The sequence below is a fragment of the Rutidosis leptorrhynchoides genome, chromosome 3 (genome assembly GCF_046630445.1).
Source record: "Rutidosis leptorrhynchoides isolate AG116_Rl617_1_P2 chromosome 3, CSIRO_AGI_Rlap_v1, whole genome shotgun sequence".
Taxonomy (NCBI): domain Eukaryota; kingdom Viridiplantae; phylum Streptophyta; class Magnoliopsida; order Asterales; family Asteraceae; genus Rutidosis; species Rutidosis leptorrhynchoides.
In genome coordinates, this window is record NC_092335.1 from 30,074,496 (window position 1) to 30,218,674 (window position 144,179).

The 144,179-nt window shown below is 33.1% G+C and overlaps 4 protein-coding genes across 4 annotated transcripts; 2 read left to right on the top strand and 2 right to left on the bottom strand.

Moving 5' to 3' along the window:
* The first annotated feature begins 13,283 nt into the window (after positions 1 to 13,283).
* LOC139895907 (CDP-diacylglycerol--glycerol-3-phosphate 3-phosphatidyltransferase 2-like) lies at positions 13,284 to 16,503 on the top strand. Its single transcript, XM_071878452.1, has 7 exons — positions 13,284 to 13,829; positions 13,978 to 14,075; positions 14,173 to 14,223; positions 14,340 to 14,453; positions 15,439 to 15,495; positions 15,579 to 15,664; positions 15,917 to 16,503. Exons 1-7 carry the CDS (start codon positions 13,379 to 13,381, stop codon positions 16,035 to 16,037), a joined length of 978 nt encoding a protein of 325 aa, XP_071734553.1. The 5' UTR covers positions 13,284 to 13,378; the 3' UTR covers positions 16,038 to 16,503.
* A 324-nt stretch (positions 16,504 to 16,827) lies between these two features.
* LOC139895908 (glutathione S-transferase L3-like) lies at positions 16,828 to 19,244 on the top strand. The gene is made up of 10 exons (XM_071878453.1): positions 16,828 to 17,247; positions 17,409 to 17,480; positions 17,670 to 17,730; positions 18,009 to 18,095; positions 18,199 to 18,297; positions 18,386 to 18,485; positions 18,570 to 18,646; positions 18,722 to 18,829; positions 18,968 to 19,048; positions 19,153 to 19,244. Exons 1-10 carry the CDS (start codon positions 17,045 to 17,047, stop codon positions 19,162 to 19,164), a joined length of 900 nt encoding a protein of 299 aa, XP_071734554.1. The 5' UTR covers positions 16,828 to 17,044; the 3' UTR covers positions 19,165 to 19,244.
* A 474-nt stretch (positions 19,245 to 19,718) lies between these two features.
* LOC139899828 (uncharacterized) lies at positions 19,719 to 23,401 on the bottom strand. Its single transcript, XM_071882658.1, has 4 exons — positions 23,058 to 23,401; positions 20,549 to 22,202; positions 20,249 to 20,455; positions 19,719 to 20,153 (listed from the first exon to the last, which is right to left on the bottom strand). The coding sequence occupies exons 1-4, from the start codon at positions 23,399 to 23,401 to the stop codon at positions 19,836 to 19,838; spliced, it is 2,523 nt and encodes an 840-aa protein (XP_071738759.1). The 3' UTR covers positions 19,719 to 19,835.
* Positions 23,402 to 27,419: 4,018 nt separating this feature from the next.
* Positions 27,420 to 108,839, bottom strand: LOC139899829 (uncharacterized). The gene is made up of 5 exons (XM_071882659.1): positions 108,547 to 108,839; positions 108,013 to 108,451; positions 106,808 to 107,606; positions 105,555 to 106,642; positions 27,420 to 27,449 (listed from the first exon to the last, which is right to left on the bottom strand). The coding sequence occupies exons 1-5, from the start codon at positions 108,837 to 108,839 to the stop codon at positions 27,420 to 27,422; spliced, it is 2,649 nt and encodes an 882-aa protein (XP_071738760.1).
* Between the last annotated feature and the right edge of the window lie 35,340 nt (positions 108,840 to 144,179).

Consider the following 144,179-nt stretch of genomic DNA (forward strand, 5'->3'; position numbering starts at 1 on the left):
AACGATTCACGAACAATTGTTGTAAATAAATATATGTGTATAAATAATAATGTGAAATAATAAAATACAAGGTAATCAGAAGAAATAAATATGTAAAATAACGTATAATATTATAAATTGATTATTAAAAAAAAAAAAAGAATCCATATATGAACATATATGATAACTATACATAATTATTATATATATAAAAGATATAAATATTATGTGTTGAAATTTATAATATCTTTTCCTATTATGAAATAATATAGTAAATAGATATATAATAATTATATATATATAATATTATTAATGTATTCATATTTACACATATAATATATGATATAACAACAAGTTAAAAATATGATAGTAATGACAACTATATTATACTACCTTCATTATTATTAATATCATTATTAGTAATATTAACAAATGTTAAATATTAAAATCTTAACAAATCTAAGGTTATGATTATCAAAATAAATAATTAAATATAAATATTACTATAAGAATGATTAAAATTATTACTTAGTTGTAATTTAAATATTATTTGATATCATGATTAATATTATTATTATTATTAATCTATTTAATTATTATTTATTAAAATCAGATATGTAAAAATGGTATATGTAGATTTAGCAAATCTAAAGTTGTTGTAAGTCTTTGTCTATCTGTTTGGAGATTGCTTAAAGTCGTATAATCAGATTCCACTTTTTCAGAAAAGCCAAAATCTGTTATTGATCAACATCCATTCTTTCTATTTATTTATTTAGTTATATTTTTTTTACCTGTAAGCACAAACCGAGACACACACTTGTTTATAATCGAATAATTCAGGTAATTACACTCAATCATCCTAATTCCTTTTCATTAACAAAAGCAATTATAACAATTATTATCTGATTTAATCTGTTAATTTAAAACAGGATGTTCATAAACAGCCTGTTTTCTCTGTTTTGTATCATCTAATCAAAAACTTGATTCTCAAATTAATTTCAAAATCTATTAGTGAGGATTTGTTAGGAATCCTCCAAGAAATCTTTCTGCAAAATCCCATGTCCCAATTCTTAAAAACGAACCCAAATTCTTGAGTCAAAGTTTTTAATTTCAAAAGTCAACAAAAATGTTCTTGGGAAATTCGTGTTTAATTTTAGGTTTTTGGATAAATTGATGATCCATAGAGTTTACATAAACGATTTAGAACTTATTTCATGTTATAGTCATAGTCTATAACGATCTCAAAGTCTAAAACAAATTTTTTATTTTATTTATTTGGCAGCGACTTACAGCAGCCTGCTGTTCTTTATTTATTTATTTTTTTTTATTTATTTTTTTTCGTTTTTCTAATTTGCAAATTAATATTGAATATTTATAATTATACTGGAAATTTAAATTATGGATTATATGATTGAAAGAGGGTTTTAAATCGATCAGTGTTTAAGGGTGAAGAAGATGATTGAATAAGATGTGATATAATGAATTGGGGTGAGGTAATCTCAGGAAAAACAGACTTGGCGAAGTGGTTTATGGGTGTGTCGGGATAGCTAAAGGTCCCAGGTTCGAGTCCTGGCAGGAGCTCCCTCTTTTTAGAGGGCCTATTTTTGAGGTAGAGACTTATTATTATTATTATTATTATTATTATTATTATTATTATTATTATTATTATTATTATTATTATTATTATTATTATTAATATTGCTAGTGTTATTAGTATTGCTAGTGTTATTTGTTATTGTTAAAAATTGTTATTATTAATTATTACGATTAAGATGATGGATAGATTAATTATTGTTATTACTAACTTAGTATTTTAAAAATTATTATCATTAATGTAAGTAAAATTATTATTATCATTATTATTAAGACTAGTATTAATATTGTCATTAGTATTAAAATGATCGATAAAAGTATTGTTATTATTATTACCAACAATAGTATTGTAATTATATTATTATTTTCATTAATAGAAATATTAAGATCATTGTTATATTGATTAAGATTATTATGATTATTATTAACATAAGTATCATTATTAACAATATCACTATAATTTTCATTAACAAGATAGTAACTAAGCTATATATATCAAATATATCAAATAATATATACGTATATATATGTGTGTATATATATATATATATATATATATATATATATATATATTTTATCATATATAAATCCTAAATAAATTATTAGTATTAATATGTTATGGTGAAAGATAAACACTAGTTAAATAAAATATATAAATTAAATATAACTATATCTATATAACAAATAATTTAACAAGTATATTATAAAAAAAATAATATATATATTTATTCGATTTCCATTACATGTGTTAATATACATAATTGTATATAGGTTCGTGAATCCGAGGCCAACCCTGCATTGTTTAGTTGTTCAATATAATCATATGTATTTTTACTACAAAATACATTAGGTGAGTTTCATTTACTCCCTTTTTACTCATTATATTTTTTGGGCTGAGAATACATGCAAATGCTTTATTAACTGTTTTACAATATTTACATGCGTGAGTTTCATTTACTCCCTTTTTACTCATTATATTTTTTGGGCTGAGAATACATGCAAATGCTTTATTAACTGTTTTACAATATTTACATGCGTGAGTTTCATTACTCCCTTTTTAAATGCTTTCGCAATATATATTTTTGGGACTGAGAATGCATGCGCTGCTTTTATAAATGTTTTTACGAAATGGACACAAGTGATCGAAACTACATTCTATGGTTGGATTATCTAATCAAATATGCCCCTTTTTATATAGTCTGGTAATCTAAGAATTAGGGAACAGAAACCCTAATTGACGCGAACTCTAAAGATAGATCTATCGGGCCCAACAAGCCCCATCCAAAGTACCGGATGCTTTAGTACTTCGAAATTTATATCATGTCCGAAGGAGGATCCCGGAATGATGGGGATATTCTTATATGTATATTGTGAATGTCGGTTACCAGGTGTTCAATCCATATGAATGATATTTTGTCTCTATGCATGGGACGTATGTTTATGAGAAATGGAAATATGAAATCTTGTGGTCTATTAAATTTATGAAATGATTATTTATGTTAAACTAATGAACTCACCAACCTTTTGGTTGACACTTGAAAGCATGTTTATTCTCAGGTATGAAAGAAATCTTCTGCTGTGTATTTGCTCATTTTAAGGATATTATATGGAGTCATTCATGACATATTTCAAAAGACATTGCATTCGAGTAGTCGAGTTCATCAAGATTATTATTAAGTTAATTATAGTTAGATATATTATGAAATGGTATGCATGCCGTCAACTTTCAATGTAAGGAAAGATTGTCTTTTCAAAAACGAATGCAATGTTTGTAAAATGTATCATATAGAGGTTAAGTACCTCGCGATGTAATCAACTATTGTGAATCATTTTTAATCGATATGGACTTCGTCCAGATGGATTAGGACGGGTCCTTTCAGTTGGTATCAGAGCGGTGGTCTTAGCGATCCAGGTCTGCATTAGCGTGTCTAACTGATAAGTCGTTAGGATGCATTAGTGAGTCTGGACTTCGACCGTGTCTGCATGTCAAAAGTTTTGCTTATCGTTTTTGTCGGAAATCATCTGTTATCATCCTTAGGAAATTACCTGCTCATTATTCTTAGTCTAGACACGTTTTACTGCATTGACTGCATGAATAGTGTAAAGACAAAATTCATATCTTAGCGTATCTGGAAATTCATATCTTAGCGTATATGTTACTGTAGACCTTTCCTGTTATCTCTCGTAAATTTCTCCGTAATTTAAGGGATCCTGGTACTATATATATCTATGCATATTATGCATTGAGAATACATCCAATTACCAATTGTTGTCACTAAACTCTTCATACCAAAAATCTTTTCTGTGATCGCGTAAGATGGCCTCTACGAATCGACCAAGTTCCTCTGACTCCGAAGACAGCGTGACGGGAGCACAACAACCAATCAACTACCGTGATTACTGGAGAAAATGGGGGTGGGTTCGTGACATACTCACCCTATGGAGAAGGGAAGAAGGTACTCCATATCATGAATCGAATCTACCACCTAACCTTGGAGTACTCGACCCGCTCACCGGCGAACCTGTTCGCAACACCGTTTATACCCTTTTTGCAAGAATTTTTCGTCTTGAGGCTACCATTAATGGAACTAGAGAAGATATCCGATCTCTACCTCACACTGATAACCAACCAGGGTTAATAAATGAATTCAAAGAACTCCGAGATCGAGTATTAACTTTAGAGAACACGGTACATAATTTGCAAGCACCAGTAGTATCACCAACACCAGTAACATCACCAGCCTCAGCACCAACAGCACTGGTACCACCAACAACAACAACACACGCCTCAACATCACAATCTGTATCTCGAGTGTAATCATCGTTCTACGTATCGTTCTACATCATTTATCTTCGTTCGATATGACAATTATGTAATCTTTAATGTTTTAGAGAATGTATATTCTCGTTCTATCGGTAACAAATGAGTTTAATATCATATTGACTCATTAAATCCATGATTACATCTGAAGAAAATATATAGGTATATATGTTTTCATAAAGATTGTAATTAAAAATTCTTTTTGTACAAACTGTTAATGGTGAAAATATTTTAACGGGTAGGTAATACCCGAAGACTATTTAAATTTCACATTAATAAGTTACATTGTACGTTCTTCGAATCTGTTTCAATAAGTCATATACTATCCTACTTACATCCACCGATATACAAATCCGTTCACCACAGAATAACCATATTCATCCAATTACATATTTGGATTTTGATCTATCAGAATCCATCAAGTGGCATAACGAAGAAATAATGGACACAATAAAAATTGATTAGAAACAGATTAATTAACAATATGAAATTCTATTAAGAATCCACGCTAACAAAATCCTAGCTAACTGTTCCTAGCTAACTGATTACATTTTGTTTATCGCAATTTATTTTATCGCAATTTACATTCTCGCAATTTTATTTATCGTCATTTAATTTCTGTTATTTACTTTACGCACTTTATTTATCGTTATTTAATTTCTGTTATTTATTTTACGCACTTTAAATATCGGGACACATATACAAGGTTTTGACATATCATATCGACGCATCTATATATATTATTTGGAATCACCATAGACACTCTATATGCAGTAATGATCGAGTTCTCTATACAGGGTTGAGGTTGATTCTACAATAATATATATACTTTGAGTTGTGATCGAGTCTGAGACGTATACGGGTCACGACACGTATTAATTATTTCGAATATTATATATTAAACTGTATATAAATTATTGAACTGTTAACTGTGGACGAATAATATTGGACAATTAAAATGAATTAAAATACTGATTATAACATATGAAACTAAATAATTCTTCAAGTTGCCACTTGATTTCATCTTAAACCTCATTTGTATCTTGACAATTCCAGTCTGTGTTCAAACCTTTCATGATTCTTGAAAACACCTCAATCGATAGGATGAATCAACCGCACTTTATCTACGGAAGGAAAGATTTATGCATATAGTTATGCACCTGAGAAACTCTCAGCAACTGAGTAAAAGTTTAACACGTAGCCGCATTAGATCCTTTGGCATTTATTAGCAAAAAAAAAAAAATAACTTTGCGATTTTTTTTTTTAAAGTAGCCAATTTTATCACAGCTCCAGCAAGTCAACTTCGACTTTTCATTCGAAGTAGCCTTACTATAATCCTGATATATACGATTACCTTTTTGATACCAGAGAATTCTTTTATATTCCACCATATTACCAGCAGACATACCAGCAACCTCGTTACTTCTTGGCTTAAATCTCTCTGACAAATCATTATATTTATTCAGTGAAACCCTATCATATACTCATCCACATCTTGTAACGAGAACTGCCATACCAATTACCGGGAATCAGCAATCAGTACTTTGAAAACTCACAGCATATCTACATCAACAGTTATATGTATGACATTTATCTCTTAAAATTATGATCTCTCCGTCAGGAATTCTGAAAAACACTCAGTCACAAATCAATACTCTGAATGTTGAAAAAGCTGAATGAAGCAGCAGAAACCATAGACAACTGTAAACGACCATAATCATTTAAAGTTTGATGATAAAGAATAGTATGTTGGAAAAGCTCAGAAAAAGTGGAACTGGAAAACGGATTGAGCTAACCACAAAGGAGACCAAGGACAAATACAAGGACCAAACCCTATATTCAAAGAATTCAGGTAATTCCGGATTCGTTGAAATCTTTAGAGAATATCTTGCTCCGAATTCATGTTAAAATCTTGCGGAAAATTTTTCTCCATCAACCATCGAACTTAGAAATTCCAAAATATCATCATCAATATCTTCGATATTTCTGAGGATATTTTCATAAATATTCTCGTTCGAAATTATATACCTCCTTATGCTTCCAGTGTATTCAATAGAAAATTTAGTACCGAAAAGCAGATTATGCGAAACTAGGAAGAAAGCCGTGGACAAATCACAAATAATAAGTTTGGCTTCAAAGAATCTAAATGATTCAATGTCTGCTAAAGTCTTTAGTAATTATCTTGCTCCTTACTCTAAACCCTTGCAGCTAATAGTTTCTATCATCCTCTGATCTTAGATATTCCGAGATATTATCGTATCTTTCATTATAAATATCCTCGATATTTCTGAATATATTTTTATAACTAATACTATCTGAAATCATTTATCTCTTCGTGCTATCAGTGTTACATCATATAGAAACTGTTAGTTTCTATATTCTGTAAACTTTCGAGCTTAAAATATGAATGTTATTGAGGTAATGTTGGGAACTGATGCATGAGTTAGTATAATATAATGACACTTGATCAACGTGATTATATTACAGTAAGTCATGCTGAGTTCTAACATTACATGATGGTTCACAGTAGATCATACCACCATCATGTGTCATGTTACATAACTCTTTTATTCTAATTAACTTCTGAACATATCAAGAAAGTATATTCTTGATAGCTCTATTCTCAATGATCCTGGTAATTTGACGAATCAAATCGTGCTATTACGTTCTTTCTTGATTATAACATTAAATTCATTCGAAACTCCATACTTACAAATTCTAGACCGTTACTCGTTTTACTAGAGATCGAGAGGAGATTAAAAAGACGAAGAGCTTCGAAATATAAAGGAAGATATAAAACTCGACAACAACACCGAAATTACAATAATTAAAATTTAAAACATCACGACAATTAAAAATTAAAAGATTACAATCAAACTACTCGTCGTCATCAATTGTCATCTGCAAAGTAGCGTTCACCAGTCATTTCACCATCTGTGAGGTACTCTGGAGACATCGGTATTTCTCTTGATGCCTCAACTGCTGTTTCAGCTGATTCATCGAGGTAACGATAAACCAACGTCTCTTCATCTTCAAGAACCGCATACAAAGAAATGCGTTTACCGCGATCTTCAATGGTATCTTTTATAAAGTACCATTGATCATCAGTACACAGAAAACTTGCCCTACAATCCGCATCATAATCGTCTTTATAAAAGAACACAGACGTGAATTCACACGGAACTTTTTCCTTCAGAAAGGATAGCAAGTCTTGTAAACCAACATCACGAATGTCGATATCTTCAAACGAAATACGGTCGCCCCACTTATATTCCTTCATTTGATTACGGAAATCACCTCCGTAATGAACGTTGAATGAAACAATCATTGGGAGAAGTGTTAACATTTTGCAGTTTGGGAGTGTTTAATTTTGATTTTGAGAAAGGTGGAAATTATAAAAGAAATATATGTTTGAGTGTATAAAATGATGTATATGGTTGGTGTTTTTATAGTGTAAAAGTGACCGTTGGGATAGCCGTTGGAATTTTTTTTATTTTACGAACGGCTAAAAATTTGGGCAAGTTTTTGGGCGAAGGTGGACGATGCCCGTTGGGACCTCTCTCATGATAGTTTCATTCGTGCTCTTCGAATAATCGAATTATTTTTATCCATATTACTCAATGATGATAAAACTCAATTTATCAACTCATATTCGTCATGAAAATATTTTTATTGTTAGCCATGACCATCTCACTCAAATTTCGGGACGAAATTTCTTTAACGGGTAGGTACTGTGATGACCCGGGAATTTCCGACCAAATTTAAAATTAATCTTTATATGAATTCGACCGATAAGCAAAGTTGGAAATGTTGAAGTCTCCTAAGTTTTGAACTGTGTTCATGCATACATTTGACCTTTGAACTATTTTTATAGAATCAATTAACCTTTGGCTATTCCCAACGATTCACGAACAATTGTTGTAAATAAATATATGTGTATAAATAATAATGTGAAATAATAAAATACAAGGTAATCAAAAGAAATAAATATGTAAAATAACGTATAATATTATAAATTGATTATTAAAAAAAAAAAAAAGAATCCATATATGAACATATATGATAACTATACATAATTATTATATATATAAAAGATATAAATATTATGTGTTGAAATTTATAATATCTTTTCCTATTATGAAATAATATAGTAAATAGATATATAATAATTATATATATATATAATATTATTAATGTATTCATATTTACACATATAATATATGATATAACAACAAGTTAAAAATATGATAGTAATGACAACTATATTATACTACCTTCATTATTATTAATATCATTATTAGTAATATTAACAAATGTTAAATATTAAAATCTTAACAAATCTAAGGTTATGATTATCAAAATAAATAATTAAATATAAATATTACTATAAGAATGATTAAAATTATTACTTAGTTGTAATTTAAATATTATTTGATATCATGATTAATATTATTATTATTATTAATCTATTTAATTATTATTTATTAAAATCAGATATGTAAAAATGGTATATGTAGATTTAGCAAATCTAAAGTTGTTGTAAGTCTTTGTCTATCTGTTTGGAGATTGCTTAAAGTCGTATAATCAGATTCCACTTTTTCAGAAAAGCCAAAATCTGTTATTGATCAACATCCATTCTTTCTATTTATTTATTTAGTTATATTTTTTTTACCTGTAAGCACAAACCGAGACACACACTTGTTTATAATCGAATAATTCAGGTAATTACACTCAATCATCCTAATTCCTTTTCATTAACAAAAGCAATTATAACAATTATTATCTGATTTAATCTGTTAATTTAAAACAGGATGTTCATAAACAGCCCGTTTTCTCTGTTTTGTATCATCTAATCAAAAACTTGATTCTCAAATTAATTTCAAAATCTATTAGTGAGGATTTGTTAGGAATCCTCCAAGAAATCTTTCTGCAAAATCTCATGTCCCAATTCTTAAAAACGAACCCAAATTCTTGAGTCAAAGTTTTTAATTTCAAAAGTCAACAAAAATGTTCTTGGGAAATTCGTGTTTAATTTTAGGTTTTTGGATAAATTGATGATCCATAGAGTTTACATAAACGATTTAGAACTTATTTCATGTTATAGTCATAGTCTATAACAATCTCAAAGTCTAAAACAAATTTTTTTTTTATTTATTTGGCAGCGACTTACAGCAGCCTGCTGTTCTTTATTTATTTATTTTTTTTTATTTATTTTTTTTCGTTTTTCTAATTTGCAAATTAATATTGAATATTTATAATTATACTGGAAATTTAAATTATGGATTATATGATTGAAAGAGGGTTTTAAATCGATCAGTGTTTAAGGGTGAAGAAGATGATTGAATAAGATGTGATATAATGAATTGGGGTGAGGTAATCTCAGGAAAAACAGACTTGGCGAAGTGGTTTATGGGTGTGTCGGGATAGCTAAAGGTCCCAGGTTCGAGTCCTGGCAGGAGCTCCCTCTTTTTAGAGGGCCTATTTTTGAGGTAGTGACTTATTATTATTATTATTATTATTATTATTATTATTATTATTATTATTATTATTATTATTATTATTATTATTATTATTATTAATATTGCTAGTGTTATTAGTATTGCTAGTGTTATTTGTTATTGTTAAAAATTGTTATTATTAATTATTACGATTAAGATGATGGATAGATTAATTATTGTTATTACTAACTTAGTATTTTAAAAATTATTATCATTAATGTAAGTAAAATTATTATTATCATTATTATTAAGACTAGTATTAATATTATCATTAGTATTAAAATGATCGATAAAAGTATTGTTATTATTATTACCAACAATAGTATTGTAATTATATTATTATTTTCATTAATAGAAATATTAAGATCATTGTTATATTGATTAAGATTATTATGATTATTATTAACATAAGTATCATTATTAACAATATCACTATAATTTTCATTAACAAGATAGTAACTAAGCTATATATATAAAATATATCAAATAATATATACGTATATATATATGTGTATATATATATATATATATATATATATATATATATATATATATATATATATATATATATTATCATATATAAATCCTAAATAAATTATTAGTATTAATATGTTATGGTGAAAGATAAACACTAGTTAAATAAAATATATAAATTAAATATAACTATATCTATATAACAAATAATTTAACAAGTATATTATAAAAAAAATAATATATATATATTTATTCGATTTCCATTACATGTGTTAATATACATAATTGTATATAGGTTCGTGAATCCGAGGTCAACCCTGCATTGTTCAGTTGTTCAATATAGTCATATGTATTTTTACTACAAAATACATTAGGTGAGTTTCATTTACTCCCTTTTTACTCATTATATTTTTTGGGCTGAGAATACATGCAAATGCTTTATTAACTGTTTTACAATATTTACATGCGTGAGTTTCATTTACTCCCTTTTTACTCATTATATTTTTTGGGCTGAGAATACATGCAAATGCTTTATTAACTGTTTTACAATATTTACATGCGTGAGTTTCATTTACTCCCTTTTTACTCATTATATTTTTTGGGCTGAGAATACATGCAAATGCTTTATTAACTGTTTTACAATATTTACATGCGTGAGTTTCATTACTCCCTTTTTAAATGCTTTCGCAATATATATTTTTGGGACTGAGAATGCATGCGCTGCTTTTATAAATGTTTTTACGAAATGGACACAAGTGATCGAAACTACATTCTATGGTTGGATTATCTAATCGAATATGCCCCTTTTTATATAGTCTGGTAATCTAAGAATTAGGGAACAGAAACCCTAATTGACGCGAACTCTAAAGATAGATCTATCGGGCCCAACAAGCCCCATCCAAAGTACCGGATGCTTTAGTACTTCGAAATTTATATCATGTCCGAAGGAGGATCCCGGAATGATGGGGATATTCTTATATGTATATTGTGAATGTCGGTTACCAGGTGTTCAATCCATATGAATGATATTTTGTCTCTATGCATGGGACGTATGTTTATGAGAAATGGAAATATGAAATCTTGTGGTCTATTAAATTTATGAAATGATTATTTATGTTAAACTAATGAACTCACCAACCTTTTGGTTGATACTTGAAAGCATGTTTATTCTCAGGTATGAAAGAAATCTTCCGCTGTGTATTTGCTTATTTTAAGGATATTATATGGAGTCATTCATGACATATTTCAAAAGACATTGCATTCGAGTCGTCGAGTTCATCAAGATTATTATTAAGTTAATTATAGTTAGATATATTATGAAATGGTATGCATGCCGTCAACTTTCAATGTAAGGAAAGATTGTCTTTTCAAAAACGAATGCAATGTTTGTAAAATGTATCATATAGAGGTTAAGTACCTCGCGATGTAATCAACTATTGTGAATCATTTTTAATCGATATGGACTTCGTCCAGATGGATTAGGACGGGTCCTTTCACATACAATATGGATGAATGTTTCTACAGTATGTATATAAGTGGTTGTACAATATATATGAACGCTTGTACTCTTTTCGTCATAAATCTGTTGTCCTGTTTTGACTTTAGAGATATTGTTTTTCCAACTTTTACCTTAAATAATTTTTTATGTGCTACATATACTTGATGAACATTATACCGTTAGCAATATATTAAAAAACTAATCAATTAATATAAATTCATCAGATAATATACTCACTCCGTCCTATATTAATAGTCCGTAGATAAAAAACACACAGTTTAAGAAAATGTCATAAAAGTATTGTACTTTCTATTACTTTTCAGTTTTACCTTACTTTTTTCTTTCTATTTTAATTCTATTCACATACATTAAGGGCATAATAGAACTTTATCTTATTATTCTTATCCATATATGAAAGTGGACTATAAATTTTAGACAACCCAAAATGAAATATTGAACTATGAATATGGGACGAAGTGAGTATAAGATAAACAAAAATATTTAAAGTCAAATTTGAAAGAAAATAACTCAAAAGTCAAAACATAATAATAAATTTGGGGAATCCACCCTTGTGGTTCAGTGGTTCACCCTTTTGCACTTGTACATTGGGATGGGGGTATGGAGGTCTCAAGTTCGAGTCCCTCCCTTTTAAAAAATTCGTGGGATTTATTTCCTGAAAGCCGAATTGCCCCGGGAAAGATTTACCAATCCGTATACAGGACCCATGTCCGACCGTCTTCCCTTCGGGATGGTATAAGGTTCAGATCCATGTATTGCGGTTCGAATTTCCTGTTCAAAAGCGCGTGCGTGCGTGACAAATGAGAGTATTCGATGCCAACAATTTTACCTTTAAAAAAAGAATAATAATAGTAATAAATTCGGAATGAAGGAAGTACAATGTTAACATAATAAAAATTATGCAATATGCATATTAACTTGGGGAGATGATTCTCACACACCAAGAATTGATCCTTACACACAAAATACTATTATATCCTTACTTTTTAACTATGGAGGTTAAATTCCCTAAATAAATTTAGAGATATAAATGTAAATTTTGTGCATAACAGTGTGTATGAATCAATTCTTGGTGTGTGAGAATCAACTCCCATTAACTTGTATATGATCAAATGAGTATTATAATGCAAGCGTGATATGAGGGACCCACAAATGTATATGCATTAACTCATTCGTTAAATTCATGATGTTAAATCCATGATGAAGATTGGATAACGAATGCCATAACTAAACAGTGCCTATGATGTTAAATGGATTACGAAAGCCAGATAGAATGGTAACAAACTTTAACGATACTATAGGGGTTGGTTTAACTTTTCAAAATTTGTACGGACCAAAAAAGAACTTACTGAAAAGTATGGGATTCTTTACGTAAAATTTCATCCTGAACATTAATCAATCATGGCGATTTTGCATACGAACGCCTTTGCTGCTAACCTAAGCCACGGGTGCGCATATTAGTTAATATCCCTTCGCCCGTACCCTACGCCGATCACCATGCCTTTAAACCTTTTCAAATTCACATCTTCAATTTCCGTACACCATCATCACCACCACCACCACCACCACAAAAGTCATCGTCATAAATGGTTACGCCGCGCAATTATCACCGGGAAACCTAAAATACTGCCTGCGATGTGCTCTGGTTGGTGGAGAATTACACAATTTGCACCGCAACCTCAGGTTTTCAGTTACGACGATAAAATTAATAAATTAGGGTTTCGTGGCTTAAAAAGTTTCAGATATTGTTCTGGTAATATGAATTCGGTAACTGGTGATTATAGAAATGATAAACCGACAACGGAAATTGACCGGAGATCCTCTGTTACGCCTACATTTCCGGCGGTCGACCGCCGGCACTTGAAACCTCCTCCGTCTACCAAATTGTTAACTTTGCCTACGATTTTAACGATTGCTCGTGTTGCTGCCGTTCCGATTCTGATTAGCAGTGCGTCCATTTAATTTATTAATGAAATTTTACATATGTTTGTATGTATATATAGTATATATATTATTTTGGTTATACATACTGCTAATAAAGTTGGTGTTTATGATTTTGGACAATTCTGGTAACAAGTTTGCTGTTGTTGATGTAGCTTTCTATATGGATAGTCGGTTAGGAACAACGGCTACTACCGGAATTTTCATTGCTGCCGCAATAACAGATTGGCTTGATGGTTATTTAGCAAGAAGAGTATGCATTTATATGTTATTGAATTCGAGTTATATAGGAATATGAGGGTTTTTTAGTCTCCAGAAGTAATTAATTCATCTTATGTTGTTTGTTGTAGATGAACTTAGGAACTGCGTTTGGTGCGTTTTTAGACCCTGTAGCTGATAAGGTATGCCTTCGCTTGTCTAGACGCTTACGCATTAAAAGCTGCTAGTTTTTTCATGAAACGCAATAGATATTATATTTTGTAGGTTTACGAGATTGTATGATTGTTTGTGGTTGCAGCTTATGGTTGCTGCTACATTGGTCTTGTTATGCACAAGACCTCCAGAAGCTGCTATGTTTGGGCAACTACCATGGTTATTAACTGTACCAGCAATTGCAATAATTGGCAGAGAGGTAATTCTAACTTCAGCACATCGTTCTTGCAGATGCATGATACTGATCCTTGTTTTGTATATAGTATACCTTATAGTAGGGGATACATCAAGGCATTTGTCATTATTTTGCTATTTTTATGTTTCATGGCTTCTATGGTGATGGGCTGAAGGCATTGGGCAACATAATGTTTTAATACAGGTTGGGTTTGGTGACTGGTGAATGATGCTGATAAAATTATATTGTGCTGCTACCTTTTGCTAGTTATTGTAGTAGTGAATGTGATCTGGATAACTAATATAGTGTCCTTGTTTTGAACCGGGATCAATGATACCAATGGTTTGTGAAAATTAAAGGCTTCAAGATGCTTAGAAAACATTTAGGGTTATTCTTGTTTGTGATTTAATATCTACTTAGGAGAGCGAGTAATACGACCCTATACCAATGGCACCTAGTGTTGAAACATAGAAATATTTGTAGATCCATTCTGCTTTCATAGGCCTTTTACCCTCCTATTAATGGCTATGTGAAATTATTTGAATCTATCACTTCCATTGATAATGATACGTAGTTTATATAGTCACGGTGATTACTGATAACTAGATGTGGAAGTTTCAGTCAGTTTCCTTTTGAATTGGTGTCGTTTTAGTGATTACGTGTGAAATGTGAAAACATATTAAGCTTAGAGTAGAACGTGATTAAACGGGTTGAAATAGGTCAGTTGGGTATTGGTTGCTAGAAGTGTAGATATGATGCACAAACCTTTCTAATTTATTGTCTCAACGGTATACTTCGTAGATTTTTATTTTAATAATATCGATTTTGAAATCCGATTCAGTGCTCTTGTTAATGATAAAATTTCTAAAATTGGTGTTTATGGGCTACATGACCTTTACCCATACAAAAATTGTCTTGTGTCCCAACCTTCCTGCTCTGACCATCTTGCTGTCTTTAGTGATAACATTTAAGGTTTGAGGTTCTAACAATACTGCATGGTTAATTGCAGATAACAATGTCTGCAGTTAGAGAATGGGCTGCTTCTCAAGGGAGTAAACTTTCAGAGGTTTCATTCTGTTTGTTCTCATTTTGCTAAATAATTCTTGCTCCGGTCCTTGTATACTTGAAAGTGATGTATATGATTTTCAGGCTGTTGCTGTAAATAATCTGGGGAAGTGGAAAACAGCCACGCAAATGACTTCATTAACCATTCTTCTATTGATAAGAGATAGCAGGTTAAATCCCTTTCATTTGTTCTAGTTTTTTAGTGTAAGTGTCAGCTTTTTAGCGTTTGTAGTATCCCATTCGTTCTCTAAAAGAGTCCACTTTTTGACTTTAAGTAGGAGTAAAACAAATAATTTAATTATACTATATGTAGAAGCATCACAGTCAGTATAAACAAAAATGGTTATTACTGAGTTATACTGATACGGAATATGTTAATACTGATAAATCTTGACACGTTTTTATCACCTGAAATCGTGCAGTTTTACAGAGGTAGGGTTTCTGGGTGCAACCGGTGTTTCTTTGCTTTATGTATCAGCTTGGCTAGCCGTATGGTCACTGGTTGTGTATATGAAGAAGATATCGAAAGTTATGCTCATGTAGCAACATCAAGAACTTTTCACCTTGTTTATTCGACAACTTACTGCCGACAGACTTCTAATTTTGAAGCCCTTAGCAGCTGAAAGCTCCCTTTTTACCCATTTATATATATTATATATTGTGATCTTTCTTTGCTTCGTCATATGTGCGTAAGTTTAGTTGCTCTTGTGTTGAGGTGTTCTACCAAGGTGAAGAACATGATACACACGAGACCGTTTTGTGGGTCATAGCACATGTTATTGATACATGGCTGGGGAGATCAATACTCATTTTATATGTTTGTAATTGTTAGTTGACTTTGAGGCATAGTATGTTTGTGTACTACAGTAATAAACTAGCACCTTAAATATGTTACTAACATCTTCATTGTCATGTATCTTTTTGGTCAAGTGCCATTTATCCATATTTGAGAAGGTTTGTCCCTAGGCTGAATTACATTCATAAAATGGTGATATTTAATTATGTATCTTCAATCTTATTTATCATCTTGTTACAGGAAGTTATTTATACAAAAGTAGCAAGGTGATATGTATTACAACGACAATAAACATAACTAGGTATTACAATCACTTTAAGCATGTTGCTTCGGTCTCACATATTCTATAGAATTGGATGTAACCATTTTATTGTAGCTATTTTTGACTTTTTTCATGAACTTGAGACAAATTAAAATTATTCATTTTTATCTCTAATTTATGGATCCTTTATACCATGCATATCAGTCGATTACCCACTAAAAGAAGTGATTGGAACTGTGAAAGCTAAAGGGAACCACTATAATTTAAACTTTGATTTGAATTATTTTGATAGCCACTTGTTTTTGACCAACGATCATAGAAATAAAGTTGTGGTCAAAGTCCAAATCCATTTGATCTTCACGGGCAAGTTTGAAATGGACGTGGTAAAACAAGGTTCACAAATAACATTTGAGCTTTAAGTGTGCATATCAGAACCTGTACTGGTAGACTATTGCTGCTTACTCTTGCGATCATTAAATCATATCATAGACGATGTTTGCGTTGAATTTTACAAGTTGCTGTTGCTATTACAAACATCATCACTTTCCCCCACAACCACGTGTTCCCATCAATCTTCCATTTTATCATCATAACAATAACAATAAAAATATATCAATCTCCCTAACATCATTAACATTTCATCACAAAAAGCTTCACAGTAACTTGTTAGCTCTTGCAACAACCATGGCTGCCGGGTAAGTTATAATTCAAGTTTACGCCTTTCAGGCTTTTTATTGATACCCAGAAGAAAATTGTATGATTTTGTTATAAAAGGTTAACAGCTTTGCAATCCTTGATGTTAACTGAATCTCCTCTATGTATCTAATGTTTTGATTTGATTTTATTTTGTTGCAAGTGTGAAAGAGGAACTTCCACCAGCTCTTGATTCTACTTCAGAACCACCTCCAGTTTTTGATGGAACCACTAGGTGAACTTAAAATGCCTAAATGATATTATTGAATTTTTAGGTGGTTCTAATTCTAAGAATAACTAGAATGTATAACTGAATCTGCTCATGTTGCAACTTTATATACAAAATTTATGTTCCATTAATAATGCATATGCACAATCCTTAAGTTAATTATCTGAACTTTGTTGTATTTTCATGGATGGATAGGCTGTACATATCTTACACCTGCCCATATGCGCAGCGCGTGTGGATTACCCGCAACTGCAAGGTCTCTCAGACCATCACTATAACTTTCAAAATTCATTCTAGGCTAATTTACTTATAATTTGAGCTGATCCATAAGCAGAGTTGGATAACAAAACAAATGTTGAACCTCATTGTTAACTTCAAAATATATGGTTTAATAGATTGTTTTTCTAAAGACTTAAATATGTTAGTTGGAAATACTAACTCTCTTCCAACCTCTCATTGATCAGCTCCATCTGATAGTTTCTTGGATCATAAAGTTTAATATTCATCATTACTTTGCTTTTTATTTGGTCACAGGGACTGCAGGAAAAAATTAAAGTGGTTCCGATTGATCTAAAGAACAGGCCTGATTGGTACAAGGAGAAGGTCTATCCACCAAACAAGGTGATTTTTTTCAAAAGTTCACTTTTTAACTATAATTTGTCCCAATTTTATAGCTCTAACAGAGACTTATAAATTAATGAGACGTGCTGTTTATATGTCATAGGTGCCAGCTTTAGAACACAACAATGAAGTTAAGGGAGAAAGCCTTGATTTGATCAAGTATATCGACACCAACTTCGAAGGACCTTCGCTTTATCCTGATGTAAGAATATTCACCTTCAACGATAAAACTTTAATGGAAAAAATATTATATTCATGCAATTGATTCTAACTACGAGTCTAAAATATAGGATCCTGCCAAGAAAGAATTTGGAGATGAGATGCTATCGAATGATGCATTTTATAAATCCATCTCCACCTCTTTAAAAGGGGTCGGAGTTGATGACGCTGGTATTTCAACCGTCATTTTCTCTATATTCATATATATTTAAAAAATTTGACCTTGATATAAGATGGTAATTATAATTGCAACAGCTGCTGCTTTTGATTATATTGAGAAGTCTCTTTCCAAGTTCGATGATGGACCCTTCTTTTTAGGTCAGTTCAGCCTGGTAAGCAAGATAAACCATAAACAAATTGTCACCATTTTTATATCCTGTGTATGTGTAATGTGACGTAATGTACAGGTTGATATAGCGTATGCTCCGTTCATCGAAAGGTATCAACCATACTTGCTAGAAGTGAAGAATTATGATATTAAAGTAGGCAGACCAAGACTTGCAGCATGGATTGAGGTATCAAACTTTGTTTTTACCATTTGTATTATATGCATAATTTGTTGTACTTTTTAAGTATTATGTTGTGGCTTCTACATCTATATTAACTTAACCTGCTTCTCTGTATATCAGTCTACTGAAATTGTTTTCTTGCAGGAAATGAATAAAAATGAGGATTTCAACCAAACGAGACGCGATCCAAAGGAACTTGTAGAGAGCTACAAAAAACGCTTTTTGGTACCAAATACACTATCCTGTCTATGTTTTCACTTTTTTCGCAGGTGTAAATCTTAGTAAATACCAAAATTAAAAAATAACTAGTTGTGCTTTTTATCATGCAGTCTCCAAAATAAGGTTACATTTTGCGATTTGGTCAGGCTGTGGAACCCAGGAAGTTGGTGCTGTTGATTATGAGTTGATGGTAATCCAGTAATAGGAAGTGTTTATCATGTATTTCAACAGATGTAACCATATATTACTTTCTCCTATTCATAAGCACCAAGATTGAAGTTGCAAGCTTTTTTGAAATACAAACCAATATTAAAGTTTCAAGCTTTTGGGAATATAAACCAAGATTAAAGTTTCAAGCTTTTGAAATACAAACCAAGATTAAAGTTTCAAGCTTTTTTGACATGCAAACCAAGATTAAAGTTTCAAGTTTTTTTGAAATACAAATCAAGATTAAAGTTTCAAGCTTTTGGGAATATAAACCAAGATTAATGTTTCAAGCTTTTTTGACATGCAAACCAAGATTAAAGTTTCAAGTTTTTTTGAAATACAAATCAAGATTAAAGTTTCAAGCTTTTTTGAGCAAAACATGAACCAAGGTTTATTTTAACTATCAGTGCATCAAGCTTCAAAGTATATACAAAGATCTGATCACAAACTGTTTACCATATACCACCTTACTTACATAAGAAATCAAAATAAACCCAAACTCTTTACCATTACAAGCAAAAACATAAAGAAAGGAAACAAAATCCACACAAATCTAATAAGTATCAACATCCATTGATCTTCGTCACTAGTGCAATAAGAAGCCTTCATTAGTAAGTGGACTCGAGAGAAGATCAAAAGGCTTCTTCCCGAGTGCATCTTTGAGTATCGTTATCTGACCTTCTTTCATCAATACGTCTTCATCCAAACTCTCTACTTTCTTCTTTAGCATTCCGACTTCAGAACTCAACAGCATGTTATTCTCGCTATACTGTTTCACTTCCTCCCACATCATATCACGTTCTTCAGACACTTTTGGTAAAATCCCATTCACAATCGTCAGTTCCTTTTTGCAATCTTGTAACTCGTTCGTCAAACGATAAACACTCTCATCTTTCTTCATCAACTGTTGGAATACATAAAAAATCACAAATTTTGAATCACAGTTTACATTACAAAGAAATTATTTCATAATTTACAGTAGTATACTAATAGCATTACCTGCATTTCCAAGTCTTTCAATTTGTGAGTTACGCAAGAAAGATTATCCATCGCGTTTTGCACTTCACATCTCAAAATGTCGTTTCCTCTAACAGCTGTCGCCAGCTCAGCCTCTAGTCGCTCGACATCCACCTCTTTCGAATATAGTTTCTCCCTCAGCAAACTTGTCATCAACGCTTCTGCTTTCAAATCAGATTTTACAACACCCTGCACAACAAAAGATTCACAACTCGAGTAAATTATGTATATTAAAATATGTATTGAATAAAGTTGACTTTAAAAGAAAAAAGTCAACTTTACCCCAGAACGGTCATTATCCGGAGTTTCTTTGCAGGACTTTTCACGCAGCACATCAGATACAGTCAGCAAACTTTTCATTAAACTTTCGACTCCCCTCTTAAACCCTTGGAGTTTCATATCAGATTCAACGATAAATTGGCTATCTAAGCCATTCTGCAAAGCTTCATTGTATTCCAATGACGAGTGGGCCCCTCTTTCTTTAATATTTTCAATCAATTTCGAGCATAACTGTACAGTATCATTGATCAAGCACGTTCCTTGATTTTGCAAGCAATGAACACGGCTCCATAGTTCTTGATCGAGCTTAAAGCTTGAAAAGCCGTTGTCTTTTGAACTTCCTTTTAATCGATGTAAAAGGTTTATATTCTCGTGTCTCAAAGAATCAACCTCAAGCCGAAACGATTCTACTTCTTTTCTTAAAGCTTGTTCGACACCCGTTAATCTCAACTGCTCGTTTTGCATCTTTGACTGTTGGTTATGGTCAAAGTTCCTCATTTGTTTGGTCAACCTGTCACGCAGTCCTTCGATTGTTTTTTCTTGATCGTTGCAGGTTCTTAAAAATCGTGTGACAGCTCGATGCAACTCTTTGCATTCCTTATCTTTCTCTTCATAGCTTCTTTTGAACAAATCTCTATCTTCTTCAGCTGCTTTATAACGGTCTTGTATGTCCAAAAGATTCTGATGGATATTCTCGTTCTCTTTGACTAATTCCTCCATCTTTAAAGTCAAATTCTTGACTTGTTGACCCGAATGAACAAGTTTACTTTGATTATCCGATTCTTTCTCTCGAAAGACCGATACTTCACGTTGAAGAGACACGTTTTGTTCCGCAAGCTCCCTTACTCTCTCCCGAAGCCTATGTTCTTCCGTTTGGTATTTTTCAAGCTTCATTGACCATTCGGTTGACCTTCTATCTAACTCCTTCTCGAGTTCCATCTGCAACTCATTTTTTTCTTTTTCCAATTTTCGTGTACGCGAATCGAGTTCATCCCTTAGTAACATAATCTCATCAGTTTCTTCTGTTTCTTCGGTTTCATCATACTCCAAAACTTTACTACAATTATCGTCAAACTCGCAGTTTCTTTCTTCGTAACTCGAAGTTTCTTCAACAAGTCCATCGCGAGGTAAACAATTTAGGGACCCACCATAGAGATCTTCAACTGTGATAGGAATATCATGGTCAATCTCCTTAGGCAAAACACGAGACTGAGAAAGCCTCTCGATGACCTGTTTCGCTAGTTTTCTGGGCGACCCGTTTGCAGCAATACCGTTCTCGACCCAATCTCGAGTAGACATATAGAGTTTGGATTCTCTGTTAGCATCTCTAAATGAATGAGACCTCGGTTTCTGTGTCAAACCACCATCAGATGGTGCTGCATAATGAAACCGTGGTGGTCTTTTTCCTCCACCGTCGGATGGTTGTTGACTTTGACTTCTGGTATTGCAATTCATTTGTTGTCTGCAACCCCTGTCTTGATGTTGTTCACCATCAATGTATCGATCTAAAACCTTAATTGACGAATACGATGAGCTTTCAGATGACAAATTTTCAAGCCCATAAAAAGCCGATTTCTCTGGTCTACATGCTTCATCAAATGTAGCAGTATCTTGAAACCAATTTTCCCTTGAAGGCCTCTCGGGAGTAACAGCTCGACTGAACAGCGATCAACAACAAAAAAATTAAACAATAACAGATCAAAATTTATTGTATTTTGAGATGCATTTGTCGCAATCTTAATAACAAAATGTTTATTGTATAGCCACTGTAATATAAACATTAAGATTATCAAGCTAGCAGTTGCATGTTTGTGCCAATTGATCCTTATCTAAAAGCTATCACAATATTGTAACAGTTTTATTTGTATCAGATGATCAGTAAGTGATGACGTAGGGTTTAGCCCAATTAGGGTCTACACAATTAACTTGGGCCCCAAGTCAATTAACCCTAATTCCCATCCATAAATATGGGGCAAAATCTACATCAAGTTCACAATCTCCCAATCGCATACAACTCTTACTCTCTCAATGAAAGCACCACCTCATACGATCATTCGATCACACCGTAACGCCGCCACCGCAAGTCCGCAACGCACACCGCAGTTATCGCCGGATCTTCTCCACGATCGTCTTCACGATCGCAACTCTAGGGTTTTTACCTACGGGTCTTGTAGGGTTTTTTCTCCCTTTGCCGTCGATAGGGTCCGACTATCGACCGGCGGGCAATTCGTTGGCCACCCTCCCGAGATCATCATCTCGGGTACGGGTTATTCACGGTAACCGGACCGGAGATCAATGACGTTGACGCCTAAAAAAACCCTTTCGCATTGATGTCCGTGTGTAGGTTTTCCCTTGGAAAAAATATGCATGAACAGTAAGGCTGAATTGGTCAGAATGTTTAAAACAATAGCATGATAAGTTCAATTCACAGTCTTATAGGCAGTCAAGTTGACCTTAAAAGTCAACTCCAAAAACAGAAACCTGAATGAAAGAAAGTTAAAGAATGGATTACCGTGAAGACCGAGAAACGGGCTGTTTTTGAGAAACATTACTACTGCTACTACAAGGAGATTCACTTCGAGTTCTTAGCAGCCCACTTTCATGAAGATTACCAGAAGAATACGATCGACTCTTGCTAAGAAGTGGACTGTTTTGACTTTTGCTTTGACTTTGGCTTTGGATTTGAATTTGATCTTCATAAGCAGCCTTTTTAGATCTTGATTTACGACCACGACCTTGAGGTCCATCTCCTGACGAATTCTCTGAATACGATTGCTTTTCTTTCGATTGAGACGATGCTACATTGTTCGTTGCATTACTAGATGTAGACGACGCAAAGAAAAAGAGCTTCTTCATCCTTGCAATTTCTTAATCAATGAACTATCTAATAACTGAAACAATAAAGAAATTGGTTATTAAGATCATCAAATAACAATGAAAAATGCATGACATCTGACTATTTGCATCAACTAAAATGAAAAATTCAAGAAAGATCATTAATTGCATTCTGACATACCCAGATGGAATTCTTACAGAATTGATGAACAAGCTGCACAAAAAACCAAGAACTAACAAAGTTCAAGACTTTAAAACCCTAAGAATCACAATATAAACGGTAACTATAAGTTACTGCATTACATTAGCAAATTACATGCTGACATTGATTAAAAAAAGGCATTTCATATTACCTTTAGAATATTTACATATTTAAAACCCTAAAAGAATCAATCAACATGTATTTCATTCAGAACTGTATATCATGTGTCAGAACCTTTCCTACATGATTACCAATTTACCAAACTTACAAACATATGAGCAAAGACCAAAATACCCCCATCTACTGAATCACATCTAAAACCCTAAATTCTCTAATAATCAAGAAACCCATAAACCTTATATTTGATTTGAATCAGTAATCATCTTTTAATCAAAATCAAAAGGAAACATTAAAATTTTATTGCTTGAAAATAACCCAATAATCAAGATTACAAAAGAACTTACTAGTAGTACTCTGTTCGGAGTTCAAATAACACACAACCGTTGTGTGTATTTCTATATCATCAATCAAGATATAAAAAAGTACATCGAGAATTCAAAAAGGGTTTAATCATTAAAAACTAATTAATACCCACAATTAAAGATATTAAATTTCCTTGAATAAATTACCCAAATTCAAAAATATTGACAAGAATCGTGCAATTATGTATTGACTTAAACATTTCCTTTCAAAATTCAAAATTTAAAACAAAATTAATTATTATAACAGGATTAACAAAATCTTTTTTCTTCAATGCAATATAATTAATTAATTTGAATAATAAACCCCGTAAATTTATAGATATACATTTAGATTATTTAATGCAATGTACTTTAATTGTTACAGAGGTAGAGGGTTACCGTGTACGGCGGTTCCGGAGGACTGGCCGGCGGTGAGGGTTGTAGAGAGAGAAAGTGATGAGTGATATAAGAGAGAAAAAGAAAAGTTTACGTTATGACTCTGTATTTGTGTATATGGCCATCTTTTTTGTTGGGAGTATATCACTATCAGGGACTGGAATGAAAAAGATTAAGAAGTTGAGAGGGTGATTTTGTGAATAAAATAGAATATTTGAAAGTTTTTATACCGCGGAGACGGCGGAGCGTACGTTTTCTTTTTGGGTGTGGTGATCGAGTGTGCATGATTGCAGGGATTATCAGTGCACCTTCATTTTGTGTTTTTCGTTTTCAGTGATATACAAATATAAATATAATTACATTTCATACATGACGTCAATACATGTAAATGCTATACATAAAGTAGGTATAGGTATCATCAAATAATATTAACTATTCTTTTTATTTAGCCTTTTCCTATCAGAAAAATTACGATTTCAGAGAAGAGGAAAAAAAATCCTCCGTCATAGGCGGCCGAGGGTACCTTCCTAGAGGTTTTTAAGTGACGATTATTCAAATGTACAATATATCTATTTATTTTAATAAAAATTAATGATTGTAGTTAAAAAAATAATTATACTTTATTTTGTTATTATTTATATACTGTTTTATATTATATGCTATTATTATATTATTATGATTATAAAATTATGATGATTGTTAATATTTATTAACTAGAGAAGGCAAGAAAATGTGTTGCACATTGTTATGAGAAATGATTTTGGTCTACATCTTAAACACAATTTCAATATTTACATATAATAACAATACGCAAGTTAATGATTTATATATGTACATTTCAATTAATGTGTATCATTATGTATTCATGGATTTGTATGTTTTTTTTTTTGTTTTTTTTTTTTTGGTAAAAAAGGGAAATTGTTTTTTGTTAAAAAATTGTATGAAAAAGAGAAAGAAACATAAATAGCAAATATCTACTATTCATGTACCTTCCCTTTTAATAAACATGTTAATGTTAATGTTAATGGTAATATTAAACATTATTATCTAGATAAAATATAATATAATAAGCGTAACTTTATCAATAAAAATGTATCATAATATTTTTTTAAGAGGGTAGGCGTTGTTAATGATATATTTTTCTTTACATGTAATATTTATATAAAATTAATGTTAAATGAGTCATAATATTGTATTCTCCTTTTTCCGATTTAATTATTAATAGCTAAAAAACAAAAAATAAAGAATATCATTACTACAATTTTATCTATTACTTTTTACCTATACCTTTTTACATGTAAAAATAAAGTAAAAATATAAATGAATTTTACGTCTTTATCATTAGCTATTTATAACAATGAAAAATTAACAACTAATATGAAACACTTGAAAAAGAATATTTACCAGTTAATTTAGGTTTAAGAGATGATTAAAATTACTATATATGTGCATGTTAAATCAAACGTAGCAATAGCATGGTTTGTGGTACTACACTATGTTTATCTTTGGTCATACATCATGATGCACCATTACACGATTTCATCATCCATATGGGTCCATGTATGAGTTTCATCTTACCTTTACACCATACCTTAGACATGAAGCTCTTATTAAATGCTTCTTATCCTCCCCTAATCATGGATTTAAAGCTTAAAGATGTCTACTTTTCAAAATTACAAGTTTAGTCCCTGAACTAAAAACCTTGTGTATAAATGGTCATTTCGATTTTAAGACACGTACGGTTTTATCATGTGTAGCCATTTGGAACGAGAAGAAGTCATTTTCAACTCTCTGAAATTTCATATATATTTCGGTTGATGTAATCATGCATAGATGAAAATACTTATTTAAACATATTGATGTTGATGCGTGGAATGATGTCTTTACATTTGAAATATTCATAACCATTAAAAAACGTTTGAATATTTCATATGATCGGTTGATGTTAACATCAAATAACCAAGGCAATCTTAACAATTTAGAAGTCCTTGGGTGAAAATAAAAATAAGCCTTTAAACATGTTAAAATTTTTAATACGAATAAAAAAAATAAGACAAAAATTTATCAATACTTAAAAAGTTAAATGACAACAACGTAAAAGTGTTTATTCACATGTATTATGCTTATTGATGTTTATGTGTTCATGAAAAATAATCCTCACCCACACTTCATCAGTTATATCATGTTATTATACAAATTATAATGGAGATGAACAAGATACTGTCATCATTTTGAATTTCTTTAATTTCCAGTATATGAGAAGAACATCAAGGCAACAAGGGGAAGTAATATCTATATTGTCAAGAGACGAGCTAACAATTACGCATTATATTTAAAACATCTAATTCAGCACGGATGAGAGTGATTCAGTGAAATGCTCCTGACTAAAGATAATGAGGTCAACAAGCATTCAAGGGCTTACTTTTATATAATATTTAGCAAAGAATACAAAAGAGGGTCTACAGGGTGGCACATTTGATGTCGCTAGTTAATGGCCGGGTTTTGCAAGGTTAGGCCCAATGCAATGGTTCATGATTTTAACACAACTTTTATTCGTCACATCAACTTAACGTCACATCAGCACAAACTATTTAACATTCCTTTCACTAAACCGTCACTATCATACACTCAATTTTAAACTTTAATCAAATTATTATTTAAATATAATAAATAAATACAAATAACATTTTATTAAATAAAATAAAAACATTACATGATTAAAAATAAAACATTACATTCGTTTGTTAAAATTGGACTTCGTTTGGGTTACTGAACGAGGTACGTAAGATTTCTCATAATAGTTAAATACTCATGTGTTATCGGGTTTCTTACAACCCAAAAAACACACACATCCAAGAACTCTAGTTTTCAAATTGATGAAGATGATGATGAATTTAAGCTTTGCATTTCGGATTTCTTACAACTCTAACATCTAGCAACAAGGTTTGTTTCCCTAATTTCGTTTTTGGTTCTTGTTAATTTAAGGTTGCTCAAGTGAAAAATGAAAAACCTTTGCAAATAAAAAAAAACAAAAAAACAAAATCTGTCACAAGGGGGCCCACCAGAGGACCGTTACCCTCGTTGCAGGCCCAACTGGCGGACCTGCTCACGATTTGCTGCCGACAGTGGTGAATAGGTGGCGGATCGTTACCGATGTGGGTGGCGGACCATTGCATCCGACCTTAGTATTTGAAAATTAAAGATCAAAACATGTGAAACCCATAAGTTTGACTTCTTATAGAAGCCTAGAGCGCTAATGAAACATAATATACTGTAGAACCTTCCTTTTATTTACGATATAAAGTATTGAACCAACAAAGAGAACACCAAGCACAGCTAGAATAATACGGAGTATGTGTAGCAAAGTATGATGAGATGGCACTTCATGAGGAGGTTTGTTTGCCGTGCACGTCTAAATTGACCATTCTTACACTAATATATATTAGTATTAGTAGTATTAGACTATTAGTATTAGTACTACAGTAGTATACAAACAACCTTTCATATCCATTTACTTCCAAGTCCAAACAATACACCCATGGGCTATCATATATGGACTTCGTTATTGGACTGAGGGCTGTATAAATAAAGCCATCATATATAGAGCCGGGCTGTCGCTACATTCGGCTATAATAATTTGGGGGAAATTGTTCAAAATACACTTTTTTTAAGGCTTCAAACAAAATACACTTTTTTAAAAAAAAATTGTCTTTTTACACCATTCGGTAGACGAAATTTCTGTCTACCACCTTTATCTGTCGTCTACTACCATTTTTACAAAGTAGTAGACAGTAGCAACAAGGTAGTAGACAGTGAGAACAAAGCAGTAGACAGCCAATTACAAGGTAGCTGACCGTCTACTGCCTTGTTGTTATTGTCTACTACCTTGTTGTAGGTGTCGACACCAATAATACATATCAGTCGACACCTACAACAAGGTAGTAGACAGTAACAACAAGGCAGTAGACGGTCAGCTACCTTGTAATTGGCTGTTTACTGCTTTGTTCTCACTGTCTACTACCTTGTTGTTACTGTCTACTACTTTGTAAAAATGGTAGTAGACGACAGATAAAGGTGGTAGACAGAAATCCCGTCTACCGAATGGTGTAAAAAGGCAATTTTTTTTAAAAAAAGTATATTTTGTTTGAAGTTTTAAAAAAGTGTATTTTCATCAATTTCCCATAATTTTGGTACGTCTATCTAAAAGTCTAATGAAAGCCCATTATAATGACAAAAAATGGCATGTATTCCTATTTCCTACATATATTACACAAAATTATTAGTACCCGGATAACGTCAGCCGACGTCATATTAATATTTTATTAAGTGCGGGCTTTCTAACTCGGTGTAGATAAATAAAAGAAGGTCGACCAGCAATGACATGAAATGCACGTAAAAATTATGAACATTACCTGGATGACGTTGCTGACGTCAAACTAATATCTTATGATGTGCGGGCTTCAGAACTAGTTGTAGACAATTAGAAGAAGGCCGACCATCAATGACATGAAATGCACGACGAGGTGAAAAAATACGAGTTCGTATATTTTTAGATAAATTCTAAACTTTATTGACAAAACCTTTTCAATTGTAACTAATATCTTATTACGAGTATTTTCGACATCTTCAGAAGAAAAGGAGACATTTACCTGTTAAAAAGATGGCGCGATCTGATGTTTATTTATAAAAACTGTCACTTTGAGCCATAATCCATATTATACATATAAATTATACGTTTACTGTTGTTATAATCTATATTTAATTGGTCAAATCATCGTTAGATTAAAATTTTATTTAATATCCAACCGATATCCATTAACCAGCTTATTCCAACGGATAAGAATATAGACGGATTGACAAAATTTAAATGTATATGAATATGAATGACTAAAACGTAAATAGATATGGATGTGAATATGGTATTGTTCGATCCATATCCAATCAATTATTGTCCCTAATACCATTACCATTGACATTGTATTAGATTTTACGAATTTAACTGTCCATTACAGAGTGAGTACCCACAAGTTACGGAGTTTTTCTCATCCATCAACATCCCTATTTTTTATACACTACAAGACTTTCCAAACACATCCAAAAGATGCAACTGTTGTGTATCAATTGCTTGTCAAAATATATTAGATTTTAATAACGTCAAATAGGTTGGAGACACGATTATAATGTTAATTACGTGCGTTCTGTCACTCAACAGACAATATTAAATAAAATATTTAAAAAAATTGTTAGCTAATAAGAAAGCACGCTAGTGCAACTTTCATCATAAACGTAAAGGTTTTGCTAGCGATCGTTTTTAGGAGTTGTCATTAACGTGCATAATTATATTGTATATGTCGGTGATTTTTTGATGGCGGTTATACAAATATATAATGAATTTATACACGTTAACGATGGCTCTTAAAGTTGTAATTAACAAAATACATTAAACCTACTCATATTAACAACCTATTTAATTTATCAGCTTTGTATAGTCCTCGAAGCATCATAAACGCAACCACTAGCTGTAGATCACTAATAACCAAATAAGTTGGAGTGCATTTCGGTTTTTGGTTTTGTTTAATGGACGAAATAGCTCACTTAAAATTAATATATGAAATTGAATTTGGAAAATATGATTAGTTGGTGAAAAAAAGTATTTCAAATTTGATTTATACAATTAAATATATATAAAAGATAAAAGATGTAAGTTTAATACAGTATATTAATTAATATAAATATTTTTTTTTTGTTTTTGGAAAAGCAGATATATATTACTTCGCAAAAAACTTACAGTGATTTACATGTACATCTCGATATGTATTACATTCTCGACACTAACCCTATTACAAATTACATACATTGACTAAGGATGTAAAGATTGCAACCGTGATCAACCCGAACGTGTAAAGGGCTAGGAATCAAACAAAGATGGAAGATGGGTTGTGACACCACCTATGCCAATCGATTTTCATATTTTTGCATCGCTTTGAGATCCATTCGTAACTTTTGATTTGTATCTCATTTAAAGCATTCGGAGGAGTCCAATTCGAGAGTTTAAACACCTTTTGGTTCCGATTTCTCCAAATAAGATACATGCAAACCCACTTGACCGCTTGCCAAACCTTCGCACCGGCTTCGAAATTCACAAGATCAAATATTTTTATATTTACAAGATCAAATAAAACCCATAAACCAAGTGTTTTTTAGGGTGTGCCACGATTCATATATATTTATTTTGGTATTGGTCTAAGTCGAGCAATAAAAACTTACCATAGAAATTATTTATTTTTTCATTTTATAACACAAATCACCTAAAGTCAAAAGTCATTTTAATAGAAGAATCTTAATAAAAATGATAACTTCGTTTGTCATTCATAATAATAACTTTCAACAATATTATCTTTTTATATACATTGAAATGAAATATTAACGCTTAACATTTTTTAGATAAGCGAGGAAACCCTCCTTAGCACATTGGCTCCCTCATAGAAGGTAATACATCGGGTAATCAAGTCCACCGAGCACGAGATCTGGTATCGGGTTAATTGCGCATTAGGCGTACCTTCTAATCACACTCCTTTTTTGAACAATTTGTCATAGCCAGGAATGGAACTCGGGTGGTGTGCTTCATTGGGCAACTCGGTGACTACTCAGGCAAACCTGCGTGATTATATTAACGTGTAACATGGTTATTTTTATATCTTGATCAGGGACTAAATTAATGAAAAGATCCTGAAAACCACGAACAATTATAAGGCTAAAATATATTTTTAACAATGCAAATGTTAAGTGACAATGTGTACGTTTCTATATACATTTGTTGGATATGCAATTTTAGCACGACCCCGGAAAGGTCGAAACGCAAATCGCATGAAAACCAAAACACAAAATTTATATGTGTCTAAATATGAGGATGTATATATCATGGAATATCATGGGGGAAAACTCAATTGAAGCGTAGAAGATGTTTGATGAACGAATATGTATGAAAGGACTTTTCTATTTAGTATGATGAAAGCATTATATGAAGGCGATGCCGATCAAATGATGAATATACATCCCAACTTCAGACACGTAGAAATTCGTGTTTTGGTATAGGTGTGATCCTCGTTTTCACTTTTCGAGAATATTTGAAATTTTTAGATTAGCCTTTTTTGTGTTTGGAACCTCGTGCGTCGTTAGTCGTTTGGTTGTGGTTGTTGGGCTAGAGGTTGGAGAGGTTCTTAGAGTGTAGCTTTGTTTTTTTATTTCTGTTGTCTTGGGCTAGGTCGAGTTACTTCGTAAGTTATGTCTTTTCATGGTCTTATTACTTTACTAGGAAGATGCTAGATATGTTGCCTTTTCATTTACATATATAATTATTCATTTCAAAATAATTGTCTCATTTGATTTTTTGAGTTTTTTGTCTACAATTTTGACTATAATTATTTCGATTTATGTTATATTATACTTATTGAAAGTTACTAGATGTACATGCTCGTGCGTTGCACGTTCTTCATTTTAGTATATAATTTTACTTAGATTGATGGGTCATGATAACTTTGTCTAAATACATAGATTGCGTTTCATATTCTTCTTCTTGTTAAAATGATTACTAGCTATCTATATACAACACACAATATATACTATGTTCTAATACGGAGTTAGAATCATATAATCTTCTTATCATGCAGCTTATACATTGAAATCGTCCAACATCTTTGAGTTATTTTGAGTTCTACTTAAAAAAATAATATTATGAGTTTTAACCTCTAGAACCAAATAGACCAATAAAACATTAAAAATGTACATATTCAAAATGGGTTCATTTGGTACAATGCCAATTAACATAAATGATGCCATCCGCATGTTACGTATTTTATTCTCAACACCAAACAAAAGTGAAGCTACGAAAAACAATTTACGGACAAATGAAAATTAAACAACATTTAATATTCATGAACTCTGTAATATTTATATTAATAAATTAAAAATGATCAAAAATTGAAATGATCAAAAAGTTGCACAATCTAACAGTGTGCATAGAAAATATATATATGTGGCATGAGGGATATGGAATATTATATACTCCATATATTATAAACAATCAATTTCAAATATTACAAATACATAAATATTCAAATCGATGTATAAAAAAATAAAAGTCTCACTTACCTAAGTAAAGTTGTCATCATCTTTTTGTAGTTCTTTTACCCAACTACTAACCATGATGAATAGCAAAGAAACACACACCAAGTATGTGAAAAAAGAAGAGAGTTCGTTTAATTATATATACGCTCGGAAGTAAATGTTTTATTCTATTGTGCTTAATTCTCATTAATTAGTTACATTTAGATTTATATCATGTATTTATTGTATATATTTAGTAAAGCACATGAAAAGGTTGATAACGGCAAGTGAATGAATATGTATAAGTTATCTTAATAAAGATAATGATAATAAATCTATATTGTCATCGCCATATACGCATGTATTTCTGGGTGGTTCAAAAGTGTGTAATTATATAATTTTTTTTTTCTTGAAAGACAAGAATTTCATATAAATGGTAAAACAAGAGTACAAGTAGAATGGGAGCTTAAGTGCCTAAGGCTCCCAATACAACTTACTACACTCGACACAAGTTTGCAAAGGAAGCAAACATACTAGAGAATTAATCTACATTTTGAGGTAAACACTAGGATTATTTAACCAAGATAGCCACTCAATTTTATTCTTTTTCGATCTTTGTGAAATCCACTCGAACGATTTAAGTTGGATTTCATTTAAGGCAACCGGCGCGTTCCATGTTTTTCCCCGAAAGATCTTGTTATTCCGATTCTTCCAAATGTAGTAACCACATACCCATTTCACCTCTTGCCAAACTTTTTTCCCGAAGTACGACGTTTGAGATGTTGTGTTACCACGAAGAATTTCGTTCACACTTAAGTTGTTGAAAGTCCCTAGACCTCACCAAGAGAAAACGCGGTTTCAAATCTCCATAGCGTGTTTGCAAAAAATTAACGAGTGTTCTAGGGATTTGATAGTGCTCTAAATGAACATATATTTAGTATCAATATCCATCCAATATGTAAAGCTTTTAGTTACTATCTGTGACGCCCCGTACTAAATCAACGTGTACGGACCATCAACAACAAGATCATTACAAGGTTAAGTACTATATGCAATTTCAAAAAGAGTTTGCATTCATAATAAAAGTGATGTCTTAACCAACATCAAATGTTTAACAACCCAAAAGTATGCTTCTACGAATAGCAAGCATAAGTAATAGTACGTGACCCATAGGTCGTTACAAATACATCGTTTCAAAAGTATCATGTTTGAATGCAAAATAACATTTCATGCGGTGACATCTCTAATAAGCGCAGCGGGTGTCTACAAAGCATGACTAATACAGCGGAAGCAAGCAAACCTTAAGCACCTGAGAAAAACATGCTTAAAAACGTCAACACAAAGGTTGGTGAGCTATAGTTTAAGTTTAACAGTATGTAAGGTAGGCCACGAGATTTCAGTGCTACAAAGAGCGTTTCAAAACAGTAATTCAAATCAGTATGATAACGTATATGTTTAACCGTGGGCACTCGGTAACTAACTTAACGTTTAATAATATATCACCCCCTGAAAGTACACCTGGCAAGTGTGTATGTTTACGAAGTATTAAACACTCATTAAATGCTAGCGCGACTAGCCCGAGTAGGGATGTCAAACCCTATGGATCCATATCTAAGATTCGCGTTCACGGTTCAAAAACCAATGATTAAACGTTACCAAGCTAAAGGGAATGTTTATGCCGTTGTATAACCCACAAATATATAAAGTTTAAGTACTGGTGCCTAGTATGTAAAACGTAAAATGCGCATGTATTCTCAGTTCCCAAAATAGTTAAAGTAAAAATGGATGCTATAACTCACAGTGATAAAGTAGCGGTAAAGTATGACGGGAAATAAGCAAGTGTGTAGGTCCGGAAAGTCCTCAACCTAAGTCAAATAGTACCGGAAAGTCCTCAACCTAAGTCAAATAGTACTAAGTCAGTAAATCGTCCGAATAGGTTTAAAAAAATGTAAATAAGGTCTTACGGGTCATCATCATTCATCATTAAACAAAAGGTGTAAAGTAAGTTTCGTTCATGAAAGAAGTTTAAAACAAAGGCTGACTTCGGTCAGTCACCACGGCCTCAATACCTACTGAAATAAGATGAGACCAGTGGCCATGGCTCTGTATATGAGTCTTTTAGTTGTGGTAAAAATTACAGAAGCAAACTCGTCTTCGTTTGACCGTGGCGATGGTCTAAGTGCGAGTAGGTCAGAATTTTTCAGCACAACATTAAACGGACATAGTGAAGATCGGAGGGCCATAAATCCTAAACCGTAACTCGGATTAAGACGAGTCCTATATGAAAAGTTATCTACTCGAATAGAGCTATCTTAAAATCATAATTAAAGTAGCCCAGGTCATACTGATCAGACACAGAAACAGTAAAACAGTAGGGTCAGTAGGTTCCGGTGGTTCTTGGTGCTCGATGCTTATCATGGTTCTCATCCTTGATGTATATAGCTTCAAGTGTACAACTCGTTGATGTGTTTGCATCATTTTCACCAAGGTTCAACCATCATAACCAAAGTGTAAGTCTAAGACATGAAGCACAACTCACTTAAGTGTTGCAAGTGATTTGATGAACTAAAGTTACATCAAAGTCTTAGATCTAACACATACATGAAATATAAAAGAAATGTAGAACTTCAAACTTGAAAATAAACTAACTAATCAAGATCTTAAGATGTAGAACATAGTTCTTAGTTTGATCTTAAAGATCCAAGACTCAAAAGTCTAGATCTAACATAAGTGTACTAAGTTATAATTAAAGAAAGCTTACTTACATGTTCTTGAACTTTTAAAGTTAACTTTTGTTCAAGATAAATGAGATCAAAGTTAACTAGTAACACTTGACCAATTTTAACCAACAAACATGAATTTAAAGTGCATAATATAAGGAAATAAACTAAGTAAACTAGTAACTAGTTCATGGGTTGTTCATACTTTAAAGATTCAAACCAAAGTTTGATCTTTAAGAAAGTAAACTTTAAAGTTTACTAACATGAATTACAAGTATGCTTTCACAACACATGAACTTAAATCTTTTTAAAACAACAAGTGTAGAACATAACTAGAAAGTTTATGTTCTTGTATGTCTTGTAAGAACAAGATGATATGAAGAATCAAACTAAAGAGTTTGATTCTTAGTAACTAGTAAGTAACAACAATAAGTAAGTAAATAATAATCAAAGACAAGTAACAACAACAAAAGAATGATGATGATGAAGAGTGTATATGGCCACGGTTTTAAGACAAAGAAAAGAGGAAGAACATTTAGCTTTGTTACTTACAATTTGAGAGAGAAATGAGAGAAAGATGAAAGTATGAAATGAAGTGTGTGTGTAAAAATGAAAGAATGCAAGTAATATGTAACAAGTTTTACAAAAAAAAAAAAAAAGAGAACTCCTCATGCTAGCTAAAGGGGACGGTTTTGGGGTTCCAAGGGGGAAGAGTGTGATGACCCGGAAATTTCTGACCAAATTTAAACTTAATCTTTGTATGATTAACATTTTCGACACGATAAGCAAAGTCTGTAAAACTGAATCTCAAAATTTTTGAACTACTTTCATATATTCAAATACCTTTCGGTTGTTCTTGACAATTCGTGCACAATTATATGTATATAGATACATATATATACTATAACTTGAAAACGTAACAATGTATTAATTGTTTGATATTGTACATTAAACTTATTGGTTTAAATATTTATTTGAATATATATGATAAGTTGGAATATTAATTGTATGAATAATTTGCGACATATATTTAAAACGTGTTTATGAATGTTGAAAATATATATTAACTTGGTCATAAAACGATTTGTTATTATATATATATATATTAACAAATAGCAAGACAATGATTTATAAAAGTAAATGACCAAAACACTCGAAAGTTTAAGATACACTTTGAATGATATAGTTTATTGATAATTTAAGACTATATTTTGACAAAGGTACGAGTCACAAAACGTAAATTGCGAGTTTTCTAAGCGTACAAAAATGCGTTCGAGAAACCGGAACCGGGACATAAGTCGAGTGACAACGTACGAGTCATCGGAACAAAAATTACAAGTCAACTATGCACATGAATTTAATATAATATATAATTAATTATTTAAATTAAATATATTATATATATTATATTTAAATATGTCGACAAACAAAACAAAAAAAAATTATGAGCTGGATTTTGGGGCCATGCGATCGCATGGAAAATAGGCATAAAACCCATGCGATCACATGGGCATCAGATTCCAAAAAGTTACCTATAAAAGTCCAGTTTCTGCTCAAGTTTTGTTTACACATATTACACTCGTATATATTTATATTTATATTATTATTATTATTATTATTATTATTATTATTATTATTATTATTATTATTATTATTATTATTATTATTATTATTATTAAGATTAATATTATTATTATTAATCTTATTATTATTAGTAGTATTAGTACATAAAATACTACGACAAGGCCATGAGCGGGTCATTTTTGAAATGGGTTTTCGAGCGGGATAGAGATAAGGAAATTATGGGTAATATTCGTGGGTATTATTCGCAAGTCAAACCTAGTTTTTATCATATCCGTTGCGTCTACGTACTTTCATACAATATTGAATCTCAATATTGATACGTAAGCACACATATTTTATCTTTTATATATTAATTGTGTATTCATGTCTAGTGCTCGAGTATATATATTTATGCATGCTTGTATGCTAAATTTCATCGTTAAACAGTTTATGATGAATCACGAATTAAATACATATATTACTGGTAAAAGGTATATGATATGCATGTTTTTGGAAAGCTGGCGAAAAATCAATGACTTTTCATTTAGATATCGAATAGTTTCGATGAACGGATTAAGAGATATGATCAACTGAATTATGATTGACGTTAATTGAAATTGCTTTTGAATATGCAATTAAGATTTAAACAACTTATTTACGATATTGATAAAATGGGTTTTTGAATATTACCAACCGAGTAAATGACTCCTTATATAAGGTATGTCTCGTTTTGTTGAACTATTGTCAAAATTGACTTTTTGAAACGACTTTGGATAACTTTTGTATGTCGATCTCGAGCATTAGGATTGTGATACACTATGACCAGACCTAGCTTGATAGACATTTATTGACCAACATATGTTCTCTAGGTTGAGATCTACGGTTATTTGGTAATCCGAGTTTCGGTCATATTTTGGTGAACGACTTTATATGCTGCTAAGGTAAGTTTCATTGCTCCCTTTTTAATTGCTTTTGCAATATATTTTTGGGCTTAGAATACATGCACTCTATTTTAAATACAATGGACACAAGTACATACTAAATTCTACAACGAGTTTGAACCGAAAATCCCTTAGCTTTGGTAACTAGTAACCGTCAGTTATAAGAACTGGTGGGCGCGAGTAGTTGTATATGGATCCATAGGGCTTGACATCCCCGTTCGAGCTATAGCGCTAGCCTTTTAACGGACGTATGCTATTTGAGAAGCGTACACGTTGGTTTGCGTGTATTATTAAGATGATTATACAAAGGGTACAAATTATATATACGTTAAGTTTAGTTACCAGGGTGCTCAATCTTGTAGAATATTTTGATAAACGTTTCTGGATGAAACAACTGAAATCTTGTGATCCACCTTTATGTACAGATTATACAAAACATTAAAACTATGAACTCACCAACCTTTGTGTTGACATTTGTTAGCATTTATTCTCAGGTTCCTAGAAGTCTTCCGCTGTTTGCTTATATGTTAAACAAGCTATGTGCATGGAGTCTTACATGGCATGTTTATCAAGGAAACGTTGCATTCACCAAATCATCACCATGTATCTTATTTTGACTGCATTGTCAATGGAAGTACTATTGTAAACTATTATTTACGGTGATTGTCTATATGTAGAAATCATCAAATGTCGAAAACCTTTGATTTAAATATTCATTTATGGTGTGCCTTTTCAAAAGAATGCAATGTTTACAAAACGTATCATATAGAGGTCAAATACCTCGCAATGAAATCGATGAATGACGTGTTCATCCATATGGATTTGGAGCGATCGTCACAGTTGGTATCAGAGCGTTGGTCCTAGCGAACCAGGTCTTGCATGAGTGTGTCTAACTGATAGTTGTTAGGATGCATAAGTAAGTCTGGACTTCGACCGTGTCTGCATGTTAAAAGTTTTGCTTATCATTTCTTGTCAGAAATTACATGCTTATCATTCTTAAGTCTAGACACATTTTCCTGCATTTATTGCATAAATAGTGTATAGACAAAAATTCATATCTTAGCGTATCTGTTACTGTAAACTTTTCCTGACATCTTCCGAAAATTTCTCCGTGATTTATGGAATTTGGTATTATATATACATATGTAAATTATGTATTGAAGAATACCAAACTAAATTCTATAATCTAATTCATATCAAAAATCATCTCCATAATTATACAAGATGGATCCCGTATCTAGTCCAAATTCATTAAACTCCGACAGCTATTCAGATATGGATATTCACCTGAATTCCGAAGACAGTGTAACAGGAATGGATCAACCAATTAGCCATCACCTATTCTGGATGAATTGGGGATGGGTTCGTAGCCTACTTAATTATTGGAGACAAGAAGAAGGCGATCCCTTCCATCCACCACATTGCCCTCTTGGCGAAGAACCTGAAGCACTTACCGGCGAACCTGTTCGAGACACCATTTTCTCTCTCATTTCCAGAGTATCTCGTCATGATCATATACTCTCTCAAATTCTGGATCTTATTCATCCACTCGTCCGAACCGCCAATCATCCCGGTGTAGTAGAAGAAGTCAACGAGCTTCGCGCTCGGGTAGTGGCTTTGGAGAATATGGTGCAAAGGTTACAAGAACCAGCAGAATCACCGGCATCAACAGTACCATCGACAACAACACCAACAGTACCATTACCACCACCAACAACATCCGCACCGCAAGCCTCAACATTACAATATGTACCTTGAACATCAACGTCATACGCATCGTAGTTACCAAGAAATACTAGCAACAATAACCGATGAAGTATTAACTCATTTCCCCTGAAGAAATTTTATGTATATTTAATATATATGAATTTTGAAATCAAAATAATTCTTTTCGTACTAAGCTATTATGTGTGAATCTTAACTGGTAGGTACTACTCGGTTAGTTCATATTACTAATATGCAATGATGTACATCCTTCCTTAACAACTTAACCATTGTTAACTACAATCTATGTTTCAACTTAATGAATTACATTTCATAATAAACCAAGTGTATTATTCAATTACATAATTGATTTTACATTTTCATTTTCGATGTACTCGAAACTTTCCAGAAAACATCATCTGTGCCTTGTAAGGTTCACAAAAAATTCCACGAGCATCAACATCCTTCAACGAGGAATAAGAATAAATAATGAAGTATCGATTACATTAGCGAAATACTCCGCAAAGATTATGTAATCTTTAATGTTTTAGAGATTAATCATTTCTAAGTCAAGCCGAAAATTAAATGAGCTTAATATGATATTAACTCATTAAATCTGTGTTACATCTAAAGAAAATATACATACATATATTTTCATAAAGACGGTAATAAAAATTCTTTTGTATAAAGTATTAATTGTGAAATCTTTAACGGGTAGGTAATACCCGAGAAATATATAAGTTTTCAATTAATATGTTACACTGTACATTCTTCAACTTTGATTCAAAAATTATTAACAATGCTCACAACGATATACAATCGTTTTCATACAAATTCAATTACATATTCTGATATTGACGGATCAGAATCCAAGCCATAACTCTGAACTGGTGACATCATTCTTAGATCTCTACATCTTTCAAAGCTATACTTTGACTTTAAAACTGTGCAAGATCCTTTAACGTTGTTATTACCGAAAATAATCTTGCAATTCTTTTCAAGATATCAAATTTTCATCACACTTCCAACCAGTCAACTTCGACTTTTCAGATTAACCTTATTATAACCTTGACATATACGTTCTTGTTACTGGGGAACCTTTCATGTTCCACCACATTAGCAGTAAACTTACCAACAACTTCACTGATCTTTGACTTTCTAAAAAATTATTATATTTATCGAAACCTCATCATTTACTCATCTGCATCTTATAACAAGAATTGTCTTGCCAATTACTGGGAATCAGCAATCAGTATTTTGAAATCTCGCAACATGTCTACTCCAACAGTTATATGTGTACATATAACATCTATCTCCTATACTTACGTACTTTGAATGTGAAGTTTCCGAAAAACACCTTAAACCGCGAACTAGTTCTCGAAATTTTGAAAAGTACTGATGAAGCAGCAAAAACTGTAAACGACCTTAATTGTAAAAAGTTTGATGATAAAGAATAGTGTGTTGGCAAAGCTCAGAAAAAGAAAAGGTTTGGAACTGGAAAACGGATTGAGCAAAGTATGAAGGAGGCTGTGGATAAATCACAAGGACGAAACCTGCCTTCCAAGAATCCAAATGATTCAGTATTTGCTGAAGCCATTAACGAATACCTTGATTCCGAATCTAAACCCTTGCGGACAATATTCTTCATCATCATTCGATATTAGAAATTCTAAGATATTATCATATCTTTCATTATAAATATCTTCGATATTTCTGAAGATATCTTCATAACTATTATCATCCGAAATTATTTATCTCTTCACGCTATCTGTGTTACATCATAAAAGAAACTATTTTAGTTTCTAATTTCTAAAAATTTCAAAAAATGGATGTTTTTGAAGTAGTGTTGGGAATTGAAGCATGAGTTAGTATAATATAATGACATTTGATCAACGTGATTATATTACAGTAAGTCATGCTGAGTTTCTAATGGAACGTGGTAAAGGTTCACAGATCATACCCTCGTCATAAACCATGTTACATAACTCTTTTATTCTATTTAACCTCTAAACATATCAAGAAAATATTTTTCTTGATGATTCGGTCTTTTTCGAGGAATTCTGGTAATTTGACATGTCAGATTGTGCCATTACCGTTTCTTTCTTAGAACATTAATTATGTTCATTCCGAAATTCATACCTACGAATTCTGGACCATTATTCGCTTGACTTAAAGTCGGGAAGAGAAAACGAAAGCATGAAGCTCCGAAATATAATGGAAAATATAAAGCTCGAAAACAACCCCGAAATTACAAATCGTGTATATCAATGCGTATACCAATATAAAGACATGGGAGAATGAAAAATAATATAACCCCAAGGTAATAGTAGAAGAAAATAACCTCCTCTGGTGGCAGATGAAAAAGAAGATTGAATGATATGATAGCCAAGAAAATATCAAGAATCAGAACTGGATGAAGGATTTTCACAAATCTTTTGTAAGTATGAAATAAGAAAGAAGATTATAGGAGTGGTGAAAATAAATGAAATGGAAGAGGTCAATTTATAGCAAAATATCAGACATAACAATCGAGGCAGATTACGCATTTAATCAAAGGAAATCCTAATTTCCTTAAATTCCGAAGAATCAAATCTTATTTAAATTATGAAGATTTTCTATTCCTTAAATTCCGGAAATCAATCGTTACTACATCAAGAGATAAGACGAATCTCTATTCTCCTTTTCACTCTATTACGATAACTTCTCTCATACGCTTCGAATAATCGGATTGTTTTATCTATATTATTCAACGGTGATAAAACTATATTTATCAACACATATACGTCATAAAACATTTTTATTGTTAGTCATGACGACCTCACTCAAATTTCGGGACGAAATTTCTTTAACGGGTAGGTACTGTGATAACCCGGAAATTTCTGACCAAATTTAAACTTAATCTTTGTATGATTAACATTTTCGACACGATAAGCAAAGTCTGTAAAACTGAATCTCAAAATTTTTGAACTACTTTCATATATTCAAATACCTTTCGGTTGTTCTTGACAATTCGTGCACAATTATATGTATATAGATACATATATATACTATAACTTGAAAACGTAACAATGTATTAATTGTTTGATATTGTACATTAAACTTATTGGTTTAAATATTTATTTGAATATATATGATAAGTTGGAATATTAATTGTATGAATAATTTGCGACATATATTTAAAACGTGTTTATGAATGTTGAAAATATATATTAACTTGGTCATAAAACGATTTGTTATTATATATATATTAACAAATAGCAAGACAATGATTTATAAAAGTAAATGACCAAAACACTCGAAAGTTTAAGATACACTTTGAATGATATAGTTTATTGATAATTTAAGACTATATTTTGACAAAGGTACGAGTCACAAAACGTAAATTGCGAGTTTTCTAAGCGTACGAAAATGCGTTCGAGAAACCGGAACCGGGACATAAGTCGAGTGACAACGTACGAGTCATCGGAACAAAAATTACAAGTCAACTATGCACATGAATTTAATATAATATATAATTAATTATTTAAATTAAATATATTATATATATTATATTTAAATATGTCGACAAATAAAACAACAAAAAATTGTGAGCTGGATTTTGGGGCCATGCGATCGCATGAAAAATAGGCATAAAACCCATGCGATCGCATGGGCATCAGATTCCAAAAAGTTGCCTATAAAAGTCCAGTTTCTGCTCAAGTTTTGTTTACACATATTACACTCGTATATATTTATATTATTAATATTATTATTATTATTATTATTATTATTATTATTATTATTATTATTATTATTATTATTATTATTATTATTATTATTATTATTATTATTATTATTATTATTATTATTAAGATTAATATTACTATTAGTAATGTTATTATTATTAGTAGTATTAGTACATAAAATACTACGACGAGGCCATGAGCGGGTCATTTTTGAAATGGGTTTTCGAGCGGGATAGAGATAAGGAAATTATGGGTAATATTCGTGGGTATTATTCGCAAGTCAAACCTATTTTTTATCATATCCGTTGCATCTACGTACTTTCATACAATATTGAATCTCAATATTGATACGTAAGCACACATATTTTATCTCTTATATATTAATTGTGTATCCATGTCTAGTGCTCGAGTATATATATTTATGCATGCTTGTATGCTAAATTTCATCGTTAAACAGTTTATGATGAATCACGAATTAAATACATATATTACTGGTAAAAGGTAAATGATATGCATGTTTTTGGAAAGCTGGCAAAAAATCAATGACTTTTCATTTAAATATCGAATAGTTTCGATGAACGGATTAAGAGATATGATCAACTGAATTATGATTGACGTTAATTGAAATTGCTTTTGAATCTGCAATTAAGATTTAAACAACTTGTTTACGAGATTGATAAAATGGGTTTTTGAATATTACCAACCGAGTAAATGACTCCTTATATAAGGTATGTCTCGTTTTGTTGAACTATTGTCAAAATTGACTTTTTGAAACGACTTTGGATAACTTTTGTATGTCGATCTCGAGCATTAGGATTGTGATACACTATGACCAGACCTAGCTTGATAGACATTTATTGACCAACATATGTTCTCTAGGTTGAGATCTACGATTATTTGGTAATCCGAGTTTCGGTCATATTTTGGTGAACGACTTTATATGCTGCTAAGGTGAGTTTCATTGCTCCCTTTTTAATTGCTTTTGCAATATATTTTTGGGCTGAGAATACATGCACTCTATTTTAAACACAATGGACACAAGTACATACTAAATTCTACAACGAGTTTGAACCGAAAATCCCTTAGCTTTGGTAACTAGTAACTGTCAGTTATAAGAACTGGTGGGCGCGAGTAGTTGTATATGGATCCATAGGGCTTGACATCCCCGTTCGAGCTAGAGCGCTAGCCTTTTAACGGACGTATGCTATTTGAGAAGCGTACACGTTGGTTTGCGTGTATTATTAAGATGATTATACAAAGGGCACAAATTATATATACGTTAAGTTTAGTTACCAGGGTGCTCAATCTTGTAGAATATTTTGATAAACGTTTCTGGATGAAACAACTGAAATCTTGTGATCCACCTTTATGTACAGATTATACAAAACATTAAAACTATGAACTCACCAACCTTTGTGTTGACACTTGTTAGCATTTATTCTCAGGTTCCTAGAAGTCTTCCGCTGTTTGCTTATATGTTAGACAAGCTATGTGCATGGAGTCTTACATGGCATGTTTATCAAGGAAACGTTGCATTCACCAAATCATCACCATGTATCTTATTTTGACTGCATTGTCAATGGAAGTACTATTATAAACTATTATTTACGGTGATTGTCTATATGTAGAAATCATCAAATGTCGAAAACCTTTGATTTAAATATTCATTTATGGTGTGCCTTTTCAAAAGAATGCAATGTTTACAAAACGTATCATATAGAGGTCAAATACCTCGCAATGAAATCGATGAATGACGTGTTCGTCCATATGGATTTGGAGCGATCGTCACAAAGAGGAAGATCCACAAGTCTCTTGTATGTTAAAGGCTCAAAAGTTGGTTAATAGAGGTGTTTACATGGGAACTAGTTGTAAGTATCATGTAACTTGATTCTTTATGCACTAAACTAACTAGTTTCATTCTAAAGTGATACTTACATGAATGTTGGGCTAATTAAGTCCATTAATATGGGTAGGGTGGGCTTTTAAGCCCATGTACAATAATAAAGCCCAAGTATGTAAGTAATTCACAAGTTAATCCAATTAAAGCCCAAGTAATTAACTAATAACTTTAGTTAATTAAAATGATTAATAAAAATCAATCATGAATGTAAATAATATCTGAAAATATTATTCATATAATGTACGTGTGTCGCAAAGACGTTTCGGGCATTCAAAAGTTAATCGCGGTAACAAGTAAATGTATATAAACAATACATTCAATAATACACAAGTATTAATAATTATTATTATTATTAATTAGACGCTGGAAAATCCAGGGTCGTTACATTACCCACCTGTTAAAGAAAATTTCGTCCCGAAATTTTGAGGAGTGACCAACAATGGTACCGCATTTAAATAAGAAGGAGCGTATCAAAGTTCCGTGAGACTCGTGGCTCAGAAGTGAGTTATTTACCTTGAAAGGTATTTCGGTGTATGAAAGTAAGAATGGGTACATGCCATTAATTAAGTCTCTTGTCCTAAGAGGTCAACAAATTGATTTCGTTTCTGATTAACATGAGTATGTCATCTGAAAGTATATCCACAAAAGGAAAGATGGTGTGGTTAGCCTTACAGGCACCTTCAATAAGCTGGATGCGTGAAATGCATCATGAATGTTTCTAAGCTCATCTAAAACATCGAGCGCTTATGTCGTAATACAAAGCTGACAGGTAGGATGGAAAATATGGTGATCACAACCATGCGATTTGATGCCTGGATAGTGTTAGCCACGGATTTTACTAACTCCTTGATTTCGGAAGGAGGTCATAGGCATAAGGAATCCGATATTTAAGAACGTTTCATTTGAATAAGTGAATTGAAATTTTAGCTAAAAGTGACCAATCGGACTTGCAAGCCCTAATTATTCATAGTGTCTTCAAAACGGTCTGAACGAACAATGAGGGATATCACCTAGTTTACCATACTGCAGGTGAACCTATCCTTAGATGAAATGAAAGCACCCGTAATGTAACTTCATCCTTTCAGTTACATGTTGAAATAGGGTTAACGTTAACTAGAGCAACATACAGTTGAAACCAATGAAGGAAGGAACGTATAGAGTATCCACATCAGTGTCGTAAATGTTTTAAGCAGTCCCCTCCCAAGAGATAACAAGATTCATAGGTTCTCAAAGTATCTTATATTACATTTCCTAAAGAAAGTCGCACGAAAGGTGTGGTCTTTGAGCGAGAGTGAACTCTTCGAGTGGTTCATTCTGAATTTATCCATGTACTTAAGGGGATGTGTGGATGAGAAGATACGTGAACCCTTGGTCCTAACGAATGGTTTACTCCGAGTGAAAAGAATCTCCAAAAATGATTCTTGTGTCGCAACATACTGATTCATAGAGATGAGGTTTACGAGGGTGTTGTGATTTGCCGTGAAGTATTGAGAACAGTAACCCACCTAGTACCTTTCCTACAATGGGGTGACCAATGAGTGTACCTCAGAAAACTGATTTATCGGCCCACGTTTTTGTCATGTCTAGCTTTAAAAAGAACATTTTATGGTTGCAAAGATTTTCTGACAAATTTTATAAAACCGTCATCCAAAGTGGCTCAAGAGTTTTTAACAAAGATCTTAATAGTAAGTTTCATCTCTAACAGAGGGCGAGGAAAAGTGTGACCCCTACATGGTGTAGTCTAATATGAAAACCTTTAATAAAATCAACTAAGGGAGTTTTGAAAAACAAAACCTTTAACCGTTTGTTGTGACAACGTAAACGGAACAAAGTTCCTAGTAACTTTAGAAGTAGGTAAAACGTGTACCATTTTGCACAAAACTATTTGACTTAAGTTGAATAACTCAGTAAAGGAGTGGTTTTTTTTTTATAAATAATTTGAAGATATAAATTAGTATCAAAATAAGTAAGTATGAATTTATACATATATGATTTTATAAATCGTATAAGTGACAGAAAAGTTTTAGTACTTTCATTGTCTGTAAACCTTGTGAGGACCGCACAATAAACAACGTGTACAAATTTTGATAAATATAGTTTTTCGTATTGCAAAGGTTACGGGTTGGAAAAGATTGAGTGGAAAAGCTTTGAATCATCGGGTGACCAGTTACTAGGTAACGAAAACTAATGACATAAATGTAGTTTTGGTAATTATCAGGACACAAGTCTTTGGGCCAAAAATATTTACGTGCGAAGCCGTTGCTAAAAGTGAGGTACGAAGGATAGAGCACGAGGATGAGAAATTGATTGCTTCTTGAATTTGCAAAGTGCCAAACAGGTTATGACTAGTATTAAAGTCGGAATAATGATGGTATTAATACCACTAAATGAGTATCCCTTGGAATGAGTCAGGACTTAGAGCCATGTAAGAAAGAGCATTGTTCCAACAGGTGTGGTGAAATAAATCCATGGGATAGCGTAATAGTTTTGAATGGTTTAAGTGTTAGCGGATGCCCAAAGGCCTTGCATGACATGGTAGTCAGTGCCTTTATCACATACACATGAATCTCTTGATTCCGACGGTTATAAAGCCTTTATGATGACTTGGATACAAATAACACGAAAAGTTTTATATAATAAGCAACGAAAGTTTTATAGAAATTGTTCATGGTGACAATGTAAGAGAAGAAACGAAGTTCTTAGTAAATTAGGGTTATGTACAACACGTACCGTTCAAAGTATAATATCTTTTAAATGAAAGACTTGGTTTGTAAAAGTGAAGGTAAAGTTTCATATGTATTTGTCAAAAGTAATCATTTACTTTGTTTTATATAACGGGTATGTTTTATATAACTCGGATGATGTCCTAACCGCCTACCATTTTCAGTAGCTTCGTGATGAAATCCATTGTTATTCCTTCCCACTTCCATTGTGGGCTTTCGGGTTGTTGAAGTAGCCCAGGTGGCTTTTGGCTTGCCATTCTCGAGCGGTATACTAAAAATTTTCTCACTATCAATATCCTTCGCTTTCATCCTTGAAAGTCAGTTCGTCCCAACTATTTCATCAAAGCTTCCTAACTTGATGAGTATTAGGTTAATCTTAAAGTTCATTCCAACTATTGCATCCAACATCCCTAATTGATGGGTGTTAGGTTAATCCTAAGGTTCATTCCAACCAATCTTATTATACTGCCGTGAAAAGTTTACCAATCTTCTCAAATAACATATGCCTGTGTGTAGGTAACTAATCCTTTTCAACTACCACATTAAAACTTCCAAGTTTGGTTAATATGAGGTCATCTCCAATGACCCACCTGTTAATCTTAAAGTACTACCTTAAATTATTCCTCTATCTTTCTCAGCTCGCCATTTGCTTGTCCTATAGAATACTTAACCCTCATGGTTGTTATTGGCTTCTTAGTCATAACACTAAGGTTCTTAGGTATAAAGTTTCTATCACTCTAGTATTAAACAACCTTGAGACAATAAAACGTTGTGATGAAACGTACCCTAAATAAAATCCGGATCCTTGCGAGTTTCCATAACTGAGATAACGATTGCTCTAACGCAACTCAGTACAAGGTTTTTTTTTTTTCTTTCTATTTGAGAACTTTTTCCTTAAATATCCAGGGTGTCGACATCTATAACAAATTTTCAGGTTATCAATTCTGCAAAGAAGGCCCCTCTTGTACAGTATCTGGGCTACGTGGTTATTCATTCCCTACCTTTAACAGACTATAATGCGTATGCTCAAGTGATCCCTGCCAAATTTTTTCCTGGATCACCTCATATTCCTCATGTAGTAACATTGGAACTTCTGCATGATTTACTTCAATATAATCACGCTGGCCTGGCGTCATTATATTGTACTAAATCGTACGTTCATTCCAATATCACTTCATATGGTTAATATAACGTGATCACTTCAAGTTCTACTCAATTTCATCTAACGGTGCTTTATCTATGCCATCTCAAAACAGAATCTACATAACTAATCTCACAGTTTCTCGTTGTGGATGCGTAAGTTCCATAGGTCATGCATCAATGCCTAAGTGCTCCGAAATTTCTTCAAAATATTCTGGTTCAAGTAACATCGTTAGATTCCTTTCTAGAAATTCAATTTGGGTCTTGTGCCGAGTTGTACGTGTAGCAAGTAGTAATACGATGTGTTTGAGCATCAGTAGAAGACACTATGACCTCTTTAAAGGGAATGCCTTCCCGACTTCTCTAATGTCTAGGAGTGGTAGGGACCTAAGTCCAGAAGTGTCGTTAGATCGTCGAGCAGTGGTGAAAAATGAAAGAGTTAAGTGACGGTCATGAAAGCGTACAGGGTATGTGTCAACTGAACAATCTTCTAGATTGCGTGAAGTAATGTTTCAATCTCTGAAACGGTGGAACAGTAGTAACGGGTGGATTACACTACTACTTCTTAGGGTTAGACGAGTGAGAAAGTAGTTCAGGAAAACATCTGAACTGGGAAGGATAAGTTCTCCGAGTCGGTATAGCGAATAGTAGGCATGTAGCAAGAGCGTAATTAGGCATATCAACTACAGCAGCCTAGATCATTTACAGTAGTACATAGCATGGCAATAGTGACAGTATCATACCGACGTAACATACTAGAAGCAGATAGTAGCACGCAGTGGCGAGAATAAGCAAATGCATACAGCGAGTTTACATAGCAGTAAAAGGAAACGGTAGCATGCAGTAAGTTCATACAGCAGTAGAAGTAAGCAGTGGCATGCAGTAGTAGTAAACGGTAACACGCAGTAATATTACACAGTAGCATGCAATCGAAAGCAGATAATAGCATGCAGTAGTGGAAGCAAGTAATAGCATATGGCATATAGCAGTAAAAGTAAGCAGCAGCATGCAGTAAGTTTAGCGGAAACAAGTAAACTAGCAAGTTGTAGATTGGTCCTATTAGTGAATCATAATCGGGTCGGTCTTAGACTCACTAATGCAACCTAATTCCCTACAACCAATGCTCTGATACCAAATGTGACGCCCCGTACTAAATCAACGTGTACGGACCATCAACAACAAGATCATTACAAGGTTAAGTACTATATGCAATTTCAAAAAAAGTTTGCATTCATAATAAAAGTGATGTCTTAACCAACATCAAATGTTTAACAACCCAAAAGTATGCTTCTATGAATAGCAAGCATAAGTAATAGTACGTGACCCATAGGTCGTTACAAATACATCGTTTCAAAAGTATCATGTTTGAATGCAAAATAACATTTCATGCGGTGCAATCTCTAATAAGCGCATCGGGTGTCTACAAAGCATGACTAATACAGCGGAAGCAAGCAAACCTTAAGCACCTGAGAAAAACATGCTTAAAAACGTCAACACAAAGGTTGGTGAGCTATAGTTTAAGTTTAACAGTATGTAAGGTAGGCCACGAGATTTCAGTTCTACAAAGAGCGTTTCAAAACAGTAATTCAAATCAGTATGATAACGTATATGTTTAACCGTGGGCACTCGGTAACTAACTTAACATTTAATAATATATCACCCCCTGAAAGTACACTTGGCAAGTGCGTATGTTTACGAAGTATTAAACACTCATTAAATGCTAGCGCGACTAGCCCGAGTGGGGATGTCAAACCCTATGGATCCATATCTAAGATTCGCGTTCACGGTTCAAAAACCAATGATTAAACGTTACCGAGCTAAAGGGAATGTTTATGCAGATGTATAACCCACAAATATATAAAGTTTAAGTACTCATACCTAGTATGTAAAACGTAAAATGCGCATGTATTCTCAGTTCCCAAAATAGTTAAAGTAAAAAGGGATACTATAACTCACAATGATAAAGTAGCGGTAAAGTATGACGGGAAATAAGCAAGTGTGTAGGTCCGGAAAGTCCTCAACCTAAGTCAAATAGTACTAAGTCTGTAAATCCTCCGAATAGGTTTAAAAAATGTAAATAAGGTCTTACGGGTCATCATCATTCATCATTAAACAAAAGGTGTAAAGTAAGTTTCGTTCATGAAAGAAGTTTAAAACAAAGGCTGAATTCGGTCAGTCACCACGGCCTCAATACCTACTGAAATAAGGTGAGACCAGTGGCCATGGCTCCGTATATGAGTCCTTTAGTTGTGGTAAAAATTACAGAAGCAAAATCGTCTTCGTTTGACCGTGGCGATGGTCTAAGTGAGAGTAGGTCAGAATTTTCAGCACAACGTTAAACGGACATAGTGACGATCGGAGGGCCATAAATCCTAAACCGTAACTCAGATTAAGACAAGTCCTATATGAAAAGTTATCTAATCGAACAGAGCTATCTGAAAATCATAATTACAGTTCAGACACAGAAACAGTAAAACAGTAGGGTCAGTAGGTTCCGGTGGTTCTTGGTGCTCGATGCTTATCATGGTTCTCATCCTTGATGCATATAGCTTCAAGTGTACAACTCGTTGAAGTGTTTGCATCATTTTCACCAAGGTTCGACCATCATAACCAAAGTGTAAGTCTAAGACATGAAGCACAACTCACTTAAGTGTTGCAAGTATTTTGATGAACCAAAGTTACATCAAAGTCTTAGATCTAACACATACATGAAATATAAAAGAAATGTAGAACTTCAAACTTGAAAATAAACTAACTAATCAAGATCTTAAGATGTAGAACATAGTTCTTAGTTTGATCTTGAAGATCCAAGACTCAAAAGTCTAGATCTAACATAAGTGTACTAAGTTATAATTAAAGAAAGCTTACTTACATGTTCTTGAACTTTTAAAGTTAACTTTTGTTCAAGATAAATGAGATCAAAGTTAACTAGTAACACTTGACCAATTTTAACCAACAAACATGAATTTTAAGTGCATAATATAAGGAAATAAACTAAGTAAACTAGTAACTAGTTCATGGGTTGTTCATACTTTAAAGATTCAAACCAAAGTTTGATCTTTAAGAAAGTAAACTTTAAAGTTTACTAACATGAATTACAAGTATGCTTTCACAACACATGAACTTAAATCTTTTTAAAACAACAAGTGTAGAACATAACTAGAAAGTTTATGTTCTTGTATGTCTTGTAAGAACAAGATGATATGAAGAATCAAACTAAAGAGTTTGATTCTTAGTAACTAGTAAGTAACAACAATAAGTAAGTAAATAATAATCAAAGACAAGTAACAACAACAAAAGAATGATGATGATGAAGAGTGTATATGGCCACGGTTTTAAGACAAAGAAAAGAGGAAGAACATTTAGCTTTGTTACTTACAATTTGAGAGAGAAATGAGAGAAAGATGAAAGTATGAAATGAAGTGTGTGTGTGTAAAAATGAAAGAATGCAAGTAATATGTAACAAGTTTTACAAAAAAAAAAAGAGAACTCCTCATGCTAGCTAAAGGGGACGGTTTTGGGGTTCCAAGGGGGAAGAGGAAGATCCACAAGTCTCTTGTATGTTAAAGGCTCAAAAGTTAGTTACTAGAGGTGTTTACATGGGAACTAGTTGTAAGTATCATGTAACTTGATTCTTTATGCACTAAACTAACTAGTTTCATTCTAAAGTGATACTTACATGGATGTTGGCTAATTAAGTCCATTAATATGGGTAGGGTGGGCTTTTATGCCCATGTACAATAATAAAGCCCAAGTATGTAAGTAATTCACAAGTTAATCCAATTAAAGCCCAAGTAATTAACTAATAACCTTAGTTAATTAAAATGATTAATAAAAATCAATCATGAATGTAAATAATATCTGAAAATATTATTCGTATAATGTACGTGTGTCGCAAAGACGTTTCGGGCATTCAAAAGTTAATCGTGGTAACAAGTAAATGTATATAAACAATACATTCAATAATACACAAGTATTAATAATAATTATTATTAATTAGACGCTGGAAAACCAGGGTCGTTACACTATCGTTCTATTTTTACGTAATAATCGTTTAAATAAATAAGTGTGAAGACAAAAGAAGAAAATGAAGATTTGAAGACGCAAACGTCCAAAAAGCTCAAATGTACAAGATACAATCCAAGTGGTTCAATTTAATTGATGAGAACCGTCTAAAAATTACAAGAGTACAAGTCGCGGAACGTAAAGTACAAGATATCTAAGCATACGAAAAGGCGTTCGAAAATCCGGAACCGAGACGTAAACCGAGCATCAACGCGCGAGTCAACGGACCTAAAATTACAAGTCAACTATGCACAAGAATATAATATAATATATATAAAATTATATAAAATTATATATATATATATATATATATATATATATATATATATATATATATATATATATATATATATATTAAAAAATTCAGCAGCCCACGTTTAAAGTTCAAGTGTGAGCTGGAAATGGGTGTCTCGCGATCGCGGAGCTCCGAGGGCTAACTACCTCGCGATCGCGGAGCTGGGAATCTCAAAATCTGCCTATAAATACCGAAGCCTTCTGCCGAGTTACCTACACCATCCATCAATCTCTCTATCAATATATATATATATATATATATATATATATATATATATATATATATATATATATATATATATATATATATATAATATATTTATTATTAGTTTAGTTTTATATTAGATTAGTTTAGGTAATGTAACGGTTATATACGGGTTATAAAGTCGAAGTTCTGTCCGTGTAACACTACGCGATAATAACCACTGTAAGCTATGTTCTTTCTTTTTAAATTAAAGTCTCGTAACTAACTTATTATTATACTTATTTGAGCCGAAGTAATCATGATGTTGGACTAAATATTAAGACGGGGTTATTGGGCTTTGGACCATAATTGGGGTTTGAACAAAAGACCGACACTTGTGAAAATTGGACTATGGGCTATTAATGGGCTTTATATTAATTAAATGATATATCGTTAATTTAATATAAAGATTTATAATTTGACGTACTTATATATAACCACATACGCTTGACTAGGTACGGTGGGCGGGATATTTATAAATACTAATAATTATTCATTTGACCGGACACGGGGATGGATTAATAGTCACTGGACTCATTAAAACAGGGGTGGATTACATTCAAGGGTAATTGGTGTAATTGTCAACAAAGTATTAAAACCTTGGATTACACGCAGTCGATAACCTGGTGTATTCATTAAACAAAGTATTAAGACCTCGTTACAGTTTAAATCCCCAATTAGTTGGAATATTTGACTTCGGGTATAAGGTTAATTTGTCGAAGACCCTCGCACTTTATAATTATGATCGATGGACTATTATGGACAAAACCAGATGGACATATCAAATAATCCAGGACAAAGAACAATTAACCCAGGGTAATAAATCAAAATCAAAACGTCAAATATCATGAGTACGGAAGTTTAAATAAGTATAATATATTTTATTTCATATTTCCTCGTACTTTTATTTATTGTTATTTTAATTATTATTATTTATTTTATCATTAGTTAAATATCGTCATTTACTTTACGCTTCGCTTAAAATATAAAATCGACAAACCAGTCATTAAAAGGTAAAACCCCCCTTTTATAATAATAATACTTTTATATATATATATATATATATATATATATATATATATATATATATATATATATATATATATATATACACAAATATAAGTTGTAAAAAAAAATATAGTGTAAAATAAGCCGTCTCCATGTGGAACGAACCGGACTTACTCAAAACTATACTACTCTACGATTAGGTACACTGCCTATAGTGTTGTAGCAGAGTCTAGGTATATCCAATTTGTAAATAAATAATTAAAACTTGTGTAATTTGTATCGTATTTCGTAGTAAAAATATAGTATATTTCGTACACCACTGCTGCACACATCAAGTGTTTGGCGCCGCTGCCGGGGAGCGCTAAAACGCTATATTTTTAGTTTATATTTGTAAAAATATAATATATATATATATATATATATATATATATATATATATATATATATATATATATATAAAGAAAAGAAAAACATATTTTTTTAAGATTTTGTAAAATTATAAAGTATATTTGTTTTTATCTTTAGTTTTTAAAATATAAGTTTATTTTATTTTATATAAATTTTCTCTATATATAAAAACTAAAAAAAAAACGAACGCCTTTAAACCTGCAATGAATTCTGAGTCTGCATAGCTCCGCGATTGCGGAGAAATATAGGTATTAACCCTCACGACCGCGAGGGTAGTCTGACTGGTCAACCCCATCATTAAATGCGAAATTAGGGTAAAAATTTATTTATTATTTATATTTAGGGTTTAATTTTAATATTATTAATATTAGTTTCTACTTTTAATTTATATTATTAAGTTTTATTATTATTATTATTATTAATTATATAGATTAATATTTTTATATAATAATAATATAAAAATAATATTTTTATAAAATTTGTATTTTTATCATTTTAGTTATAATTTATATTTTTATCGTTTATTTCGTAATATTTGTCGTTCGTAATTAGTTTTAAGTTAGTTTTTGCCGTAGTTATTTTTAGATTCCTATATTTTTAGGCTTTGCCGTAAAATCTCTTAAGTGCTTTTTCTTTAGATTAAGATTTAGGCGTTTTAGAATTTTGCGGCATCGTTTTAAGTTTATAGATTTTAGTACTTTTTGAGTAATTGCCGTTTTCCATTTAGAAGTGCATTTAAGCTTTAATACCCTTAGACGCAATTTTTAGTTTTTAGTTTTTAGACTTTTAAGTTTCGACGCTTATTTTTCGACCTTTTGTTTTTCGACGCGCTTTTTATTTTTCATTTCTACGCTCTATTTTTTAGGACATAGAACTTTCTTTAAATTTCTTTAAATTTCGACGAAAAATTATTGTAAGCGATTGAATTAATAGACACCAATTTTCTGGTTCGTAGTAATAGTTGAATTTCTTAGTGGCGAGTTGTGGACTTTCGATTTAAAGGGTCCTAGCTACCTGCTGCATCTATTGGCTATTCGAAACGTGGGAAAAAGCAGAAAAGTCTATTAATTTGATAACTTATATAACTTTTATTTTTATAACTAATAGGATAATTAGTAAATGCACCACATTGTAGCTAAAATTTGATAAAAAGTGTATTATGGAAAATTTCGAGAATATGTTGGAAACTCTTTCTGACATGCAAAATCAATTAAATCAATACTCTCAAACGAGTGTTGATGAAAATTCGTTCGGTCAATCTTGGATCACGAATGATGAAACAATAACTGGTTGTGAAATCTGTGGAGATTATCACTCAACATGGGAATGTTATTATTACGTTCCTATGAAAAATTATGCACCCATGGAACCTGAATGGAATGATTATGAGGAATGCAATTCAAATTGGAATTATTCCCAAGAATATATCCGAACTCAACAACCAGAGGACGAGGAAAATTATGTGTCTGAAAATTTATTAGATTATATGAAAATCAAACTCGAAGAATTTGACGCTCAAAATGAACAAATGAGAGAATTTGCAAATAGGCAAGCTGAAACTCTATCAGACTACACACATGTTGATCTGAGGAGTCGTGTGCAAGAAAATCTCATATCATCGAATTTTGATGAATTCGAGAGCTCCGAAATCACCAATTATCCCGATGATACTTTTTATTCAGTTTTACCAATTTCACAACATATCGGCACATTAGCCTCTACTGACGAAATCATCGATCCATCAATGGATGAAGAAGAAGTAAGGGTGACAAATTGGTACTCTTGGGAAAACGATAACTTTGAAAATTTTACCCTCGAGAACAAAGTGGTAGGACCGATAAGGACCGTTAATGAAGAAGAATTTGCTTCGATCCCGAAATTCACCATTCCACAACCTTCCAACCCAATATTCTCAATAGACGAGTCATCTACCGAAGATGAACTACGAGCTGTAATAGATATTGACACCTCGGATTTCACCCAATTGGGTAATAGAGGTGAAAACTTTGATCCCGAGAATAAACGGAAGGAAATGTTAGGAACTATCCACCCTAAAGAAATATGTATGTCGGTGTATAACGATCCATTTGACCAAGAACCAGAAAAGAGACGCATACATTTACTGAAAGCTACACTTAAAGAAGAATTAATTAGTGACAATCGGGTGGGTCTAAACTTTAAACCCATTGATATATTATATACCACCCGAGAGGTAAATAACTGGCTCACTATTTTAATTCGTGAAACTTATTCTACCGACTTCACATGTCGTCAGCTAAGTGTGGGGAAGTCTAACCCTACTTAACGTTAAATTAGGGGTTCGGGTTAGTGCATAACTCACTAATAAAAATGCATGATAAATTAGGGAAAAGACACATTTTCAAAGTTTAGCAAACAATTCAGAAAAGCAACCATTTTTGAAGAAAAACATGTGTGATAAAATAACGAAAGTAATGAACGATGAGACGTCATCTATCATTCTACGAGCTTTGAAATTACAAACTGGGTATTCTTTTTTTCACTTTTCTACACTAATCACACTCATGAATTTATAATTATAGTCTGATTTCATGCAAATGAGGGCTTTGCATGATCTCAAGTGTGGGGAAAGGTTATAAATTCTCTCGGGTTTTCACTTGGTTTATTTGTCAAATTTTGTGAAAATTTGAAAAATTTTCAACTAAATGAATTCAAAATGATGTTTATACATATTTATGAACTATAAAACTAGGTGTTAATACCGAAATTATCGTTACCTCGAAAAGGACATAAATTGAGAAACAACCTAAAATGCTTGAATTCATTTAAAATGGAAAATAGGAGAATAAAAAGGCAAAGAAATAAATAAATAAATAAATAAAAGCCAAGTGTGGGGAGAATATACCAAGTTATTCAAATAAAAAACCATCTATCACATGTTTCTGTAAAGTTATTGCAGGTGCTTTTATTTTGGACTAAATTAACTGTTTTACCCGGTATATTGTAATAAAGATGAAAGAAAAGATGGATCTACATGATGAATCAATTCCATCATTAAAAGGAAGTAAAGTCTTCCGAAAAAGACACGCGCTTCTTGATTTAGGTCAGGAAGTTGTCGTCCAGACCAGTTGTAGAGTCTACGAAATACCTTGAAAAGTTTTCTCGAAAATCAGCTGGAAATCCACGGACCTCAGCATCAAACAGGGTCGCCAATTGGTCAGACTTATCCTAGCCATGAAAGGACCTGCCTCGTAAAATGGGAAGGGCGCCGTGCAAATTAGCTTGATAAGACTAATGAATCAGACCCCCAGAAAGGATAATCTCCTTAAAGATTAAAAATCAGCTTTTAAGCCTGATATTACTCAATCCTTGAGATTGACCTTAAAGATTGAGAATTACAAACTCATGGAATTCAATGATATCTAAACTCGAGCTTGAACGAGAAAATATTTTGATCAAAATTAAAACTGATTTGTTTTCTGAAAACCTATTTTCAATGCGTTCATTACCATTGAACGTAAAATCCTGAGAATTCACCGGAATTCATTAGGTCACCTGAACCAAATCGGGTGTCAACCGTAAGAACCGTGGTTGCATAGCATGGTCGAAGACAGGACCTTGTGCCAGACCAAAAAATTATAGGGTGATCTTTACTATTTCTCCTACAAAGGATAGTAATTACATCCGACACGTTGTGGACCATGAACAAATGCATGTCATTAGACATTGCCTTAACAGTTGCTTGTTCATCGATTTCCTTTACAACCGGACGGTAGTTTACTGAAAGGTAATATACGGGGCAAGTAAACTGGACGTGTTGCTTTCCTAATACAAGGTTAGCAAGTGGGTGACACAAAACCGCAAGTTTTGAGCTAAAATTTTAAAAATCTGAAACCCACACAACCCACAAAAATATTTTGCAAACACCGATAAAGGGTTAAATCGGAAAACTTGTCTAAGGTAAAAGCTAGCATGAATTTTCAAAAGATCAAAAGTTTTCATAAAGATCCAATTTTCTTAAGGATCTAAATTTTCATATTCATGTGGGACTGTAAACCACATCGTTACTATCATTGTTTATACCGCCGTATCAAAATCACTGATGTATAAAGTATGAGAATAAAAAAGTGATTCGAGTGAAGTGTGATTTAATTTCAAGTTCTGTATTGCTTGAGGACAAGCAACGTTCAAGTGTGGGGATATTTGATAGTGCTCTAAATGAACATATATTTAGTATCAATATCCTTTCAATATGTAAAGATTTTAGTTACTATTGTTCTATTTTTATGTAATAATCGTTTAAATAAATAAGTGCGAAAACAAAAGAAGAAAACGAAGATATGAAGACGCAAACGTCCAAAAAGCTCAAATGTACAAGATACAATCCAAGTGGTTCAATTTAATTGATGAGAAACGTCTAAAAATTACAAGAGTACAAGTCGTGAACGCAAAGTACAAGATATCTAAGCATACGAAAAGGCGTTCGAAAATCCGGAACCGAGACGTAAACCGAGCATCAACGCGCGAGTCAACGGACCTAAAATTACAAGTCAACTATGCACAAGAATATAATATAATATATATATAATTATATAAAATTGTATATATATATATTATATATTAAAAAATTCAGCTGCCCACGTTTAAAATTCAAGTGTGAGATGGAAATGGGTGTCTCGCGATCGCGGAGCTCCGAGGCCTAACTACCTCGCGATCGCGGAGCTAGGAATCTCAGAATCTGCCTATAAATACCGAAGCCTTCTGCCGAGTTATCTACACCATCCATCAATCTCTCTATCAATATATATATATATATATATATATATATATATATATATATATATATATATATATATATATATATATATATATATATATATATATATATATATATATATATATATATATATATATATATATATATATATATATATATATATATATATATATATATATTATTAGTTTAGTATTATATTAGATTAGTTTAGGTAATGTAACGGTTATATACGGGTTATAAAGTCGAAGTTCTGTCCGTGTAACACTACGCAATAATAACCACTGTAAGCTATGTTCTTCCTTTTTAAATTAAAGTCTCGTAACTAAGTTATTATTATGCTTATTTTAGCCGAAGTAATCATGATGTTGGACTAAATATTAAGACGGGGTTATTGGGCTTTGGATCATAATTGGGGTTTGATCAAAAGACCGACACTTGTGGAAATTGGATTATGGACTATTAATGGGCTTTATATTAATTAAATGATATCTCGTTAATTTAATATAAAGATTTATAATTTGATGTATTTATATATAACCACATACGCTTGACTGGGTACGATGGGCTGGATATTTATAAATACTAATAATTATTCATTTGACCGGACACGGGGATGGATTAATAGTCACTGGACTCATTAAAACAGGGGTGGATTACTTTCAAGGGTAATTGGTGTAATTGTTAACAAAGTATTAAAACCTTGGATTACACGCAGTTCATAACCTGGTGTATTCATTAAACATAGTATTAAGACCTCGTTACAGTTTAAGTCCCCAATTAGTTGGAATATTTGACTTCGGGTATAAGGTTAATTTGGCGAAGACCCTCGCACTTTATAATTATGACCGATGGATTATTATGGACAAAACTAGATTGACATATCAAATAATCCAGGACAAAGAACAATTAACCCAGGGTAATAAATCAAAATGTGACGATCGCTCAAAATCCATATGGACGAACACGTCATTCATCAATTTCATTGCGAGGTATTTGACCTCTATATGATACGTTTTGTAAACATTGCATTCTTTTGAAAAGGCACACCATAAATGAATATTTAAATCAAAGGTTTTCGATATCTGATGATTTCTACATATAGACAATCACTGTAAATAATAGTTTACAATAGTACTTTCGTTGACAATGCAGTCAAAATAAGATACATGGTGATGATTTGGTGAATGCAACGTTTCCTTGAAAAATATGCCATGTAAGACTCCATGCACATAGCTTGTCTAACATATAACCAAAAAGCGGAAGACTTCTAGGGAACCTGAGAATAAACATGCTAACAAGTGTCACCTCAAAGGTTGGTGAGTTCATAGTTTTAATGTTTTGCATAATCTGTACATAAAGGTGGATCACAAGATTTTAGTTGTTTCATCCAGAAACGTTTATCAAAATTTTCTACAAGATTGAGCACCCTGGTAACTAAACTTTAACGTCTGTATAATAAGTACCCCTGTTTTAACATACATGCAACCAACATGTACAATACATGCAAACCAACGTGTACTAACCTCAAATAGCATACGTCTGTTTTATAGTTCAGGCTAGGGTTTCTATATCTGAAACAGACGGGGATGTCAAGCCCTATGGATCTATATATAACTATTCACGCCCACCAGTTCTTATAACTGGCAGTTACTAGTTACCAAAGCTAAGGGATTTTCGGTTCAAACTCGGTGTAGAATTTAGTATGTACTTGTATCCATTGCGTTTAAAATAAAGTGCATGTATTCTCAGCCCAAAAATATAGATTGCAAAAGCAATTAAAAAGGGAGCATATGAAACTCACCTTAGCAGCACATAAAGTTGTACACCGAAATGTGATCGAAACTCGGAATACGAAATAACCGTAGATCTCAACCTAGAGAACATATGTTGGTCAATAAATGTCTATTAAGCTAGGCCAGGTCATAGTGTATCACAATCCTAATGCACGAGATCGACATACAAAAGTTATCAAAAGTCATTTCAAAAAGTCAGTCTGACTCAATACAATAGTTGAATGATCATGGCAATCGAAACATTTTAACATTTCACATAGTTTCCCAATACTTGTAAAATTAAACTATAGTTTTTATAAGACTTTAAAATATGATTAAACAATCAATTTGACAATTGTTCAACAAAACGAGACGTGCCTTATGTAAGAATTCATTTACTCGATTAGTAATATTTGAAAATCCAATTTATCAATCTTATAAACAAGTTGTTTAAATATCAATTGCAGATTCAAAAGCAATTCAATTAAAGTAAATCATAATTCAGTTGACCATATTTTTTAATTCGTTTATCGAAATTACGCGATTTCTAAATGAAAAGTTATTGATTTTTCACCAGCTTTCCAAAAACATGCATATCATATACTTTTTATCAGTAGTATATGTATCAAATTCGTGATTCATCATAAACTATATAACGACAAAATTTAGCATACAAGCATGCATAAACATATATGTTCGAGCACTAGACATGGATACACTATTAATATATAAATGATAAGATATGAATGCTCACATATCAATATTGTGATTCAATATTGCAGGAAAGTACGTAGACACAACGGAGATGATAAACACTAGGTTTGATTTGCAAACAATACCCATGAACATTACCCATAACCTCCATAGCTATTACCCATAATTTCCTTAGCTTTAACCCGTTTGAGAACCCATTTTGAAAGTGGCACGCTCATGACCTCGTCGTAATATTTTATGTATAAAATACTGCTACTAATAATAATAAGATTAATAATAATATTATTTTTAATAATAATAATAATAATAATAATAATAATAATAATAATAATACTAATAATAATAATAATAATAATAATAATATAAATAATAATACAGAGTAAGGTTAGATAGATGTGTGTGTTTGTGAAGTAAACTGATCGAGCTTTTATAGATGTCTCCTGAATTCAGACCCCATGCGATCGCATGGGTTCTGTGCCTATATGCCATGCGATCGCATGGCTGCTCCTGCCAGCTCACATTTGTTTTGTTATTTAGCTCGTCGACATAATTAAATATTAATATAATATAAATAATTTAAATTAATTAATTATATATTATATTATATTCCCGTGCATGGTTGATTTGTAATTTTTATTCCGATAAGTCGTACGTCGTTACTCGACTTATGTCCCAGTTCTGGTTTTTCGAACGTTACTTCGTACGCTTAGAAAACTAGCACTATACGTTTAGTGACTCGTACCTTTGTCAAAATATAGACTTAAATTATCCATAAACTATACCACTCGAAATATAACTCATACATTTGAGTATTTTGGTCATTTACTTCTATAAATCATCGTCTCGTAATTTATTAATATAATAGTATTTATCAAACGTTTCATAACCAAGTTAATATCTATTCTCAATATTTATAAACACGTTTTTAAATATACATCGCAAACTATTCATACAATTAATATTCCAACTTATCATAAATAATCAAATAGATATTTAAACCAATAAGTTTAATGCACAGTTCATACAATTAATACTTGTTACGCTTTCAAGTTATAGTATATATATGTATCTTTTTACATATAATTGTTCGCGAATCGTCGAGAACAGTCAATGGGTAATTGAACATATGAAAGTAGTTCAAAAATATTGAGATTCAGTTTTACAGACTTTGATTATCGTGCCGAAAACGTTAATCATACAAAGATTAAGTTTAAATTTGGTCAAAAATTTCTGGGTCATCACAGTACCTACCCGTTAAAGAAATTTCGTCCCGAAATTTGAGTGAGGTCGTCATGGCTAACAATAAAAATGTTTTCATGACGAATATGAGTTGATAAATAGAATTTTATCACCGTTGAATAATATGGATAAAACAATCCGATTACTCGAAGCGTATGAGAGAAATTATCATAAAAGAGTGAAATGGAGATTCGTCTTATCTTTTGACGTAGTAACGATTAATTTCCGGAATTTAAGGAATAGAAAATCTTCATAATCTAAATAAGATTTGATTCTCCGGGAATTAAGGATATTAAGATCTTCTTTAATTAGATGCGGTCACCTGCCTCGATTGCTCTGTCTGTTATTTTGCTATAAATTAACCTCTTCCGTTTCATTTATTTTCACCACTCCTATAATCTTCTTTCTTATTTCATACTTCTTAATAGATTGTGAAAATGCTTAATCTAGTTCTGATTCTTGATATTTTATTGGCTATCGTATCCTTCATTCTTCTTTTTCATCTGCCATCAGAGGAGGTTATTTTCTTCTACTATTACCTTGGGGTTATAGTGTTTTTCATTCTCCCGTGTCTTTATATTGCTATACGCATTGATATACACGGTTTGTAATTTTGGGGTTTTTATCGGGTTTTTTATTCTCCATTATATTTCGGAGCTTTTTGCTTTCGTTTTCTCTTCCCAACCTTAAGTCAAGCAGATAATGGTCCAGAATTCGTAGGTATGAAGTTTTGGATGAACATAAATAATGTTCTAAGAAAGAAATGGTAATAGCATGATATGATTGGTTAAATTATCAGAAATTCACGGAAAAGACCGAATCATCAAGAAAAATATTTTCTTGATATATTTAGAGGTTAAATAGAATGAAAGAGTTATGTAACATGGTTCATGTTGAGGGTTTGATCTGTGAACCTTTATCACGTTCCATTAAAAACTTAGCATGACTTACTGTAATATAATCACGTTGATCAAGTGTCATTATATTATACTAACTCATGCTTCAATTCCCAACACTACTTCAAAAACATCCATTTTTCAAAATTTTCAGGATTTAGAAACTAAAATAGTTTCTTTTATGATGTAATACAGATAGCGTAAAGAGATAAATGATTTCAGATAAGAATAGTTGTGAAAATATCTTCAGAAATATCGAAGATGTTTATAATGAAAGATACGATGATATCTTAGAATATCTAATATTGAAGGATGATGAAGAAGATTTGTTCGTAAAGGTTTAGAGTCAGGAGCAAGGTATTCGTTAATGACTTCAGCAGACACTGAATCATTTAGATTCTTTGAAGGCAGGTTTAGTCGTTGTGATTTGTCCACAGCCTCCTTCATGGTTTGCTCAATTCGTTTTCCAGTACCAAATTTTCTCCTTTTATGTACTTTTCCAACACACTACTCTTTATCATCAAACTTTTGACTGTTTAAAGTCGTTTACAGTTTTTGCTGCTTCATCAATATTTTTCCAAAATTCGGAGAACTAGTTTCGCAGTTTGGGGTGTTTTTCAGAAACTTCACATTCGAAGTAAGTAAGTCTAGGACATAGACATTATATGTATATATATAACTGTTGGCGTAGAATTGCTGTGAAATTCGAAATACTGATTGCTAATTCCCGGTAGTTGGTATGGCAATTATTGTTACAAGATATGGATGAGTACATGATAGGGTTTCAATGAACAATTATAATGGTTTTTTGGAGAGACTTAAACCAAGAAGTTGCTGGTAAGTTTACTGCTAATGTGGTGGAACATGAAAGGTTCCCCGGTAACAAGAACGTATATGTCAATAGTTACAATAAGGCTAATCTGAAAAGTCGAAGTTGACTGGTTGAAAGTGTAATAAATCTGGATACTTTGAAAAGGATTGCAAGATTATTTTCGGTAACAACAATGCTAAAGGATCTTTCACAGTTTTGAAGTCAAAGTATAGCTGTGAAAGATGTAGAGATCTAAGAATGATGTCACTTGTTAAATCTTGAATTGGATTCTGTTCTGTCAGAATATGTAATTGAATTTGAATAAGAATGGTTGTTCAGATTTCTATGAACGAATGTATAGCGTTGTGAAAGTAGTGGGTATAGTCAATAATTTTTTAATCAAAATTGAAGAATGTACAGTGTAACATATTAATTGTGAACTTATATATTTTTCGGGTATTACCTACCCGTTAAAAATTTCACAAGTAATATTTTGTACAGAAGAATTTTACTAAAATCTTTATGAAAATATAGGTATGAATATTTTCTTCAGATGTAATACAGATTTAATGAGTTAATATCATATTGAGCTCATTTAATTTTCGGCTGGATTATAAATGAATAATCTCTAAAACATTAAAGATTTCATAATCTTTGTGGAGTATTTCACTAATGTAATCAATACTTCGTTATTCAGTTTTATTGATATTTCCTCAGTGAATCATGTTGGTGCTTATGGAACTCTTGCTAACTTCGCAAGGTACGAATGATGTTTTCTCGAAAGTTTCAAGTACATCGAAAATGAAAGTATAAAATCAATCATGTATTTGAATAATACATTTGATTTATTATGAAATGGACTCTATTAAGTCGAAGCAGAGATTATAATTAACGATTGTTAAGTCATTAACGAAGGATGTATAGCATATTAGTAACATGAACTAACCGAGTAGCACTTACCAGTTATGATTCACATGTAATAGCTTAGTACGAAAAGATTTATTTTGATTTCAAATTTCACATATATATATATATATATATATATATATATATATATATATATATATATATATATATATATATAAAATATACATATAATTTCTTCTGGGGAAATGAGATAATACTTCATAACTCGTTGATACAATATATGCGTTGTTGATTTGTGATGATGTTGGTGATTATGGAACTGGTGAAAATCGTGATGTTATAGGTGCTGCTAGTGCTTACTATGCTGATAGTACTGACGTGCTGGTGATGCTTGAAGGTTTTTCGTATGCCCGAGAGACATATTAAATTTATGTGGCTAATATGTTATGATCCAAGTCGGGTCATACCCAATAACAAACTTACCTACACCTTATACGTATTTGATCTTAACGATTGGGTCATTAAACAAATACGCGACACTTGGATTTTAGAAAATCGGGTTTCTAAAATATTATCACTTGAGATAAATTATTTGGATAATTTATATATGATATGGATTTAGTTATTTATAGGTTTAAATAACTATATTGTGTTATGTTTTATAAATGGTTTATAAGAATATGAAAGTAGCATAAATATATATATGGTTTATACAAGTTTTATATAAATTGCAACATTTTATATAAACAAAACTTGTGTGGCAGATTTGGGACTCCAAGAGAGTCCACCCATGCTCACTTTTGTTGCTTTCAAGATAGCACAATTACATAGATGCATGCCTCTTGACCAAAGACTTAAGGAACACATGCATACACATTCTCTCAAGTGAAAAACAAACAACAAAATTCAGCTTCCTGCAGCCAATTCTGTCGTGAGTTTTGAGCAGCAAAAAGGGGTTCATTTCTTATTTTTCAAGCTTGTTTTCAAGTGTCATAAAATCCTAACTAAAGGCTAGGGTGTTGGTGATAAGTTTGGGGTATAACAACTTGAGGTTTCATTGTTTTGAGGCTTCATTCGTCATCATCTCTTGTACAGCTGCTGTCCGAATTTATAGTAAAGGAAACAAGTGGGTTTCAAGCTTGGTTAACTAGCTCATTAAGGTTCTAAGGCCTAACCAAATCAAGGGTGTGTTGGTGCATTGTTTCATCATCTTAATCATCTTCTTGTTCTTCAAACTCACCCTCAATTAACTTGAGGAGGTATTACTCTCTTCCTTCTTGATATATATATATATATATATATATATATATATATATATATATATATATATATATATATATATATATATATATATATATATATATATATATATATATATAAGCGTTTATCCATGACTTGATATTAATTTGGGATTTAACAAAATGGCTTTACAAATGCACTTGTTCTTTTAATGCTTCCGCTTGCTTTATCTTTCTTAAAATTGGTTTTATGATTGAATAAACTATATGAACATGTTATTATGGACTTGTTAAATTCCATCAATGGTATCTAGAGCCGAGGTCTATGGATTATGCTTCTTATATTTTCTTTAAACCCACTATATTTGCATTCCAAGTACATGCATGAAAATGGAATACAAAAATTGTCGGGTTTGGGTGGGTATGTATTTTTGGCCGAAAATTTGGAGACCCAAAATGGGTTTTGGGTGCTTCTATTTTTTCATATTTTGTTGTATGTTAATGTTCACAATCAATGCCTTGACCTTGTGTTTGTATGGTTGCATGTTTGATGATTATTTATTATTCATTTGGTTTGTAATAATATTTATTCAATTGGTTTGTAATAATATTACTTTGGTTATGTAATTTATTTTATATTTGGTATATAAAATAGATTAGGTTGTAATTTCATTTTTTAGACAAAATGTATTAGGATATATTTTGTAAAATGATGAAGATAATGAAGACTTGAAGAACACAAGAAGAAGCATTTGGATGCAAGGTTAAGTGGGAGATTTAAAATCTCCTACTTTGTGTTATAACCCGTAACCGGTGGCATTTGTTTTCGGCTAAACAAATGTCTACCATATTGGCTTGATTGTGAACATATTTTTTTTGCATGCATGGTTGTTTATTGTGTTTGTATGTTTGGTTGCTACAAGTAAATCACAAGTTAACAACAAGCAAAATGACAATTTAATTGGTTAAATTAAACATTATTAACGACATGCAAAATGATAATTTAATTGGTTAAATTAAATATGGCTAAAAGGACATTAATAAACGGTTATTAAGAACATGATAAGGATCATATATATAAAATGATTTATATAAAGTAAATGGCTTAATTACAAGACATGAAAATGGTTTTTCATATGTACCATACACTAAATGCATGTTGGTGTATGGCATAAAAGTTTTCTTAAACTAGAAATAATGAAAACTTAAAATCCCTTATTAACAAGGCAAACAAGTTAAACGCCATCCTTTTGTGTGACACTTAAAAATAATTAGGGAACTCATAATGGGATAAAGTTCACCTAACCGTTATGAGAAAACTAATATGATTAGGGTGAATTTCGCACACTTGTGGGATAAAGGTCACCTAACCACTTGTATGTTAAATTTACACGTTTACACAAGTAGGACAACTTGATTTGGGAATCATGAACTTAGGGTCACCGAAGCATGAGGAACAAATAGGCGTTGATGGGATAAATATGCCATGCAAAAGGATTGCATGATCCCATAACTTAGAAGTTTCAAAAGGATTGCAATTATCATATAATGACTATCTAGCTAAATCAAATGACGGGATAAAGGTCACCTAACTGAAATTTGGTTTACCGTTGGATTCTAAAATTTAATAAATATCAATTGGATTTAAAGGGTATTGATTGTTAAATTAATATAGATACTTAAACAACTTTGTTAGATTTTGTAGATGGCCGCCAATAACAACAACATTCCAAACGCACCAATCAACTTTAACAACCTATCGTTGAGGTCAATCCTCGAAAAAGAAAAACTCAACCATACGAACTTCATGGATTGGTTTCGCAATCTAAGAATTATCCTCAAACTAGAGGATAAGGCGTATGTGTTAGAAGACCCCATTCCCGATCAACCGGACGAGGATGATACGGAAGGCATGGCTTATTGGGAGAAATATTGCACCGATTCGGTGCAAGTTTCTTGCCTCATGCTTGGTACTATGATACCAGAACTCCAAAAAGAATTTCGAGCATCATAGTGCATATGACATGATCACACAATTGAAGGAGATGTTCCTTCAACAAGCTCATGTCGAGCGTTTCGAAACGGTTCGAGCGCTTCATGCATGTCGGATGGACGACTCCCAATCCGTTTCATCTTATGTCCTTAAGATGAAAAGCCTTATTGATCAAGTGAACCGTCTAAACTACAACGTGTCTAATGAATTTTCCACTGACCTTATCCTTAATTCCTTGTCAAAGAGATTTGACACATTTGTAATGAATTACAACATGAATGGATGGGATAAGAGCATTGGCAAATTACATGCCATGCTTAAGATGGCCGAAGCGAGCATGGGTAAAAGGGCTTAACCCATGTTTATGATCAATGAAGGCGGGTCCAAAAACAATAACACTTCTAAGCCGAAGGCAGCTAAGAGGAAAGGACCCGCCTACCAAGGCAAGGGAAAGGGAAAGGGGGAGATGGTTACCCCAACCAACAACAAGAAGCAAAAGGTTGCCGGTAAAGCTAACCCCAAGAAAGATCCGTGCTTTGATTGCGGTGAAATGGGTCACTGGAAACGCAACTTCCCGGTCTACCTCAAGGAGTTGAAAGAAAAGAGGGATGCAGGGCAAACCTCAGGTAATGTATATATGGTATACATTGAGCTTAGTATTACTTCTTCTAATACATGGGTATTAGACACATGATGTGGAACTCATATTTGCAATTCTTTGCAGGGGTTCAAAAGAAGTAATCAAGATGCGGGAATAACAGGTCTCTTCATGGGTAATGGAGCAAGGGTGCAAGTGAAAGCTCAAGGAGACTTTGTTTTGAAGCTTCCAAGTGGTTTGGAGCTTATTTTGAAAAATGTTTTGTATGCACCTGATTTATCTCGAAACATTATTTCTATTTCTCGTTTAAGAAAATGTGGTTTTGATTTCAATTTTATTGATGATGATATCCATGTTTCTTTAGATAATGTGTTCTATTTTAAGGCTTCGCCTTTGAATGGTATTTATGAATTGGTTCATGATGACACATCATACAATAGCTCAATATACCATGCAAACACCAAGAAACTCAAAAGGAATTTGAGTGATTCCTACTTATGGCATTGTCGCCTTGGTCACATAAGCAAGAATCGAATGCATACACTTAAAAAGAATGGACTTTTGAAATCAAATGAACTAGACTCGTTTGATGTATGTGAATCTTGTTTACAAGGCAAAATGACTAAAGCACCTTTCAAAGGGACCTATGAAAGGGCTAAAGACTTATTAGGATTAATACATTCGGATGTATGTGGACCCTTTAAGCCCATAGCTAGGAATGGTGAAAGATACTTCGTTACTTTCATTGATGACTTCAGTCGTTTCGGATATGTCTACTTGTTAAGACATAAGGATGAAACTTTCGAGGAATTCAAAGAGTATCAAAACGAAGTACAAAATCAACTCAACAAGACTATCAAGGTACTTCGTACCGATAGAGGAGGTGAATACCTAAGCGATGCTTTTCAGGATCATCTTAGAAGTTGTGGGATTATCTCGCAACTTACTCCACCTGGAATACCCCAACTAAATGAAGTTTCCGAAAGGAGGAACCGAACTCTAATGGATATGGTTCGATCTATGATGGCTAGAAGCTCGTTGCCTCTATCATTTTGGGGTTATTGTCTAAGCTCCGCGGCTCGTATTCTAAATATGGCCCCAACCAAGAAAGTGGAACGAACTCCTCATGAGATGTGGTTTGGAAAACCTCCATCTCTGTCATACTTAAAGGTATGGGGATGTGAAGCTTATCCTAAGCGTTACGTCCCTAATAAGTTAAATGCTCGATCCACGAAGTGTATCTTCATAGGATATCCTAAGGATGATATGGGATATTATTTCTATGATCCATCCGAGCAGAATGTATTTGTTGCTCGAAAGGCTGAATTCCTTGAAACTAAGTTCCTAATGGAAGGAAATAGTGAGGGAAAGATAGATCTTGAAGAGTTTCAAGATCAAGTAGATGATACACAATTGGTTGACACTAGCACTCAACATGAAAATGTTGAGAGTGATCAAATGGATGATCAAAATACACAAGACGTTCGCAGATCTGGTAGAATTAGTAATCCTCCTGAGAGATATGGGTTTCTCATGGATGGTTGCTATGTGGTTGATTTGGATGAACCAACAAACTACCAAGATGCTTTATCAAGGATTGATAAAGATAAATGGTAGGAAGCCATGAACGCTGAGATGCAATCCATGTATGACAACCAAGTTTGGGAACTTGTTGCATAACCTACTGGCTCAAGGCTAGTTGATTGTAAATGGCTTTTCAAAATGAAAACCGACATACATGGAAACTTGGATACATATAAAGCTAGACTTGTAGCAAAAGGTTTCACTCAAACTCAAGAGGTTGACTATGATGAAACTTTTTCGCCTGTGGCAATGCTAAAGTCTATTAGGATATTACTTGCCATTGCTGCTCATTATGATTATGAAATATGGCAAATGGATGTCAAGAACGCTTTCCTAAATGGACATCTTGAGGAAGATGTCTATATGGTTCAGCCTGAAGGTTTTGTTGATCCGAAATATCCTAAAAAGGTATGCAAGTTAAAGAAGTCAATCTACGGATTGAAACAAGCATCTAGAATGTGGAATCATCGTTTTTATGAGGAGGCCAAGAAATTTGGCTTCATTAAAAATGGTGATGAAGCTTGTGTATACAAGAAAGCTAGTGGGAGCACTATCATGTTCCTTGTACTATATGTGGATGATATATTGTTATTTGGAAATGATATTCTGGAAATGCAAAGTGTTAAAACTTGGCTAAGTAAATGCTTCTCCATTAAGGATCTTGGAGAAGAACAATACGTTATGGGGATTGGGATCTACAGGGATAGATCCAAGAAATTAATAGGTTTGAATCAAATTGCATACATTGAAAAGATCTTGAAAAGGTTCAAGATGGAGAACTCTAAGAAAGGTTTGGTACCTATTCAAAGAGGAACAATTCTCAGTTCATCTCAGTGTCCTACCACGAAAGATGAACAAGAAAGAATGAAGAAAGTCCCGTACGCATCTGCTATTGGGTCAATCATGTATGCAATGATATGCATTAGACCGGATGTGTCATGCGCTCTTAGCTTGACAAGTAGATACCAGAATAACCCAGGAAACAGTCATTAGATTGTCGTTAAAAGTATATTGAAATACCTTAGGAGGACTAAGGATATGTTTCTAATATATGGGTCTGGTGATGAGGAACTCGCTGTAAAAGGTTACGTGGACGTGAGTTTCCAAACTGATCGAGATGATTCTCGATCACAATTTGGTTATGTCTTCACATTAAATGGAGGTGCGGTCTCTTGGAAGAGTTCAAAACAGGATGTTGTTGCATTATCCACTACAGATTTAGAGTACATTGCCACCTCATTGGCAGCTCAGGAAGCTGCATGGATGAAGAAATTCATCGACGACTTAGGAGTAGTCCCTTCCATTCATGACCCTCTTGAGATCTTTTGTGACAACGAGGGTGCGATTGCTCAAATCAAGGAACCTCGTGCTCACCAAAAGACCCGTCACATTGAGCGAAGATTCAACTACATAAGGGATGAAGTTGAAAAGGGAAACATATGTATTCGCAAAGTTCACATAGATCTTAACATAGCGGATCCTCTCACGAAGCTCTTACATGGAGCAAAACATGCAGGACATGTTTGTGCATTAGGGCTTCGATATTCTAGTGATTGGTCATGATCTGTTTTAAGTATTGTATTGGAATGAAATTGTTCAAACTCATTAATATAATTATGATATTAATTTATTTTGAGTCAAGTTCCTATTTTGCATATTTAATCCATGAATAAGAAATTATTCTAAATTCCGTAGTCGATCACATTTGTGGGAACAAGTGTGAGGTTTAGACTATTATGAACTTGGATTGGTATACATTCACGAGATGAATGTGGGGCAAGGTTGCAACCAAGGTTCATAGATATTTGTGGGATACAAATATTGGAAGACCCGCCCTCAAGATTTACTAAATGGAGCCTTTGTGGTTGATCACATGTAATCTTGAGTAAATGCGAATATCATTGTATCCTCTGACCTGAGATGCATATTGGGTTCAGATATTTACCAAGTATTGTGCCTTGATTCTTTCCTTCGCTATTCTGAAATATGGTAGTTCATAAGAAAGAGCTCAGGTATAATGCAAGGTATATATTTAGGATGTATGTAGTCAAGATGGAATTTGTCCCTCTTATTTGTTGAGAGTCAGATGTCTAAGGCCTGATAAAGTTAAATCTAGAAGAGAGTGATCACTCTGTGTCTCTTGGATTAACATGACATCTAGGGCAGAAGGAAATAATGAAAAGATTCACCTATTCATATTCGAGATGGGAACTCGAAAGGGATGATGTTATTGAATGGCACAAAGTCATAACATATTAGGGGTGATGGACGGTCGTTAGGTAGTATCCGTCACTTGCATTAATTTCTTATGTTTCTCGTGCAAGTGGGAGATTGAAGGTTTTTCGTATGCCCGAGAGACATATTAAATTTATGTGGCTAATATGTTATGATCCAAGTCGGGTCATACCCAATAACAAACTTACCTACACCTTATACGTATTTGATCTTAACGATTGGGTCATTAAACAAATACGCGACACTTGGATTTTAGAAAATCGGGTTTCTAAAATATTATCACTTGAGATAAATTATTTGGATAATTTATATATGATATGGATTTAGTTATTTATAGGTTTAAATAACTATATTGTGTTATGTTTTATAAATGGTTTATAAGAATATGAAAGTAGCATAAATATATATATGGTTTATACAAGTTTTATATAAATTGCAACATTTTATATAAACAAAACTTGTGTGGTAGATTTGGGACTCCAAGAGAGTCCACCCATGCTCACTTTTGTTGCTTTCAACATAGCACAATTACATAGATGCATGCCTCTTGACCAAAGACTTAAGGAACACATGCATACACATTCTCTCAAGTGAAAAACAAACAACAAAATTCAGCTTCCTGCAGCCAATTCTGTCGTGAGTTTTGAGCAGCAAAAAGGGGTTCATTTCTTATTTTGCAAGCTTGTTTTCAAGTGTCATAAAATCCTAACTAAAGGCTAGGGTGTTGGTGATAAGTTTGGGGTATAACAACTTGAGGTTTCATTGTTTTGAGGCTTCATTCATCATCATCTCTTGTGCAGCTACTGTCCGAATTTATAGTAAAGGAAACAAGTGGGTTTCAAGCTTGGTTAACTAGCTCATTAAGGTTCTAAGGCCTAACCAAATCAAGGGTGTGTTGGTGCATTGTTTCATCATCTTAATCATCTTCTTGTTCTTCAAACTCACCCTCAATTAACTTGAAGAGGTATTACTCTCTTCCTTCTTGATATATATATATGTAAGCATTTATCCATGACTTGATATTAATTTGGGATTTAACAAAATGGCTTTACAAATGCACTTGTTCTTTTAATGCTTCCGCTTGTTTTATCTTTCTTAAAATTGGTTTTATGATTGAATAAACTATATGAACATGTTATTATGGACTTGTTAAATTCCATCAATGCTGACGGTACTGTTGATGCTGCTTGTATAACAAGTCTGGCTTGTAAATCGTACACTATTCCTGTCAGGGTTTCACTTTATTATTTCTATCCGCCCACTTCTAATTTACAATATGCATTAGAATATATAATCTCTAAAACTTTTAGAAACTACATATTCTCTACAGAATATTTCTCCGATGAAGTTATGAATCAATACTTCATCGTTTATTGTTGTTGATATTCCTTGGTATCTATAGGGAGTATGACGTTGATGCTTGTGGGACAGATTGTGAAGTTGAGGTTTGCGATGCGGTTGTTATTGGTGGTGGTAATGGTACTGTTGGTGTTATTGTCGGTGGTACTGTTGATGCCAGTGATGCTGCTGGTGCTTGTAACCTTTGCACCATATTCTCCAAAGCCACTACCCGAGCGCGAAGCTCGTTGACTTCTTCTATTACACCGGGATGATTGTTGGTTCGGACGAGCGGATGAATAAGATTTAGAATTTGAGATATTATATTATCGTGATGAGATACTCTGGAAATGAGAGAGAAAATGGTGTCTCGAACAGGTTCACCGGTAAGTGCTTCAGGTTCTTCGCCAAGAGGGGAATGTGGTGGATGGAAGGGATCACCTTCTTCTTGTCTCCAATAACTAAGCAGGCTACGAACCCATCCCCAATTCATCCAGAATAGGTGATGGCTGATTGGTTGATCCATTCCGGTTACACTGTCTTCGGAATTCAGGTGAATATCCATATCAGAATAGCTGTCGGAGTTTAAGGAATTTGAACTAGATACAGGATCCATCTTGTATAATTAGGGAGATGATTTTTGATATGAATTAGATTATAGAATTTAGTTTGGTATTCTTCAATACATAATTTACATGTGTATATATAATACCAAATTCCATAAATCACGGAGAAATTTTCGGAAGATGTCAGGAAAAGTTTACAGTAACAGATACGCTAAGATATGAATTTTTTTTGTCTATACACTATTTATGCAATAAATGCAGGATAACGTGTCTAGACTTAAGAATGATAAGCATGTAATTTCTGACAAGAAATGATAAGCAAAACTTTTGACATGCAGACACAGTCGAAGTCCAGAATTACTAATGCATCCTAACAACTATCAGTTAGACACACTCATGCTGTAGTGACCCAAACTTTTCCATGTTTATATATATTAATTGAGATTGATATTTACATGATTAAATGTTTCCAACATGTTAAGCAATCAAACTTGTTAAGACTTGATTAATTGAAATATGTTTCATATAGACAATTGACCACCCAAGTTGACCGGTGATTCACGAACGTTAAAACTTGTAAAAACTATATGATGACATATATATGGATATATATATAGTTAACATGATACTATGATAAGTAAATATATCATTAAGTACATTAACAATGAACTACATATGTAAAAACAAGACTACTAACTTAATGATTTTTAAACGAGACATATATGTAACGATTATCGTTGTAAAGACATTTAATGTATATATATATCATATTAAGAGATATTCATACATGATAATATCATGATAATATAATAATTTAAAATCTCATTTGATATTATAAACATTGGGTTAACAACATTTAACAAGATCGTTAACCTAAAGGTTTCAAAACAACACTTACATGTAACGACTAACGATGACTTAACGACTCAGTTAAAATGTATATACATATAGTGTTTTAATATGTATTTATACACTTTTGAAAGACTTCAATACACTTATCAAAATACTTCTACTTAACAAAAATGCTTACAATTACATCCTCGTTCAGTTTCATCAACAATTCTACTCGTATGCACCCGTATTCGTACTCGTACAATACACAGCTTTTAGATGTATGTACTATTGGTATATACACTCCAATGATCAGCTCTTAGCAGCCCATGTGAGTCACCTAACACATGTGGGAACCATCATTTGGCAACTAGCATGAAATATCTCATAAAATTACAAAAATATGAGTAATCATTCATGACTTATTTACATGAAAACAAAATTACATATCCTTTATATCTAATCCATATACCAACGACCAAAAACACCTACAAACACTTTCATTCTTCAATTTTCTTCATCTAATTGATCTCTCTCAAGTTCTATCTTCAAGTTCTAAGTGTTCTTCATAAATTCCAAAAGTTTTAGTTTCATAAAATCAAGAATACTTTCAAGTTTGCTAGCTCACTTCCAATCTTGTAAGGTGATCATCCAACCTCAAGAAATCTTTGTTTCTTACAGTAGGTTATCATTCTAATACAAGGTAATAATCATATTCAAACTTTGGTTCAATTTCTATAACTATAACAATCTTATTTCAAGTGATGATCTTACTTGAACTTGTTTTCGTGTCATGATTCTGCTTCAAGAACTTCGAGCCATCCAGGGATCCATTGAAGCTAGATCCATTTTTCTATTTTCCAGTAGGTTTATCCAAGGAACTTAAGGTAGTAATGATGTTCATAACATCATTCGATTCATACATATAAAGCTATCTTATTCGAAGGTTTAAACTTGTAATCACTAGAACATAGTTTAGTTAATTCTAAACTTGTTCGCAAACAAAAGTTAATCCTTCTAACTTGACTTTTAAAATCAACTAAACACATGTTCTATATATATATATGATATGCTAACTTAATGATTTAAAACCTGGAAACACGAAAAACACCGTAAAACCGGATTTACGCCGTCGTAGTAACACCGCGGGCTGTTTTGGGTTAGTTAATTAAAAACTATGATAAACTTTGATTTAAAAGTTGTTATTCTGAGAAAATGATTTTTATTATGAACATGAAACTATATCCAAAAATTATGGTTAAACTCAAAGTGGAAGTATGTTTTCTAAAATGGTCATCTAGACGTCGTTCTTTCGACTGAAATGACTACCTTTACAAAAACGACTTGTAACTTATTTTTCCGACTATAAACCTATACTTTTTCTGTTTAGATTCATAAAATAGAGTTTAATATGAAACCATAGCAATTTGATTCACTCAAAACGGATTTAAAATGAAGAAGTTATGGGTAAAACAAGATTGGATAATTTTTCTCATTTTAGCTACGTGAAAATTGGTAACAAATCTATTCCAACCATAACTTAATCAACTTGTATTGTATATTATGTAATCTTGAGATACCATAGACACGTATACAATGTTTCGACCTATCATGTCGACACATCTATATATATTTCGGAACAACCATAGACACTCTATATGTGAATGTTGGAGTTAGCTATACAGGGTTGAGGTTGATTCCAAAATATATATAGTTTGAGTCGTGATCAATACTGAGATACGTATACACTGGGTCGTGGATTGATTCAAGATAATATTTATCGATTTATTTCTGTACATCTAACTGTGGACAACTAGTTGTAGGTTACTAACGAGGACAGCTGACTTAATAAACTTAAAACATCAAAATATATTAAAAGTGTTGTAAATATATTTTGAACATACTTTGATATATATGTATATATTGTTATAGGTTCGTGAATCAACCAGTGGCCAAGTCTTACTTCCCGACGAAGTAAAAATCTGTGAAAGTGAGTTATAGTCCCACTTTTAAAATCTAATATTTTTGGGATGAGAATACATGCAGGTTTTATAAATGATTTACAAAATAGACACAAGTACGTGAAACTACATTCTATGGTTGAATTATCGAAATCGAATATGCCCCTTTTTATTAAGTCTGGTAATCTAAGAATTAGGGAACAGACACCCTAATTGACGCGAATCCTAAAGATAGATCTATTGGGCCTTACAAACCCCATCCAAAGTACCGGATGCTTTAGTACTTCGAAATTTATATCATATCCGAAGGGTGTCCCGGAATGATGGGGATATTCTTATATATGCATCTTGTTATTGTCGGTTACCAGGTGTTCACCATATGAATGATTTTTATCTCTATGTATGGGATGTGTATTGAAATATGAAATCTTGTGGTCTATTGTTACGATTTGATATATATAGGTTAAACCTATAACTCACCAACATTTTTGTTGACGTTTAAAGCATGTTTATTCTCAGATGAATATTAAGAGCTTCCGCTGTTGCATACTAAAATAAGGACAAGATTTGGAGTCCATGTTTGTATGATATTGTGTAAAAACTGCATTCAAGAAACTGATTTCGATGTAACATATTTGTATTGTAAACCATTATGTAATGGTCGTGTGTAAACAGGATATTTTAGATTATCATTATTTGATAATCTACGTAAAGCTTTTTAAACCTTTATTTATGAAATAAAGGTTATGGTTTGTTTTAAAAATGAATGCAGTCTTTGAAAAACGTCTCATATAGAGGTCAAAACCTCGCAACGAAATCAATTAATATGGAACGTTTTTAATCAATAAGAACGGGACATTTCAGTTGGTATCCGAGCGTTGGTCTTAGAGAACCAGAAAATTTGCATTAGTGTGTCTTATCGAGTTTGTTAGGATGCATTAGTGAGTCTGGACTTCGACCGTGTTTTCTTTAAAAATGATTGCTTAACATTTTTGTTGGAAACTATATATTTTTAACATATGAATATTATGTGATATATTAATCTCTTAACGTGTTTGATATTATGTGATAGATGTCTACCTCTAAAACAAGTCCCATTGACTCACCTAATAATAATGAAGAGTCAAATGTAAATTGGAATGATTTGTGGACTGATTCACTAGTTCCCGAAGAGGAACCGGAAGAAGAGTCGGAACCGGAAGAAGAATCGGAACCGGAAGAAGAATCGGAACCGGATGAAGAAATAGAACCGGTGGGGGAAATAATAAAACGGTTAAGTAAAAGAAAATCCTCAACCAACCGACCAAAGTTAATTATGGTCAATGGTGTTTCCGCCAAGGAAGCAAAATATTGGGAGGATTACCAATTCTCTGATGAATCGGATTCCGACGAGAATTCCGATGATGTTATAGAAATTACCCCAACTGAATTTAAAAAGGCAAAAGAAAATAATAAGGGAAAGGGCATAAAAATAGAGAAATCTAATTCCAACCCCGATGAACTTTATATGTATCGTCAACCCCCGAAGTCCTTAAGTTGTAACAATGACCCGGGAACCTCTAAACCACCAGGTTTTTCTAAACCAATGTGGACAACGACGGCTCGTATTAGGGGAACATCATATATCCCTAGAAACTTGGCAAAACGAACCAAAACCGAAGAAGAAGAAACGAGCGAGTCAGAATAAGATAGTTGTATTCGTGTGGTGTAATATATGTAATATAGTGTTCTTATGCTTTATGATATATGTAAAAATTGCTTGTATTAATAAGTATTTTTTTATGAATCTAACTCTTGTCTATTTTACAGTTTAAAAACACAAAATGGATAGACAACCCAATATTTTAAGAGACCTACCCGGAGACATGATTGATGAAATCTTGTCTAGAGTCGGCCAGAATTCTTCGGCACAACTATTTAAGGCGAGATCAGTTTGTAAGACATTCGAAGAACGTTCCAAGAATGTCTTGGTTTATAAGAGACTTTCGTTTGAAAGATGGGAGATATCACATTGGGAAACCCATAAGTTACGATGTGTTTACTTTGACGCATATATTGCGGGGAACCCAAATGCTATTTTACGCAACGGGTTAAGAAATTATTTTGACTCAATATATCCGAATATTGGACTTCGTGATTTAGAAAAAGCGGCTAACATGCAACATAAAGAAGCATGTTATGCTTACGGATTAGTAATGTTCGCTTCTCACCAAAGTGAGAACAAGAACATCGGGCTACAACTATTAAACAAAACGTTTCCACAAGTGACGGAGTCGGTAATTGGGGTAAGAAATGAGGTTTTTAGATTATTACGGGACTGTTGGACATTACGTAACCCTCGTCCCTTTGATGACGTTACAACACGCTATCTTATCAACGGCCATAACGGTTATGTTGCACAAGACCAAGGATGGGAAGTAGTCCTAGTAAAACCAGAATGCATGACTTGTTTCTGGACGTAAGAATTACGTGTCTTTATTGCCTTTGCTGAACGACTTGTGTACTAGCTAGAATTGTCTTCACAACTATCTTGTATCAAAGTTATTGTGTGCTATATTTCATGCTTTATGTAAAATAAGCGGTATTGTAAGTTTGTAAAATATTGTATAAAAGTTTGAACGCGAAATATTATTATAATCAGTTTTTCATATAGAATTGTAGTAGTTGAATTGTATATTAGCTACTAAGTATGAACTTAACGGGTAGGTACTACCCGAATTTAAACTTATAAAACGCTAATATGAAGAAAAAGCTTTTATAAATGAGTTCATATTATGCTACGAAATACTATTAACTACTCTTAATATTCTGTATGATTAACTTGTTCCATTTAACTATTTTGAAGGAAATGGCACCGACTACTCGACACACCGTGAATATGAATGAAGAGGAATTCCGTACATTTCTAGCTTCAAACATAGCTGCAGTACAGGCTGCGCTACATACCAACAATAACCTTGGATCTAGCAGTACAGGAAATCGTGTAGGATGCACCTACAAAGAATTCACTGCCTGCAAACCTTTGGAATTTGATGGAACCGAAGGACCGATCGGATTGAAACGGTGGACCGAGAAGGTTGAATCGGTGTTTGCCATAAGTAAGTGTACTGAAGAGGACAAAGTGAAGTACGCTACGCATACCTTCACAGGTTCTGCGTTAACATGGTGGAATACCTATCTAGAGCAAGTGGGACAAGATGATGCGTACGCACTACCGTGGTCAGTATTCAAGCACTTGATGAACGAGAAGTACCGTCCCAGAACCGAGGTCAATAAGCTCAAGACAGAACTTAGATGGTTACGAACCCAAGGATTTGATATTACCACGTACGAAAGACGATTCACAGAATTGTGCCTATTGTGTCCGAGAGCATTCGAAGATGAGGAAGAGAAGATCGACGCGTTTGTGAAAGGATTACCGGAAAGAATCCAAGAAGATATAAGTTCACATGAGCCCGCCTCCATACAACAGGCATGTAGAATGGCTCACAAACTAGTGAACCAGATTGAAGAAAGAATTAAAGAACAGACTGCTGAAGAGGCCAATGTGAAGCAAGTCAAAAGAAAGTGGGAGGAAAACGGTGATAAGAATCACCAATACAACAACAACAGCAATTACAACAATAATCGCAACAATTATCCCAACAATCGCAACATCAATCGCAACTACAACAAACGGCCCAACAACAACAACAACAACAACAACAGCAACTACAACAATCATCCCAACAATAATAATAACCGCAACAACAATCAGAAGCAGCTATGCCAAAGGTGTGAAAAGAATCACTCGGGGTTCTGCACCAAATTTTGCAACAAGTGTAAAAGAAATGGTCATAGCGCGGCGAAGTGTGAGGTCTACGGACCAGGGTTAATAGAACGAAATGAACAAATGGTGTCGGAACGAGTAATGGCAGAGCAAGTAGTGTCGGAGCAAGTTATGCCAATGTAGTTTGTTATAAATGTGGAAAACCGGGCCACATTATTAGAAATTGCCCGAACCAGGAGAACACAAATGGACAAGGCCGTGGAAGAGTTTTCAATATTAATGCGGCAGAGGCACAGGAAGACCCGGAGCTTGTTACGGGTACGTTTCTTATTGACAATAAATCTGCTTACGTTTTATTTGATTCGGGTGCGGATAGAAGCTATATGAGTAGAGATTTTTGTGCTAAATTAAGTTGTCCATTGACGCCTTTGGATAGTAAATTTTTACTCGAATTAGCAAATGGTAAATTAATTTCAGCAGATAATATATGTCGGAATCGAGAAATTAAACTGGTTAGCGAAACATTTAAGATTGATTTGATACCAGTAGAGTTAGGGAGTTTTGATGTGATAATCGGTATGGACTGGTTGAAAGAAGTAAAAGCGGAGATCGTTTGTTACAAAAATGCAATTCGCATTATACGAGAAAAAGGAAAACCCTTAATGGTGTACGGAGAAAAGGGCAACACGAAGCTACATCTTATTAGTAATTTGAAGGCACAAAAACTAATAAGAAAAGGTTGCTATGCTGTTCTAGCACACGTTGAGAAAGTACAAACTGAAGAAAAGAGCATCAATGATGTTCCCGTCGCAAAAGAATTTCCTGATGTATTTCCGAAAGAATTACCGGGATTACCCCCACATCGATCCGTTGAATTTCAAATAGATCTTGTACCAGGAGCTGCACCAATAGCTCGTGCTCCTTACAGACTCGCACCCAGCGAGATGAAAGAACTGCAAAGCCAATTACAAGAACTTTTAGAGCGTGGTTTCATTCGACCAAGCACATCACCGTGGGGAGCTCCTGTTTTGTTTGTCAAGAAGAAAGATGGTACATTCAGGTTGTGTATCGACTACCGAGAGTTGAACAAACTTACCATCAAGAACCGCTACCCACTACCGAGAATCGATGACTTATTTGATCAACTACAAGGCTCGTCTGTTTATTCAAAGATTGACTTACGTTCCGGGTATCATCAAATGCGGGTGAAAGAAGATGATATTCCAAAGACTGCTTTCAGAACACGTTACGGTCATTACGAGTTTATGGTTATGCCGTTTGGTTTAACTAATGCACCAGCTGTGTTCATGGACCTTATGAACCGAGTGTGTGGACCATACCTTGACAAGTTTGTCATTGTTTTCATTGATGACATACTTATTTACTCAAAGAATGACCAAGAACACGGTGAACATTTGAGAAAGGTGTTAGAAGTATTGAGGAAGGAAGAATTGTACGCTAAGTTTTCAAAGTGTGCATTTTGGTTGGAAGAAGTTCAATTCCTCGGTCACATAGTGAACAAAGAAGGTATTAAGGTGGATCCGGCAAAGATAGAAACTGTTGAAAAGTGGGAAACCCCGAAAACTCCGAAACACATACGCCAGTTTTTAGGACTAGCTGGTTACTACAGAAGGTTCATCCAAGACTTTTCCAGAATAGCAAAACCCTTGACTGCATTAACGCATAAAGGGAAGAAATTTGAATGGAATGATGAACAAGAGAAAGCGTTTCAGTTATTGAAGAAAAAGCTAACTACGACACCTATATTGTCATTGCCTGAAGGGAATGATGATTTTGTGATTTATTGTGATGCATCAAAGCAAGGTCTCGGTTGTGTATTAATGCAACGAACGAAGGTGATTGCTTATGCGTCTAGACAATTGAAGATTCACGAACAGAATTATACGACGCATGATTTGGAATTAGGCGCGGTTGTTTTTGCATTAAAGACTTGGAGGCACTACTTATATGGGGTCAAAAGTATTATATATACCGACCACAAAAGTCTTCAACACATATTTAATCAGAAACAACTGAATATGAGGCAGCGCAGGTGGATTGAATTATTGAATGATTGCGACTTTGAGATTCGTTACCACCCGGGGAAGGCAAATGTGGTAGCCGATGCCTTGAGCAGGAAGGACAGAGAACCCATTCGAGTAAAATCTATGAATATAATGATTCATAATAACATTACTACTCAAATAAAGGAGGCGCAACAAGGAGTTTTAAAAGAGGGAAATTTAAAGGATGAAATACCCAAAGGATCGGAGAAGCATCTTAATATTCGGGAAGATGGAACCCGGTATAGGGCTGAAAGGATTTGGGTACCAAAATTTGGAGATATGAGAGAAATGGTACTTAGAGAAGCTCATAAAACCAGATACTCAATACATCCTGGAACGGGGAAGATGTACAAGGATCTCAAGAAACATTTTTGGTGGCCGGGTATGAAAGCCGATGTTGCTAAATACGTAGGAGAATGTTTGACGTGTTCTAAGGTCAAAGCTGAGCATCAGAAACCATCAGGTCTACTTCAACAACCCGAAATCCCGGAATGGAAATGGGAAAACATTACCATGGATTTCATCACTAAATTGCCAAGGACTGCAAGTGGTTTTGATACTATTTGGGTAATAGTTGATCGTCTCACCAAATCAGCACACTTCCTGCCAATAAGAGAAGATGACAAGATGGAGAAGTTAGCACGACTGTATTTGAAGGAAGTCGTCTCCAGACATGGAATACCAATCTCTATTATCTCTGATAGGGATGGCAGATTTATTTCAAGATTCTGGCAGACATTACAGCAAGCATTAGGAACTCGTCTAGACATGAGTACTGCCTATCATCCACAAACTGATGGGCAGAGTGAAAGGACGATACAAACGCTTGAAGACATGCTACGAGCATGTGTTATTTGAAATGTCCCGTTCTTATTGATTAAAAACGTTCCATATTAATTGATTTCGTTGCGAGGTTTTGACCTCTATATGAGACGTTTTTCAAAGACTGCATTCATTTTAAAACAAACCATAACCTTTATTTCATCAATAAAGGTTTAAAAAGCTTTACGTAGATTATCAAATAATGATAATCTAAAATATCCTGTTTACACACGACCATTACATAATGGTTTACAATACAAATATGTTACAACAAAATAAGTTTCTTGAATGCAGTTTTTACACAATATCATACAAGCATGGACTCCAAATCTCGTCCTTATTTAAGTATGCGACAGCGGAAGCTCTTAATAATCACCTGAGAATAAACATGCTTAAAACGTCAACAAAAATGTTGGTGAGTTATAGGTTTAACCTATATATATCAAATCATAATAATAGACCACAAGATTTCATATTTCAATACACATCCCATACATAGAGATAAAAATCATTCATATGGTGAACACCTGGTAACCGACAATAACAAGATGCATATATAAGAATATCCCCATCATTCCGGGACACCCTTCGGATATGATATAATTTCGAAGTACTAAAGCATCCGGTACTTTGGATGGGGTTTGTTAGGCCCAATAGATCTATCTTTAGGATTCGCGTCAATTAGGGTGTCTGTTCCCTAATTCTTAGATTACCAGACTTAATAAAAAGGGGCATATTCGATTTCGATAATTCAACCATAGAATATAGTTTCACGTACTTGTGTCTATTTTGTAAATCATTTATAAAACCTGCATGTATTCTCATCCCAAAAATATTAGATTTTAAAAGTGGGACTATAACTCACTTTCACAGATTTTTACTTCGTCGAGAAGTAAGACTTGGCCACTGTTGATTCACGAACCTATAACAATATATACATATATATTAAAGTATGTTCAAAATATATTTACAACACTTTTAATATATTTTGATGTTTTAAGTTTATTAAGTCAGCTGTCCTCGTTAGTAACCTACAACTAGTTGTCCACAGTTAGATGTACAGAAATAAATCAATAAATATTATCTTGAATCAATCCACGACCCAGTGTATACGTATCTCAGTATTGATCACAACTCAAACTATATATATTTTGGAATCAACCTCAACCCTGTATAGCTAACTCCAACATTCACATATAGAGTGTCTATGGTTGTTCCGAAATATATATAGATGTGTCGACATGATAGGTCGAAACATTGTATACGTGTCTATGGTATCTCAAGATTACATAATATACAATACAAGTTGATTAAGTTATGGTTGGAATAGATTTGTTACCAATTTTCACGTAGCTAAAATGATAAAAATTATCCAATCTTGTTTTACCCATAACTTCTTCATTTTAAATCCGTTTTGAATGAATCAAATTGCTATGGTTTCATATTGAACTGTATTTTATGAATCTACACAGAAAAAGTATAGGTTTATAGTCGGAAAAATAAGTTACAAGTCGTTTTTGTAAAGGTAGTCATTTCAGTCGAAAGAACGACGTCTAGATGACCATTTTAGAAAACATACTTCCACTTTGAGTTTAACCATAATTTTTGGATATAGTTTCATGTTCATAATAAAAATCATTTTCTCAGAATAACAAGTTTTAAATCAAAGTTTATCATAGTTTTTAATTAACTAACCCAAAACAGCCCGCGGTGTTACTACGACGGCGTAAATCCGGTTTTACGGTGTTTTTCGTGTTTCCAGGTTTTAAATCATTAAGTTAGCATATCATATAGATATAGAACATGTGTTTAGTTAATTTTAAAAGTCAAGTTAGAAGGATTAACTTTTGTTTGCGAACAAGTTTAGAATTAACTAAACTATGTTCTAGTGATTACGAGTTTAAACCTTCGAATAAGATAGTTTTATATATATGAATCGAATGATGTTATGAACATCATTACTACCTCAAGTTTAGTAGGTAAACCTACTGGAAGTGACAAGAAATGATCTAGCTTCAAAGGATCTTGGATGGCTTGAAAGTTCTTGAAGTAGGATCATGACACAAAAACAAGTTCAAGTAAGATTTTTGCTCGAATTAAGATAGTTTATAGTTATAGAAATTGAATCAAAGTTTGAATATGAATATTACCTTGAATAAGAAAGATAACCTACTGTATATAACAAAGGTTTCTTGATCTTAGATGATTACTTGGAATGGATTAGGAAGCTTGGAAGTAAATTAGTAAACTTGAAGGGATTTTTGAAGTATTCTTGAAGTGTTCTTCCTATGATGATTATAGCTTAATTCTTGAAGTGATTTTTGATGAAGATGATGATTAACTACTGGAAAAATACGTTCATAATAGTGTGGGTGTGTTGAGAGAGAATTAGAAAGAGATTTGGAAGTGAAATGGAGTGAATGATGAGTGTTAATTGGTGAGTGGTGAGTGGGGTTAAAAGGAGTTCTAGTTAGTTGACTAGCTCATGGTAGAAGTTAAAATTGATTAGTCATACATGACATAATCAAGAGTGGAATCCCATGCTAGTTCCTATTGGTATATACCCATAGTAAGTACGTTTTGAAGCTGTGTATAATACGGGTAAGAATACGACTAGAATTCTTGATGAAAGAAAAGAATGGGAAAGTAACTGTAACCATTTTCGTTAAGTATGAGTGTTTTGATATATGTCTTGAAGTCTTCCAAAAGTATTTTAATACATATAAATACACTACATGTATATACATTTTAACGGAGTCGTTAAGTCATCGTTAGTCGTTACATGTAAGTGTTGTTTTGAAACCTTTAAGTTAACGATCTCAATTAATGTTGTTAACCCATTGTTTATTATATCTAATGAGATGTTAAATTATTATATTATCATGATATTATGATATATTAATATATCTTAATATGATATATATACATTTAAATGTCGTTACAACGATAATCGTTACATATATGTCTCGTTTCGAAATCCTTAAGTTAGTAGTCTTGTTTATATGTATATAACTCATTGTTAATATACTTATGGAGATACTTACTTATCATAATCTCATGTTAACCATATGTATATCCATATATATATCGTCAAGTCGTTTTTACAAGTTTTAACGTTCGTGAATCGCCGGTCAACTTGGGTGGTCAATTGTCTACATGAAACATATTTCAATTAATCAAGTCTTAACAAGTTTGATTGCTTAACATGTTGGAAACATTTAATCATGTAAATATCAATCTCAATTAATATATATAAACATGGAAAAGTTCGGGTCACTACAGTACCTACCCGTTAAATAAATTTCGTCCCGAAATTTTAAGCTGTTGAAGGTGTTGATGAATCTTCTGGAAATAGATGCGGGTATTTCTTCTTCATCTGATCTTCACGCTCCCAGGTGAACTCAGGTCCTCTACGAGCATTCCATCGAACCTTAACAATTGGTATCTTGTTTTGCTTAAGTCTTTTAACCTCACGATCCATTATTTCGACGGGTTCTTCGATGAATTGGAGTTTTTCATTGATTTGGATTTCATCTAACGGAATAGTGAGATCTTCTTTAGCAAAACATTTCTTCAAATTCGAGACGTGGAAAGTGTTATGTACAGCCGCGAGTTGTTGAGGTAACTCTAGTCGGTAAGCTACTGGTCCGACACGATCAATAATCTTGAATGGTCCAATATACCTTGGATTTAATTTCCCTCGTTTACCAAATCGAACAACGCCTTTCCAAGGTGCAACTTTAAGCATGACCATCTCTCCAATTTCAAATTCTATATCTTTTCTTTTAATGTCAGCGTAGCTCTTTTGTCGACTTTGGGCAGTTTTCAACCGTTGTTGAATTTGGATGATCTTCTCGGTAGTTTCTTGTATAATCTCCGGACCCGTAATCTGTCTATCCCCCACTTCACTCCAACAAATCGGAGACCTGCACTTTCTACCATAAAGTGCTTCAAACGGCGCCATCTCAATGCTTGAATGGTAGCTGTTGTTGTAGGAAAATTCTGCTAACGGTAGATGTCGATCCCAACTGTTTCCGAAATCAATAACACATGCTCGTAGCATGTCTTCAAGCGTTTGTATCGTCCTTTCGCTCTGCCCATCGGTTTGTGGATGATAGGCAGTACTCATGTCTAGACGAGTTCCTAATGCTTGCTGTAATGTCTGCCAGAATCTTGAAATAAATCTGCCATCCCTATCAGAGATAATAGAGATTGGTATTCCATGTCTGGAGACGACTTCCTTCAAATACAGTCGTGCTAACTTCTCCATCTTGTCATCTTCTCTTATTGGCAGGAAGTGTGCTGATTTGGTGAGACGATCAACTATTACCCAAATAGTATCAAAACCACTTGCAGTCCTTGGCAATTTAGTGATGAAATCCATGGTAATGTTTTCCCATTTCCATTCCGGGATTTCGGGTTGTTGAAGTAGACCTGATGGTTTCTGATGCTCAGCTTTGACCTTAGAACACGTCAAACATTCTCCTACATATTTAGCAACATCGGCTTTCATACCCGGCCACCAAAAATGTTTCTTGAGATCCTTGTACATCTTCCCCGTTCCAGGATGTATTGAGTATCTGGTTTTATGAGCTTCTCTAAGTACCATTTCTCTCATATCTCCAAATCTTGGTACCCAAATCCTTTCAGCCCTATACCGGGTTCCGTCTTCCCGAATATTAAGATGCTTCTCCGATCCTTTGGGTATTTCATCCTTTAAATTTCCCTCTTTTAAAACTCCTTGTTGCGCCTCCTTTATTTGAGTAGTAATGTTATTATGAATCATTATATTCATAGATTTTACTCGAATGGGTTCTCTGTCCTTCCTGCTCAAGGCATCGGCTACCACATTTGCCTTCCCCGGGTGGTAACGAATCTCAAAGTCGTAATCATTCAACAATTCAATCCACCTACGCTGCCTCATATTCAGTTGTTTCTGATTAAATATGTGTTGAAGACTTTTGTGGTCGGTATATATAATACTTTTGACCCCATATAAGTAGTGCCTCCAAGTCTTTAATGCAAAAACAACCGCGCCTAATTCCAAATCATGCGTCGTATAATTTTGTTCGTGAATCTTCAATTGTCTAGACGCATAAGCAATCACCTTCGTTCGTTGCATTAATACACAACCGAGACCTTGCTTTGATGCGTCACAATAAATCACAAAATCATCATTCCCTTCAGGCAATGACAATATAGGTGCCGTAGTTAGCTTTTTCTTCAATAACTGAAACGCTTTCTCTTGTTCATCATTCCATTCAAATTTCTTCCCTTTATGCGTTAATGCAGTCAAGGGTTTTGCTATTCTGGAAAAGTCTTGGATGAACCTTCTGTAGTAACCAGCTAGTCCTAAAAACTGGCGTATGTGTTTCGGAGTTTTCGGGGTTTCCCACTTTTCAACAGTTTCTATCTTTGCCGGATCCACCTTAATACCTTCTTTGTTCACTATGTGACCGAGGAATTGAACTTCTTCCAACCAAAATGCACACTTTGAAAACTTAGCGTACAATTCTTCCTTCCTCAATACTTCTAACACCTTTCTCAAATGTTCACCGTGTTCTTGGTCATTCTTTGAGTAAATAAGTATGTCATCAATGAAAACAATGACAAACTTGTCAAGGTATGGTCCACACACTCGGTTCATAAGGTCCATGAACACAGCTGGTGCATTAGTTAAACCAAACGGCATGACCATAAACTCGTAATGACCGTAACGTGTTCTGAAAGCAGTCTTTGGAATATCATCTTCTTTCACCCGCATTTGATGATACCCGGAACGTAAGTCAATCTTTGAATAAACAGACGAGCCTTGTAGTTGATCAAATAAGTCGTCGATTCTCGGTAGTGGGTAGCGGTTCTTGATGGTAAGTTTGTTCAACTCTCGGTAGTCGATACACAACCTGAATGTACCATCTTTCTTCTTAACAAACAAAACAGGAGCTCCCCACGGTGATGTGCTTGGTCGAATGAAACCACGCTCTAAAAGTTCTTGTAATTGGCTTTGCAGTTCTTTCATCTCGCTGGGTGCGAGTCTGTAAGGAGCACGAGCTATTGGTGCAGCTCCTGGTACAAGATCTATTTGAAATTCAACGGATCGCTGTGGGGGTAATCCCGGTAATTCTTTCGGAAATACATCAGGAAATTCTTTTGCGACGGGAACATCATTGATGCTCTTTTCTTCAGTTTGTACTTTCTCGACGTGTGCTAGAACAGCATAGCAACCTTTTCTTATTAGTTTTTGTGCCTTCAAATTACTAATAAGATGTAGCTTCGTGTTGCCCTTTTCTCCGTACACCATTAAGGGTTTTCCTTTTTCTCGTATAATGCGAATTGCATTTTTGTAACAAACGATCTCCGCTTTCACTTCTTTCAACCAGTCCATACCGATTATCACATCAAAACTCCCTAACTCTACTGGTATCAAATCAATCTTAAATGTTTCGCTAACCAGTTTAATTTCTCGATTCCGACATATATTATCTGCTGAAATTAATTTACCATTTGCTAATTCGAGTAAAAATTTACTATCCAAAGGCGTCAATGGACAACTTAATTTAGCACAAAAATCTCTACTCATATAGCTTCTATCCGCACCCGAATCAAATAAAACGTAAGCAGATTTATTGTCAATAAGAAACGTACCCGTAACAAGCTCCGGGTCTTCCTGTGCCTCTGCCGCATTAATATTGAAAACTCTTCCACGGCCTTGTCCATTCGTGTTCTCCTGGTTCGGGCAATTTCTAATAATGTGGCCCGGTTTTCCACATTTATAACAAACTACATTGGCATAACTTGCTCCGACACTACTTGCTCCACCATTACTCGTTCCGACACCATTTGTTCCTTTCGTTCTATTAACCCCTGGTCCGTAGACCTCACACTTCGCCGCGCTATGACCATTTCTTTTACACTTGTTGCAAAATTTGGTGCAGAACCCCGAGTGATTCTTTTCACACCTTTGGCATAGCTGCTTCTGATTGTTGTTGTTGTTGCGGTTATTATTGTTGTTAGGATGATTGTTGTAGTTGCTGTTGTTGTTGTTGTTGTTGTTGTTGGGCCGTTTGTTGTAGTTGCGATTGTTGGGATAATTGTTGCGATTATTGTTGTAATTGCTGTTGTTGCTGTATTGGCGATTCTTATCACCGTTTTCCTCCCACTTTCTTTTGACTTGCTTCACATTGGCCTCTTCAGCAGTCTGTTCTTTAATTCTTTCTTCAATCTGGTTCACTAGTTTGTGAGCCATTCTACATGCCTGTTGTATGGAGGCGGGCTCGTGTGAACTTATATCTTCTTGGATTCTTTCCGGTAATCCTTTCACAAACGCGTCGATCTTCTCTTCCTCATCTTCGAACGCTCCCGGACACAATAGGCACAATTCTGTGAATCGTCTTTCGTACGTGGTAATATCAAATCCTTGGGTTCGTAACCCTCTAAGTTCTGTCTTGAGCTTATTGACCTCGGTTCTGGGACGGTACTTCTCGTTCATCAAGTGCTTGAATGCTGACCACGGTAGTGCGTACGCATCATCTTGTCCCACTTGCTCTAGATAGGTATTCCACCATGTTAACGCAGAACCTGTGAAGGTATGCGTAGCATACTTCACTTTGTCCTCTTCAGTACACTTACTTATGGCAAACACCGATTCAACCTTCTCGGTCCACCGTTTCAATCCGATCGGTCCTTCGGTTCCATCAAATTCCAAAGGTTTGCAGGCAGTGAATTCTTTGTAGGTGCATCCTACACGATTTCCTGTACTGCCAGATCCAAGGTTATTGTTGGTATATAGCGTAGCCTGTACTGCGGCTATGTTTGAAGCTAGAAAAGTACGGAATTCCTCTTCATTCATATTCACGGTGTGTCGAGTAGTCGGTGCCATTTCCTTCAAAATAGTCAAATGGAACAAGTTAATCATACAGAATATTAAGAGTAGTTAATAGTATTTCGTAGCATAATATGAACTCATTTATAAAAGCTTTTTCTTCATATTAGCGTTTTATAAGTTTAAATTCGGGTAGTACCTACCCGTTAAGTTCATACTTAGTAGCTAATATACAATTCAACTACTACAATTCTATATGAAAAACTGATTATAATAATATTTCGCGTTCAAACTTTTATACAATATTTTACAAACTTACAATACCGCTTATTTTACATAAAGCATGAAATATAGCACACAATAAATTTGATACAAGATGGTTGTGAAGATAATTCTAGCTAGTACACAAGTCGTTCAGCAAAGGCAATAAAGACACGTAATTCATACGTCCAGAAACAAGTCATGCATTCTGGTTTTACTAGGACTACTTCCCATCCTTGGTCTTGTGGAACATAACCGTTATGGCCGTTGATAAGACAGCGTGTTGTAACATCGTCAAAGGGACGAGGGTTACGTAATGACCAACAGTCTCGTAATAACCTAAAAACCTCATTTCTTACCCCAATTACCGACTCCGTCACTTGAGGGAACGTTTTGTTTAATAGTTGTAGCCCGATGTTCTTGTTCTCACTTTGGTGAGAAGCGAACATTACTAACCCGTAAGCATAACATGCTTCTTTATGTTGCATGTTAGCCGCTTTTTCTAAATCACGAAGTCCTATATTTGGATATACTGAGTCAAAATAATTTCTTAACCCGTTGCGTAAAATAGCATTTGGGTTCCCCGCAATATATGCGTCAAAGTAAACACATCGTAACTTATGGATTTCCCAATGTGATATCCCCCATCTTCCGAACGAAAGCCTTTTATAAACCAAATCATTCTTGGAACGTTCTTCGAATGTCTTACAAACTGATCTCGCCTTAAATAGTTGTGCCGAGGAATTCTGACCGACTCTAGACAAGATTTCATCAATCATGTCTCCGGGTAGGTCTCTTAAAATATTGGGTTGTCTATCCATTTTGTGTTTTTATACTGTAAAATAGACAAAAGTTAGATTCATAAAAAAAATACTTATTAATACAAGCAATTTTTACATATATCATAGAGCATAAGCACACTATATTACATATATTACACCACACGAATACAACTATCTTATTCCGACTCGCTTGTTTCTTCTTCTTCGGTTTTGGTTCGTTTTGCCAAGTTTCTAGGGATATATGATGTTCCCCTAATACGAGCCGTAATTTTCCACATTGGTTTAGAAAAACCTGGTGGTTTAGAGGTTCCCGGGTCATTGTTACAACTTAAGGACTTCGGGGGTTGACGATACATATAAAGTTCATCGGGGTTGGAATTAGATTTCTCTATTTTTATGCCCTTTCCCTTATTATTTTCTTTTGCCTTTTTAAATTCAGTTGGGGTAATTTCTATAACATCATCGGAATTCTCGTCGGAATCCGATTCATCGGAGAATTGGTAATCCTCCCAATATTTTGCTTCCTTGGCGGAAACACCATTGACCATAATTAACCTTGGTCGGTTGGTTGAGGATTCTCTTTTACTTAACCGTTTTATTATTTCCCCCACCGGTTCCGATTCTTCTTCCGGTTCCGATTCTTCTTCCGGTTCTGATTCTTCTTCCGGTTCCGACTCTTCTTCCGGTTCCTCTTCGGGAACTTGTGAATCAGTCCACGAATCATTCCAATTTATATTTGACTCTTCATTATTATTAGGTGAGTCAATGGGACTTGTTCTAGAGGTAGACATCTATCACATAATATCAAACACGTTAAGAGATTAATATATCACATAATATTCATATGTTAAAAATATATAGTTTCCAACAAAAATGTTAAGCAATCATTTTTAAAGAAAACACGGTCGAAGTCCAGAATCACTAATGCATCCTAACAAACTCGATAAGACACACTAATGCAAATTTTCTGGTTCTCTAAGACCAACGCTCGGATACCAACTGAAATGTCCCGTTCTTATTGATTAAAAACGTTCCATATTAATTGATTTCGTTGCGAGGTTTTGACCTCTATATGAGACGTTTTTCAAAGACTGCATTCATTTTAAAACAAACCATAACCTTTATTTCATCAATAAAGGTTTAAAAAGCTTTACGTAGATTATCAAATAATGATAATCTAAAATATCCTGTTTACACACGACCATTACATAATGGTTTACAATACAAATATGTTACAACAAAATAAGTTTCTTGAATGCAGTTTTTACACAATATCATACAAGCATGGACTCCAAATCTCGTCCTTATTTAAGTATGCGACAGCGGAAGCTCTTAATAATCACCTGAGAATAAACATGCTTAAAACGTCAACAAAAATGTTGGTGAGTTATAGGTTTAACCTATATATATCAAATCATAATAATAGACCACAAGATTTCATATTTCAATACACATCCCATACATAGAGATAAAAATCATTCATATGGTGAACACCTGGTAACCGACAATAACAAGATGCATATATAAGAATATCCCCATCATTCCGGGACACCCTTCGGATATGATATAATTTCGAAGTACTAAAGCATCCGGTACTTTGGATGGGGTTTGTTAGGCCCAATAGATCTATCTTTAGGATTCGCGTCAATTAGGGTGTCTGTTCCCTAATTCTTAGATTACCAGACTTAATAAAAAGGGGCATATTCGATTTCGATAATTCAACCATAGAATATAGTTTCACGTACTTGTGTCTATTTTGTAAATCATTTATAAAACCTGCATGTATTCTCATCCCAAAAATATTAGATTTTAAAAGTGGGACTATAACTCACTTTCACAGATTTTTACTTCGTCGAGAAGTAAGACTTGGCCACTGTTGATTCACGAACCTATAACAATATATACATATATATTAAAGTATGTTCAAAATATATTTACAACACTTTTAATATATTTTGATGTTTTAAGTTTATTAAGTCAGCTGTCCTCGTTAGTAACCTACAACTAGTTGTCCACAGTTAGATGTACAGAAATAAATCAATAAATATTATCTTGAATCAATCCACGACCCAGTGTATACGTATCTCAGTATTGATCACAACTCAAACTATATATATTTTGGAATCAACCTCAACCCTGTATAGCTAACTCCAACATTCACATATAGAGTGTCTATGGTTGTTCCGAAATATATATAGATGTGTCGACATGATAGGTCGAAACATTGTATACGTGTCTATGGTATCTCAAGATTACATAATATACAATACAAGTTGATTAAGTTATGGTTGGAATAGATTTGTTACCAATTTTCACGTAGCTAAAATGATAAAAATTATCCAATCTTGTTTTACCCATAACTTCTTCATTTTAAATCCGTTTTGAATGAATCAAATTGCTATGGTTTCATATTGAACTGTATTTTATGAATCTACACAGAAAAAGTATAGGTTTATAGTCGGAAAAATAAGTTACAAGTCGTTTTTGTAAAGGTAGTCATTTCAGTCGAAAGAACGACGTCTAGATGACCATTTTAGAAAACATACTTCCACTTTGAGTTCAACCATAATTTTTGGATATAGTTTCATGTTCATAATAAAAATCATTTTCTCAGAATAACAAGTTTTAAATCAAAGTTTATCATAGTTTTTAATTAACTAACCCAAAACAGCCCGCGGTGTTACTACGACGGCGTAAATCCGGTTTTACGGTGTTTTTCGTGTTTCCAGGTTTTAAATCATTAAGTTAGCATATCATATAGATATAGAACATGTGTTTAGTTAATTTTAAAAGTCAAGTTAGAAGGATTAACTTTTGTTTGCGAACAAGTTTAGAATTAACTAAACTATGTTCTAGTGATTACGAGTTTAAACCTTCGAATAAGATAGTTTTATATATATGAATCGAATGATGTTATGAACATCATTACTACCTCAAGTTTAGTAGGTAAACCTACTGGAAGTGACAAGAAATGATCTAGCTTCAAAGGATCTTGGATGGCTTGAAAGTTCTTGAAGTAGGATCATGACACAAAAACAAGTTCAAGTAAGATTTTTGCTCGAATTAAGATAGTTTATAGTTATAGAAATTGAATCAAAGTTTGAATATGAATATTACCTTGAATAAGAAAGATAACCTACTGTATATAACAAAGGTTTCTTGATCTTAGATGATTACTTGGAATGGATTAGGAAGCTTGGAAGTAAATTAGTAAACTTGAAGGGATTTTTGAAGTATTCTTGAAGTGTTCTTCCTATGATGATTATAGCTTAATTCTTGAAGTGATTTTTGATGAAGATGATGATTAACTACTGGAAAAATACGTTCATAATAGTGTGGGTGTGTTGAGAGAGAATTAGAAAGAGATTTGGAAGTGAAATGGAGTGAATGATGAGTGTTAATTGGTGAGTGGTGAGTGGGGTTAAAAGGAGTTCTAGTTAGTTGACTAGCTCATGGTAGAAGTTAAAATTGATTAGTCATACATGACATAATCAAGAGTGGAATCCCATGCTAGTTCCTATTGGTATATACCCATAGTAAGTACGTTTTGAAGCTGTGTATAATACGGGTAAGAATACGACTAGAATTCTTGATGAAAGAAAAGAATGGGAAAGTAACTGTAACCATTTTCGTTAAGTATGAGTGTTTTGATATATGTCTTGAAGTCTTCCAAAAGTATTTTAATACATATAAATACACTACATGTATATACATTTTAACGGAGTCGTTAAGTCATCGTTAGTCGTTACATGTAAGTGTTGTTTTGAAACCTTTAAGTTAACGATCTCAATTAATGTTGTTAACCCATTGTTTATTATATCTAATGAGATGTTAAATTATTATATTATCATGATATTATGATATATTAATATATCTTAATATGATATATATACATTTAAATGTCGTTACAACGATAATCGTTACATATATGTCTCGTTTCGAAATCCTTAAGTTAGTAGTCTTGTTTATATGTATATAACTCATTGTTAATATACTTATGGAGATACTTACTTATCATAATCTCATGTTAACCATATGTATATCCATATATATATCGTCAAGTCGTTTTTACAAGTTTTAACGTTCGTGAATCGCCGGTCAACTTGGGTGGTCAATTGTCTACATGAAACATATTTCAATTAATCAAGTCTTAACAAGTTTGATTGCTTAACATGTTGGAAACATTTAATCATGTAAATATCAATCTCAATTAATATATATAAACATGGAAAAGTTCGGGTCACTACATTATTGATTTCGGAAACAGTTGGGATCGACATCTACCGTTAGCAGAATTTTCCTACAACAACAGCTACCATTCAAGCATTGAGATGGCGCCGTTTGAAGCACTTTAGGGTAGAAAGTGCAGGTCTCCGATTTGTTGGAGTGAAGTGGGGGATAGACAGATTACGGGTCCGGAGATTATACAAGAAACTACCGAGAAGATCATCCAAATTCAACAACGGTTGAAAACCGCCCAAAGTCGACAAAAGAGCTACGCTGACATTAAAAGAAAAGATATAGAATTTGAAATTGGAGAGATGGTCATGCTTAAAGTTGCACCTTGGAAAGGCGTTGTTCGATTTGGTAAACGAGGGAAATTAAATCCAAGGTATATTGGACCATTCAAGATTATTGATCGTGTCGGACCAGTAGCTTACCGACTAGAGTTACCTCAACAACTCGCGGCTGTACATAACACTTTCCACGTCTCGAATTTGAAGAAATGTTTTGCTAAAGAAGATCTCACTATTCCGTTAGATGAAATCCAAATCAACGAAAAACTTCAATTCATCGAAGAACCCGTCGAAATAATGGATCGTGAGGTTAAAAGACTTAAGCAAAACAAGATACCAATTGTTAAGGTTCGATGGAATGCTCGTAGAGGACTCGAGTTCACCTGGGAGCGTGAAGATCAGATGAAGAAGAAATACCCGCATCTATTTCCAGAAGATTCGTCAACACCTTCAACAGCTTAAAATTTCGGGACGAAATTTATTTAACGGGTAGGTACTGTAGTGACCCGAACTTTTCCATGTTTATATATATTAATTGAGATTGATATTTACATGATTAAATGTTTCCAACATGTTAAGCAATCAAACTTGTTAAGACTTGATTAATTGAAATATGTTTCATATAGACAATTGACCACCCAAGTTGACCGGTGATTCACGAACGTTAAAACTTGTAAAAACTATATGATGACATATATATGGATATATATATAGTTAACATGATACTATGATAAGTAAATATATCATTAAGTACATTAACAATGAACTACATATGTAAAAACAAGACTACTAACTTAATGATTTTTAAACGAGACATATATGTAACGATTATCGTTGTAAAGACATTTAATGTATATATATCATATTAAGAGATATTCATACATGATAATATCATGATAATATAATAATTTAAAATCTCATTTGATATTATAAACATTGGGTTAACAACATTTAACAAGATCGTTAACCTAAAGGTTTCAAAACAACACTTACATGTAACGACTAACGAAGACTTAACGACTCAGTTAAAATGTATATACATGTAGTGTTTTAATATGTATTTATACACTTTTGAAAGACTTCAATACACTTATCAAAATACTTCTACTTAACAAAAATGCTTACAATTACATCCTCGTTCAGTTTCATCAACAATTCTACTCGTATGCACCCGTATTCGTACTCGTACAATACACAGCTTTTAGATGTATGTACTATTGGTATATACACTCCAATGATCAGCTATTAGCAGCCCATGTGAGTCACCTAACACATGTGGGAACCATCATTTGGCAACTAGCATGAAATATCTCATAAAATTACAAAAATATGAGTAATCATTCATGACTTATTTACATGAAAACAAAATTACATATCCTTTATATCTAATCCATATACCAACGACCAAAAACACCTACAAACACTTTCATTCTTCAATTTTCTTCATCTAATTGATCTCTCTCAAGTTCTATCTTCAAGTTCTAAGTGTTCTTCATAAATTCCAAAAGTTTTAGTTTCATAAAATCAAGAATACTTTCAAGTTTGCTAGCTCACTTCCAATCTTGTAAGGTGATCATCCAACCTCAAGAAATCTTTGTTTCTTACAGTAGGTTATCATTCTAATACAAGGTAATAATCATATTCAAACTTTGGTTCAATTTCTATAACTATAACAATCTTATTTCAAGTGATGATCTTACTTGAACTTGTTTTCGTGTCATGATTCTGCTTCAAGAACTTCGAGCCATCCAGGGATCCATTGAAGCTAGATCCATTTTTCTATTTTCCAGTAGGTTTATCCAAGGAACTTAAGGTAGTAATGATGTTCATAACATCATTCGATTCATACATATAAAGCTATCTTATTCGAAGTTTTAAACTTGTAATCACTAGAACATAGTTTAGTTAATTCTAAACTTGTTCGCAAACAAAAGTTAATCCTTCTAACTTGACTTTTAAAATCAACTAAACACATGTTCTATATCTATATGATATGCTAACTTAATGATTTAAAACCTGGAAACACGAAAAACACCGTAAAACCGGATTTACGCCGTCGTAGTAACACCGCGGGCTGTTTTGGGTTAGTTAATTAAAAACTATGATAAACTTTGATTTAAAAGTTGTTATTCTGAGAAAATGATTTTTATTATGAACATGAAACTATATCCAAAAATTATGGTTAAACTCAAAGTGGAAGTATGTTTTCTAAAATGGTCATCTAGACGTCGTTCTTTCGACTGAAATGACTACCTTTACAAAAACGACTTGTAACTTATTTTTCCGACTATAAACCTATACTTTTTCTGTTTAGATTCATAAAATAGAGTTCAATATGAAACCATAGCAATTTGATTCACTCAAAACGGATTTAAAATGAAGAAGTTATGGGTAAAACAAGATTGGATAATTTTTCTCATTTTAGCTACGTGAAAATTGGTAACAAATCTATTCCAACCATAACTTAATCAACTTGTATTGTATATTATGTAATCTTGAGATACCATAGACACGTATACAATGTTTCGACCTATCATGTCGACACATCTATATATATTTCGGAACAACCATAGACACTCTATATGTAAATGTTGGAGTTAGCTATACAGGGTTGAGGTTGATTCCAAAATATATATAGTTTGAGTCGTGATCAATACTGAGATACGTATACACTGGGTCGTGGATTGATTCAAGATAATATTTATCGATTTATTTCTGTACATCTAACTGTGGACAACTAGTTGTAGGTTACTAACGAGGACAGCTGACTTAATAAACTTAAAACATCAAAATATATTAAAAGTGTTGTAAATATATTTTGAACATACTTTGATATAAATGTATATATTGTTATAGGTTCGTGAATCAACCAGTGGCCAAGTCTTACTTCCCGACGAAGTAAAAATCTGTGAAAGTGAGTTATAGTCCCACTTTTAAAATCTAATATTTTTGGGATGAGAATACATGCAGGTTTTATAAATGATTTACAAAATAGACACAAGTACGTGAAACTAAATTCTATGGTTGAATTATCGAAATCGAATATGCCCCTTTTTATTAAGTCTGGTAATCTAAGAATTAGGGAACAGACACCCTAATTGACGCGAATCCTAAAGATAGATCTATTGGGCCTAACAAACCCCATCCAAAGTACCGGATGCTTTAGTACTTCGAAATTTATATCATATCCGAAGGGTGTCCCGGAATGATGGGGATATTCTTATATATGCATCTTGTTATTGTCGGTTACCAGGTGTTCACCATATGAATGATTTTTATCTCTATGTATGGGATGTGTATTGAAATATGAAATCTTGTGGTCTATTGTTACGATTTGATATATATAGGTTAAACCTATAACTCACCAACATTTTTGTTGACGTTTAAAGCATGTTTATTCTCAGGTGAATATTAAGAGCTTCCGCTGTTGCATACTAAAATAAGGACAAGATTTGGAGTCCATGATGATATTGTGTAAAAACTGCATTCAAGAAACTGATTTCGATGTAACATATTTGTATTGTAAACCATTATGTAATGGTCGTGTGTAAACAGGATATTTTAGATTATCATTATTTGATAATCTACGTAAAGATTTTTAAACCTTTATTTATGAAATAAAGGTTATGGTTTGTTTTAAAAATGAATGCAGTCTTTGAAAAACGTCTCATATAGAGGTCAAAACCTCGCAACGAAATCAATTAATATGGAACGTTTTTAATCAATAAGAACGGGACATTTCACATGCAAGACCTGGTTCGCTAGGACCAACGCTCTGATACCAACTGTGACGATCGCTCCAAATCCATATGGACGAACACGTCATTCATCGATTTCATTGCGAGGTATTTGACCTCTATATGACACGTTTTGTAAATATTGCATTCTTTTGAAAAGGCACACCATAAATGAATATTTAAATCAAAGGTTTTCGACATCTGATGATTTCTACATATAGACAATCACTGTAAATAATAGTTTACAATAGTACTTCCGTTGACAATGCAGTCAAAATAAGATACATGGTGAAGATTTGGTGAATGCAACGTTTCCTTGAAAAATATGCCATGTAAGACTCCATGCACATAGCTTGTCTAACATATAAGCAAATAGCGGAAGACTTCTAGGGAACCTGAGAATAAACATGCTAACAAGTGATAATACAAAGGTTGGTGAGTTCATAGTTTTAATGTTTTGCATAATCTGTACATAAAGGAGGATCGCAAGATTTCAGTTGTTTCATCCAGAAACGTTTATCAAAATATTCTACAAGATTGAGCACCCTGATAACTAAACTTTAACGTCTGTATAATAAGTACCCCTGTTTTAACATACATGCAACCAACATGTACAATACACGTAAACCAACGTGTACTAACCTCAAATAGCATACGTCTGTTTTATAGTTCAGGCTAGAGTTTCTATACCTGAAACAGACGGGGATGTCAAGCCCTATGGATCCATATACAACTATTCGCGCCCACCAGTTCTTATAACTGGCAGTTATTAGTTAACAAAGCTAATGGATTTTCGGTTCAAACTCGGTGTAGAATTTAGTATGTACTTGTATCCATTGCGTTTAAAATAAAGTGCATGTATTCTCAGCCCAAAAATATAGATTGCAAAAGCAATTAAAAAGGGAGCATATGAAACTCACCTTAGCAGCACATAAAGTTGTTCACCGAAATGTGATCGAAACTTAGAATACCAAATAACCGTAGATCTCAACCTAGAGAACATATGTTGGTCAATAAATGTCTATCAAGCTAGGTCAGGTCCTAGTGTATCACAATCCTAATGCTCGAGATCGACATACAAAAGTTATCAAAAGTCATTTCAAAAAGTCAATCTGACTCAATACAATAGTTGAATGATCATGGCAATCGAAACATTTTAACATTTCACATAGTTTCCCAATACTTGTAAAAATTAAACTATAGTTTTTATAAGACTTTAAAATATGATAAAACAATCAATTTTGACAATTGTTCAACAAAATGAGACGTGCCTTATGTAAGAATTCATTTACTCGATTATTAATATTTGAAAATCCAATTTATCAATCTTATAAACAAGTTATTTAAATATCAATTGCAGATTCAAAAGCAATTCAATTAAAGTCAATCATAATTCAGTTGATCATATCTTTTAATTCGGTTATCGAAATTACGCGATTTCTAAATGAAAAGTTATTGATTTTTCGCCAGCTTTCCAAAAACATGCATATCATATACTTTTTATCAGTAGCATATGTATCAAATTCGTGATTCATCATAAACTATATAACGATAAAATTTAGCATACAAGCATGCATAAACATATATGTTCGAGCACTAGACATGGATACACTATTAATATATAAAAGATAAGATATGAATGCTCACGTATCAATATTGTGATTCAATATTGCAGGAAAGTACGTAGACACAACGGAGATGATAAACACTAGGTTTGACTTGCAAACAATACCCATGAACATTACCCATAACCTCCATAGCTATAACCCATAATTTCCTTAGCTTTAACCCGTTTGAGAACCCATTTTGAAAGTGGCACGCTCATGACCTCGTCGTAGTATTTTATGTATAATAATACTACTACTAATAATAATAAGATTAATAATAATAATATTAATTTTAATAATAATAATAATAATAATAATAATAATAAAAATAAAAATAAAAATAATAATATAAATAATAATACGGAGTAAAGATAGATAGATGTGTGTGTTTGTGAAGTAAAATGATCGAGCTTTTATAGATGTCTCCTGAATTCAGACCCCATGCGATCGCATGGGTTCTGTGCCTATATGCCATGCGATTGCATGGCTGCTCCTGCCAGCTCACATTTGTTTTGTTATTTAGCTCGTCGACATAATTAAATATTAATATAATATATATAATTAAATTAATTAATTATATATTATATTATATTCTCGTGCATGGTTGATTTGTAATTTTTGTTCCGATAAGTCGTACGTCGTTACTCGACTTATGTCCCGGTTTCGGTTTTTCGAACGTTACTTCGTACGCTTAGAAAACTAGCACTATACGTTTAGTGACTCGTACCTTTGTCAAAATATTGACTTAAATTATCCATAAACTATACCACTCGAAATATAACTCATACATTTGAGTGTTTTGGTCATTTACTTCTATAAATCATCGTCTCGTAATTTATTAATATAATAGTATTTATCAAACATTTCATAACCAAGTTAATATCTATTCTCAATATTTATAAACACGTTTTTAAATATACGTCGCAAGCTATTCATACAATTAATATTCCAACTTATAATAAATAATCAAATAGATATTTAAACCAATAAGTTTAATGCACAGTATCATACAATTAATACTTGTTACGCTTTCAAGTTATAGTATATATATGTATCTATTTACATATAATTGTTCGCGAATCGTCGAGAACAGTGAATGGGTAATTGAACATATGAAAGTAGTTCAAAAATATTGAGATTCAGTTTTACAGACTTTGCTTATCGTGTCGGAAACGTTAATCATACAAAGATTAAGTTTAAATTTGGTCAGAAATTTCTGGGTCATCACACAAAATCAAAACGTCAAACATCATGAGTACGGAAGTTTAAATAAGCATATTATATTTTATTTCATATTTCCTCATACTTTTATTTATTGTTATTTTAATTATTGTTATTTATTTTATCGTTAGTTAAATATCGTCATTTACTTTACGTTTCGCTTAAAATATAAAATCGACAAACCAGTCATTAAACGGTAAAACCCCCCTTTTATAATAATAATACTTATATATATATATATATATATATATATATATATATATATATATATATATATATATATATATATATATATATATATATATATATATATATATATATATATATATTTATATATATATATATATACAAATATAAGTTGTAAAAAAAATATAGTGTAAAATAAGCTGTCTCCCTGTGGAACGAACCGGACTTACTAAAAACTATACTACTCTACGATTAGGTACAATGCCTATAGTGTTGTAGCAGAGTTTAGGTATATCCCATTGTAAATAAATAATTAAAACTTGTGTAATTTGTATCGTATTTCGTAGTAAAAATATAGTATATTTCGTACACCACCGCTGCACACATCAGGATTCCACATCATCGTCGCAAAGTGAGCATCTAGTCGTATGTAAGTCAATTCCCGCCACGTGAAAATTTCTAGTCTTTTTGGCACGAGGTTGTTTCTTGCAGTTTCCTCGATCCCTGAACCAATTTGAAGCGTATATTTATCGATTAAGCCTGCAAGCCGCATGACTGTGAAACGGTTGTCGTGTGCCAAAGTCCACGACCACGAATCTGTTTTGTAATCCCCGAACTGAAAGCCCGACAGCAGCTCCATCAGACCCTGTAATTCAGTCATGGTTCTACCTGTTGGCTCTCGACTCCAATCCCACGTTGCAAGTATACCCGAATCGACCTTTTTAACCCGATCTTTTATAACTACATCTTTGGTGTTTTCTAATCTAAACAATCTTGGAAAGGAGGTAGACAGTTTATCATTCCCTATCCAATGCTCGTTCCAAAAAGAAGCTATAGAATTTTCACCAACAACACGCACAAAAGAGGACTTGAAAGCAATCCCGAGGTTGTCCAAAGAGCTTCCTACCAAAACAATATTAGACCAAGTGCTTGTCGATGATGAGTGATGAACATCACTTATCATCTCCAAGCCCCCACACGAACCATAAATGCTACGAATAATTTTCACCCAAAGTGCGTTGGTTTCGGTTTTTAACCTCCACCACCACTTTCCCAAAAGAGCAAGATTTTTACTTTTTAAAGACCCGATATTTAACCCCCCGTCCCCATAAGAAGCAATGACATTATCCCATTTGACCCAAGCAATTTTTGAGTCCGAACCCCCGCCCCAAAAAAAATAACGTCTCACGCTCTCAAGAGCTTTTAGCACACATGGCGGGGCACGAAAGATCGAGAAGTAATACAATGGGAGACTCATGAGAACCAATTTAATAAGTACTAATCTTCCACCGCATGACATCGTTTTCATTTTCCAATTCGCAAGCCTATTTTTGAATTTCTCAATGACCGGGTCCCAATCTTTTAGATTTTTCATTTTCGACCCGATTGGTAAACCAATATATGTGAAAGGAAATTTACCGACTTGGCAACCCACATGTGTAGCAATCGAATTCACATTGTCAAAATTAACCCCTATTCCATAAAGACAACTTTTATGGAAATTAACCTTTAATCCGGATGCAAGCTCGAAGCATTTGAGGAGATTTTGTAAACTGAGAATATTAGCTCAGTTCCATTCCCCTATGAAGATTGTGTCATCCGCATATTGCAAGTGCAAAATAAGAATTTTGTCATTACCCACTTCAACCCCTTTGAAAAGTCCACGTTCAATGGCAGCTTTGGTTAGGATATTTAAACCCTCGGCCGCGATAATGAAAAGGAAGGGGGATAACGGATCGCCTTGACGAACTCCTCTACTCAAAGAGAATTCATTCGTGGGAGACCCGTTAACAAGGATAGAGATAGAGGCAGAGCTAAGACAAGCGTATATCCATTTTCTCCATTTCTCCCCGAATCCCATACACTTCATAACTTCCTTGAGAAATTCCCAATTTAGGCAATCGAAAGCGTTTTCGAAATCCACCTTAAAAAGAAGACCTTTTTGCTTATTGCACTTAAGATAATCAATAGTTTCATTAAAAATTTGTGCACCATCAAGAATGAATCGACCTTTCATAAACGCACTTTGCTCTGGGCCCACAAGAGACAGAATGGTTTTCCGGAGACAGTTTGAGAGAACTTTGGCAATTATTTTATAATAACTACCAATGAGGCTAATGGGATGGAAATCATTTGGACCCGACGTCTCGTTTTTTTTAGGAATTAGAGTAACGAATGTAGCATTGCATCCCCTCGAGAATTCTCCTTTGTTCCAAAACCAAGTGACAGCATCAATCAAGTCATCTTTTAAAATATTCCAAATTTTTTTGAAGAAACGCAAGTTGAAACCATCAGGGCCCGGGGCTTTGGAACTACCACAATCTAAAATAACATCATGAATTTCTCTCTCTTCAAAAGGTGATTCTAGATCGCTTGCCTCGTGAGTCGAAATAGTAGTATAAGTGAGATCTTCTAGACTTGGCCTTTCGAACTCAGACTATTCAAATCTTCGTTTAAAGTGATTGAAAATTTTGGTTTTAATAGCTTTCAGACATTCATTCCAATCTCCGTTAATTGTGAGCCCGTGAATTGAGTTCAGGTTGTTCTTTCTTCGAATCCAAGAGTGAAAGAATTTTGTATTTTCGTCCCCTTCAAGAACCCACTTGATACGTGATTTTTGTTTTAGCATCTCCGTTTTTTATTTTTCTTTTTCAATCCACTTCTTTCGTGCATTTCTCTACATCTCAAATTCGGCATTATTTAGGACAGTGGACTCCGCTTTCAACTCAAGGTGTATAGCTTCATTTTTGTATTTATCAATTTCGATGTCAAGGTTGCTGTATTTTTCACGGCTCCATGATCGAAGTGCATTTTTAACATTTTTTTGGTTTGTTTCTGAAAACACAATCTTTCATATCACTGTTTGGGACTGCCACATTCCATGCTTCTTGAACTAACTCTTCTATGCCATCTTCATCGAGCCAAGTATCAAAAATTTTAAATGGCTTCGGACCAAAGTTTCGTTCTTCGTCTTTTAAGGTAATCGGACAGTGGTCAGACAAATGTCGGTCGAGTATCATAGCTGTTAAATCCACCCAAATATTACAAAATTTATCATTCACCAAAAATCTATCAATTTTATTATATTTGAGCCCTTCGTCACAAACACGAGTAAAATTCCTACCGCAGAATGTGATATCGATTAACCTGGAATTGTGGATGAAGTCATTGAATCTTTTTGCTCTATATTCGATGAATTCACAGTTGAAGCATTCGGATTGATTACGCACTTCATTAAAATCTCCACACAGGAGCCAAGCTTTGTCATCTTTTGAGATTAACCTAGTGAGAGTGCTCCACAAATTAATTTTTTTGGCATCATCGTGTGGTCCGTAAATGTTGAGTATGTTACAACTTAGACCAGAGTGTTTCCATACCCCTTAATCCCAATAATACAATCATCATCCACAACACTAACTGCTTTGAAAGAGTTGATATCCCAAATGAGGAGTTGCCCTTCCGACTTACCAACTTTTTCCTTTTGAACGAATTCACATTCAGTGTTTCCCCACAGATTTTGAATCCAATGGAAGTCAACAAGGTTCAATTTGGTTTCCTGTAATGCCACAAAAGTAGGTTTTTCTGTGGCAATTAGTTTTTTTACCCAACCCGATTTATCGAGCTTGCTCCCAAGCCCAAAACCTCTGATGTTAAGAGACAATATCTTCATCATAAAGAAGGTTTAACAAAGAGAAGAAGAGGATTTCTTCTTCCATTTGAGGCCAAGCTTACAACCATAAACATGCACATCCTCTGAGTGATTGGAATTAGACGTAGTAGATGGAACATTGTTAATCGATTGTGAGCTTGAAGACTTACCTTTATCAGCACAAGAAGTACATTTGGATCGAATTGGGTGTTTGGATTTCCTAGCAGTGCTTTTCAGATTCAACATTCTCGATGAGGATTTCCATTTTCTAACACTCGACCAACAGCAATCCTTGGTAGCTTCAGCCTTTTTCTTTCGAACAATGTTGGGGTTGACCTTCTGTTGAATTTTAGACCCAGGTATGGATTTGTTTTTTCTCAGTGAGTTAGATTGGTTAGTGGAAACATCAGACTCTTCTTGTGAATCTGGTCCAAAGAAGGAGGAAAGGTTTTCATCGATTGCAACAGGAGATTTAGAGTTTAGAGGTGAAAGGTTAAGCGGTGGTGGGGACAGATGAGGGTTGGAATGGTGTTCAGAAGGGGTGTGGTTTAATAGATCAGATTGACGAGGGTGATTTGGATCATGATGGGTAGCAGAGATGGGCTTCGGAGTAACTATGAGTTTACTTGGGCTAGGTGCAAAAGGGATATTTTGTTTTAAGGGTGGGCTAGTGTTAATTGGGCTGGTAGTGGGCTTAGGGGATTTGAGGTGGGGAGTAGTGGGATATGGATCAAGGCAATTGGGTTTCATTGGGCTAGCTTTAAGTGGGTTTGGTGTAGAACTGGATAATGATGGGCTAAAGTTGAAAGGGTAATGGGAAGTGATCCGTTTAGATGGGGTAGGGTTAGAGTAATTTAGGTTAGGCGTGGTAGCAGCATTGGGACTAGGGTTATTACCTGGGTTCACGAAGTTGTAGCCAGAATTTGTTGTATCGAGGGGGTCTTTTGGATTTCCAGTGGAAAGGCCATCATTACTATCTTGGAATGTGTTCCCCTTTCCCATGCAATCGGACCCTTCATCTGCAGTCGAAAATTTGGGAGGGATATCGTTGTCTATCGGAATTTGCATGTTATGCAAATTATCAATCAGATCCTCATCATTCGATTCATATTCCAATTCAATGTCTTCGTCATCCGATCTATCGAAGGTGTCATCAACAAAGTCTTCTTCATCATCATGTTTATCTTCGTTTTGTGGATCACCCTCCTCATCTTCACACGAGATATTTCCAGTTTCCTCCATTAATTGAATAAGCTTGTTTGTATTTTCTTTCACATAATCTTGGAATACATGTTCACCTCTAATAACCGTAGTGCTACCGTTAACATACCCAATGTTTTTTGTAAGGATTAGTACACTCCCAGTAATCAGATTTTGGTTATCACATGTGAAGTTACAGTTTTCTGAGTCTAGAGCTTCACCCCAATTACCTGCGATTTGATTGAATGTATTCTCATTCCAACACACAGGTGGGGCACCACGGATATCAGTCCAAGCTAACCTATTCAGATTCTTCATGGACCTGTCCAGGAATTGTAATTTGTTGCACCATTTATGGACAGCATTATCTTTGTTGTTAAGTACTTTCTCAGCTTCAAAGGTAGAGTAGAAGACGAGGAGTACATTTAAACCTCCCAAGTATTTAACATCACAGTTTGACAATCCTTCAGCTTTGCACAAACCAACAAGATGAGGGATAATCCTCCAGTCTTTTACCTCACCAACAATGGATCGTTTAAGTAAGTGGTTATTGATATTACCTGAGTTGAGAAAGACTTTTGGAATTATTTAACAACCCGTTAAAATCCATTAACGGTGATGTTAACTCTGGTCCCAGTTCTTGGCTTGACTTCTATGTAACAGCAAAGTTTTACAGCGTAGGCAAAAAGTACCTGAGAATAAACATGCTTAAAAAGCCAACACGAGTTTGAGTGAGTTCATAGGTTTGTCATAATTAATGATTTTGATAATAGTAATAGATCACAGGATTTTAGTTTCCATAAATATCCTTACACCACAGCGTAATAAAAAGATTCTATAACCATGGGCACCTGGTAACAGCCTTAATGATAATAATATAATAATTAATACCCCTGATGTCTATAAAGCACCGAATCAAGTGCAAAAAAAATACCCTCGAAGTACTAAACATCCGTTGACTGCGGCGCGACTAGCCCGGATGGGGTTGTCAAACCCGATAGATCTGTCAATAGGATTTGCGCCTACGGTACAGAGACCAATAGATTACGTTACCAAGCTAGGGGAATATTTATGATTCTAACCCACGTAGAATTAAGTTTAGTACTTGTATCTATTTTGTAAAACAGATATAAAACATTGCATGTATTCTCAGCCCAAAAATATATATAAAAAGGGAACTATGAAAACTCACGACACTGTATTTCGTAGTAAATATGTGTATGATGGCACTGAACAAGTGCAGAGTTGTCCTCGGATTCACGAGCCTATATCAAGTAAATATATTAACACATATACTCGTAACCGAACAAGTTTATATATATTATTTCGATTGTTATATATTTCTATAAATATATATATATATATATATATATACTTTTATATTTATATTATATATAAGTATTTATTTGATAAAGTATTGTTAATAAAAATGATACGAATAAAAATGATAACTTTAATAAAAATGATAATTTTACTAAAAATGATGTTTTCAATAAAAAAGATAGTTTTGATAGTAATGATTTACTAATAATAATAATAATAATAATAATAATAATAATAATAATAATAATAATAATAATAATAATAATAATAATAATAATAACTTTATTAATAGTGATAATACTAATAACAAAAATGATAATGATAATTCTTAATATTAATGATAAGAATGTTAATAATTCTATTAGTGATAAAAATAATGATATTAATAATAATACTTGTAATAATATTAATTTTTTCTGTTAATGATAGTTATGATACTGATTTTAGTAATTACATAATAATAATACTCGTGATAATATGAATAATAATACTTATGTTATAAATAACAATTCTATTATTTATAAAAAGATACTAATACTAATATTTATAAAAATAATAATAATTTGTATTATTTTCATAATAATAATAATAATAAACATATTCATCATAATGATAATAATATTAAAGTTATAAAATTAATAATATCATAACTAATACTTATAATAATAATAATAATAATAATAATAATAATAATAATAATAATAATAATAATAATAATAATAATAATAATAATAATAATAATAATAACAATTATGATACTTATAATAATAATTATAATGCTTAATGATAATAATAATAATAATAATAATAGTAATAATAATAATAATAATAATAATAATAATAATAATAATAATAATAGTAATAATAATAATAACAATAATAATAATAATAATAAAAATAAATGGAAACTACCTTATAAGCCTTTTTTTAAAAAATGCCCCAAGCCGGGCTCGAACCCGAGACCTCTCGCTCACCCGCTAACACCCAACACCACTCCTCCGTTTATTCTTATCTGATTTAAATTGCACATTATTTAAACCATACTTACTGACCCTTCTTCTTCTCCATTATAAATCGGCCAAAACTAATAACCATAACACGATTTGATTTTCATTTTTGGTTTAGGAATTGCAATGAGACAGATACGACCAGGATATGGGTGTTTGTATATGGAAAACGATAGAAAAATAAAAATAAAAATAAAAGACCTGCAGTTTATATTCTTCAATAAACTCACACGGCCCGAATCAAATCAATCATAATAATCAAATATCTAAACGGTTTTAGGACCTCCAAATAAATTAGAAACAACCATGATGTAATTTGAATTGGATTATATAACAGAAAAAAATTAAATCGAGCTGCAGCAGTGACAATATCACGAAGAACAACTCAAACATCAAATTTGAATTTGAGATAGTTTTATAAGAAACTTTCTACATGAAATAGGTCCTAATTCGTTCTTAGAAACTTTTTGAATCTTCAATTTCAACAGAAACACTAAAGCAAATACGAATTTCGTGATGAACAAAATTATTGACTTTTGCAAATTAAACTTTGACTCAGAAATTGGAACTCGATAGAAAGAATTAGGTTTTGAAACTTTACAGGTAATTTAAATAAATCAATCCTAACAACTCTGCATTTTTACATTTTGATAATTCATTCGAAATCGAGTTTTGATAAAAAAAAATTAATGAAACAGAGGTATATCGAGCTGTTTTTTTTAAAAAGATAAATAATAATTCAGTTTAATTCGATGGATTGAAGTAATTATGATTGATAATTGATTTGTTATATAGATCAGAAGTAGTCGACATAGTAGCACACAGAAGAAGAAAAAAATTTAAAAGCTCGATCACTAAAAATCAAAAGCAAAACCAGTAGGATAATTAAATATATATCACGATATATATATATAAAAATTAAAAGAAGAGAAAAAATATATATAAGCAGATATGGAAATCATGATCCAGATAAAAAATTAAAAAGACAGATAGTGTATTAACCTAATTTGGTTATCTGCTGCTTTACTTTATATTTAAATAATATTAATAATTAATAAATATATTAATACTAATAATACTAATTAATAATTATTATATTAATAATGATATTAAGAATAATAATACTAATTAATAATAATAATATTAATAATAATAATATTATTATTAAAGATAGTAAAAATAATGATAATAATATTAATATGACAATATTAATAATAACAAAAATGATAATTTTAATTATAATTAATGATAATAAATACTAATAATAATAATAATAATAATAATATTATTAATAATAAGTTGTATTAATAATAATGATATTTATATTAATCTTATCACTTTTAGTAAAAGTGATAATACTAATAATATTAATGATAGTAATAATTATCAATAATAATAATATTGAGAGTAATTATACTTGTAAATGATGATAAATAATAATAATGATATTAATATAACAAATTAATATTAATACATAATTATCTCTAAATAATTGTTTGTGAATCGTCGAAAACAGTCGAAGAATAATTGAATCCATATAAACAGTTCAAAAATTTTGAGATTCAGTTTAACTGACTTTGATTATCGTGTCAGAATCACATAAGGATTAAGTTTAAATTTAGCCGGAAATTTCTGGGTTGTCACAGTACCTACCCATTAAAAGAAATTTCGTCCTGAAATTTGATTGTGGTCATCATGGCTAACAATAAAAATATTTTCGTGACAAATATGAGTTGATAAATAGAGTTTTATCACTACCGAGTAATATAGATAAAACGATTCGATTACAGGAAGAGTATAAACGAAGCTATCGTAAAAGATTGAAATGAAGAAATATCTGTTTGCTTTAACTTTTGACGTAGTCACGATTGATTTCCAGAATTCAAGGAATTAAAGAAATCTTCATAATCTTTATAAGATTTGATTCTCTGATAATTAAGGAAATTAGGATTTTCTTTAATTTAATGCGGTGAATTTGCCTCGATTACTGTGTCTGGAATTTCTATATAAGTTAGCTTCTTTCGTTTCATTATCTTCACCACTTCTATACTTTCTTTCTCGATTCATACTTCTAAAAGATTTTTCAACATGCTTCATCCAGTTCTAATTCTGGATATAGTCCTGACTTTTATATCTATCGTGCTTCTTTTTCATCTGTCGCCGGAAGAGTCAGTTTACTTCTACTATGCTCTTGGATTTATAGTGTTTTTAGTTCTCCCGTGTCTTTATATTGATATACGCATTGATATACACGGTTTGTAATTTCGGTGTCGTTATTGGGCTTTGTATTTTCCATTATATGTCGAAGCTTCATGCCTTTGTAAAGCAAGTAATGGTCCAGAATTCGTAGGTATGAAGTTTCGAATGTTCATAATATACAAAGCATAAAGGAAAGGTAATAGCACGATTTGATTTGTCAAATTACCAGAATATCCGGAAAAGACCGAATCATCAAGAAAAATATTTTCTTGATATGTTTAGAGGTTAAATAGAATGTAAGAGTCGTGTAACATGGCACATGATGATTTAAAGTCTATGAATCATCATCTTCCATTAAAAATTTAGCGTGACTTACTGTAATATAATCACGTTGGCATGACGTCATTATATTATACTAACTCAAGCTTCAATTCCCAACACTTCTTCAAAACATTTATAATTTAAACTTGAATTTTATAGAATATTAAAACAGTTTCCTTTACAATGTATAAAAGATATCGTAAGAGATAATTAATTGCGGACAAGAATCGTTATGAAGATATCATCAGAAATATAAAGGATATTTATAACGAAAGATACGATGATATCTTAGATTTTTCTAAGATCAAATGATAATGAGGAAAATTCTTCTGTAAGGATTTAAGATAAGTAAAAAGATCTTATGTGATTTCCTTCAGAAATCGAATCATCTAGATTCTTTGGGTATAGGTTAAATCCTTGGGATTTGTCCACATCTTCCTTCAGGTTTTGCTCAATCCATCTTTCAATACCAGATTTTCTTTTAAGCTTTTCCAATACACAATTCTTTATTATCAAGCTTTTAGCCATTAAGACAATCTATAGCTTTTGGTGCTTCATTAGCCTTCATAAGGTTTGCGAATTTAAATCGTTGGTTATAGTTCTGAGGTGTTTTCAAAAATTTTGATTTTTGAGTGTTGAACGCAGGATGTAACCGTCAACAGATCTAACGGTTGTTGAAGAATTGTCATAAATGATAATTTCGGTGGTTTGATGTGATAATTCATCACAAAATGCGAATGAATATATTTCAGGAATGTAGTGATCTTTAGGAAGATAACACCTGCTAAAGCTTTACTTAGATTCTGATATGTCAAAATTAGAATATGTAATTGAATTTGTATGAAAATGGTTGTCCTTCGGTGAACACATACATATATCTGTGGATGAAAGTAGAATAGTTACTGTCTACTGAATAAGATTTGAAGAATGTACAATGTAACATATTAATGTGGAGATATAAGTATTTCTCGAGTATTACATACCCGTTAAAATATTTTCACAATTAACAGTTTGTACAAAAGAATTTATTATTGTCTCAAACCATATATATATATATATATATATATATATATATATATATATATATATATATATATATATATATATATATATATATATATATATATATATATATATATATATATATATATAAAGTATACATATATAATTCTTTAGGAAGAATGAGTCAATACATCTTAACTCATGATTAATAATATTCCTTGGTGGTTGTGGTGTTGATGTCTTCAGTAATTTCGGTGTTTACGGAGCTTGTGATGCTGCTGGTGCGGTGCTGGTGATGTTGGCGGTACTGCTGGTACTGGTGGTACTGGTTATGCTGCCGGTGCTGCTGATGCTCTTAGATTTTGAACCATATTCTCCAGAGCCACTATTCGAGCGCGAAGCTCGTTAACTTCTTCTATTATTCCGGGATGATTGGCGGTTCGAACAAGGGGATGAATAAGTACTAGAATTCTAGATAATATATAATCGTTGCGAGATGTTCTGGAAATGAGGGTGAAAATGGTGTTCCGAACTGGTTCGCCGGTAAGTGCTTCAGGTTCTTCACCAAGAGGTGAATTCGGTTGGTGGAAGGGATCACCTTCTTCTTGTCTCCATTGATTAAGTCAACTACGAACCCATCCCCAATTCATCCAGAAAAGATGATGGCTGATTGGTTCATTCGTTCCGGTTACGCTACCTGTGGAGCTCGAGGAGTTCGAGGAATCAAGTGAGAAATCCATATTATATGATCGAATAAAGGGTTTTCGATATGAGATGGGTATTGAATACTGAATGATATCTCCATCTCCCCGAATACGTATATATAGCAAAGAGATTCTGTAATTTACGGAGGAAATTTAGGAAAAGTGCTAGACAAAGTCTATTGGGATAGATATGATTTGTCTATACTCCATTTATGCAATAATTGCAGTATGACGTGTCGAGATAAAGAAATGATAAGTATGTAATCAGATAATCTTTTGATTAAAGACTTTCAATTCGTAATGGCCTATTCAGGTCTAGGGGCTTGAGCTATAAGATGCTTTAAATCGGTAATCCAAACCCTTCCATCCTAGAGTTTCTTAGACGCCACCCGTCAAGAAAGTTCAATGATCAAAAATAACGAGAAAACAAAAATTTAAAAGTAATGAATATGAATAGTGATGACATTATAATGTCTTTGAGTTATCGAGAATCTTTATGAGTCAATAATGACATTTTCTGGTTCGCAAACCAATGCACAAAGACATAAGGGCACATAGGTACGTGATATAACAAGAAGGTTATATACGTTTGAGTATGAGTAGTAACAAATATAGAAATTTCAAAAATCAGGGATGACATTTCATGTAATACATAAGTAATACACAAAACCAGGATAGATGACAATGTCAAGAATTTCAGAAATCATGAGTAACATCCCTCGGTTTCACCAACCGAGGTGATCTTATAAAGATAATGCGCGTGAGTTATAGAATATTGTGAATCACAATGGGAGTTCCTCCCGAAGTGACAGAATAAGAGATATGTATATGTATAATGCAAGTAATAATATTTTAAAGCTATAGGTCAGACTGTAGACTAGACTTTAATGCACCCTATAAATCTGGGTTATCCATGAGAATTTCAGTCAACATGGCTTAGATGGCCCACTCATCAAAATTTGATTTTATAAATTGGCCCGAACAATTAAACAAGCGCGATCCGAGAAAAATATCGCTACGCAAATTAAATACGCGGGAAGAATAATAATTCAAGAAATAAAATATAGGAATATTTTATTAACTCATACGACATCGGAATATCGTATTAAAATAATTCGGATTTGGAAATCTCGAAAGTCTAATCGTTGGTTTGGAAACCGAGACGATTCATCGAATAAAAACGTTATACGTAGGAACGTACAAACACATAGTCACACCTCTTTATTTAATAGATAATATAGGAATATTAGAATATAATTTAGTAATATAAAATGACTTCATAAAACCTTTCAAAATTTTGAGACTCATAATAACAAGTTTGCTTATCTAGTCGAAACCATTCAATCATATAGAGAATTGACTTTTGAAATTTTTCGGCAAGAAATAATAAGTAAAATTTAAAATAAAAATGTACGGTCAAAGTCCAGACTCACAAATGCATCCTAACAACTACCGGTTAGACACACTAATGCAAATTCTGGTTCGCTAAGACCAACGCTCTGATACCAACTTTAACAACCCGTCAAAATCCATTAATGGCGATGTTAACTCTGGTTCCAGTGCTTGGCTTGACTTCTATGTAACAGTAAAGTTTTACAGCGGAAGCAAAAAGTACCTGAGAATAAACATGCTTAAAAAGCCAACACGAGGTTGAGTGAGTTCATAGGTTTGTCATAATTAATGATTTTGATAATAGTAATAGATCACAGGATTTTAGTTTCCATAAATATTCTTACACCGCAGCGTAATAAAAAGATTCTACAACCATGGGCACCTGGTAACAGCCTTAATGATAATAATATAATAATTAATACCCCTAATGTCTATAAAGCACCGAATCAAGTGCAAAAAAAATACCCTCGAAGTACTAAACATCCGTTGACTGCTGTGCGACTAGCCCGGATGGGGTTGTCAAACCCGATAGATCTATCAATAGGATTCGCGACTACGGTACAGAGACTAATAGATTACGTTACCAAGCTAGGGGAATATTTGTGATTCTAACCCACGTAGAATTAAGTTAAGTACTTGTATCTATTTTGTAAAACAGATATAAAACATTGCATGTATTCTCAGCCCAAAAATATATATATAAAAAGGGAACTATGAAAACTCACGACACTGTATTTCGTATTTCGTAGTAAATATGTGTATGATGGCACTGAACAAGTGCAGAGTTGTCCTCGGATTCACGAACCTATATCAATTATATATATTAATACATATACTCGTAACCGAACAAGTTTATATATATTATTTCGATTGTTATATATTTCTATAAATATATATATATATACTTTTATATTTATGTTATATATAAGTATTTATTTGATAAAGTATTGTTAATAAAAATGATACGAATAAAAATGATAACTTTAATAAAAATGATAATTTTACTAAAAATGTTGTTTTCAATAAAAAAGATAGTTTTGATAGTAATGATTTACTAATAATAATAATAATAATAATAATAATAATAATAATAATAATAATAATAATAACTTTATTAATAGTGATAATACTAATAACAAAAATGATAATGATAATTCTTAATATTAATGATAAGAATGTTAATAATTCTATTAGTGATAAAAATAATGATATTATTAATAATACTTGTAATAATATTAATTTTTACTGTTAATGATAGTTATGATACTGATTTTAGTAATTACATAATAATAATACTCGTGATAATATGAATAATAATACTTATGTTATAAATAACAATTCTATTATTTATAAAAAGATACTAATGCTAATATTTATGAAAATAATAATAATTTGTATTATTTTCATAATAATAATAATAATAAAGATATTCATCATAATGATAATAATATTAAAGTTATAAAATTAATAATATCATAAGTAATACTTATAATAATAATAATAATAATAATAATAATAATAATAATAATAATAATAATAATTATGATACTTATAATAATAATTATAATACTTAATGATAATAATAATAATAATAATAGTAATAATAATAATAATAAAATAAATGGAAACTACCTTATAACAGCTACCATTCAAGCATTGAGATGGCACCGTTTGAAGCACTTTATGGTAGAAAGTGCAGGTCTCCAATTTGTTGGAGTGAAGTGGGGGATAGACAGATTACGGGTCCAGAGATAATACAAGAAACTACCGAGAAAATCATCCAAATTCAACAAAGATTGAAAACCGCCCAGAGTCGACAAAAGAGCTACGCGGACATTAAAAGAAAAGATATAGAGTTTGAAATTGGAGAAATGGTCATGCTTAAGGTTTCACCTTGGAAAGGCGTTGTTCGATTTGGTAAACGGGGAAAACTAAATCCAAGGTACATTGGACCATTCAAGATTATAGATCGTGTCGGACCAGTAGCTTACCAACTGGAGCTACCTCAACAACTCGCGGCTGTACATAACACTTTCCACGTCTCAAATTTGAAGAAATGTTTTGCTAAAGAAGATCTCACTATTCTGTTGGACGAAATCCAAATTAATGAAAAACTTCAATTCATTGAAGAACCCATCGAAATAATGGATCGTGAGGTTAAGAGACTTAAATAAAACAAGATACCAATTGTTAAGGTTCGATGGAATGCTCATAGAGGACCCGAGTTCACCTGGGAGTGTGAAGATCAGATGAAGAATAAATACCCACATTTATTTCCAGAAGATACGTCAACACCTCCAACTGCTTAAAATTTCGAGACGAAATTTATTTAACGGGTAGGTACTGTAGTGACCCGAACTTTTCCATGTTTATATATATATTAAATGAAATTGTTATTTACATGATTAAGTGTTTCCAACATGTTAAGCAATCAAACTTGTTAAGACTTGATTAATTGAAATAGGTTTCATATAGATAATTGACCACCCAAGTTGACCGGTGATTCACGAACGTTAAAACTTGTAAAAACTATACGATGACATATATATGGTTATATATATAGTTAACATAATTTTATTATAAGTATGTATCTCATTAGGTATTTTAACAATGATTTATATACATAAAAATGAGACTATTAATTTAAGAAGCTCGAAAACGATATATATAACGATTATCGTTATAACAACGTCTTACTAGGTACATATGAATCATATTAAGATATTGATACACTTGGTTAATTATGTTAAATGATAAGTAAATATATTATTAAGTGTATTAACAATGAAATACATATGTAAAAATAAGACTACTAACTTAATGATTTCGAAAAGAGACATATATGTAACGATTATCGTTGTAACGACATTTAACTGTATATACATCATACTAAGATATATTATATATCATAATATCATGATAATATAACAATTTAACATCTCATTTGTTATAATAAACAATGGGTTAACAACATTCAACAAGATCGTTAACCTAAAGGTTTCAAAACAACATTTACATGTAACGACTAACGATGACTTAACGACTCAGCTAAAATGTATATACATGTAGTGTTTTAATATGTATTCATACACTTTTGAAAGACTTCAAGACACTTATCAAAATACTTCTACTTAACAAAAATGCTTACAATTACATCCTCGTTCAGTTTCATCAACAATTCTACTCGTATGCACCCGTATTCGTACTCGTACAATACACAGCTTTTAGATGTATGTACTATTGGTATATACACTCCAATGATCAGCTCTTAGCAGCCCATGTGAGTCACTTAACACATGTGGGAACCATCATTTGGCAACTAGCATGAAATATCTCATAAAATTACAAAAATATGAGTAATCATTCATGACTTATTTACATGAAAACAAAATTACATATCCTTTATATCTAATCCATACACTAATGACCAAAAACACCTACAAACACTTTCATTCTTCAATTTTCTTCATCTAATTGATCTCTCTCAAGTTCTATCTTCAAGTTCTAAGTGTTCTTCAAAAATTCTAAAAGTTCTAGTTTCATAAAATCAAGAATACTTCCATGATTGCAAGTTTACTTCCAAGTTTTCTAAATCCATTCCAAGTAATCATCCAAGATCAAGAAACCTTTGTTACTTACAGTAGGTTATCTTTCTAATACAAGGTAATAATCATATTCAAACTTTAATTCAATTTCTATAACTATAACAATCTTATTTCGAGTGGAAATCTTACTTGAAATTGTTTTCGTGTCATGATTCTGCTTCAAGAACTTTCAAGCCATCCAAGGATCCTTTGAAGCTAGATCTATTTTTCTCATTTCCAGTAGGTTTATCCAAGGAACTTGAGGTAGTAATGATGTTCATAACATCATTCGATTCATACATATAAAGCTATCTTATTCGAAGGTTTTAACTTGTAATCACTAGAACATAGTTTAGTTAATTCTAAACTTGTTCGCAAATAAAAGTTAATCCTTCGAACTTGACTTTTAAAATCAACTAAACACGTGTTCTATATCTATATGATATGCTAACTTAATGATTTAAAACCTGGAAACACGAAAAACACCGTAAAACCGGATTTACGCCGTCGTAGTAACACCGCGGGCTGTTTTGGGTTAGTTAATTAAAAACTATGATAAACTTTGATTTAAAATTTGTTATTCTGAGAAAATGATTTTTATTATGAACATGAAACTATATCCAAAAATTATGGTTAAACTCAAAGTGGAAGTATGTTTTCTAAAATGGTCATCTAGACGTCGTTCTTTCGACTGAAATGACCACCTTTACAAAAACGACTTGTAACTTATTTTTCCGACTATAAACCTATACTTTTTCTACTTTGATTCATAAAATAGAGTTCAATATGAAACCATAGCAATTTGATTCACTCAAAACGGATTTAAAATGAAGAAGTTATGGGTAAAACAAGATTGGATAATTTTTCTCATTTTAGCTACGTGAAAATTGGTAACAAATCTATTCCAACCATAACTTAATCAACTTGTATTGTATATTATGTAATCTTGAGATACCATAGACACGTATACAATGTTTCGACCTATCATGTCGACATATCTATATATATTTCGGAACAACCATAGACACTCTATATGTGAATGTTGGAGTTAGCTATAGAGGGTTGAGGTTGATTCCAAAATATATATAGTTTGAGTTGTGATCAATACTGAGATACGTATACACTGGGTCGTGGATTGATTCAAGATAATATTTATCGATTTATTTCTGTACATCTAACTGTGGACAACTAGTTGTAGGTTACTAACGAGGACAGCTGACTTAATAAACTTAAAACATCAAAATATATTAAAAGTGTTGTAAATATATTTTGAACATACTTTGATATATATGTATATATTGTTATTGGTTCGTGAATCAACCAGTGGCCAAGTCTTACTTCCCGACGAAGTAAAAATCTGTGAAAGTGAGTTATAGTCCCACTTTTAAAATCTAATATTTTTGGGATGAGAATACATGCAGGTTTTATAAATGATTTACAAAATAGACACAAGTACGTGAAACTACATTCTATGGTTGAATTATCGAAATCGAATATGCCCCTTTTTATTAAGTTTGGTAATCTAAGAATTAGGGAACAGACACCCTAATTGACGCGAATCCTAAAGATAGATCTATTGGGCCTAACAAACCCCATCCAAAGTACCGGATGCTTTAGTACTTCGAAATTTATATCATATTCGAAGGGTGTCCCGGAATGATGGGGATATTCTTATATATGCATCTTGTTAATGTCGGTTACCAGTTGTTCACCATATGAATGATTTTTATCTCTATGTATGGGATGTGTATTGAAATATGAAATCTTGTGGTCTATTGTTACGATTTGATATATATAGGTTAAACTTATAACTCACCAATATTTTTGTTGACGTTTAAAGCATGTTTATTCTCAGGTGAATACTAAGAGCTTCCGCTGTTGCATACTAAAATAAGGACAAGATTTGGAGTCCATGTTTGTATGATATTGTGTAAAAACTGCATTCAAGAAACTGATTTCGATGTAACATATTTGTATTGTAAACCATTATGTAATGGTCGTGTGTAAACAGGATATTTTAGATTATCATTATTTGATAATCTACATAAAACTTTTTAAACCTTTATCTATGAAATAAAGGTTATGGTTTGTTTTAAAAATGAATGCAGTCTTTGAAAAACGTCTCATATAGAGGTCAAAACCTCGCAACAAAATCAATTAATATGGAACATTTTTAATCAATAAGAACGGGACATTTCAGTTGGTATCAGAGCGTTGGTCTTAGAGAACCAGAAAATTTGCATTAGTGTGTCTTATCGAGTTTGTTAGGATGCATTAGTGAGTCTGGACTTTGACCATGTTTTATTTAAAAATGATTGCTTAACATTTTTGTTGGAAACTATATATTATTAACATGTATATATTATGTGATATATTAATCTCTTAACATGTTTGATATTGTGTGATAGATGTCTACCTCTAGCACAAATCCCATTGACTCACCTAATAATAACGAAGAGTCGAATATATATTGGACTGATTTACAAGTTCCCGAAGAGGAACCGGAAGAAGAATCAGAATCGGAAGAAGAATCAGAACCGGAAGAGGAGGAACCGGAGGAGGAAATAGAACCGGTGGGGGAAATAATAAAACGGTTAAGTAAAAGAAAATCCTCAACCAACTGACCAAGGTTAATTATGGTCAATGGTGTTTCCGCCAAGGAAGCAAAATATTGGGAGGATTATCAATTCTCTGATGAATCGGATTCCGACGAGAATTCCGATGATGTTATAGAAATTACCCCAACTGAATTTAAAAAAGCAAAAGAAAATAATAAGGGAAAGGGCATAAAAATAGAGAAATCTAATTCCCACCCCGATGAACTTTATATGTATCGTCAACCCCCGAAGTCCTTAAGTTGTAACAATGACCCGGGAACCTCTAAACCACCAGGTTTTTCTAAACCGTTGTGGAAAACGACAGCTAGTATTAGGGGAACATCATATATCCCTAGAAACTTGGCAAAACGAACCAAAACCGAAGAAGAAGAAACGAGCGAGTCGGAATAAGATAGTTGTATTCGTGTGGTGTAATATATGTAATATAGTGTGCTTATGCTTTATGATATATGTAAAAATTGCTTGTATTAATAAGTATTTTTTATGAATCTAACTCTTGTCTATTTTACAGTTTAAAAACACAAAATGGATAGATAACCCAATATTTTAAGAGACCTACCAGGAGACATGATTGATGAAATCTTGTCTAGAGTCGGTCAGAATTCCTCGGCACAACTATTTAAGGCGAGATCAGTTTGTAAGATATTAGAAGAACGTTCCAAGAATGTCTTGGTTTATAAAAGACTTTCGTTTGAAAGATGGGGGATATTACATTGAGAAACCCATAAGTTACGATGTGTTTACTTTGACGCATATATTGCGAGGAACCCAAATGCTATTTTACGCAACGGGTTACGAAATTATTTTGACTCAATGTATCCGAATATAGGACTTCATAATTTAGAAAAAGCGGCTAACATGCAACATAAAGAAGCATGCTATGCTTACGGGTTAGTAATGTTCGCTTCTCACCAAAGTGAGAAAAAGAACATCGGGCTACAGCTATTAAACAAAACGTTCCCACAAGTGACGGAGTCGGTAATTGGGGTAAGAAATGAGATTTTTAGGTTATTACGAGACTGTTGGTCATTACGTAACCCTCGTCCCTTTGACGACGTTACAACACGCTGTCTTATCAACGGCCATAACGGTTATGTTCCACAAGACCAAGGATGGGAAGTAGTCCTAGTAAAACCAGAATGCATGACTTGTTTCTGGACGTATGAATTACGTGTCTTTATTGCCTTTGCTGAACGACTTGTGTACTAGCTAGAATTATCTTCACAACTATCTTGTATCAAAGTTATTGTGTGCTATATTTCATGCTTTATGTAAAATAAGCGGTATTGTAAGTTTGTAAAATATTGTATAAAAGTTTGAACGCGAAATATTATTATAATCAGTTTTTCATATAGAATTGTAGTAGTTGAATTGTATATTAGCTACTAAGTATGAACTTAACGGGTAGGTACTACCCGAATTTAAACTTATAAAACGCTAATATGAAGAAAAAGCTTTTATAAATGAGTTCATATTATGCTACGAAATACTATTAACTACTCTTAATATTCTGTATGATTAACTTGTTCCATTTAACTATTTTGAAGGAAATGGCACCGACTACTCGACACACCGTGAATATGAATGAAGAGAAATTCCGTACTTTTCTAGCTTCAAACATAGCCGCAGTACAGGCTGCGCTACATACCAACAATAACCTTGGATCTAGCAGTACAGGAAATCGTGTAGGATGCACCTACAAAGAATTCACTGCCTGCAAACCTTTGGAATTTGATGGAACCGAAGGACCGATCGGATTGAAATGGTGGACCGAGAAGGTCGAATCGGTGTTTGCCATAAGTAAGTGTACTGAAGAGGACAAAGTGAAGTACTCTACGCATACCTTCACAGGTTCTGCGTTAACATGGTGGAATACCTATCTAGAGCAAGTGGGACAAGATGATGCGCACGCACTACCGTGGTCAGCATTCAAGCACTTGATGAACGAGAAGTACCGTCCCAGAACCGAGGTCAATAAGCTCAAGACAGAACTTAGAGGGTTACGAACCCAAGGATTTGATATTACCACGTACGAAAGACGATTCACAGAATTGTGCATATTGTGTCCGGGAGCGTTCGAAGATGAGGAAGAGAAGATCGACGCGTTTGTGAAAGGATTACCGGAAAGAATCCAAGAAGATATAAGTTCACACGAGCCCGCCTCCATACAACAGGCATGTAGAATGGCTCACAAACTAGTGAACCAGATTGAGGAAAGAATTAAAGAACAGACGGCTGAAGAGGCCAATGTGAAGCAAGTCAAAAGAAAGTGGGAGGAAAACGGTGATAAGAATCACCAATACAACAACAACAACAGCAATTACAATAATAATCGCAACAATTATCCCAACAATCGCAACATCAATCGCAACTACAACAAACGGCCCAACAACAACAACAACAACAACAACAACAACAACAACAACAACAACAACAACAACAACAACAACAACTACAACAATCATCCCAACAACAATAACAATCGCAACAACAACAACAATCAGAAGCAGCTATGCCAAAGGTGTGAAAAGTATCACTCGGGGTTCTGCACCAAATTTTGTAACAAGTGTAAAAGAAATGGTCATAGCACGGTGAAGTGTGAGGTCTACGGACCAGGGGTTAACAGAACGAAAGGAACAAATGGTGTCGGAACGAGTAATGGCGGAGCAAGTAGTGTCGGAGCAAGTTATGCCAATGTAGTTTGTTATAAATGTGGAAAACCGGGCCACATTATTAGAAATTGCCCGAACCAGGAGAACACGAATGGACAAGGCCGCGGAAGAGTTTTCAATATTAATACGGCAGAGGCACAGGAAGACCCGGAGCTTGTTACAGGTACGTTTCTTATTGACAATAAATCTGCTTACGTTTTATTTGATTCGGGTGCGGATAGAAGCTATATGAGTAGAGATTTTTGTGCTAAATTAAGTTGTCCATTGACGCTGTTGGATAGTAAATTTTTACTCGAATTAGCAAACGGTAAATTAATTTCAGCAGATAATATATGTCGGAATCGAGAAATTAAACTGGTTAGCGAAACATTTAAGATTGACTTGATACCAGTAGAGTTAGGTAGTTTTGATGTGATAATCGGTATGGACTGGTTGAAAGAAGTGAAAGCAGAGATCGTTTGTTACAAAAATGCAATTCGCATTATACGAGAAAAAGGAAAACCCTTAATGGTGTACGGAGAAAAGGGCAACACAAAGCTACATCTTATTAGTAATTTGAAGGCACAAAAACTAATAAGAAAAGGTTGCTATGCTGTTCTAGCACATGTCGAGAAAGTACAAACTGAAGAAAAGAGTATCAATGATGTTCCCGTCACAAAAGAATTTCCCGATGTATTTCCGAAAGAATTACCGGGATTACCCCCACATCGATCCGTTGAATTTCAAATAGATCTTGTACCAGGAGCTGCACTAATAGCTCGTGCTCCTTACAGACTCGCACCCAGCGAGATGAAAGAACTGCAAAGCCAATTACAAGAAATTTTAGAGCGTGGTTTCATTCGACCAAGCACATCACCATGAGGAGCTCCTGTTTTGTTTGTCAAGAAGAAGGATGGTACATTTAGGTTGTGTATTGACTACAGAGAGTTGAACAAACTTACCATCAAAAACCGTTATCCACTGCCGAGAATTGACGACTTATTTGATCAACTACAAGGCTCGTCGATTTATTCGAAGATCGATTTACGTTCTGGATATCATCAAATGCGAGTAAAGGAGGATGATATTCCAAAAACTGCTTTTAGGACGCGTTATGGTCATTACGAGTTTATGGTTATGCCGTTTGGATTAACTAACGCACCAGCTGTGTTCATGGACCTTATGAACCGAGTGTGTGGGCCATATCTTGACAAGTTTGTCATTGTTTTCATCGATGACATACTTATTTACTCAAAGAATGATCAATAGCACGAAGAACATTTGAGAAAAGTGCTAGAAGTATTGAGGAAAGAAAAACTGTACGCTAAGTTTTCAAAGTGTGCATTTTAGTTGGAAGAAGTTCAATTCCTTGGTCACATAGTGAACAAAGAAGGTATCCAGGTGGACCCGGCAAAGATCGAAACTGTTGAAAAGTGGGAAACCCCAAAAACTCCGAAGCATATACGTCAATTTTTAGGATTGGCTGGTTACTACAGAAGATTCATCCAAGATTTCTCCAAAATAGCAAAACCCTTGACGGCATTAACGCATAAAGGGAAGAAATTTGAATGGAAGGATGAACAAGAGAAGGCGTTTCAATTATTGACGAAAAAGCTAACTACGGCACCTATATTGTCATTGCATGAAGGGAATGATGATTTTGTGATTTATTGTGACGCATCAAAGCAAGGTCTCGGTTGTGTATTAATGCAACGGACGAAGGTGATTGCTTATGCGTCTAGACAATTGAAAATTCACGAGCAAAATTATATGATGCATGATTTGGAATTAGGCTCGGTTGTTTTTGCATTAAAGACTTGGAGGCACTACTTATATGGGGTCAAAAGTATTATATATACCGACCACAAAAGTCTTCAACACATATTTGATCAGAAACAACTGAATATGAGGCAGCGTAGGTGGATTGAATTGTTGAATGATTACGACTTTGAGATTCGTTACCACCCGGGGAAGGCAAATGTGGTAGCCGACGCCTTGAACAGGAAGGACAGAGAACCCATTCGAGTAAAATTTATGAATATAATGATTCACAATAACCTTACTACTCAAATAAAGTAGGCGCAACATGGAGTTTTAAAAGAGGGAAATTTAAAGGATAAAATACCCAAATGATCGGAGAAGCATCTTAATATTCGGGAAGACGAAACCCGGTATAGGGCTGAAAGAATTTGGGTACCAAAATTTGGAGATATGAGAGAAATGGTACTTAGAGAAGCTCATAAAACCAGATACTCAATACATCCTGGAACGGGGAAGATGTACAAGGATCTTAAGAAACATTTTTGGTGGCCGGGTATGAAAGCCGATGTTTCTAAATACGTAGGAGAATGTTTGACGTGTTCTAAGGTCAAAGCTGAGCATCAGAAACCATCAGGTCTACTTCAACAACCCGAAATCCTGGAATGGAAATGGGAAAACATTACCATGGATTTCATCACTAAATTGCCAAGGACTGCAAGTGGTTTTGATACTATTTGGGTAATAGTTGATCGTCTCACCAAATCAGCACACTTCCTACCAATAAGAGAAGATGACAAGATGGAGAAGTTAGCACGACTGTATTTGAAGGAAGTCATCTCCAGGCATGGAATACCAATCTCTATTATCTCTGATAGGGATGGCAGATTTATTTCAAGATTCTGGCAGACATTACAGCAAGCATTGGGAACTCGTCTAGACATGAGTACTGCCTATCATCCACAAATTGATGGGCAGAGCGAAAGGATGATACAAACGCTTGAAGACATGCTACGAGCTTGTGTTATTGATTTCAGAAACAGTTGGGATCGACATCTACAGTTAGCAGAATTTTCGTACAACAACAGCTACCATTCAAGTATTGAGATGGCACCGTTTGAAGCACTTTATGGTAGAAAGTGCAGGTTTTCAATATTTTTGGAGTGAAGTGAGGGATAGACAGATTACGGGTCCGGAGATAATACAAGAAACTACCGAGAAAATCATCCAAATTCAACAAAGATTGAAAACCGCCCAGAGTCGACAAAAGAGCTACGCGGACAATAAAAGAAAAGATATAGAGTTTGAAATTGGAGAAATGGTCATGCTTAATGTTTCATCTTGGAAAGGCGTTGTTCGATTTGGTAAACGGGGAAAACTAAATCCAAGGTACATTGGACCATTCAAGATTATAGATCGTGTCGGACCAGTAGCTTACCAACTGGAGCTACCTCAACAACTCGCGGCTGTACATAACACTTTCCACGTCTCAAATTTGAAGAAATGTTTTGCTAAAGAAGATCTCACTATTCCGTTGGACGAAATCCAAATCAATGAAAAACTTCAATTCATTGAAGAACCCGTCGAAATAATGGATCGTGAGGTTAAGAGACTTAAACAAAACAAGATACCGATTGTTAAGGTTCGATGGAATGCTCGTAGAGGGCCCGAGTTCACCTGGGAGCGTGAAGATCAGATGAAGAATAAATACCCACATTTATTTCCAGAAGATACGTCAACACCTCCAACTGCTTAAAATTTTAGGACGAAATTTATTTAACGGGTAGGTACTGTAGTGACCCGAACTTTTCCATGTTTATCTATATATTAAATGAAATTGTTATTTACATGATTAAGTGTTTCCAACATGTTAAGCAATCAAACTTGTTAAGACTTGATTAATTGAAATATGTTTCATATAGACAATTGACCACCCAAGTTGACCGGTGATTCACGAACGTTAAAACTTGTAAAAACTATACGATGACATATATATGGTTATATATATAGTTAACATAATTTTATTATAAGTATGTATCTCATTAGGTATTTTAACAATGAGTTATATACATAAAAATGAGACTATTAATTTAAGAAACTCGAAAACGATATATATAACGATTATCGTTATAACAACGTCTTACTAGGTACATATGAATCATATTAAGATATTGATACACTTGGTTAATTATGTTAAATGATAAGTAAATATATTATTAAGTGTATTAACAATGAAATACATATGTAAAAATAAGACTACTAACTTAATGATTTCGAAACGAGACATATATGTAACGATTATCGTTGTAACGACATTTAACTGTATATACATCATACTAAGATATATTATATATCATAATATCATGATAATATAACAATTTAACATCTCATTTGTTATAATAAACAATGGGTTAACAACATTCAACAAGATCGTTAACCTAAAGGTTTCAAAACAACATTTACATGTAACGACTAACGATGACTTAACGACTCAGTTAAAATGTATATACATGTAGTGTTTTAATATGTATTCATACACTTTTGAAAGACTTCAAGACACTTATCAAAATACTTCTACTTAACAAAAATGCTTACAATTACATCCTCGTTCAGTTTCATCAACAATTCTACTCGTATGCACCCGTATTCGTACTCGTACAATACACAGCTTTTAGATGTATGTACTATTGGTATATACACTCCAATGATCAGCTCTTAGCAGCCCATGTGAGTCACCTAACACATGTGGGAACCATAATTTAGCAACTAGCATGAAATATCTCATAAAATTATAAAAATATGAGTAATCATTCATGACTTATTTACATGAAAACAAAATTACATATCCTTTATATCTAATTCATACACCAACGACCAAAAACACCTACAAACACTTTAATTCTTCAATTTTATTCATCTAATTGATCTCTCTCAAGTTCTATCTTCAAGTTCTAAGTGTTCTTCATAAATTCCAAAAGTTCTAGTTTCATAAAATCAAGAATACTTCCAAGATTGCAAGTTTACTTCCAGGTTTTCTAAATCCATTCCAAGTAATCATCCAAGATCAAGAAACCTTTTTAATTACAGTAGGTTATCTTTCTAATACAAGGTAATAATCATATTCAAACTTTAATTCAATTTCTATAACTATAACAATCTTATTTCGAGTGGAAATCTTACTTGAAATTGTTTTCGTGTCATGATTCTGCTTCAAGAACTTTCAAGCCATCCAAGGATCCTTTGAAGCTAGATCTATTTTTCTCATTTCCAGTAGGTTTATCCAAGGAACTTTAGGTAGTAATGATGTTCATAACATCATTCGATTCATACATATAAAGCTATCTTATTCGAAGGTTTAAACTTGTAATCACTAGAACATAGTTTAGTTAATTCTAAACTTGTTCGCAAATAAAAGTTAATCCTTCTAACTTGACTTTTAAAATCAACTAAACACATGTTCTATATCTATATGATATGCTAACTTAATGATTTAAAACCTGGAAACACGAAAAACACCGTAAAACCGGATTTACGCCGTCGTAGTAACACCGCGGGCTGTTTTGGGTTAGTTAATTAAAAACTATGATAAACTTTGATTTAAAAGTTGTTATTCTGAGAAAATGATTTTTATTATGAACATGAAACTATATCCAAAAATTATGGTTAAACTCAAAGTGGAAGTATGTTTTCTAAAATGGTCATCTAGACGTCGTTCTTTCGACTGAAATGACCACCTTTACAAAAACGACTTGTAACTTATTTTTCCGACTATAAACCTATACTTTTTCTACTTTGATTCATAAAATAGAGTTCAATATGAAACCATAGCAATTTGATTCACTCAAAACGGATTTAAAATGAAGAAGTTATGGGTAAAACAAGATTGGATAATTTTTCTCATTTTAGCTACGTGAAAATTGGTAACAAATCTATTCCAACCATAACTTAATCAACTTGTATTGTATATTATGTAATCTTAAGATACCATAGACACGTATACAATGTTTCGACCTATCATGTCGACACATCTATATATATTTCAGAACAACCATAGACACTCTATATGTGAATGTTGGAGTTAGCTATACAGGGTTGAGGTTGATTCCAAAATATATATAGTTTGAGTTGTGATCAATACTGAGATACGTATACACTGGGTCGTGGATTGATTCAAGATAATATTTATCGATTTATTTCTGTACATCTAACTGTGGACAACTAGTTGTAGGTTACTAACGAGGACATCTGACTTAATAAACTTAAAACATCAAAATATATTAAAAGTGTTGTAAATATATTTTGAACATACTTTGATATATATGTATATATTGTTATAGGTTCGTGAATCAACCAGTGGCCAAGTCTTACTTCCCGACGAAGTAAAAATCTGTGAAAGTGAGTTATAGTCCCACTTTTAAAATCTAATATTTTTGGGATGAGAATACATGCAGGTTTTATAAATGATTTACAAAATAGACACAAGTACGTGAAACTAAATTCTATGGTTGAATTATCGAAATCGAATATGCCCCTTTTTATTAAGTCTGGTAATCTAAGAATTAGGGAACAGACACCCTAATTGACGCGAATCTTAAAGATAGATCTATTGGGCCTAACAAACCCCATCCAAATTACCGGATGCTTTAGTACTTCGAAATTTATATCATATCCGAAGGGTGTTCCGGAATGATGGGGATATTCTTATATATGCATCTTGTTAATGTCGGTTACCAGGTGTTCACCATATGAATGATTTTTATCTCTATGTATGGTATGTGTATTGAAATATGAAATCTTGTGGTCTATTGTTACGATTTGATATATATAGGTTAAACCTATAACTCACCAACATTTTTGTTGACGTTTAAAGCATGTTTATTCTCAGGTGAATACTAAGAGCTTCCGCTGTTGCATACTAAAATAAGGACAAGATTTGGACTCCATGTTTGTATGATATTGTGTAAAAACTGCATTCAAGAAACTGATTTCGATGTAACATATTTGTATTGTAAACCATTATGTAATGGTCGTGTGTAAACATGATATTTTAGATTATCATTATTTGATAATCTACGTAAAACTTTTTAAACCTTTATTTATGAAATAAAGGTTATGGTTTGTTTTAAAAATGAATGCAGTCTTTGAAAAACGTCTCATATAGAGGTCAAAACCTCGCAACAAAATCAATTAATATGGAACGTTTTTAATCAATAAGAACGGGACATTTCAGTTCATGCATATTTTTTCCAAGGGAAAACCTACACGCGAACAACAATGCGAAAGGTTTTTTTAGGTGTCAACGTCGTTGATCTCCGGTCCTGTTACCGTGAATAACCCGTACCCGAGATGATAATCTCGGGAGGGTGGCCAACGAATTGCCCGCCGGTCGATAGTCGGACCCTATCGACGGCAAAGGGAGAAAAAACCCTACAAGACCCGTAGGTAAAAACCCTAGTGTTGCGATCGTGAAGACGATCGTGGAGAAGATCCGGCGAGAACTGCCGTATGCGTTGCGGAATTCAGCAGGTGGTGGAGGAGTTGCGGTGTGATCGAATGACCGTATGAGGTGTGCTTTGTGTATGGAGAGAACCCTATATTTATAGGGGAAAGACTAGGGTTAAAGGAAAATTAGGGTTTATAGCTTATGGGCCAAGCGTAAATATAACCCTAATGGACCATACCCGATCAAGTCCCCCAGTTTGGTATGATATCTTTTGTTAAGTATCGTATCGAATTATCCATTGCAATACAGTAAGAACAAAACAAGTTTGCGCAATAGCTACACGAGAGATACGCGGACAGCCTGCGAAAAACCAATTCCGCGTTAAGCTGCGGAAAAGTTGCGTGGATAGCTGTACAGAAAACTAATTCCGTTTGAAGCTACGCAAGGTCGCAGCACGAAAGCTACGCGGAAAACCAATTCCGCATATATGTGCGTGAAAGACAGTAGCTGCGCATATTGTTTTCTTAAAACTGCATACAAATAAACAATTCAACAAAATAAATAACAAACTTTCTCAAACCGAACGAGTAAGTAGGTGTACGAGATATTATCTAGAGACCCGTTCTCAAAGTTATGTCATTGAGATCTACCAAAAGCTTGAGATCTATTTAAATATTTAATTGTTCCTTTCCTCGTAACAATTCTACGGAGGTTAATAGATATAGATACTCCGTATCAAATGAAACAATTAATTATAAAATAAATTGTAAAGCACATGTAGTCACGTGTAGTTACTGTGATCATCCTTTAATTAATTACGCTTGTGAAAACGTACCATCGATATTGAGAATTGATAAAGAAAATCACAAAACTTACGTACATGAGCAAGATCTACTTTGTCGATAAAAACTTTAAGAATATTTTACGGGCCCCACGGTGGGCGCCAATTGTTCATGCATATTTTTTCCAAGGGAAAACCTACACACGAACAACAATGCGAAAGGTTTTTTTTAGGTGTCAACGTCGTTGATCTCCGGTCCGGTTACCGTAAATAACCCGTACCCGAGATGATAATCTCGGGAGGGTGGCCAACGAATTGCCCGTTGGTCGATAGTCGGACCCTATCGACGGCAAAGGGAGAAAAAACCCTACAAGACCCGTAGGTAAAAACCTTAGTGTTGCGATCGTGAAGACGATCGTGGAGAAGATCCGGCGAGAACTGCCGTATGCGTTGCGTAATTCATCAGGTGGTGGAGGAGTTGCGGTGTGATCGAATGACCGTATGAGGTATGCTTTTTGTAGGGAGAGAACCCTATATTTATAGGGGAAAGACTAGGGTTAAAGGAAAATTAGGGTTTATAGCTTATGGGCCAAGCGTAAATATAACCCTAATGGACCATACCCGATCAACATGGAAAATGAAAGAAAAATAAAAGACCTGCTGTTTATCTTCTTCAATAAACTCACACGGCCCGAATCAAATCAATCATAATAATCAAACATCTAAATGGTTTGAGGACCTCCAAATAAATTAGAAACACCCATGATGTAATTTGAATTGGATTATATAACAGAAAAAAATTAAATCGAGCTGCAGCAGTGACAATATCACGAAGAACAACTCAAACATCAAACTTGAATTTGAGATAGTTTTAGAAGAAACTTTCTACATGAAATAGGTCCTAATTCATTCTTAGAAACTTTCTGAATCTTCAATTTCAACAGAAACACTAAAGAAAATACGAATTTCGTGATGAACAAAATTGTTGACTTTTGCAAATTAAACTTTGACTCAGAAATTGGAACTCGATAGAAAGAATTGGGTTTTGAAACTTTACAGGTAATTTAAATAAATCAATCCTAACAACTCTGCATTTTTACATTTTGATAATTCATTCAAAATCGAGTTTTGATAAAAAAAAAATTAATGAAACAGAGGTATATCGAGCTGTTTTTTTAAAAAAATAAATAAATAATAATTCAGTTTAATTCGATGGATTGAAGTAATTATGATTGATAACTGATTTGTTGTATAGATCAGAAGTAGTCGACATAGTAGCACACAGAAGAAGAAAAAAATTTAAAAGCTCGATCACTAAAAATCAAAAGTAAAACCAGTAGGATAATTAAATATATATCACGATATATATATATATATATATATATATATATATATATATATATATATATATAAATTAAAAGCAGAGAAAAAATATATATAAGCAGATATGGAAATCATGATCCAGATAAAAAATTAAAAAGACAGATAGTGTATTAACCTAATTTGGTTATCTGCTACTTTACTATATATTTAAATAATATTAATAATTAATAAATATATTAATACTAATAATACTAATTAATAATTATTATATTAATAATGATATTAAGAATAATAATACTAATTAATAATAATAATATTAATAATAATAATATTATTGTTAAAGATAGTAAAAATAATGATAATAATATTAATATGACAATATTAATAATAAAAAAAATGATAATTTTAATTATAATTAATGATAATAAATACTAATAATAATATTATTAATAATAAGTTGTATTAATAATAATGATATTTATATTAATCTTATCACTTTTAGTAAAAGTGATAATACTAATAATATTAATGATAGTAATAATTATCAATAATAATAATATTGAGAGTAATTATACTTGTAAATGATGATAAATAATAATAATAATGATATTAATATAACAAATTAATATTAATACATAATTATCTCTAAATAATTGTTTGTGAATCGTCGAAAACAGTCGAAGAATAATTGAATCCATATAAACAGTTCAAAAATTTTGAGATTCAGTTTAACTGACTTTGATTATCGTGTCAGAATCACATAAGGATTAAGTTTAAATTTAGCCGAATATTTCCGGGTTGTCACAAATTACCCCAGGAGGGTCCTTTTTATTTGCATAGATGCTATCTAGCTTCTGCCTCAGATCTTTCTTCTTCATGAAATCACGCAGATCACCATTTGTATGGCAATTACTAGCAACTTCACTATAGAATCGGTTGTCCCTGAAACCATCCTTAAAATACATGTTGTTGGTATTGTTGTAGGTCTTCTTGGACTGGGTAGAAGAATGTTGTTTAGGTTGATGTCCTTCCTCTTTATTTCGCTCCGTTGCTTTAAAGATCCTGATTGGTTTCCCGTCGAATTTTATGTTGCTCAGTTTATCGAGCAACCCATCTGCATCCCTAACATTGCCGAATCTAGCGAAAGCAAACTTTTGTCCATTCTTCAATCTTTTTCCTACCATGTAAACATCTATGATGTCGCCATAGTTTTTGAAGATTCTCCACAGGTTTGTTACGCTCCAGCCCTCAGGGAAATTGAAGAACATAAACGATGTCAATTGGATTTCAAAGAGACTATTGAATCGATCCTGGAAGAGTCGCCCGTTGTGATTACCTCGAAAACTATTCGTGTCGCCGCTGTTGAACCTCACATCTCTCCTTGCACTCTCTCTCTCTCTCTCCTAATTTTTTCTCTCACACACCCCATATTGAATCTCATAAACAAATAGTCAAAGAGTGTGTTATTTTTTGTTTGGCTGATAAAAATATTATCTTCTGATTGAAGGACAGAATGTGTAATTATATAATGCTTATTAATAAAGGAATGAAAGAACTACACTTAATTTACCATCATGTAGTATGATATGAAAACTCATCATTAATAAATTGTGATAAAACTCGGATAGATTATAGTAAGTAACTAATTCTAATAGTATCAATTTTCACCATCTTTGAACATTTATCATTTTATTAATTTTTATAATTGATAAATTTATTTATCTTTTCATAATGATGGGTAAATCACATTTACTAACTTATGACTCAATCGAATTTTTATAAAGTTAATAATATGATAAGTGGATAATTTTATGACAATAATTATTACTTACTAATTAATTTTTAACTTTTTACCAATATAGGATCAACTATTTTACCATTGTTACGATAATAATTAATAAAGGGTAAATCACATTTACTAACCAAGGACTCAACTTTTAAGTAGATATATTATAAATTATAGATATAGATTATAGATTATAGATATTATAGATTATAGATGCTTATAATAATAATAATAATAATAATAATAATAATAATAATAATAATAATAATAATAATAATAATAATAATAATAATAATAATAATAATAATAATAATAATAATATTAATAATAATAATAATAATAATAATAATAATAATAATAATAATAATAATATATGGATACTTATAATAGTAAATGTAAGGATAAATTTTAGTTTTTATCTTTTTTACCATCATAATAAATTGCATGGGTAAATTTTATTGAATTAACCTTATTTATTACACCATACTTAATTTTCTAGGATTCACTTATGATAATAAATGTAAGGATTAATTTTTAGTTTTTATCTTTTTTACCATCATAATAAATTGCATGGGTAAATTTTATTGAGTTAATCATATTTATTACATCATACTTAATTTTCTAGGACTCAATTCTTATAGATATATAGATATAGATAGATATAGATATAGATAGATAGATAGAAGATAGATATAGATAGATATATCAATACTGCCACAATTAAATACAGAATCCATTCATATAAATAGCATCAATTATTGTATAACACAAATCGAAATAATTACAGTCAAAGTTGTAAACAAAAGACTGAAAAAAGTCAAATGAGACAATTAAATTAGGACGGAGGGAGTAATATATAATATATTTTTCATCGTCTCAAATCTAGTGTTCACTATTTGTTTTTAAGATGTGATAAATTAATTGCCCATTTTTATAAATGAATAAAAATAATATGATAAAGTTTTTCTGTGACCATACTTTATACATGTAAAACAAAAAAATTAAGTAAAAAGTAAGAGGTAAAACTATAAATGAAATTTTTTTTTTTTTTTTTTTTTTTAGAACGGAATGGGTAATATAATTACCTTTTACTTATCTTAAAAAAAGCTATGCGCGCCCGGCTTCTTAAACATTTACACTCTTGATCATCTAAACTTTAGTTGAAAATGGTTTCGTGTTTATTTGACATTTCTTTACACAAAACATTGTGACATGTATGTAATTATACGCAACATGATTTGATAGATTGATAATTGATAAAGTTAAAATATTGATATATTAAGTGGTGCATGTGACTAGCGTACGAGTCACTTTCATTGAGATTTATCACGAAACCCTTAAATAACACTATTGTTGAGCCTATTTTGACCATCTATATGAAGTTCATGGATTTTATGTGATAATGTCCTCAAAGATCATGCAACCCCATACCTAAAACCATAAAATATTGATGCTTAAAGTTTTAAAAAACACCAAGTTAGAATTAAAGGAGACATATTTACAAAATGGGGAGAGAGAGTGTTGAGAGAGAAAAAAAGGCGTGCACAGGCAGACATAGAGGCGAGTACAGCGGTGACTATAGGCGACAAAACAAGGGTTCAGGCAGAAATCGTTTAACTTCATACATGTGTTTCAATTTTCCGAACGAATGGGCTGTCGTTGATTTGTGGAAGTTCTTTAAACCATATGGTGCGGTGCGAGATGTCTTCATTCCATCGAAAACTTTACGTAATGGAAAGCAATATGCGTTTATCAGATTTGGAGATGTAACCGATGGGGATAGATTGCTGAAATCCCTCGAGAGCATCAAGATTGGGGATGAAGGTATTAAGATATTTAAGGCTACAACAAGGGGTCCCAAACCTGGTGGAGCACAGAACCCTAACCCCAATATGGCGAATAAACAACAAGCGCGTGTGTTCCCGGTGGGGAACAGGTACAAGGATGGGCGTCGTTTTAATGAGGTGCTAAACGAGAAGGTGGAAGATCTAAGGTCGAAAATCAACAAAAACAAAGATGATCTTAGATCTACCCTTAACTCTAAAAGAATGCATGAAGATGGTGGTTTTGATGGAAGAAAGACAACCTTGGCTAAGAATGCTATGGGACAGGAAGAAGATAAAATTCTGCTGATCAAGGATAATAATAACAACAGCAACCTGTTGAAACGAGCGATCTTGTGTGAGGCTAAAACCCATAAAACACTCAAAAATCTCAGCAACATCTGTTTTGAAGAAGGGCATGGGGATACCCAGATTAAAAGTCTGGGGGGTCTTAGTGTATTAATCATCTTCAAAGATATTGATACAGCCTCTAAGATAGTACACGAGACTAACCATCCCCTCAAGAAGTGGATTCACAAGGTCCAACTATGGGATGATGATTTTTGGCCGGAAGGTAGAATGGTATGGTTGAGGATCACTGGAGTGCCTATCCATTGTTGGACAGACGACACATTCATGGCTATTGCTAACCTATGGGGGGTGCCGTTTGAACTAGATAATTGTTCTCTTGAAGGACACCAAACTCTTAACCATGGGAGAGTTTTTGTGAAGCTTATTACCCCTGACAAGGTCAAATGCAATCTCAAGTTATTATATCGTTCAAAATATTATTTTATTACTGTAAAGGAGGAAAAGAAGGTCTGGTCAAGCATTGATCATCATTCGGATGATGATGAAGATTCCTTCTATAGTTCAGATTTCATTGACTCTGATGATTGGGCATTTAATCAAGACGATCTTTCAGGCGATGAGAGATCCTCCAAGGCGTCAGATGTAGGTGGTGATGTTGACGAAGATGATGAGTTTGATGATTTTATAGACGGTGAGGGAGATATTCCGGTTACCTTTAACTCTCCGGTGGTTAACTCTCCGGTGGAAGACCTACAGTCTGGGTGCATGGGAAATAATGAATCTGTTGAGAATACCAATAATGAGAATAGCAATAATTACGACAAGGTGGCAGAAACAATGAGTGGCAATTTGGAAAAGGGTAATGATTATGAAGGTGGACCATCCTTAAGTAATGATATTAATGATATTAATGTTGCTCCTATAACGGAACAAAATGGTAATACAGCTGGAAAAGGGACAAGCATTGACCCGATTGATACTGCTGAAAATGGGCCAGAAATATTACCTTCAGTTGGGCCTAAGATTACAAGCAATGGGCCTTACCCTAATTCGGCTACGCCGTCTGATATCCAAGACGACCTTCTCAATAATTGTCAAGCGAACAGATCCAATGATCCAGCTCTAAATATCCCTAACCCCAATTCCTGCCGACAACCACGACCAGGTTCAATTCGTAACTCAAACTCGACTTCAAGCTCAAAGGGTGGTTCAGAGATTTCATTCTGTAACAATTGCTATTGGAGTGCAATTGGTAATCACAGAGCTTCTTCCAGAATAAAAAGAATGAAGGATATGGCCAGAAGGGGTATCAATCTTGATGATACCCATAAGTGTAAATCTTGCGGTTCTAAACCGAGGCAAAGACCGAAAAGATCCAGTAGGTGCAGCGATTCTCATTTACAATCGATCAGTGAGAATGAAATCAGGGAGTTCGGTAAACAAATTGGGTTAAGGTGGAATACCTTCAACCCTCTGTAAGTGCCATATCCCCCTTTTTTTCGTTCGATTAATCTTTTTTATGAAGATACTTACCTTAAATGTACGTGGGTTTGGGGTTAAAGGGAAATTCGGGTGGGTAAAGAGCTTATGCACTAATGAGAAACCGGATTTTATGGCATTCCAAGAAACTAGGTGTAAATATGTTAATGATCAGTGGGTTGGTTTACTTTGTGGGAGTAATGATTTTGGGTATATACAAAAAGAAGTGGTTGGGAACTCAGGAGGGATGTTATTGATTTGGGATACAAAATCTTTTAAAGCCTCTAGTACTATGTGTAGTGAGTACTTTTTGGCCGTGCGTGGCAATTGGGTTGGGTCCGGGAAAGAGTCAATAATTGTGAACATATATGGACCTCATGACGATACAAGTAAAAAATTAATGTGGAGATCCTTAGATAGTATTATGTGGGGAATTGACTCGGCGTGGGTGTTATGTGGTGATTTTAATGAGGTTAGGGTGGAGTCGGATAGAAAGAATTGTGAATTCATTAGACGAAGGGCTGCTAGATTCAATGATTTCATCAACCGGAACAAGCTAATTGAGATCCCTATTAACGGTAGGAAATTCACTAGAATAAGTGACGACGGGGTTAAGTTTAGTAAGCTGGATAGATTTATCGTTTCCGACTTATTCCTTGATCTTTGGAAAGACCTCTCGGTGGCTCCGTTAGATCGAAGAATATCGGATCATTGTCCTCTAATCTTAAGAGACAAAATCGTTGATTATGGTCCTAAGCCGTTTAAAGTATTTAATGTGTGGTTCCATAAGGATGGTGTTGACAACATCATTCAAGATGCGTGGGGGAAACCGGTTACTAGTAGACGTCTTGATTGTATTTTCCGAGATAAATTGAAAAATGTGAAATTTGCACTTAAGGAATGGAGCAACAAGGAGTTCGGTAATCTTGAGAATGAAATCAACAATCTTAAGGAGAAGATAAATGTATGGGAAGAGACGGCTGAAACATGTTCCCTTGATGAAAACGAGAGAAAACTATGGCTCGAGACTAGGAAATTGTGGTTGGAGAAAGAAAACACAATGATTAATATGTTGAAGCAAAAAGCTAGGAACCGGTGGATAGTTGAGGGTGATGAAAACTCAAAGTTCTTCCATTCCTCACTCAAAAGAAAGTACAACAAGTGCAACATCAGAGGCCTTAACATTAATGATGAATGGAACGATAATCCAATTGAGGTTAAAAACCATGTCAGGCTTCACTTCCAAAAAATCTTCGGGGTTAAAAACAGTAACAGGCCGAGTGTATCAGGCTGTTTCAATCAGCTTGTGTCAGATCCGAATATCGGGCCTGTTGGGCCGACTGTGGGCCAACTCACGGTTGAGGATGCAGCTGGATTGGAGGGTAAGTTTTGTGAGATGGAAATCTGGGAAGCAATTAAGGATTGCGGGAGTTCAAAGGCCCCGGGTCCCGATGGATTCAACCTAAAATTCTACAAAAAATATTGGGACTTAATCAAAAGTGATCTCCTAAATGCAATCAACTCCTTTTGGGATAAGGGTGAATTTTCTAATGGTTGTAATGCGTCATTCATTACCCTCGTCCCAAAGAAGTCGGATCCAACCTCACTAAATGAATATCGGCCGATTAGCTTGATTGGGAGTTACTACAAAATTGTCACAAAAGTGCTTTCAAATCGCCTTCGTAAAGTCGTTCCAAAACTTGTGGGTAAAGAACAAAGCGCTTTTATTAAAGGTAGGAATATTTTAGACGGCGCCCTAATTGCAAACGAAACACTAGATTTTCTAAAGAGAAAACGCTTGAAAAGTCTCATTTTCAAAGTGGATTTTGAGAAAGCTTTCGATTGTTTGAGTTGGGAATTCCTTTTAGAGGTGATGGAATTTATGGGTTTTGGTGTTCGGTGGCGACATTGGATTCTTTCTTGCCTTAAATCGGCCACTATTTCGGTTCTAGTCAATGGATCCCCAACTAGTGAGTTTAAGTTGGAAAGAGGTGTGCGACAAGGAGACCCACTTTCTCCTTTTCTTTTTATTCTTGCGGCCGAAGGACTTAATGCACTCACTAAAGCTGCGGTTAACTCGAATCTCTTTGTCGGTTGTGAAATTGGTAGTGATAAAATTTGTGTCTCACATCTTCAATATGCGGACGACACAATATACTTTGGAGATTGGAGTACACAAAATTTCCGGAACTTGATGAAACTCCTCAAATGTTTCGAATTATCTTCGGGCCTTAAAGTCAACTTTAAAAAGAGTAAATTATTCGGTGTGGGCGTCAATATCTGTGAGATCGAATCTATGGCAAAGCAATTCGGGTGTGACTTTGATAATTTGCCATTCGTTTATCTTGGGTTACCAATTGGATCAAAAATGAATAAAATTAGTAGTTGGGAACCGGTTATTGAAAAGTTCTCGAAAAGACTCTCGGATTGGAAAGCACGTATGACGTCGATCGGTGGACGCCTAACTCTTGTCAAATCTGTGCTAACTAGTCTTCCGCTGTACTTTTTCTCTCTCTACCGTGCACCGCCTTGCGTGATCAAAAAACTTGAAAGTGTGAGACGTAATTTTTTTTGGGGCGGGACGGGGAACGACTCAAAAATTTCATGGGTTAAATGGGAGGAGGTTCTTTTGCCATACGGGGAGGGTGGATTAAA

What these genes read in the sequence shown, in the direction of transcription:
- LOC139895907 (XM_071878452.1), top strand. Translation starts at nt 13,379, where the DNA reads ATGCCTTTAAACCTTTTCAAATTCACATCTTCAATTTCCGTACACCAT. An exon ending in TAGACCCTGTAGCTGATAAG is followed by an intron (nt 14,224 to 14,339) that starts GTATGCCTTCGC and finishes TTGTGGTTGCAG; the next exon opens with CTTATGGTTGCTGCTACATT. An exon ending in CTATTGATAAGAGATAGCAG is followed by an intron (nt 15,665 to 15,916) that starts GTTAAATCCCTT and finishes GAAATCGTGCAG; the next exon opens with TTTTACAGAGGTAGGGTTTC.
- LOC139895908 (XM_071878453.1), top strand. Translation starts at nt 17,045, where the DNA reads ATGTTTGCGTTGAATTTTACAAGTTGCTGTTGCTATTACAAACATCAT. An exon ending in GACCTTCGCTTTATCCTGAT is followed by an intron (nt 18,298 to 18,385) that starts GTAAGAATATTC and finishes TCTAAAATATAG; the next exon opens with GATCCTGCCAAGAAAGAATT. An exon ending in TTTTAGGTCAGTTCAGCCTG is followed by an intron (nt 18,647 to 18,721) that starts GTAAGCAAGATA and finishes CGTAATGTACAG; the next exon opens with GTTGATATAGCGTATGCTCC.
- LOC139899828 (XM_071882658.1), bottom strand. Translation starts at nt 23,401, where the DNA reads ATGAAGAAGCTCTTTTTCTTTGCGTCGTCTACATCTAGTAATGCAACG. An exon ending in CCCGTTTCTCGGTCTTCACG is followed by an intron (nt 22,203 to 23,057) that starts GTAATCCATTCT and finishes ATCGCTGTTCAG; the next exon opens with TCGAGCTGTTACTCCCGAGA. An exon ending in TGAAAGACTTGGAAATGCAG is followed by an intron (nt 20,154 to 20,248) that starts GTAATGCTATTA and finishes GTATTCCAACAG; the next exon opens with TTGATGAAGAAAGATGAGAG.
- LOC139899829 (XM_071882659.1), bottom strand. Translation starts at nt 108,839, where the DNA reads ATGAAGATATTGTCTCTTAACATCAGAGGTTTTGGGCTTGGGAGCAAG. An exon ending in TGTATTATTGGGATTAAGGG is followed by an intron (nt 108,452 to 108,546) that starts GTATGGAAACAC and finishes CACTCTCACTAG; the next exon opens with GTTAATCTCAAAAGATGACA. An exon ending in TTTCAAAGGGGTTGAAGTGG is followed by an intron (nt 106,643 to 106,807) that starts GTAATGACAAAA and finishes TTTATGGAATAG; the next exon opens with GGGTTAATTTTGACAATGTG.